General features: G+C 36.9%; 3 protein-coding genes and 2 long non-coding RNA genes across 8 annotated transcripts; 2 read left to right on the top strand and 3 right to left on the bottom strand.

Moving 5' to 3' along the window:
• Positions 1 to 26814: 26814 nt before the first annotated feature.
• On the top strand, positions 26815 to 29289 carry LOC128205048 (annetocin receptor-like). Its single transcript, XM_052906451.1, has one exon. It carries the CDS (start codon positions 27075 to 27077, stop codon positions 28401 to 28403), a length of 1329 nt encoding a protein of 442 aa, XP_052762411.1. The 5' UTR covers positions 26815 to 27074; the 3' UTR covers positions 28404 to 29289.
• A 9164-nt stretch (positions 29290 to 38453) lies between these two features.
• LOC128206447 (uncharacterized) lies at positions 38454 to 43906 on the top strand. The gene is made up of 4 exons (XR_008256475.1): positions 38454 to 38708; positions 40502 to 40703; positions 42750 to 42889; positions 43368 to 43906. It is a non-coding gene; the product is annotated as an uncharacterized LOC128206447 (long non-coding RNA).
• Positions 43907 to 46155: 2249 nt separating this feature from the next.
• Positions 46156 to 99124, bottom strand: LOC128204669 (uncharacterized; the record flags this gene model as incomplete). The annotated part of the gene is made up of 29 exons (XM_052906068.1): positions 46156 to 52103; positions 52715 to 52810; positions 53250 to 53394; positions 55227 to 55253; positions 57275 to 57435; positions 58133 to 58328; positions 59705 to 59794; positions 61082 to 61232; positions 61645 to 61748; positions 62309 to 62392; positions 62945 to 63106; positions 65888 to 66016; positions 68253 to 68369; positions 68937 to 69096; positions 69862 to 70000; positions 72721 to 72877; positions 73045 to 73206; positions 73763 to 73986; positions 78455 to 78583; positions 85897 to 86032; positions 87694 to 87832; positions 88675 to 88786; positions 89279 to 91097; positions 91983 to 92078; positions 92388 to 93284; positions 95027 to 95150; positions 96653 to 96833; positions 97304 to 97481; positions 98894 to 99124. Coding segments are annotated over 29 exons (9150 nt in total), but the record flags the coding sequence as incomplete, so codon positions are not given.
• Positions 99125 to 99374: 250 nt separating this feature from the next.
• LOC128204132 (uncharacterized) lies at positions 99375 to 104278 on the bottom strand. Its single transcript, XR_008256099.1, has 2 exons — positions 104146 to 104278; positions 99375 to 99601 (listed from the first exon to the last, which is right to left on the bottom strand). It is a non-coding gene; the product is annotated as an uncharacterized LOC128204132 (long non-coding RNA).
• Positions 104279 to 108538: 4260 nt separating this feature from the next.
• LOC128205724 (uncharacterized) lies at positions 108539 to 123655 on the bottom strand. Of its 4 annotated transcripts, none has more exons than XM_052907633.1 (5): positions 123187 to 123655; positions 111145 to 121168; positions 110720 to 110919; positions 110432 to 110559; positions 108539 to 109772 (listed from the first exon to the last, which is right to left on the bottom strand). In XM_052907633.1, the coding sequence occupies exons 1-2, from the start codon at positions 123533 to 123535 to the stop codon at positions 117021 to 117023; spliced, it is 4497 nt and encodes a 1498-aa protein (XP_052763593.1). In that variant the 5' UTR covers positions 123536 to 123655; the 3' UTR covers positions 108539 to 109772; positions 110432 to 110559; positions 110720 to 110919; positions 111145 to 117020. The 4 variants fall into 4 exon arrangements, with proteins under 4 accessions (XP_052763593.1, XP_052763595.1, XP_052763596.1 ...); XM_052907635.1 differs by lacking the exon at positions 110720 to 110919 and having other exon boundaries at positions 111145 to 111349; positions 111754 to 121168; XM_052907636.1 differs by lacking the exon at positions 110720 to 110919 and having other exon boundaries at positions 111145 to 111342; positions 111754 to 121168.
• Between the last annotated feature and the right edge of the window lie 3209 nt (positions 123656 to 126864).

The following is a 126864-nucleotide window of genomic DNA, read 5'->3' as shown; positions in this document are numbered from 1 at the left end:
GCTTAGGAAACTGTTTATCAGACAGTTTCAGGCGCGGTTCCAAGAGTCGACCTTAGAGGGGGCGTGATTAAAATTACGGGCATAACGTATTGACTTTCGCCCGTCCCCCAGAATCCCAACTGATTTGGTTTAAAGTGTCGGTAGTGGGGTTTGGGGTATTCCGCCAAGAAAATTATAACACTTTCTTTTCCGAAATGGTGCATTTTGAGCGTATATTATTACCTTTATCTCCTATTTTGAAATAAAAAATAATTTTGGACGATTTTAGGAGAGGGGGGGGGGGGGCTCCGGGTGCGCCTCCCACCTCCTGGATCTCCTGGTGAATTGAGCTTGTTTATATGATTTAATTCAAATGCGGGTAAGATTGAAATATTTCTTGTTAGTTTATATAATACCTATTTTTAGCTCCACTGTGACGACAACTAATCGCTCTAGAAACTATTTTCTGTGGAAATAGAACGTATACCGTCCTTTTTGAGAGACCAAGAAATTCTCATTGTGTTATTTATCAAAACCTATGTGATGGTGTTGAAAAGAGAGGTTATAACTTCAAAATGAAGTATGGTCATAACCCGTTGGCTCGAACTTGCTTGGATCGAATTTCGCGTTGGTTCGAAATAGATGAAAAGGACTGATTTCTTTATAATGAAGGTAAACGTTCCCGCTTGGCTCGAATTTTCCGATGCTCGATGTATTTTTGCCGATCCATGGGAGCTCGAGAGAACGGGATTCGACTATATGGCGTATATTTTAAATTTCGATGTTCTTGATAAGATGGTTGCGACGCTAAAGGTCACAAGACTTATGGCGTTTATGTTCAATTATGTTGTCACTATTAACTGAAATACGTAGCCAAACGTCAAATGCATTATGCCACTTATGTTAAATGTTGATATTATTGATGAGTAAAATCCAAACATCCTATTCCAGGCCATCTAAATGACTTAGAACACAGGGGCAGGTTGCCTTGTTTTGACACACCATGCCCCCGCCCGTTTGTTTTAATCATTTTAGTAAGACCATGATGTGGTAACTGTAACTTGTGGGCGGGGCGTGGTTTGTTAAAACGACACAAACTGCCACTGTGACTTAGAATACAACCTCATTGGGTGACACATTTATTCGGCCTGCAATATTAAACTAAATAAACTTATTGCGTAAAGGACGATCTCTTCAATAAATCATTTTTATAAATGTGTCATGGTCATACAAAAGTCCCCTTGGTATTGTTAAAAGCAGTGGTCATTTGGTCTTTACCACAATTCAACTCTCATTTCATATAATAATTTCGACATTCCAATATGAGATAACCCATAATCCTGTACTGCACCTGTTTTCATAGGATTTATAGCCCATAGAGCGGGGATAATAGATGCATGCAATCTAGAATATCTCTAATTTTTACGTACTTAAAACTCCGTAAATTAAGCGTTTTTACGCGTTAAGTTCAAGTGTTATTCATAGAATTTAACCGCTAATGCACCTGAGAAGAGCCAATGATACGATTTCATATCGCCTATCGTATGACGCCATGCATGCAAAATATAGGGTCATTACACTGGCACCGGATTTTCAAACTCAATCATTTTTTTTTTTTTAAATTAAAAAAAAATCTTATAATTGCGAACTAAAAATAATAATACCGAAAATGTGGAAAATTTTGAAAAATATTTTTTATGAATATGCACTTTGTACTGTATAATATACTAACATGGTATTGAACGTTTCTCTACCCGGGTCACGTATTCATCTAATTACTCAGTTCAAAAGAACTTCTGCAGATTAACAGTCATCGGAATTTAAGGACATGATATCCATCTTCCGAACACCCCACCTTAGCCCGCAAGGAAAATTCGCCAAACATACGATTTTGTTGACTTTAATCCCATTTTTCTGTTTTCCTAGTTTTTCTACCACCCTTGACTTCCGGTTTTATTACTGTTTTTCGTCCAGTTTGTAACATGCGATTTGATTGGTCGAATGAAAAGTCCTTTTTGGCGGCGTATTTAAAATCTCATATTGTTAACAAATTGAAATTCATGAATGAAAGTCCACATGGAATATAAAGTTGCAATGATGCAATGCAATGGTTATACTGATTAAGGCATATTTATAACAGAAAACAACGCTGACTGTGCACTCAACATAACAATACATTTTTTTTTAATTGCTACATTCTTACTGTTCAAAACGAAGTAATTCGATAAATATAATGAAGAAACTCTGTAGTTCTTGGTATTTGAGTGACTTACCACTTCCAGCTATAGGGGAACGAAACCGGCGCCCCCCCCCCCCAAAAAAAAAAATAATGATAATAATAAAAATAATAATAAATAAATAAATAAATAGATAAATAAATAAATAAATAAATAAATAAATAAATAAATAAATAAATAAATAAATAAATAAATAAATAAATAAATAAATAAATAAATAAATAAACAAACAATAAAATAATATTAAAATAAGTACATATTCCTATAATAGGATAAATTTTTTCGAGAGAATCATCTTCTGATGTCTTTTCAAATGTACTAGTCAAAAAGTGTAGGAGTGGTTTGGTGGAGTAAGATGTCGGCCTCCAATCTAAGAGTTATTTGGTTATATCCAACCTGGTGACAAATGGAACATTTTTATGACCTCTTGAACATACAAATTATTGGTTTCCAGGGGCGTAGCTATCCCTCTATTAATGTGGATTCATAATTGTGCTGGGGGGTAGACAATTTTGGAGCAATCTGGTGTATTCTGGGCGTTCTGAGGTCCTTAATGGTTAATGGACAGTTTATGATAATAAATCAACAAATTTATTTTTTCGGAAGATTTTTTCTACAAAATAGCAAACAAATAAGGTTCGATAATGTGAAAAACACTCAGATTGTCTTACAGAAATTTTGGCCATTGAACTGTATAATGTGACAATGTCAATGTGTCTGTTACATCATGTTGTCAAACAAGCATAGAGATTCTGTAGCGTTGGCTGAACTGTTTTATTTTTTGTCAGAATTATGTGGTTTCAGCCGTGTATTTCGCGTATAGGCAGCTTTGCGCCTGGTTTCTACCTATCAAACAGACTTTTAAGTAATCAACTTTCATCACGATCAAGCAAATTATTTTATATGTTTTATTAGACAAATCTTGCTTTATAAGTTTAAGAAATATTACAACACAACTAAATTAACAACAAACATGAAATGGTCGGACATGGTCACAATTTATAGAGAGAGGAAAATAATTAATTTCCTTATTGATAAAAGCTTATTAAAAAGGTAACAAATCACTTAAAAGTTCCAATATAGCTCATTTAAAAGACAATACATCAATAAAAGTTCAATAGGCTTGGTAGGACCTTATTATTCCCAGATCATATTCTTCACAAGTCTGGGAAAAATATGATCCTATTCTTCACAGTTTCAAACTGTGACATACATGATTGACCAAAATGGTGGTAAGCAAGAGAATCATATTCTTCACAGATTTTGTTGATGACATTGCTGTATAAGAATAAGAAGAAGAAGAAGAAGAAGAAGAAGAAGAAGAAGAAGAAGAAGAAGAAGAAGAAGAAGAAGAAGAAGAAGAACAACAACAACAACAACAACGACAACAACAACAACAATGATAATAAGTAGTGGTGGTAGTAGTAGTATGAGGAGGTTCAGCAGTAGTGGTGGTGGTGCTGGTGGCGGTTATGGCAGCAGCAGCAGCTGCAGAAGCTGCAGTCGTAATAGTAGTAGTCGTATATAGGGCTGGTTCGAGAAAAGTTTGCGGGTGCATATTGAAGGGACATAATCACGACAAAAAGTGCTTGTTGAAAATAACATATTTCTAATATATTTTTATACTATCTTTATCTCTGTTTCGAACATGAACACACTTAATTTGAAAGTTTAACATTTGGCATGCTGATTACAATTTTTTTGCGCATTCTTAATTTCTCATTAAGCTTATGTGACGTCATTGTCACAAGCTCCGAAGTTTATATAGTATGTCCCCCAACGCCGAATACCTACAATAACCACTTCTACGCCATTGAAACAAACAACAACAACAACAAAACATATTCTTAAAACTACGCCTTATACAACAACAATAAAACATATTCTTACAACAACATTAACAACAACAACACCCCCAATTCTTAAAACTAAAATTTTCTCTATATTTATCTTGGTAGGATTGTATCTCCGAGGGTGAATTGTTACACTACCGTAAATGCTCGACCATATCAGGCTAGCTCGGAACATACTTTTTTTAACCAAAGCTCTTATAGCAGTGCGGTATTTACTGCTTGCCCGAAATTTAGCCGTTGAAAGCGTTGGAAATACTTTTTCCAGTACATCTGGCTATGCCAACATAACTCACGACAACAAACACAATGCCATCTATCATTACTAGGTAACACGAACTATTATGATGCCAACAAGAACCAATGCTATTCCTACTTATACCACTAATACCCGTACAGCAACATCATAAAGCAAGAGGCCCATGAGGGCCTATGCTCTACTGGCATGGCTCTTGTGGTCATTTTCAATCTAGAGCATGTATGTATGGGTAAAAGGCAACAAACATATAGTTCACGTTTTGTGTTTGGGTTATCTGAAAACGTTTCACGTTCAACATCTGAGGACAGAAAGTGTTGTAAGCAGATAAGTTGCATGAATTATTTTAATACGTGCAACGTAAAGGTCATCTGACGAAAAAAAAATGCTTTCAAAACTGTACTCATGGACAAAATTTCATTTCTGTAGCTTTAAAAATGAAATAAAAATGGTCAAAAGGTCAAAGTCAGGTTATCCGAGGACAACATTGACGCTCGTTTGCAAAACTGTACACATGGTCTAAATATCATTGCTGTAGCTTTAAAAATAAAAGAGAAGGTCAAAAGGGGTGGGGCCAACTTTGGCTCCAGGGGCATATTTTCAGCTGTTTTGGTTCAGAGTGGTTTGAAACAAGAAGATTTTGAAAATATTTCTTAAATAAGTCTCTAGGAAACTTGTGACCCCGGGGCAGTGACAGTTTTGACCCCAGGGGCACAAGTTTCCTCAACCATGGTAGCAGACCACTAAATTATGCCTTATTTAAAATAGCAAGTGTCTGCATAGACAAAAATATTTTCAAACATTCCCAATTTAAGTATAGCAAACCTGTGTACCCCCGGGGGGCAGTAATGACCCAAGGTGCATAATTTGAACAAACATTCACAAGCAATTCTGCTTAGATGGATGAGCGAACACAAAAAAGGGTTTTCAAACATTTCTCCCAATTTAAGTATGCCAAACATGTGAACCCTGGGGCGTGACAAGAAAAGACCCCGGGGGCATAATTTGAACAAACATTCACAACCAATTTTGTTTAGATGAATGCGCGAACTACAGACACTTTGGCCAATAGAGCTAAAAAATGGCCTTTGGCCTTTCAACAAGAACAAGGGAGAGTTATTCACAAAATCAACTGCAGAACCAAAACGCACGTTGTCTCCCTTTAATCCTAGACTTGACGTTACATGTAAACTTGACTAAAAATAGACAATTCGCTCATGCAGACTTGACTAAATATAGGCTAGCTAAAAATAGCATTGTTTTAAAACTTTCAAGGCCCGTTCTTTAGGCATGCATGGGCGGATCTGGCTGGTTTTCGAAAGGAACCAATCTATGATGGATGAAGACTGTATCGTGTTCACAAGCAATTGTTTACGGACGCGCTGACTCACGCATGGACGCACATACGACGTACACATTACCATCGCATAAGCTCTTCTGGCCTTTGACCAGTAGAGCTAAAAATTAAAAAAAAACTATCTCTACAACAACCGCCACTGCGCCTACAACTGCTGCACACTAATAGTCACAAGAGAAATGAGTCTTTATGACTAGAATAAAAACGCATACATGTTTATAAACACAATATATCTGCCATACTGGAAATAGCAATCTGTGACAAATGTGACTCAGTTGTAAAATTGTCCTTTTTTATTAAAAAATTAATGCAATTTTTGACCTGTTAGGAATGTGATTTCATTGTACATAAAAAACCGGCTACGATCACAAAAATGGTTGTCCGGTAAGCACAGTGGTTAGCGCACTCGCTTCTCACCAAGGCGACCCGGGTTCGATTCCCGGCCTGGGCGCATGTGAGTTTGGTTTGTGGTCACCAAGCCGGACAAATGGGTTTCCTCCGGGTTCTCCGGTTTCCCCCACAACACAAGACCACACTCTCGCGTAAAATCGTGCCAACGAGAGCGATTAATATAATGTTGTAATAACTTGTTTCACAATCGTTGTAAAACAAATATGTTTAAACTAAACTATATATGATCAAAATGTGTGACAAATGAGATCTTATTTTTCCCAGCTGTGAAGTATAGGATCCTATTTTTCCCAGGTGGGAAGAATATGATCTGGGAAAAATAAGGTCTTACAGAGCTCTATAATGGAGTTTATTCATAAGAAGTTTAAAAAAAAATGCTTTATTTTGCTGAAAAGCTTCAGTAACACTTGATACTTTCAAGGGCGCCTCATTTTAAGCATGGATCTTCAAAGTTGCATTCAAAAAAATATTTTGTTTTTGCTCTATAGTGATTTAAAGCTACTCTTTTACAGAATGAATGTCTGGTAAACAGTGATATGAGACTGCTATCAAAAGATTCGAATATAGTTTTTTTTATGTTTTTGTCAGAAAATTGATGTTTTATGGTAATATTTGAATGTAGTTTTTCATATTATTGTTAGAACATATATAGTAAAAAGCGTTATTAACGCTAAGGGGGGGGGGGGCGTTGTTTCTAACTATTGAGATTTGTTCTATTGTAAGTTACCTTTATATAGATAATTGAATTGAAGGCTTTAATGCCAACATGAGTGTATTCTGAGACAAAACACCACGAACATTTCATATCTGTGGCAAACTGTGAGAGTGCAGCCTTAAAGCCAAACTGAAAATACAAATTGAAAGCAATTATCCTGGAAAAACAATGGCATTATGTGCTCCCTACTGAACTGTTACAAAATGGTCTGAGAAACTAAACATTTACTATCCCTATACTGAGCTGAGGTGAAATACATACCTATACATAGCATTATACCTATATAACATTTCATGCATTTCTAAAGGTACTATTTCAGCAACTGTAAGTATCTTTTACCGAGCACGTAAACACAGCTTGGACAAAATCCCAACTCTTGCAAAAATACGGACGGCAGATTGTCATTATTAAAGGTATTGTTTCCATTGTAGCGATATCATGTTAAAACTGTTAACAGCAGAACAGAACAGAACAGAACAGAAATTTTATTCGACTTAAGCATAAAAAGCTCATCGTCACAACAATATGTATAGAAACAATGCATGGCATGTGACAAATATAACATAAGTTATATTAATAAATCAATCATAAGTTTGATATAGATATTGTGAGAGTGTGTATAACAATAACAAGAATGTCATCGATATTAAGGTATAATATGAAACGGTAATGATTTCGGTGTTTTAAAAATCTATATGAATTTCTCTCTATATATGAATACTTCTCAACGTTGATTAATACAGCCGCAAGGTTCAAGATGCGTGATACATACAACTTTGTGGCTACTGGTTAAGGATATGAATATTACAAAAAAAGACAACAAAAACAACAACAACAATAACAACAAAAGGAAAAACACGCACACAAAAGGAAAAAGAATATGTACATATCGTATGTCCTAAGGATCTACAGATTTATGTTTAAACACTACCGTTTATGATACAATCGAAATACCAAAGAAATATAGCAAAAATTTATACTATATTAAGGAATCACGTAATTTGAAGGACTTGTCACAGTAAAGCGCTAACTTCCTTAGGGTGGTTTGGTTGTTACTTTGCATTAAAACAATATATTTCATCAAACTCGTATGAGTGTAAAAATACTTCGGAATATATTGACGTCTAAGGTCCGCATATACTGGACATTTGAGGACGAAATGAAATTCGTCCTCAATATCATTTAAATTACAGAGTGAACATTTTCTTTCATTCCTAGGAACCTTATTGTGTCGACCTATTTCTATAATTAGTTTATGGGATGAAAGGCGTAATTTAGATAAAATACTTCTATACTTTGTATTTTCAACAAGACTGAGATATGAAGATTGTTCAAAATTTGTCTTAATTTCTTTAAACACATCTAGAGATGGAGACAAGTCTAACCCAGACCTCCAATTGCTGATATAAATATCTCTGAGTCTACTTTTTAGTACGGGAACAAATACGTCCATTTTTACCGACTCGGGGTATAACCATATTTCATAAAGACCGGATGATTGGAGAATTTCCTTAACCTTTGATGCCCAGTTCGTAGACGAATGATTTTCAACACTATACATTTGATCCTGTAATATAACATTTAAAATGCAATTATCTCGCTTGACTATATGAAGTTTTAAGAAATATTTAACCATTCTTACATGTCTTTCGATATATAATGGGAACCTGCCCAACTCTCCGTACAAAGCCAACGTATTGGTTGACTGTTTCACATTTAATACCCATTTACAAAACTTTTTGTGGACTCTTTCTACCACGTCCGAATTTATATAACCCCAGACTTCAGAACCATAGTTAAGGACTGATAATACGTATGCATCAAACAGATTAAACATTATATCTATTGGCACTTTAATATTACGGACTAGCGCCATCAAAGAGTGAAGTGATCTCAACCCCTTTCCAGCTAAAGTTTTTGTAGCTTGCATAAATGCACCGCCACTACTAAATACAATTCCTAAATAATTAAACGAGCTAACAATTTCCACTTCCTTATTGTCATAAAACCATTTATCATTAATACCTAGTCTTCCATCTTTTCTGAACATCATTACCTTAGTCTTATCTATATTAACAGTGAGGTTCCATTTGCGACAGTATGAATGTAAACTATTTAGAGAATTCTGCAATCCTGCCTTGGTCTCTGATACAATAACCGCATCGTCGGCAAAAAGCAGCAAATAAATTGAAATATAGTCAATGTTAATTCCGACGTCAAGGTTTTCTTGTAAATGCATTTCAATATCATTAAGAAAGAGAAAAAAAATATCGGCGATGTTATCTCTCCTTGAAACATGCCAATGTCACTATTAAAAAAATCTGATAATGTTCCCAAGTGTTTTACACATAGTTTCACTTCATTATACATTGATCTTACTAGGGACAAAACTTTACCATCAATTCCCAACTTAATAAATTTATACCAGAGTCTGTTTCTATCAATGCAATCGTAAGCTTTTTTATAATCAATAAAACAACAGTAAAGCTTTTTTTTTCTTTCAAACTGCTTTTGAATCAATGAATGCAAAATAAAAACAGGATCCACAGTACTGTACGTATTTTTAAACCCAAATTGCGCATCTGTTAATATACTTTTTTCCTCCGCCCACGCTTTTAATCTTTCATTCAATATAACAGTGAATAATTTTGAAAAACAGCTAGTAAGAGTTATCCCCCTATAATTATTTGGATCTGATTGATCACCCTTTTTATGGATTGGGATAATAACACCAGATGCCCAAGCCCTTGGAAATGACTTCATGTCCAATATATGATTAAAAAAAGAATTCAATGGCCCAATGATTAGTGGGGCTGATACCTTAAAATACTCGTATAACACATTGTCAATAGAAGCAGCCTTATTACAGCGCAATATAACATCTGCACGGAGCCCAGATCTAGGCGGTGAGATAGGAGATAGTGCTGATGTGTCTCACTCTGTGGAACTGCAACCCACAAGCCTACGCTTCAATATATGACCGTCACACACACTGGTGTTGCCATCCATCTCTTTCCTGCAAAGATATAAAAAGTTTCTAGGGATGGAAACCGGATACCAAATCGGTATCCGGATATTCGTATCAAGTATTCGAATACTATCCGGATACTCGTATCAAATTGTTTTCATAATAAGTAAATTTCCTTTTATATGTCACCCACCTTCTGTTATTTGACATAATTGTCCACTTAATTTATAATTCGTCATATGGCAATTTCACTTTTTCATTCATTCTTTCTCAGTCTTAATAATTTATAATGTTATAATAAAAGCTAAACAACTCATTTTACGTCATAAAACTCATGATGAATACCACATAAACACCTCGCAAATTTGATAGTCACTTCGGCCGAGGTGGTTGCTTGTTTACTGCCACGTGCTTTCGAGTTTGTTATTTATCAGCAGGTTTCATGTTAAATGGCGCTTTGATTATTTGATAGTCGATTGCAGTTTTATCTAATTACATTGTTTGATTTAATGCAATACATACAATTTCTGCGGTGTTTTGTAATGAAGGATATAATTGCGGAAAAGATAAGAAGAGAAAAAGACGACCTGATTTTTCTTTATTTACATGCGTGTACTTTTTTATTTATCAATAAACTAAACATGTTCACATATCGTATGAAAAATAAATTATAAGATGCAAAATGATGGAAATTTGATTGAAAAGTGAAAAGATAAACAAATTTGTTTTTGTATTTATTGTTCAGATAGCAATAATTTCTTCATGCATATTCATCAAAAAATACAATTGGTCATTAATAGCTTTGATTGCACGACCCTTATCTTGTGATTGGACGAACAATTCCCACGGATTAATGATCAATCCGTTTAATATCAACTAGTGCAAATTAGTGTCAATTAAGCACATCTGAGATCATAAAACAACACTTGTCATTGTGAACAAGGTCATAGAACTTTACAGGGTGCTGCACAAGGACACAATACCACGCCTTGTGCAAACACCCAATTAGCAGACGATTTGTGACACATACCCGCTTCGCGACAGACACTGTTGATCACCTGAAAAGTTTTAAAACAATTACTATGTCTCTGCTAAGCTATTTCATTGAAATTTTAATTCTTAACGAATATTCGAATACCCATTTTGGTATCCGAATACTTGCGTGATATCCGGATATCCGGATACTCGGATATTCGATTCCATCCCTAGAACTTATTATATATTTGTGTCTTTTCTGAACACATGAGGTAATTGTAGTGATCTTATTCGACATCCATCTGAACACCTCGGCCATATTCATCAAAAACTACCTCGGATGTATATGGACAGTTTACAATGTCCTAATTCTTTACATTTTACAACGTTGCAAGTTGATCGCGCAATAATTTAAATGCAGTTTTATCTAAGGGCTTTGCACTGGAGACCTTAATTAGTTATGCAATAACACACTTTACTGGCAATCAATTTGTACATAGTAATATACAATACAAGATTACCATTCATTAAATAATCATATAATTCAAAGTTTAACGAACTACTTCTACTGATTATCGGCCTACAACCGAGGTTGATTTCGATGGAAAATGGCTGATGTTTTCCAAATGTGCATGAAGTTGCGCCAGAAGACCACCAGACATCTCTGGTACCTGACTCTCAGCACTCTGGTGTCTCCTTGCGCCAGAAGACCACCAGACATCTCTGGTACCTGAATCTCAGCAATCTGGTGTCGCCTTGGCTTTAGGTATGTATTCGTATATACATTTGTAAACCACAACCCATCTAAATGAACAACTTAAACCAGGAAAGATTTAAGCTTGTTTGTACATATATTAAATACATTCAATTTATGCTAAAAAAATCATTCAACTTATTTTATGTAAACATGTTGCGTAGAAAAACATACATCACACCAGCCCATATATTCGTATTTTATTTGTACACTAGACAAAACAAAAACCGAAAAGTATGTTTTATAATGTTTGTAGAACCTCTAACTGAAATATAAACATTCTCCTTTTAAATTAATGGTGCATTTGGGTATTATGCAATTTGAAGAAAAAGAATTACATTTTGTATTACGAATGATTAACGTCTTGCTTAAACAATGTTGTCGTCTGCAATTATGTTTTATAGACAAAGATCTAGCTTTCAGTCTTGGTGAAGTGAAATCAACAAAGTGGCAGACATCAGACAGTGGAATGCGAACCACTGCAGGGAAATACAGTACACGTTTCACATACGGAAATGTCGAGATACCAGTTGCTACCTAAGCAGACCACGAGGTCAGAGATTATCATTTTCGGGGATTCCGGATCCTTTCCTGGACAAAGATAGGTATAAGGCTCTGACGTAGTAAATCAAAATAAAAGGTTACTTAAAATATGAATATTTCCAGTAGTGCTTTAATATTGAATCAGATTAGTTGCCATTGTGTTAGATGTGTTGAAGTTTGTTTCATTTTGCATAAAAGTATAGATATAATATCATTTACTTTTTCATTTAGTTAATTGTAATGTGTTTTTTTTCAGCGATCTATCACTGACTAAATTCGGACAACATCCCTGAACAACCTCCTCTTCCAGTTAATGTTGCCAAGCCAGCAGCACTACCGCTGATCTGTATCCATATGCTTTTGAGGATAAATAGGAAGGTGAGGAAAAAGTGAACAAGTGTTAAATACATTCTTGTCAGTTCGTCAAATCTGTTTTTCATAAAAAAAAAGTCAGATATCGTTATAGCCTTTGTCGACATTGGATAGTGAAAATTATGCTTTGGCCTTTTTAAATAAAAACTGTAAAGAATATCCAAATAATCTCTGTATACTTTCTTGCAGATACAATAAAACACATGGGGCATAAAGTGTTCATAATTGGCAAATTGGTCAAGCCATGCAATTGTAATAACCTTGGCGTTGTCGTTTTAAAACTTCAGCATCAACTCAAAACTCAAAGGGTCATAAATGTTCTGCAAGGGGCATAAATGTGTAAAAAATTAACACAAGTTCTATTTTCAACCTTGAAATATGAAGTTTCAATTGGTCAAGTCAGTATATTGTAATACCATATAAGTTGTTTTTCCTAAACATTACCATCACCTCATAACTCAAAACTGTTAAAGCTACTCGATTGAACTGGGTACACATATTGAGAGAAAATAACCACATGCTTATGAATGGACACAGCTCTGGCCTAAATTATTACTGAGTTATGCTCTCTTTCGCCTAAGAAAAAAATGGACGAGCACTGGCGTTTGCTCCGCGGCGTGTTTCCAATGATGATTGAGAGTATTACAAGTACATTAATTCTTCAATTGATGGGTTTCTAGTGTTATATTCTGTTTAACAGAAGTCTCCTCTGAAGCGCCTGACTATTCTGTTGAGCATATCAACCCAGCTGCGGTGAGACTTATTGGACCAACTGAAGGACTGATGGAACCAACCTTCTTATTGACTGATCAAATAGGACTTTCAATGTTATTGTTGTGAATGTAACAAACTTCGACTGTACTACAGTCGCACCAAGTTAACATACGATCAACACCTTCTGTTTGCTAAATGTATATCTTCAATTCAACTTTACCTGTGGAACTCCTATACACGAGTTTTAAAAGTTGTAGTTTCTTGAAAACGCATTTGTGGCAACCCTATATTGATATATATCTCGGCAAGTTATTTAAGTAACGAAATGAACGTGTGTTGTCAATCTGGGACACTGGCGGTGTTATTGAAACCGCCTTGAAAACCTAATACAAACCTGGGTTACCCATTTCTGAGATCTGTATGGAAAATGGAAAAGATCCAATTACCCAGTGCCCATACGGTAAATAAAACATGAAGAAGGCAGACAACTGGAACATTTATGTAAATGCTATCCTGGAATTACAATCGATATGACGTGTAAACAATTACTTTAGATTTTAATAGGGTTTTGTTTAGAATATTAAAAACCAGAATTCTGTTTGGATTATGTATACTGTTATAATAAAAGATACTCTTGGTAGATGGGCTTTGTACGCTGTTATGTATTCAAAAAGTGAATTCAGGCTATTTTGTCAGCCCAGGTATCGTTCTTGTCAATACGTATTAAATCCGTTTATCTTCATCATAACTAAAGTAATTCTTTATAATTTTCAAAAGAAGCTTGTTACGAACTAGCAAATTACACACGTATAATAACGGTCATTACTATCATTCAAATTAAACCAAAGTACTTGTTGCTGTCTGGGGAAAAGGATTGTATTTTTTTGAATGAGTTTAAGTATATTACGATAAGCTGTTTTTCTTTGTTATAATGTCTGAACATTTTTTTATTATTTGTATACCTTTGTGTGTAAAATATGAATTGTTTGTATAAAGAAAAACAGCCTGACCTTATGTTTTAATGTCTAATTGTCTGAAAAAAAAATGTATTTTGTGTGTATCTTTAAGGACTTACCGAAAAAAAACTGAAACGAAAACCAGAATTTGTTATATGTGTAAAAACTTCAAAATATGACCATGAGAAAAATGTAAAATTTAGTCTAAACTTATTTATTTTACAACGATTGTGAAACAAGTTATTATAATCATTCTCGTTGGCACGATGTAGCCCGAGAGTGCGGTATTGTGCTGTGGGGGGAAAAGGGAATCCCACATTTCCAGCTTGGTGACAACAAATTAAATTCACATGCACCCAGGCATTACATATGTTAAATTTGACCGGTTTATTTCTAAAATATGATCAAGTAGAGAAATACATATAGACGTAGTGAAATATATGTAGAAGTAGTGAAATACACGTACAAGTAGTGAAATGCACGTACAAGTAGTGAAATACCCTTACAAGTAGTGAAATACGCGTACATATACAAGAAAGTAAATATAATACACGTACAAATGGTGAAATACACGTACAAGCAGTGCAATACATGTACTAGTAGTGAAATACACGTACAAATAGTGAAAAACACGTTATAGTAGTGAAATACACGTACAAGTAGTGAAATACACGTACAAGTAGTAAAATACACGTACAAGTAGTGAAGTACACGTACAAGTAGTGGAATACACGTACAAGTAGTGAAATACACGTACAAGTAATGAAACACACGTACAAGTAGTGAAATACACGTACAAGTAGTGGAATACACGTACAAGTAGTGGAATACACGTACAAGTAGTGAAACACACGTACAAGTAGTGAAATACACGTACAAGTAGTGAAATACACGTACAAGTAGTGAAATACACGTACAAGTAGTGAAATACACGTACAAGTAGTAAAATACACGTACAAATAGTGAAATACACGTACAAGTAGTGAAATACACGTACAAGTAGTGAAATACACGTACAAGTAGTGCAATACACGTACAAGTAGTGAAATACACGTACAAGTAGTGGAATACACGTACAAAAAGTGAAATACACGTACACCAGTACAAGTAGTGGAATACACGTACAAGTAATGAACACACGTACAAGTAGTGAAATACACGTACAAGTAGTGGAATACACGTACAAGTAGTGAAATACACGTACAAGTAGTGAAATACACGTACAAGTAGTGTAATACACGTACAAGTAGTTAAATACAAGTTCAAGTAGTGCAATACACGTTTAAGTAGTGAAATACACGCACAAGTAGAGAAATACACGTTCAAGTCGTAAAATACACGCACAAGTAGTGCAATACACGTTCAAGTCGTGAAATACACGTACAAGTAGTGCAACACAAGTACAAGTAGTGGAATACACGTACAAAAAGTGAAATACACGTACAAGTAGTGGAATACACGTACAAGTCGTGGAATACACGTACAAGTAGTGAAATACACGTACAAGTAGTGAAATACACGTACAAGTAGTGAAATACACGTACAAGTAGTGAAATACACGTACAAGTAGTGGAATACACGTACAAGTAGTGAAATACACGTACAAGTAGTGGAATACACGTACAAGTAGTGAAATACACGTACAAGTAGTGGAATACACGTACAAGTAGTGGAATACACGTACAAGTAGTGAAATACACGTACAAGTAGTGAAATACACGTACAAGTAGTGGAATACACGTACAAGTAGTGAAATACATGTACACGTAGTGGCATACATCTACAAGTAGTGAAATGCACGCACAAAGTGAAACATACATACATTTAATAACAGGCAGTTAAATTCAGGTACAAGTAGAGAAATATACATACCAAAATAAATAAACACAGTACAAGTAGTGAATACAAATACAAGTAGTAAAAACACGTACAAGTACAAAAGACACGAACAATTATTAACTTTCAACTACAAATAGTAAATTACAAGTACAGGTTTTGATTTCCAAATACAAGAAGTAAAAGACACGAACAAGTAGTAAAATACCTGTACAAGAAGTAAAAAGCACGTGCAAGTAGTGAGATACACGTTCAAAACAATAGACGTACAAGTAGTGGAAAACTCGTTCAAGTAGTGGAAAACATGTACAAGAAGTAAAATACACGTTTATGTAGTGCAATACACGTACAAGAAGTGAAATACACGTTTAAGTAGTGCAATACACGTACAAGTAGTGAAATACACGTACAAGTAGTGAAATACACGTACAAGTAGTGAAATACACGTACAAGTAGTAAAATACACGTACAAGTAGTGAAATACACGTACAAGTAGTGAAAGACACGTACAAGTAGTGAAATACACGTACAAAAAGTAAAGTACACGTACAAGTAGTGAAATAGACGTGCAGTAGGGTAACTCGCGTACAAGTGGTGACGTACACGTACAAGTAGTGAAATACACGTAAAAGTAGGGTAATTCCCGTACAAGTAGTCGAAAGCTCGTACAAGTAGTGGAATACACGTACAAGTAGTCGAAAGCTCGTACAAGTAGGGGAATACACGTACAAGTAGGGGAATACACGTGCATGTAGTGGAATACACGTACAGGTAGTGGAATACACGTACAAGTAGTGGAATACACGTACAAGTAGGGGAATACACGTACAAGTAGTCGAAAGCTCGTACAAGTAGTGGAATACACGTACAAGTAGTGGAATACACGTACAAGTAGGGGAATACACGTGCATGTAGTGGAATACACGTACAGGTAGTGGAATACACGACCAAGTAGTGGAAGATACGTACAAGTAGTGAAATACAAGTACAGGTATTAAAATACACGCTCAAGTAGTGAATACATGTTAAAATACTGATATATACGTTCAGAAAATGAATAAAAGACGTACAATTTGTAGAATACACGTACTATTAATGAAATACACGTTCATGGAAAACAATACACGTACAATTCGCAGAGTAAATGTAGAAGTTGGGAAACACGTATGAGTAGTTAATACAAGAACAGGTATTGAAATAAACATTCAAGTAGGGAAATATACGTACAAGTAGTTGTAAAATGCATGTACCATTAATAAAATACACGTACATTGAGTAAAATACACGACGTACAAGTTGCAGAATACATGTACAAGTTTTTAAAATACACATATATGTAGAAAATATACACGTACAAACAGTAAAGGACAAGTGCAAGTAGTGAAAAACACGTACAAGTAGTGAAAAACACGTACAAGTAGTAAAACACACATACAAGTAGTAAGATATACGTACAAGTAGTGAAATACACGTACAAATTGTAAAATACACATACAAATAGTGAAATACACATACAAGTAGTTAAATACACGTACAAGTAGTGAAATACACGTACAAGTAGTTAAATGCACGTGCAAGTAGTGAAATACACGTACAAGTAGTGAAATACACATACAAGTATTGAAATACAATACACGTACAAATAGTGAAATACACAAACAAGTATTGAAATACACATACAAAGAGTTAAATACACGTACAAGTAGTTAAATACACGTACAAGTAGTGAAATACACGTACAAGTAGTGAAATACACGTACAAGTAGTTAAATACACGTACAAGTAATGAAACACACGTACAAGTAGTGAAATACACGTACAAGTAGTGAAATACACGTACAAGTAGTAAAATACACGTACAAATAGTAAGACACGTACAAGTAGTGAAATACTCTCACAAGTAGTAAATTTCTCTCACAAGTAGTAAAATACACGTACAAGAAGTAAAATACACGAACAAGTAGCGAAGTACTCTCACAAGTAGTAAAATACTCTCACAAGTAGTAAAGTACTCTCACAAGTAGTAAAGTACTCTCACAAGTAGTAAAATACTCTCACAAGTAGTAAAGTACTCTCACAAGTAGTAAAATTCTCTCACAAGTAGTAAAATACACGTACAAGAAGTAAAATACACGAACAAGTAGCGAAGTACTCTCACAAGTAGTAAAATACTCTCACAAGTAGTAAAGTACACGTACAAGTAGTAAAATACTCTCACAAGTATTAAAATCCCGTACAAATAGTAAAAGACACGTACAAATAGTTAAATACACGAACAAATAGTGAAATACTCTCACAAGTAGTAAAATACTCTCACAAGTAGTAAAACACACGTACAAGTAGTAAAATACTCTCACAAGTAGTAAAATACACGTACAAGTAGTAAAATACTCTCACAAGTAGTAAAATACACGTACAAGTAGTAAAATACAGGTATAAATTGTGAAATACCCTCACAAGTAGTAAAATACTCCCACAAGTAGTAAAATACACGTACAAGTAGTAAAATTCTCTCACAAGTGGTAAAACACACGTACAAGTAATAAAATACACGTACAAATAGTGAAATACTCTCACAAGTTGTAAAATACACGGAAAAATAATAAAATACAAGTACAAGTAATGAAATATACGAAGAAGTAATGAAATACACGTACAAGTAATGAAATACACGTACAAAAACTGTGGCGAAAGAATCCCAGTCCTAGTTTGAGACAGGTTTATACACGGAAAGTTTCTTCGTTACATACATTTGTTATTTGCCGTATGGCTGACAACTTGAGCCAATCGTTATCGAGGAAAATACTCAAGAGCGAGACAATTAATAGGCGCTCTCAGTGTGATATATACCATAAATGATACGAACACTCACTACCTGGTCGAAACCCTCGCACAGGAACCTGCCTGTCGGACAACCTAGTCGCTGACCCCAGCGCTATCGCCGTGTTTGGGTTCGGTGCTTAGCGCACACATAAATTACACGTAATATGAGCTCATGGTGTAAAACGTCCCGTATAAACGTTACGTCAATATTGTATGTGTTCACGTACAATTCATCAACGTATCCATGGCTATATCGTAAGTCATAGCACATGTTCTACCTAATTTATTTTTGTTGCGTTTAAACTCGATGGCAAATTTGCCACCGAAAGCAAATTTTCTCGAGGGGCATATATGTGCATATAAACGCAAACGCACACGGGTTATATTTACCCTCTGGGCCGAATTTGACCAAGGTCTGGGGTGGATTTAATTTACCCCCGTGCGTTTTTCATATCATATAAACGCAACAGTTAATTTGCTTCCGGGTGTATATAGTTCTATAGTTAATCATTAACAAACAAAACTAAAGAAAAGAAATTGCTATAAATACAAATCGTATTTGTTCTTCATTTATTCTGCCAATCTTTATGAAATTCTCGGCATAATGTTTTTACATACAACTGTTTGAAGTAGCATGTTTATTGTCTGATTGAACTATTATATTTTAAAGGTTGGCTTGTTAGACTTTTTATAGACTCAAATGCTAACAAATGAAGTGATAAACTTTCAAATACATTCATTTCAAATCTACTTCACTCCTCTGTTGACTGATACTTGTTTTTGCTCCATTCATTTGTAACCATGCCCCCTCCCCAAGGTCCGGGGGGTATACCGGGGATAGCAAGGGAAATGGGCCGTGTTTTTACCTTTCAGGTGGCCACGCAGTGCCGGGTGAATGCGGTGGTTTTGCCTTCGCTTTAAATATAGCGGGGATGGGCCTTACCTAGGGTCCCTGGGGTGCGGGGGCATTTGGCGGGGATTTTACCATCTGTTCGTCCCCGCAGGGTGAGGATTGTAGCCGAGGTTGGCTGGACCGAAAGTCAAAGTCCCCGCTATTCCCCGGACCTGGGGGCCGTGGTTACAATTGACTGGTGCATTATTTGGCTGATAAAAATATCATCTTAGACTTTAAAGACATTCTTGATTCTTATTTTATATTTAGAAGGAAGCAAACACGAATACGCGTACAGTTTAGGTGTTTTCTGATAACATCATGTCATTTTAGAAAGATAGATATCTTAATTATTTTCCTGTATTTACTTCAGCATAATATCGCTAAGTGAATAAGTGTGTAATTTATGCAAAACATTATATGATACGTAATATAAGCTTCATCATTAAGTCTAACATACTTTTCAACACAAACAATTGGTTTTTCATTAAAAATATCAAGTACATGTGTATCTCAATTGTCATATAAACGCGTGCAAAAGATATCCAAGGGGTAAATGTTAGGCATATAAACGCAACATTTATGTAAATATTTGTCAGTTGCATGCCATATACAGCGGCCAATGGTATATATAAGAACAACAATACATTCTGACGCGGAAGTTTTAGACGCGGAACCTTTAGACGCGGAAATAAAATGTTCTACAATCAAAATATATATATGTATACATGTATGAGGATGACAGAAGTTCTAAATACCTTTAAGCTTCCTTATTTACTTCCTTTTGGGGGATTTGTAGCTTTCGATCTCTGCATTACTTCTTTATATAGCATCAGCTATTACGGAAACAGACCACACATTAGGCTTTGATAAAACGCATTCATGTATTTACTATATACATGACTTTATGAATGAATACAAACAGCATATTCATAGTGAACAGACAAGTCACTCATTATTGATTGTGTTTAAGGTATCAGACCCATTAATATGAGGATTTCGGATGACTTCAGACACCATGTCACAGTCGTTTCACATTAAAGAGTTTTGTATGATGTTAAATAATTAATGTGACACCCTTATTCAAAATCAATACAAACACATGTATAACAAACATAAATATTTAGTAATAAACCTTTAACTACTCCTTAATAATGCATTCATGTAAAAAATTATTACTGATAACAAGATTTTAACTTTATTTAATAGCTGAATACGCAAAAATGATCATCGTATCATAACCTTTGTGATACCCAGGGCGAATTTGCTAAAGGAAACTTTGTAAATCTTGAATATTCATAAGCATTTCCAGATCAATGGAATAACCGATAACAAAAAGGAAAGAATCTCACGTGTGAAGAGCTATCGTGATATTTAACAATATCCTGCCTAAAACGATTTGTAAGCCGTGATCTCATTGGATTTTTTCGAACCGAGATTACATCCGTAACATCTCGGCCATTTCCTCACCGCATGAGGTGTGTCTCATGCGACCAATTAAGCGGCTGGATTTCACCTCATTAATTATTCATGAGTACGTGATTTTTACAGCTGATTTGCCCAGGGAATTATACAGGTTGTAATACGCTGGGGTGCCGATGTGGTGCTGCAGAAGATAGACATGATTCTAAGAATGCGAAGGGTCCATTTTATCGGGGTTGTGGAGAACTTAAAAAGAATGCATTTGACTTGCTACCAATTGTGTTTATTTGAAGTGATATTAGGTTTCAAACGCGGAGTTGTAAAGTTTGTTTGTATTTCAAATCATATTAGAAGTTTTATTAAAGAAAGATAAATGGTTAACTGTATAAAGCATTTAATGATATAAACGCAGAAGGGTTCTCATGCTGGTAAACATGATACCAGACGGGTGCTACCAAGAAAGGACAGGGTGCAGAACCTTTCATTACTCTTTAGATAAAACCCTAGCAGAAGGACCCCACCAAGAAAGGACAGTGTGCAGAACCTTACATTACTCTTTGGATAAAACCCTAGCAGAAGGACCCCACCAAGAAAGGACAGTGTGCAGAACCTTACATTACTCTTTGGATAAAACCCTAGCAGAAGGACCCCACCAAGAAAGGACAGGGTGCAGAACCTTACATTACTCTTTGGATAAAACCCTAGCAGAAGGACCCCACCAAGAAAGGACAGGGTGCAGAACCTTACATTACTCTTTGGATAAAAACCCTAGCAGAAGGACCCCACCAAGAAAGGACAGGGTGCAGAACCTAACATTACTCTTTGGATAAAACCCTAGCAAAAGGACCCTACAAAGAAAGGACAGGGTGCAGAATCTTCCATAACTCTTTAGATAAAACCCTAGCAAAAGGACCCCACCAAGAAAGGACAGGGTGCAGAATCTTCCATAACTCTTTAGATAAAACCCTAGCAGAAGGACCCCACCAAGAAAGGACAGTGTGCAGAACCTTACATTACTCTTTGGATAAAACCCTAGCAGAAGGACCCTACCAAGAAAGGACAGGGTGCAGAACCTTACATTACTCTTTAGATAAAACCCTAGCAGAAGGACCCCACCAAGAAAGGACAGGGTGCAGAATCTTCCATAACTCTTTAGATAAAACCCTAGCAGAAGGACCCCACCAAGAAAGGACAGGGTGCAGAATCTTCCATAACTCTTTAGATAAAACCCTAGCAGATGGACCCTACCAAGAAAGGACACGGTGCAGAACCTTACATTACTCTTTAGATAAAACCCTAGCAGAAGGACCCCAACAAGAAAGGACAGGGTGCAGAACCTTACATTACTCTTTAGATAAAACCCTAGCAGAAGGACCCCACCAAGAAAGGACACGGTGCAGAATCTTCCATAACTCTTTAGATAAAACCCTAGCAGAAGGACCCTACCAAGAAAAGACAGGGTGCAGAATCTTCCATTACTCTTTAGATAAAACCCTAGCAGATGGACCCTACCAAGAAAGGACACGGTGCAGAATCTTCCATAACTCTTTAGATAAAACCCTAGCAGAAGGACCCTACCAAGAAAGGACACGGTGCAGAATCTTCCATTACTCTTTAGATAAAACCCTAGCAGAAGGACCCTACCAAGAAAGGACAGGGTGCAGAACCTTACATTACTCTTTAGATAAAACCTTAGCAGAAGGACCCTACCAAGAAAGGACAGGGTGCAGAACCTAACATTACTCTTTGGATAAAACCCTAGCAAAAGGACCCTACAAAGAAAGGACAGGGTGCAGAATCTTCCATAACTCTTTAGATAAAACCCTAGCAGAAGGACCCCACCAAGAAAGGACAGGGTGCAGAATCTTCCATAACTCTTTAGATAAAACCCTAGCAGAAGGACCCCACCAAGAAAGGACAGGGTGCAGAATCTTCCATAACTCTTTAGATAAAACCCTAGCAGATGGACCCTACCAAGAAAGGACACGGTGCAGAACCTTACATTACTCTTTAGATAAAACCCTAGCAGAAGGACCCCAACAAGAAAGGACAGGGTGCAGAACCTTACATTACTCTTTAGATAAAACCCTAGCAGAAGGACCCTACCAAGAAAGGACACGGTGCAGAATCTTCCATAACTCTTTAGATAAAACCCTAGCAGAAGGACCCCACCAAGAAAGGACAGGGTGCAGAATCTTCCATAACTCTTTAGATAAAACCCTAGCAGAAGGACCCTACCAAGAAAGGACAGGGTGCAGAATCTTCCATAACTCTTTAGATAAAACCCTAGCAGAAGGACCCTACCAAGAAAGGACAGGGTGCAGAATCTTCCATAACTCTTTAGATAAAACCCTAGCAGAAGGACCCTACCAAGAAAGGACAGGGTGCAGAACCTTACATTACTCTTTAGATAAAACCCTAGCAGAAGGACCCTACCAAGAAAGGACACGGTGCAGAATCTTCCATAACTCTTTAGATAAAACCCTAGCAGAAGGACCCCACCAAGAAAGGACAGGGTGCAGAATCTTCCATAACTCTTTAGATAAAACCCTAGCAGAAGGACCCTACCAAGAAAGGACAGGGTGCAGAACCTTACATTACTCTTTAGATAAAACCCTAGCAGAAGGACCCCACCAAAAAAGGACAGGGCGCCGCACCTTTCCATTGCTCTTTAGATAAAACTCTAGCAGTAGAACCCTTCCAAGAAAGCAAAGGGCGCTAGCAGAAGGGCCGTAAAAGGCAAGACAAGGTGCACGAAATGACAGGATGCATCACCCTTCCATAATTTCTTGCTAAAACCAAGGAAGAAGGCCCCTACCAAGACCGGGCAGGGTGTAACACCATTCCATAGCTCTTTGGCTGAAACCTTAGCTAAAGGGCGGTGCCAAGAAAGGACATGGCGAAGCACCTTTCTACAACTCTTCAGCTTAAACCTTAGCAGAAGGACTCTACAAAGATCGTGCATCAACCTTCAATTACTCTATACTTAAACCCTAGCTAAAGGGTTCTACCGGTAACGGACAGTCTGCAGTGAACTTCCATAGTTATTTAGCTTAAATCCTAGCAGAAGGATGCTACCAATAAAGGGCAGGGTGCAAAAGCCTTTCATAACTCTTTAGCCAAAACGCTCACCCAAAGACCCTACCACGAAAGGACAGGATACAGCACCCTTCCATAACTCTCTAGCTCAAAAACCTACCTGAAGGACCCTACCAAGAAGGGACAGGGCGCAGCACCCTTCCATAACAGTTTAGCTTAAACCCTAGCAGAAAGACCCTTCTAAGAAGAGACAGGGCGCAGCACCCTTCCATAACAGTTTAGCTTAAACCCTAGCAGAAAGACCCTTCTAAGAAGAGACAGGGCGCAGCACCCTTCCATAACAGTTTAGCTTAAACCAAAAAAGGACAGGGCGCCGCACCTTTCCATTGCTCTTTAGATAAAACTCTAAGGACCATACCAAGACAGAACAGGGCGCAGCACCCAACCATAGCTCTTTAGTTTAAACCCTAGCAGAACCTTACCAAGAAGGGACAGGGCGCAGCACCCTACCATAGCTCTTTAGTTTAAACCCTAGCAGAACCTTACCAAGAAGGAACAGGGCGCAGCACCCTACCATAGCTCTTTAGTTTAAACCCTAGGAGAACCTTACCAAGAAGGAACAGGGCGCAGCACCCTACCATAGCTCTTTAGTTTAAACCCTAGCAGAACCTTACCAAGAAGGAACAGGGCGCAGCACCCTACCATAGCTCTTTAGTTTAAACCCTAGGAGAACCTTACCAAGAAGGAACAGGGCGCAGCACCCTACCATAGCTCTTTAGTTTAAACCCTAGGAGAACCTTACCAAGAAGGGACAGGGCGCAGCACCCAACCATAGCTCTTTAGTTTAAACCCTAGCAGAACCTTACCAAGAAGGAACAGGGCGCAGCACCCTACCATAGCTCTTTAGTTTAAACCCTAGGAGAACCTTACCAAGAAGGAACAGGGCGCAGCACCCTACCATAGCTCTTTAGTTTAAACCCTAGCAGAACCTTACCAAGAAGGAACAGGGCGCAGCACCCTACCATAGCTCTTTAGTTTAAACCCTAGGAGAACCTTACCAAGAAGGAACAGGGCGCAGCACCCTACCATAGCTCTTTAGTTTAAACCCTAGCAGAACCTTACCAAGAAGGAACAGGGCGCAGCACCCAACCATAGCTCTTTAGTTTAAACCCTAGGAGAACCTTACCAAGAAGGAACAGGGCGCAGCACCCTACCATAGCTCTTTAGTTTAAACCCTAGCAGAACCTTACCAAGAAGGAACAGGGCGCAGCACCCAACCATAGCTCTTTAGTTTAAACCCTAGGAGAACCTTACCAAGAAGGAACAGGGCGCAGCACCCTACCATAGCTCTTTAGTTTAAACCCTAGCAGAACCTTACCAAGAAGGGACAGGGCGCAGCACCCAACCATAGCTCTTTAGTTTAAACCCTAGCAGAACCTTACCAAGAAGGAACAGGGCGCAGCACCCTACCATAGCTCTTTAGTTTAAACCCTAGCAGAACCTTACCAAGAAGGGACAGGGCGCAGCACCCTACCATAGCTCTTTAGTTTAAACCCTAGCAGAACCTTACCAAGAAGGGACAGGGCGCAGCACCCAACCATAGCTCTTTAGTTTAAACCCTAGCAGAACCTTACCAAGAAGGAACAGGGCGCAGCACCCTACCATAGCTCTTTAGTTTAAACCCTAGGAGAACCTTACCAAGAAGGAACAGGGCGCAGCACCCTACCATAGCTCTTTAGTTTAAACCCTAGGAGAACCTTACCAAGAAGGGACAGGGCGCAGCACCCTACCATAGCTCTTTAGTTTAAACCCTAGCAGAACCTTACCAAGAAGGAACAGGGCGCAGCACCCTACCATAGCTCTTTAGTTTAAACCCTAGGAGAACCTTACCAAGAAGGGACAGGGCGCAGCACCCTACCATAGCTCTTTAGTTTAAACCCTAGCAGAACCTTACCAAGAAGGAACAGGGCGCAGCCTAAAGACCCTACCAAGACAAGAAAGGGTGCATCATCCTTCCATAGCTCTTTATGTTAAACCCCATTAACATTACAAAATAATTACTTCATCAGCGACGTATCAAAGATATCCATAATGTATTCAAGAAGGTAACATGGCAATATGTTTCTACATTAAATAAACTTGAATCTACAGTACACTTATAAATTAATAAAGCTGCACTCTCACAGATTGAACGTTTTGACAGCTTTTTTATTTCTTTGTCTTGGAACAAGCCAATTTTTGCGAAAATCCATGGAAACCAGTTAAATAAGACTGCTGACAAAAAATTAGATCGCAGATTGTTATATTTAAGTTCAAAAATTGATGTTTTATGCATTTTTCTTAAACCGTTAGTAACGGTTTAGGCCATAAAACATTTATTTTCGAACGGAAATCTACGATCTGATTTTTTTGTCAGCAATTTTGTATCATTGTTTTGCAGATATGTGCGCAAAAAAATGCTCTTTCAAAGGCAAAAAAAATAAAAAGTTGTAAAAAATGGTAAATCGGTGAGAGTGCAGCTTTAAATACTGAACTCTTAATACTTCATCTTCAAACTTTTTGAAATATTCTAAATCCTGGGCGTTTCTTGTTTTATCTAGCCTGCAGTCTGACTAATAGTGTGTAAGATATTTCTTAACTACTTCAATTATATTTTATGAAAATCTGATGAAAACCATAATTTGTTCAGAAATTATAACAAATATAACGCAGAAAACAGGAAGATACTTTGGTACTTGTAATTTTCTATATTACGTATAGAAAATGATAGTTTGTTTCCTGGTACGATCATATCTTAATATTTGAAACATATATGTTTCCTTGCTTCTTTTAAAAGTAGATTTTTTCGCTTAACAAGGAAGAAACCTCAGCAAGATATGGTTTCATAAAATTTAACACCCAAGATAAGCTTAACTGTTATATTATTTTGCAAAATGGTGGTGCTATATTCATTTATATAGAATATATGTGGAAATATGGGAGGTAATGATAGTGATGAGATAGCTCTTAATGAGCTTAATAAGGATAAAATAAACGAGTATGCACTAGCAATTGCATTTGCCTCGTTAATGATAGTTTTAGGGTCAGTTGGGAACATCTTTTCGGTGATATACTACGGATTTAAAGCACCTAAGACATCAACAAATGTGATCATCACTGGACTGGCAATTGTGGACTTAATAGCATGTTTCGTATTTATTGACGAAATATTCGAGCTATGTTTTACTGTAACATATAGAAGCCGGGCTGCGTGTAAAATTTTGTACTTTGTAAACGAATGGTTGGTTGTGACCTCGGGATTTATACTTCTTCTCGTAGCCGTCGATCGCTATCGTAAAATATGTCGACCTTTCCAGTGGCAATTGACAGGCAAATCCTCCAAATTGTCCTTTGCAGCTATTATCCTTGTGGCAATGATATATTGTGTGCGAAACATCGCATTGCTGGACATTGTCGAAGTTCAGGTTCCTGACCAAGAAGGTAACAAAATGATTCGTGCCTATTATTGCACTCATTCCAAGGATCCGGATCTTTCTGTAATTATTGAAGTATTTCACAAACTGGATTTTGCTTCGACAACACTAGTGATCATCATTCTGGCGATCCTGTACTCGCTTATATCCAAGACCCTTTGGACATCACGGCGTACGATTAGAAAATCGTGCAGTATCAAGCGAGCTCACGGTAACTTTGATGTTAGCGTTCATAACGCTGAGGAAGGGGAACTCGATGTTTCTATAAGCGACACAGACTTGAACACGGTAGATTTTACAGCCAGTCTACCAAGGAACATTCAGTCGGATTTCCAGAATAACGATATTCGACCTTCTTTTCAAAACGAAGGAAAGATTGCTAATCAACTAAAAACCGATCAACGGGATTCTACAATTACCTTTAGCTGTACAGCTAAATGCAATGAAGATGTTAAGCCCAAAGCCACCAACAACATGGCTACAGACAGTGGAAGCCCTTTCAGAAACGATTCCAAACTTGATTCAAAATCGACATTAAAACGTCAAAAGATTAAAAGTATCAAGCAAGCGAGGAGAGAGAGAAAAGTAACAATAATGATGATAATAGTAACAGTAGTGTCTTTGGCTAGCTTTTCACCGTACTTTATAGTGACATTCGGCTTAAAGCAAGCAGACCAATCAGCAGACCAGGAATTTAATGTCGGTGTACAGATCGCTCTACGTTCATTCATGTTAAACAATGCGATAAACCCTTACATAATGGGGGCCCTTAACGCAAAGTACAGATATTTTGTTAAGCGCGCTTTGTGCTGTTTACTATATAAACAATAATCACCAGTTCATTAAGGTATCCGAACCACAAATTTGTAATTATTGGATGCCATTTGACCCCGCGATATTTTGGTATCATTTGAAAGGGTTTAATGTGTACACAAAACTAAGATTTATTTGTTTTACCTAAAAAATTTATACCTTCAAAGATAAGAAATTTAGTATTGCATATCAGAATTCAGTTGAAATATAGAGCAAAAATGCAAAGTGTAATGAGATGTATTTAGGTCACTTATTTTACATACCAGAAATCAGCAAGTAGATGCCTTTCAAATGATACCAGACGTTTATATGGTCAATAGGTTTTAAAATTCAACATTATTGTTATCAGAGAACTATCTTATTTGTATGATGGATTCTTTAAGTATAAATAATTCATTAAAGGTTTCGAGTAATACATAAAAGTTTGTTTCAGTGTAAGATAGTAATATATTTCATCGAGTGAGCACCAAACGCTATATTTCACGAGTGGCGTACCAACGCGAATTACTCGTGATGTTTACGAGGTGAAATATGTTGCGATCTTACACTGACATATAAAAAAATCTTTTAATTGTATGCCTAAAGAAATTAATTTGGTAGTTTATTGTACTTTTTACTGAGAAGCGCGCCAAGTTGTATGCGAACATTGAGTTTGTGTTCCAGTCCTATGCGCACTGACGTTTGATTTTGACTTGAGAGCGGGCTACAATTTCAAAACATTGAAAAAGAATCAAAATGGTATTTCTCTGTTTGGAACATTGAAATATCATTTTTATTTCACTGATATGTCTCTGTATTCCACCGGAAATTAACGTACAAACGTCTCTTGACCGTATATGTGCATTGTATCGTCCATGCGTTTGTGTATACTATTTTATTTACAATAATTAAAGGTTTAATCATATGCCTCATTTTGTGACCAAAATATATTTATTAGCCCTTCCACATCCAATATTGTAGAATTTACCTTACAACGCTACACAGTCTTTATCAACAACCAATGAGGCTAAAACTTTTTCTGGCGGGATTTGTTACCTTCAGTATAAAGAAATCGATCCTTTGCATCCGGTTCGAGCCAACGAGGATTTCGAGCTAAGCGAGTTCGAGCCAACGGGATTCTACTGTAGTTACATTAATCTTTTTTGTGATATACACAGCAGAATGATATAAGTTACACAACATGTCAAACATGCAACTATTATTCATTATAAATTATTAATACATTTAATCCTTTTTCTTTAATAAATTAGCATCCAAATGCAGTTTTCTTGGCAAAATTTATTGTCTGAAGGCTATTGTTTTATTTCGGTTCCGAAGTCCCAAAACCAACCAGGCAATCGTCTCCATCCATGTTCAGTGTCAGTAGCTGGTGTTATTTGTTGTTCTCTTTTCTAAACAAATGTGTTCCAAAGTCTGTTCCCTCCGCTTGTCACCCTAGAATAAATCAATTTTTAGTCGTCTGTACAATGAGGCGCCCTTCATTCATGTACAAAAACACGCTTGGCCATAAAATTTTACAAAACTTTTGTCAACAGCATCTCATATAAAATATCTTCTTGTCAAAGCATGACACGAACAAAGTCCTGGTCATTCATCGAACGAATAGTTCTAGTTCTGATTGAAATGCAGTTTAACCCACATTCGTCACCGGTCTTGTATTTTCTTCATAATGAAAGGACAAGCGTTTTCTCAGTCTTCAATGGTACGGCTTGTCACTTTTCTTTAGTTTTCTTATGAATGTTATGCAAAACAAAATATTCGGATCAAAACATCTTCTGAATGTGTATAATTACTATAGCCAATATAAGCAGTGTCCTTTGCATGGATTGGTCAAGCAAGCAGGAAATCAAATCAATGTGTGGGGCAGCTGTTCTTTGCATGGATTGGTCAATCAAGCAGTACACTCAAACCAATTTGTTGAGCTGCTGTCCATTGCATGGACTGGTCAATCAAGCAGTACACTCAAACTAATTTGTTGAGCTGCTATCCATTGCATGGACTGGTCAATCAAGCAGGACACTCAAATCAATTTGTTGGGCTGCTGTCCATTGCATGGATTGGTCAATCAAGCAGTACACTCAAATCAGTGTGTGGGGCAGCTGTCCTCTGCATGGACTGGTCAATCAAGCAGTACGCTCAAATCAGTGTGTGGGGCAGCTGTCCTCTGCATGGACTGGTCAATCAAGCAGTACGCTCAAATCAGTGTGTGGGGCAGCTGTCCTCTGCATGGACTGGTCAATCAAGCAGGACACTCAAATCAATTTGTTGGGCTGCTGTCCATTGCATGGATTGGTCAATCAAGCAGTACACTCAAATCAGTGTGTGTTGCAGCTCTCCTCTGCATGGATTGGTCAAGCAAGCAGGACAATAGAATTAATGTGTCGGCAGCTGTCCTCTGCATGGACTGGTCAATCAAGCAGGGCAATCGAATCAATGGTCGGCAGATGTCCTCTGCATGGACTGGTCAATCAAGCAGGGCACTCAAATCAATTTGTTGGGCTGCTTGTCCATAGCATGGATTGGTCAATCAAGCAGTACGCTCAAATCAGTGTGTGCGGCAGCTGTCCTCTGCATGGACTGGTCAATCAAGCAGGACACTCAAATCAATTTGTTGGGCTGCTGTCCATTGCATGGATTGGTCAATCAAGCAGTACACTCAAATCAGTGTGTGTGGCAGCTGTCCTCTGCATGGACTGGTCAAGCAAGCAGGACAATATAATCAATGTGTCGGCAGCTGTCCTCTGCATGGACTTGTCAATCAAGCAATACACTCGAATCAATAAAGGTATCGAAGGCTTGGCCAAGCAAGCAAATACTCCAATCAGTGTGTGTGGCAGCATTCCTCTGTCCTCTGCACGGCTTGGTCACGAAAGCAGAAAACTCAAGTCTGTGTAGTCATATGTGTTTTGGATGGTAAATTCATGTTAATAGGGCGCCCCAATCAGTTTAGGAAACTGTCCTCTGCATGGATTTGTCATGTTAGCATTTAACTCAAATCAGCTCAGACATTTGTCCTCTACACGACTAATTAATGCAAGCAGAGGCACTTAAATCAGTACTTGGATCTGTACAAAGCTGAGGCACATTTGTCATTATAGACTGCTGGTAGCGGAATGGCTTAGGCATGTTAGCAGGACACTCGAATCAATTAAGCAACTGTCCTGCTAATGGGCTTGATCATATAAGCATACCACTCAAACCAATGTAAGAAATTTTCCTCAGTATGGGCTTGATCATGTAAGCATACCACTCAATCCAATGCTCCTCAAACTAATGTAAGCAACTGGCCTCAGTATGGGCTTGATCACGTGAGCACGCCACAAAATCCAATGTAAGCAACTGGCCCCAGTATGGGCTTGATCTTGTAAGCATGCTCCTCAAACCAATGTAAGCAACTTTCCTCTTTATGGGCTTGGTCCTGTAAGCATGCCACTCAATCCAATGTAAGCAACTTTCCTCTTTATGGGCTTGGTCCTGTAAGCATGCTCCTCAATCCATTGTAAGCAACTGTCCTCAGTATGGGCTTGATCAAGTGAGCACGCCACAAAATCCAATGTAAGCAAATGTCCTCTTTATGTGCTTGATTATGTAAGCATGCTCCTCAATCCAATGTAAGCAACTTTCCTCAGTATGGGCTTGATCATGTAAGCATGCCACTCTAACCAATGTAAGCAACTTTCCTCAGTATGGGCTTGATCATGTAAGCATGCCACTCTAACCAATGTAAGCAACTTTCCTCAGTATGGGCTTGATCATGTAAGCATTCCACTCTAACCAATGTAAGCAACTTTCCTCAGTATGGACTTGATCATGTAAGCATGCCACTCTAACCAATGTAAGCAACTTTCCTCAGTATGGGCTTGAGCATGCAAGCATGTTACTCAAACCAATCTAAGCAACTTTCCTCTTATGAGCTTGGTCATGTAAGCATGCTCCTCAATCTAATGTAAGCAACTTTCCTCTTTATGGACATGATCATGCAAGCATGTAACTCAAACCAATGTAAGCAACTTTCCTCTCTATGGGCTTGGTCCTGTAAGCATGCCACTCTAACCAATGTAAGCAACTTTCCTCAGTATGGGCTTGATCATGTAAGCATGCCACTCTAACCAATGTAAGCAACTTTCCTCAGTATGGGCTTGATCATGTTAGCATGCCACTCTAACCAATGTAAGCAACTTTCCTCAGTATGGGCTTGATCATGTAAGCATGCCACTCTAACCAATGTAAGCAACTTTCCTCAGTATGGGCTTGATCATGTAAGCATGCCACTCTAACCAATGTAAGCAACTTTCCTCAGTATGGGCTTGATCATGTAAGCATGCCACTCAAACCAATGTAAGCAACCTTCCTCTTTATGGGCTTGATCATGTAAACATGCCACTCAATCCAATGTAAGCAACTTTCCTCAGTATGGGCTTGATTGTGTAAGCATGCCACTAAAACCAATGTATGCAACTTTCCTCAGTATTGGCTTGACATGTAAGCATGCCACTCAATCCAATGTAAGCAACTTTCCTCAGTATGGGCTTGATCATGCAAGAATGCCACGCAAAACAATGTAAGCAACTTTCCTCTTTATGGGCTTGGTCATGTTAGCATGCCACTCTAACCAATGTAAGCAACTTTCCTCTTTATGGGCTTGGTCATGTTAGCATGCTCCTCAATCCAATGTAAGCAACTTTCCTTTTTATGGGCTTGATCATGCAAGCATGCCACTAAAACCAATGTAAGCAACTTTCCTCTTTATGGGCTTGGTCCTGTAAGCATGCTCCTCAATCCAATGTAAGCAACTTTCCTTTTTATGGGCTTGATCATGCAAGCATGCCACTAAAACCAATGTAAGCAACTTTCCTCTTTATGGACTTGGTCATGTTAGCATGCTCCTCAATCCATTGTAAGCAACTTTCCTTTTTATGGGCTTGATCATGCAAGCATGCCACTAAAACCAATGTAAACAACTTTCCTCTTTATGGGCTTGGTCATGTTAGCATGCCACTCTAACCAATGTAAGCAACTTTCCTCTTTATGGGCTTGGTCATGTTAGCATGCTCCTCAATCCATTGTAAGCAACTTTCCTTTTTATGGGCTTGATCATGCAAGCATGCCACTAAAACCAATGTAAGCAACTTTCCTCTTTATGGGCTTGATCATGTAAGCATGCTCCTCAATCCAATGTAAGCAACTTTCCTTTTTATGGGCTTGATCATGCAAGCATGCCACTAAAACCAATGTAAGCAACTTTCCTCTTTATGGGCTTGGTCCTGTAAGCATGCTCCTCAATCCAATGTAAGCAACTTTCCTTTTTATGGGCTTGATCATGCAAGCATGCCACTAAAACCAATGTAAGCAACTTTCCTCTTTATGGGCTTGGTCATGTTAGCATGCTCCTCAATCCATTGTAAGCAACTTTCCTTTTTATGGGCTTGATCATGCAAGCATGCCACTAAAACCAATGTAAGCAACTTTCCTCTTTATGGGCTTGGTCATGTTAGCATGCCACTCTAACCAATGTAAGCAACTTTCCTCTTTATGGGCTTGGTCATGTTAGCATGCTCCTCAATCCATTGTAAGCAACTTTCCTTTTTATGGGCTTGATCATGCAAGCATGCCACTAAAACCAATGTAAGCAACTTTCCTCTTTATGGGCTTGGTCATGTTAGCATGCCACTCTAACCAATGTAAGCAACTTTCCTCTTTATGGGCTTGGTCATGTTAGCATGCTCCTCAATCCATTGTAAGCAACTTTCCTTTTTATGGGCTTGATCATGCAAGCATGCCACTAAAACCAATGTAAGCAACTTTCCTCTTTATGGGCTTGGTCATGTTAGCATGCTCCTCAATCCAATGTAAGCAACTTTCCTTTTTATGGGCTTGATCATGCAAGCATGCCACTAAAACCAATGTAAGCAACTTTCCTCTTTATGGGCTTGGTCATGTTAGCATGCCACTCTAACCAGTGTAAGAAATGCCACTCAAACAAGTGTAAGAAACTGTGTGTCTTAATGGGCTTGATCGTGTAAGCATCCCACTCAAACCAGTGTAGTTATCTGTCATCGGTAAAGGTTTGATCATGCAAGTAGGGACATCTAAAAATTATATGAAACCTGCCTGTTTACTAGTGCATACATGAACAAATAGACTTGATCTTTCTTTCATCATTTGTTAGTCTAGCCACTTGTTTAACATACAAGTACAATTCCTGGATAGTTTTATATGGTTTTACTTTACTTGTTTGAATACGTGTTTGATAAAAAACAAACGCGCAATGATCATGCCATTCAAAACAGTACATGGAAATTGAACTATGGTAAACAGAATGCGACAGTGACCTTTTTTATAAGGTCTTTACAAAAGTGCAGGAATCTGGTAATTTAACGTACATTTTGAATAATAATTTCAATCCAACAAATGTAGCCTTCCAACTCAAGTATGTAAAGCGTGCTTCATGAAACTAGGCGTTGATTTCATATGTCAAAAAGTGCAAGTTCATAAGAAGCCGCAAACTAGTAGTGGAAACCACTTATTGTGAAGTAGCTATATAACATTTCGAAAGTGTTTATAAGGAAACGAGTTGATATCACTGCCGCCTACCAGGTTGTTACCGCGAAATTACCACCGTTAACAGGCTTTTCCGCAAGTGTAAAAGATAAAAAAAGTTACGATGAAATATTAAGAACCTACTCACACATGCAAAAAACCTACGTGCACAAACACGCACATACCAAACACGCACGCAAGCATGAACGTTCGCATGCACGCACACCCACGCACGCACGTACGTGCCAAATTATAACCAAAACATACTATTTTAAGCTTGGATTTTCCATATTTTTTTTAAAATGAACATCCGCCAGTTTCTGTTTGTTTCTTTTCTGCATAAATTAAAGCTGTACTCTCACAGATTTACCATTTATACAACTTTTTTTGTCTTGGAAAGAGCAAATGTTTGCGTAAATTTCTGCAAACCAATGATATAAGATTGCTGGCAAAAACTCAGATCGTAGATTTTCATAAAGCATCAATTTTTTAACTTTAATATAAAAATCTGCGATCTATTTTTGTATCCTGCTGTGCAGTTTCATTTTGTTTGGGATGTTTTATTATTGAAATGGACCCTAAATGGCCCTGGGCCACGAATACACAGGAAATTGGCCCCTACTGTGACACCAGTGCAATTAGCAGGAGATGCACAGCAGGGGATTATCATGCCAAACATTCCTTAAAATATGCCTTTAAAGGGCAGGACAAAGTAAAACAAAGATGACTTTAAATGTTTGAAGGGGACACGACAGGGGTATGACAGTAGTCCGCTGATTTTCTTATTGTTTGTAAATGATCTCTGTACTCACCTGGCCCCAATTTCTCGAAACTTCTTAAGCTTAACAGGCTTAAGTCGCTTATTTCAATTAGCCAAAATACATACTGAAAATGGATTTTGATAAATGAAAAATGGTTAATCTGATAATAATACAGATTATTTCTACATAATTTCTAAAATAATCTTGAAGAAGTTAATATAACACAGTTTATAGAACAACAAAAATAGTGAGATTAGCTTAATCCTGTTATAAGGGACTTAAGAAGTTTCGAGAAATTGGGGCCTGGGGAATAACTGACATAACGGTGTTCCCATAAACAAGGAAATTCCCTACATCTTTACAATGTATTTCGTTCTATACTGATGGTGTGACCAATCCAGCCCACACAGTCCTCCAACTTCAGCGGCAGCTAGACGACCTTAAGCTATTTTGTGGTGAAACAGGTATATAACGGTAATATTACTAAACATATTAGCAACAGTTTTAATGTGTAATAACGGTTACTTAGTATTTAATGTTTAAATCGATATACTTTGACGCTTCAAAACATAATTTATAAATTGAGCCGTGTCGGGCGATTTTGGGCCTTCGGACATATATTTGTTTTTACAATGTTTTAAGGTATTTGAATGAAATTATACTTCAGGAAGATATTCTGAAAATTTCATGATGATATCACTTAAATTTGCGTAAGATACTTGCTTACAAGTAAGACCATGTATTGCACATTTTGAATACTAAATTTTACGTCATTCAAATGACGTCGTTACGAAAGCACATTATTCAAATGACGTGCAAAATTAACGTATCAATATCACATTTAGCTTATAATTTAAACTCTTTTCTTATCATAGAATCTTCAATGACCATAAATTAAGATAAAAATAATGAATCAGTTTTGTATTTTTAATACATTTGGCAGTTTTAAACACAGACTATTAATGCAGGCAAAATATGTCAGGACAAAATCCATGGTTGCTATGGAAACATGTGTAAACCAATGTTCATAAATTGTGGAGAAAATGACGCACCAATGACAAACCTTAAAAAGAAAGAAGTTTGGAAGAAATTGATTAACATAGAAGAATCATTATTTTTGGCATTTTTTATTAATGATTATTTCATTTGTAATATTTATGTCTGAAGGCCCAAAATCGCGCGATGCGGCTCAATTATCTGTGGTCATGTATAATTATTTAAACTTAAATTGTCCACTATTAAGGTCATTGGAAGGTCACATACCAGCTGTATATTAAATCTTTAAAAGACATAAATAGTTGAGTGAATTAGGTGAATTTTGGGGATGGAGTGGCAGCAAAAGTAGGAAAGGCGTTGTTATATACCATTTCGTTCGGAAAAGCTTTAATTTATGGAACTGGCGATATCAATTGCAAACACGTGGTGCAGATCAAATAATCGAAGATGGAGTTAAAGATGGTCGCCATAAACTGCAAAGTCAGTTGAAATGTTATAGTGGATTTTGACAATATTAACAAATGTAGACTTTTTTTGGTACCGAGTTTGCTTAAAATCAATTTTGTTGCATACTAAGGTTTCAATGTATTATTTTTGCACAAAAAAACCATTATAATTAACTAACTAGCTAGATAGCAGACGACACTTAATTAATGTCAAAACATGCATTCTGAAAATCGTTGATATTTACGAGCGCACCACAATGATATGTATTGGGACCATTATTGTTTTTTTTTTACAAGAACGTCACGGATCGAACGTCAACGCTCTTCAGTTTGTTTTGCTTTCCAATCGAGCAACATAGAAACGAAAAGAATAGTTAAACAAGAGGTATGGTCAATGAGAAACATAAGTTTCGTTTGAATATCTTTAACAGTGTTTGTTTTATGACCAAGGTTCGACGACGCTTACTGTTGACGTTCCCATACTGTATATTGCACAAAAATGCACACGTGTATTTTTTCTGTTTTGGATCCAGAAAGGTCTGCCCAAGGCCCGGTTGGCACAAACATGTTTCCCAACATGACTTAAAATGTATTTAAACCCAAAAGTGATTGTAAATGTAACGAAAAACTGTTCTACCTCCTGTGCTTAGTACTTTGTTCCATGTAATATTTGAAGGAGAAAGCAGGGTGTTTTGAACAGGTCAGGATAGAGTGTAGAATTAATATCAGGACAATGATAGAGACTCACTGTTTTTAGACTGTCGGCTGCAAGCCGACAGTCTTTAGAGAGCGGTATTTCAGAAACGCGACTAGTCGCCTGACACGACATATTGAACATGAATATATTAATACACACCACCTGCGTAGCAACAGAACTACTAACGTGAATGTGGGGCGTCAAGTACCTGCTTATGTGTATTTAACGCGTTATTGCCTTTTTTATGACAAACATTGCGTGTTACTCTTAGTATAGTTGTACCGTTGCAATTTGGTGAGTTTTATTGAACAAAATAATGAAAGTATAGCATTTACATACGAAGTCATTTTACCCTACATCCAATAGTAAGCTACACCACATGTTTGCACCCGTGTGACGTCACACATATCCCGGCATTCAAGACTGACCCGGCAAACCCCGGCAAAGAACTTATTTTATGAATGAAAGCTATTAAGAAATAAATCATACGCGGTTAAAGAGTTCATGTCATGTAATATTTTGTGAAATAGCTTTTATGTTTCAAATGAATTTTTTTTCAGCAGCAATCGAACTATTGTATTTGTTTGAGTAAATTATTTGGATTATACCTATCACAGTGTGTCAACGTTATGCCTATTGTTATTTTGGACTATAGGGTGTAGTTTTTAAAGTCATACACAATATGGCGGCGATTATGCGGAAATGAAATTGAATGTTACTTCGAACACGTTCTTCTACAAAATAATCGACCTGTATTTAGTGCTATTGATTTAACATCAATCGAAGCAAAAATGGCATCAATGTATGCGTCTAAAAATGTTAAATTTAGATGGAGACAATCCAGAAATGAGCTGCCAGGAAGTGCTCGATTTCGGACACGAAGGTACATGTACATTAGTCTGAAATAATAGACGTGTTATACGGGATTCTTCCAATCCCTAACGTCTTAACGGTTTTGTGCAAAAAGCGGGGGTGTTTGAAAAATATTGAAATTGTATTAAGTGAAGTATTTTATGGTTGAAATGGATAATAAAGTAAAGATTTATATTCATATTTTACCATGGAAGTGCAAAGCTATTTTGCAAACAAACAAGCATTTAATGCATTAAAACACATTATTTACATTTTCATTAAAAGGAAAGTTGACTGACACAGACAACAATTATGCCAAGTGGAACAACTTGACCCAATAGTAATAATTCGGCCACCTCCGACAAGCTTCGAGATAATACAATCGTAACAACTCGGCCTTGGCCGAACAATCTGAACACCTCAGCCAGTATCCAACAGGGATTGACTATCTCGAAGCTTACCGAAGATGGTGAGTTGTTACAATTGATGGCCGAAATGTTCCGATTGTTGTAAAATTGTGAACTGCAGCCTTGCAGTTGCCCTTCATGTATATATTGTTATGTTTTGACAGAATGAAATGAAGAAAAAACCATCAAACTCATAATTATTTGCTTGATATTACTTTTTGGTTATGGAATTTATATAAAATAACATTATCTGGTAATATTTCTTGTTTTTATGATATGTTATACATGCAATATGCTTTAACCCGGAATCCCGATCGGAATAACTACCCACTTTTCGTTCAAAACAATTTGTACGTGAAGGATTTGCTGTTTCAAAAATCGTAAAAAAATCTGTCAACGTACAATTATTTGGACTAGAAGGTACATCTAGCTGATCTACATCTCTTAGTCTAAATATTTGTACGTTGACGGATTCTTTTTACGATTAAAAAAAAATGTATATATATATATATATATATATATATATATATATATATATATATGGCAAATCCTTCACTTCATCTTCATGTTACTTTCAATTCAGAGTTGATTATTCACTAAAATTATTTCGCATTTTTAATTGTTGTTTAACCTGAAACGTCTCAACCATCAAAAAAGAACATATACGTATGCTTCAATAGTCTAAAAAAATAGATGTGTTATATGGGATTCTTCCAATCCCTTACGTCTAATCGGGTTTGTGCAAAACAGGGTGGGGGTTGAAAGATGTTAAAGGTTTATATTCGTATTTTAGTTATTACCATGTAAGTGCAAAGATTTTTTTTACAAAACAAGCATTTAATGCATTTAAACACAACCATTTTACATCTATGTAAATCTATGCACCGCAGCCTTGCAGGTGATCTTCATGTATAACAGTTTATATCATTATGTTTTGACAGTATGAAATGAAGAAAAACACTCATCAAACTCATAATAATTCGTCAGCTTTCATTTTTTGTGTACATAACTCATATTTTAGATATATATAATTATCTGACCCGGAATCCCAATCGGAATAGCTACCCACTTTTGGTACAAAAAAATTGTATGTGAAGGATATGCCATTTCAAAATTTGTAAAAAGATCAGTTAAGTTACTATCATTTGGACTAGTGCTTCAAGTGTTTGATTTATTGTCTCTATGATGTATAATGCACCTGTCAATTGTAGAGCCAAGCTGGGAGCTGCCTAAAAATCAGTTACCCAGTTAGCTCAGTTTGACAGATCTCCATGCAAGTGTTCACATGGTCGTGGGTTCAAGCACCATACCAGTAGCATCTTTTCTCAAAGGTTTACTTTAGAACCCATCATCCAGGAGTAAACAATTATGATTTTTTATTAAATATTACAGGCTATGTTCTTTTGTAAACTTTCAGATTGAGAAGTGCCTGGATACAAGGCTTGTATTGTTAACATCATCTAATACAATCAACTGGAACAAAGCTGAAATGGCTGTCTGACCTGGCTTAAAAATTGGATGGCAGTACATCAGACTAGAAGATTACAAGTATTGAGGTGGACAAAATGAGCCTGAGCCTACCAAAGCTGACAGATTGCACAAGAAACACATAAATGCAGGTATTTACTGAGATATTGTAATTATTTTTTGAAACTTCTCATTCATTTAGGAAGTTCAGTTGAAACAGAGTTGGCAAAAAAATAAACAAAGGTATATATATACATTTTGAATTCTAATTCAAATGAGAACTTTACTGGCCAGCACAGAATGGTAAAATGCTAGTCTACCAATATAAATGTGCCTGATTTGCATCAGTAAAGCTGATGAATGTACTGGTTGTGTAGCCAAGATGTGAGTAGGTCTGCACTTGGCTGATAATGCATATCATATGTTTAAGCTGCACTCTCACAGATTTTCTGTTTTACCAACTCTTTTTTTATTTCTTGGTCTTGTAATGAATTATTTTATGCGAATTTCTGAACACTGGACATAACAGACAACTGGAAAAAGGGGATCGCTGCTTTCTTATATTAATTCAGTCAAAAAAGACGACTGAAAATATTGGAACGCTGTTTTCTTATTTTAATACGGTCAAAAGATGATGTTCTGTGCCAAAAATCTCATTATTAGTAAAGCGTTAGTAATGCTTTTAACCATAAAACCAATAGTTACAAATGTAAATATAAAAAACATGATCTTATCTTTTGTCAGCAGTCTTATTTCATCAGTTTTCATACTGCTTTTCATTAGCTTATTCCAAGCCAAAAAGTAAAAGAAGTTGTCAAAACCTTCAATCTGTTACTGAGAGTGCAGCACTCTTACAGATTGAATGTTTTGACTACTTTATTTATTTTTTGTCTTGGAACGGGCCAATTTATGTGAAAATGCATGTTAACCATTCATATAAGATTGCTGACAATAAATTTGTCAGAAAATGTTAATACTGTGAAATCATTAATGTTCGTGGGGCATTAATGTTCGTGGTTTTCGTGGGTTGGGTGAACCACGAATTCAAGATCCCACGAAATATAAACCCTTTATTCACTTTTTCAATTTCCTTGTTACGTACATGTATATATGTATAGTATATTCTTTACAGAGGTCGCAGTATACAGTGTTAAAACCTGTCTCACTGTATAACTTACGATCATTATTCTGTTAATATATTATAACTGCCATTAACAAATAATCAACCAAATCAATTAAATGTGTTTTATGCAGCAAATGACAGTTATAAGCACGTGTTTAAACGTGTGCTGTTAATGAAAATCTCCAAGTTTACAAGATGTGCGTGATGAGTGTCCATACTCGATTTTTTTATTTAATAAAATAATTAATCGATTACTAGTATATTGAAGGTTACTAAGCACCGAACGTGACAATATACGCACCTTTTCGGTGTTTTCACAGTTTGCAAAATTCTTAATTGGCATTCAATGGCTTCCCCTATCTGAATTAATGATCAGGGTACATCTTCTTTTATTACCTTTATTCCCAATTAAATCGATAAGTGACATGGGTATATGCACTAATTGGCATGTCGTACCACATTAGCGAGTGTCATAAACCCAGTGACGTAGAAGACGGAAATCACGGGCCAGCGCGTGGATATTATGCAGACGATCTAGGACGATCGCATCTTCGATTTTTATTTTTTTTCAAAAATGAAAATCCACGAATTCAAGTACCCACGAAATTGTTTTTTTTCGGCAAACCACGAAATTTCATGCCCACGAACATTAATGATTTCACAGTATTTAAGTTCAAAATGTTTTATGCATTTTTCTTAAACCGTTAGTAACACTTTAAGCCATAAAACCTTTGTTTTCGACCTGAAATATGGAAGTCTGCAATCTAATATTTTGTCAGTAGTCTTATATCACTGGTTTGCAGATATTTTAGCAAAAAAATAGGTCATTCCAAGACAAAAAATACAAAAGTTGTAAAAACAGTAAATCTGTGAGAGTGCAGCTTTAAATGACTAAATGTTTTGATTTGGCTCAATTTTCACCTAAAATCTTATAGTTTTGTGGCATCTAAATGGTTTGTTTTTAACAACAATGAATGTGCATATGTATATATTTGTTCTTAAATTTGGATTGAAAGATTCATTCTCTGGAAAGTAGAAAAAGGCATGTTACATACTGTTATCACTGCCATGACAGAAACCATATTGAGGAGCTGGTCCACCTGTAGGAAGAATTGCGCTATTGGTTGGAGCAGCACTATTACCCAGCCATACACCAGCACTAAGTTTGTCATAGGGAGCATTTCTGAGCAGTTATGGAGACCACTAACTATGCAGGTATGTCATAATCAAAATCTTGGTTTATATATTTTTTTATAATTTAGCATCTGTTGAGAAGAAATTTATTTCTAGATTGAAGGCACACACTACAGATTGATGCCCAAAAATATATTTCTTATTTTAATGCATTATCATGTCTAACTCATTTGACTTAAATGATCAAAGCAAAAGAAATGCAAATGATTAATCTGCAGATATACAAATGTAAGCTTTTTTAACTGGGGAAATTGTTGCCACTTGTCTATTAATTAAAGAACACATTTATAATTAATAATGTTTAATCTGTACACAAATCATATGCCTTTTTTGTTTTAACCATCAATGTCAAAGAGTCCAGCATGATAATGCATTAAATTGAAAAAAAATGCATTAATTTATATGAACCCTTTAAAACAAAGACATTTCCTAAATCCAATACAAAATAATTGAATAGTGATGCAGAGTTCAGTTAGAATATAATATAACTTTTTTGCAGTTGTTGCAGTGAAACTTGCACCAGTGTGTTTTCTGTCGGGATAAAGAGATAGTGTCCAGCAATGAAGATCCAACTCAAGATCTGACCTTGTAAGGCCAATATGAAATAACTGTGTGGGAAAATGGGAAAAACCTGCAGTCAGGAATGCAGGGAAATCATCAAAAGAACAGTGTTAAATTATTCTTGAATAACTTGACATTTATTTTGTTTGACATATTTATTCATGGTGCAGTGAAAACATTCTTTTTTTCTCATTGTTATTTAAATTTAGAATTGATGGGAGGGAACATCACTATGTAGTTTCATGTTCATAGTCAGATCAAAACCCATGTACATACCCAAATGAGCATTCGAAAATATCAAAATGGTACTTGTTGTATGTAGTGTAAGTTAATTAACATAATAAACAAAACTATTCAATCAATTTCAATTTATTATGCCCCTTTCAAAGAAGAGGAGTATATTGCTTTGCACATGTTGGCCGCTACGTCCGTCTGTCTGACAGTACACCAAAGCTTTTCCAGGTGATAACTCTACAATTCCTAGACCTATTGTCAAACTTGACATGAAAGTTTGGTTTAACCAGTAGATGACCCCTTTTGATTTTAGGGATAATATGGTCAAAGGTCACAGTGACCTTGAACAGGAAGGTGTCAAACCATACATCTGACTGATAAGTTGACAATGCCTGCACCTATGGCCCTCAAACTCAACATGGAGGCTAAGTCTGACTATTAGAAGATCCTATTGATTTAAGGGGTCATTGGGTCTGAAGTCAAGGTCACAGTGACCTTGAATGCTAAAAGGTTGTACTAATAATGACTGGACAAAGCCTGCACCCATGGCCCTTGAACAACTTGACTTTGGGGTTGGGCCTGACCAGTAGGTGAGCCCTATTGATTTGTCACAGACCATTGAACGCAAAAAGCTTGCCTGTGTGACAACTCGACAAAGTCTGCACCCATGGCCTTCAAACTTGAAATTTAGGTTTGGGGTGACCAGCAGATGACCCCTTTGGATTTGGAGGTCAAGGTCACATCTCCAATATTGGTCATTAAAACTATGTCATTTACTTATTCCCTGCTGCTAAGAGGATACATGTTTATCAGCAAATATCAGCCATCATCTGAATATGAGTGAAAACTGTACCAACTACCCTCATACTTTGAATAGCATAATCGTAAAACTGCCTCAAAGGCATCTTTTGTCAATGAAAAACCAGCTGTCATTTCGGTCCATGCATATTTCATTCAATTGTCCAGATATTCTTGACAACATGGCAAGCTAATTAATGCTGCAGGTTTGAAATTTAAGACATTAGTTTTTTTTCTTCAGCACCATGCAGATTTATTAACACTTTTATAATAAAAACAAACTAGAAAACACATTTTAAAGATATTAGTTTTTTTCATGGTATGATGCCACAGCACCATGCAGATTTGTTTTCACTTTTATATCAAAGAAAGTAACTCGGAGCACAAATTTTGTAGATATGTGGACTCTGTTGATAGAAGTTCTGGGAGGCATTTTTAGGCTTGAAAGAGCATCATTTTAAAGTTATATTTTTATTATGTCCATTGAATCTTGGGTATAGTTTGTATTGTATTTGCATTTTAAAGACATTGGCTTCAACAGACCCTAATGAAATGAAGGAATGTAATTGCTTACTGAAACTGTTATAAGCGACATCATAAATTGAAGCAATTTTAACATAATGAATATGCATTTAACTAATTTAAAGCCGTTCAAAATTAGGAAATTTGAATTAAGAATCTTGTAGGCCATTGGATACATGATTTAGTAGGGCCAATATATTTGTACTTATTATTATCACATTTATCCTTCTTCATCTACTTTAAAGAGTGTTCATCATTTGTATGAAATCATTTGATCACGTTTCATTTGAAAGAACTTTGCGGTAGTGTTTGCTTGCTTCAGTTACGTCACCGACAGTCTTGCAGCGCTTTCAGCGCTTTGATTGCATAAGAGACTGCCGGTCTACCTTCTTACAACTGTGACGAGCACGAGTCAAAATCTAGCCTTCAGAATCCTCGGCCATTTCCCATCGAAAACAAACTCTTTTTCTGCTGGAAAATGGCCGAAGTGTTCCGATCTAAAATCAAGGAGTCTAGTGATTTTTGCCACTTATAACAGGTTTATGAAGTTTAGGTATATCGAAGATAAGAGAGAATTCACAACTGGCCAGTCGTAACCTTTTCTATGCTTTTTTACCAATCCTTTACCCAAATCTATCAGACAATAAATTCCCGTTTTTAAATGAGTCGTAAAAAAGGCTATTTAAGAGGCAGATTAAATGTAAACTACTGGCTTTTGTTAATTGTCGGTTACCATGTTTAGCATGCCAACAAGGGCGACACCTTCACCAAGGTCATTAGGGGCGTAGCTAGACTGCTATTCATGTTAATTCATAATTGTGCTAGGGGGGTCTAGGAACATTTTGAAAACCATGGTGCAATCTGGGCGTTTTGAGGTCTTTTATTTAGCATTGAAAAATCGACAGTTTTAGAATCATGAAGGAAAGTACGCATACTGCAACTTCGACTGATTTTTGGTCAGAATCATGTCGCGTACTCGCGTATAGGCAGCTACGCGCCTGGTTATGGCAATAGCTACATGTATAAAGAGAGATCAGCCGAAACTCCGAAGACTTCCGAAAGATTTCCGGACTGGTTCGGAGATTTGCGTTGATCCGGTCTGGTCAGTCTTTAATACCAAACCTATGAGCTCAAACAGACTATCTGCTAGGGTTAAAACGTAAGGCACGAAATGCTTTAGCAAACTTTATTCATCACTGTACAACATAATCGTCTACAGTTTAAAACTTCAACAATTTATTCAAAACAACTACGAACACATGTATGCATTCTTATCATCCGTAAAATATACAGTAAAACTGATGTAAAACAATCATTTAGAACATGATCGAATAACCCAACTAAACCTTAGCCAATCTACAGGCCCCAATTTCTCGAAACTTCTTAAGCTTAACAGGCTTAAGTAGCTTATTTCAATTAGCCAAAATACATACTTTAAATGAAATTTTATAAATGAGAAATGGTTTATTGTGATTATCATAAAGTTAATGCCTATCTAAAGTATAAAAAGTCTTAAAGAAGTTAATATTATGCAATTTATTGAAAACCAAAAATAACGAGATTAGCTTAATCCTGTTATAAGGGACTTAAGAAGTTTCAAGAAATTAGGGCCAGAAGGCAGATGATTAAAAATAGTTCATACAATCTTACTTACAGGTATAACATGCATTTGGATTACATGTAGTAAAGCATGGTCACTAATAACAGGGGTTTTAACAGATCTTTAATATCAACCCTGAAAATAGCTGGGGGTCTATATGAGTATGAGGGAGTCATGGCCAGAGCAAGGTTAAGGAGGCTAAGAACCCTTTTAAATGGTTTTCCAAGTCATTAATATTTATTTCAATTAACTTCCTACTGATGCAAATGTCCTAGCCAAAAACAAGACTGAAGATAAAGGGTTAAAGGTTAAATCATTAATCCAGCTATTAAGAACCCCTGTAATAAGTAATTTTAAACTCCTAGAGGTGTCATCTACTTCTTTATTTAATGCCACTTGGAACCATTTCGTCTTCATCCCACAAAACGAATACATGCAACACAGAACAGTCTCGGTATACCAATAAACCATAATGCGGCCTTTACATAAAACAGTCTCGATATACCTATATACCATACCAAGGGCTAACATAAAATAGTCTTGGTATACCAATATACCATACCATGGGCTCACCACAAAACAGTCTCGGTATACCAATAAACCATACCATGGGCTCACCACGAAACAGTCTCGGTATACCAATATACCATTCCATGGGCTCACCACAAAACAGTCTCGGTATACCAATATACCATACCATGGGCTCACCACAAAACAGTCTCGGTATACCAATATACCATACCATGGGCTAACTACAAAACAATCTCGGTATACCATTATACCTTACCATGGGCTCAACACAAAACAGTCTCGGTATACCAATATACCATACCATGGGCTCACCACAAAACAGTCTCGGTATACCAATATACCATACCATGGGCTCACCACAAAACAGTCTCGGTATATCACCACAAAACAGTCTCGGTATACCAATATACCATACCATGGGCTAACTACAAAACAATCTCGGTATACCATTATACCTTACCATGGGCTCAACACAAAACAGTCTCGGTATACCATTATACCTTACCATGGGCTCAACACAAAACAGTCTCGGTATACTATTTCTATTTTTTATAGGGAGTTAATGTTCTTTTGTATGGGAACCCCAGTATATGCAATGACATTCACGACAATTATAATAAAAAGTGCTCAATATTTGTAGCTCAATCACAAAATAAGTAGAACCTGAATGCATTCATTTAAAGTGCATGCATCATCACTTTTAACATCAATGTTGATGTGTTCTAGTTGGATGTTATTGTACATATTTCTAAAATCTAAGAAATACATGGACAAAGTAACTTACAAAGTAACTTATATATATATATATATACACTAGTAGCCAATAGTCAATCAAACACATGACACAGACATAAGATTACTCTTAAAACAAGTTTATACACTTTGTCCTGATTGTTCAGACTTTTGTTCAAGTTAACAGCTTAATTAACAACCCCGTTGTTAACTTTTATAGATAAAATATTTGACGATGACCTCATATATTTAAATAAAACGAGTACAGCTGAAATCGGTGTCTCAAAACTTTAAGAATAATGCAGATAAAAAAGGCATCTGTGAAACTTCCAGAGCAATACAGTTTGAATGTTAACAACTATGACATTCACGAAATTGTTAACTTTAACAAAAATCTGAACAATCAGCCCCCTTGTATCTTGGTAACCAAAAGCACATGGATGCATATATCTAAAAAGCATACCGCATATCTTGCGCTACATTTTTAGGTAAGTAGTTAGAACTTTACAACAATGGCTGTAATTATAATCAGAGAAACATTTAGGTTTTCAGTCGGATGAAACCATAATTACATGTACAAGTATTTTATTTCATGACAATTATATTGCCAATTACACAGTTGGTATAGCAGAGAGTGAATTGATTGTTCACAACTTTGTTTCAGTTAACAACGTTAAATTGTTAACTGTCAACTCTTTACTGCCCTGAATGTTGAATGGAGACACTTGCTTTTAACAACAAGATTTGTGAAAACTCTTCTTTCACTTGTTTTTAAATTTGCACTCCATCATATATGTCACATTAAGAAGTTAACAACAATGTTGTTAATCATCTTGTTAACTTGATCAAAGCTCTGAACAATTCGCCCAGTATGAGAGTCAAGTGTGAATCATCATAATATAACTTAGGCTGAACAATTTGACCAGTGCATAAGTGTGAATCATAATATTACGTAGGCTGAACAATTTGACCAGTGCATAAGTAAAGTGTGAATCATAATATTACGTAGGCTGAACAATTTGCCCAATGTATAAGTGTAAGTCATCATTTTATTATGTAGGCAAGAGAGTTCCCCTGGATGGTTGCAACCATGATCAATGTTGTGGAGGAGGCACAAATATTCACTGAGACAATCAAAAAACAAGATGACTGTGATAGCACAAATACATGTATTGTCATCAATATTATAAAAAAGACTGCAGTCCTAGTTGATAATCATTATCTAGTCTTTGTAAAACAAGCCAGAATTCATACACATCCACTTTGCTTCAGAAATCGTAACAAGCTAGGTCATATAAAGTTCAGATTTCAAGAAAGCTTGGCCACCAATTGTCCAGTAGAGGGCTTACATGTTCATGCTTTTCCTGACCACTATACTCTTCTGTCAATACTGTAAGACAACAATTAAAAAATAAACCATGTGTACATAAATAATTCAGACAATAAACTGTGTTCAATGGCGACCACTTCGACTATGATAATGTCTTCCCCGATGTCGACTGTCCCTATGGTGATGGTCATGTGATCGGTCATGTGATCTACTGCGGTGCCGCCTTTCCTCTGAGTCCCTGTCACGTGACCCGCTTCTACTGGATCTATGGTGATCATGCCTGTGTCTCTCACGGCGACCTCTATTGTCTCTGTCTCTTCTTCTCTCATCTTCTCTTGAATGAGATCTTCTATGCCTGCTATCTTCATGTTCCTCATCGTCTGACTCATGAGGTGCATCGATTAAGCCATGCCCATATTCTGTTGATATTACGGGTAACGTCGGCATTATTTCCCCCTGGTACTGCTGTCTTGGAGTGCCCTGTGGGGTACTCTCTGCTGACAATGTAGGTGGTGGAAGACTGCCATCACTGTCATCCACATCATAACTCACCAATGGATTGGCCATTGGTCTTGACCCGACATTTGATTCCAAGTTCTTTATGAGTTTGTGGGTGGGAGCAGTTATGGGCATATCTAAGAGTGAAGGCGGTCTCTGGTGTCCTTGACCTGGTCCAGGGCCAAGCATTGGCCTGGGCCCTATGCCTTGCTGTGGTGCAGGGGGCCTTGTGAACATCCCTGGCCCTAGAGGGGGCATTGCAGAGTTTCCGGGCTCGATGGGCCTAACAGCTACTCCTGGCTGCATATGAGGGGGAAGGTTTTCAGGATGAAACTGTGCCTGTGTATTCACGCCCGGGCCAGGACCTTCCATGCCGCCCATGTTCCAACCTGAAGAAGGACCCGCCCCCGATGACCACATCTGGCCCTGTGACACATGCCCTGATGGAACCATGCCGCTTGCAACGGATATCATATTTGGATCAGCCATTTGGACAGGACCAGGCATTACTGGCATGTTAGGATTCACTGGTCCAAGTTCCGGTGCCCTTGGTATGGGAACCATTCTGGCCTGAATTGGCGGGACAGGGGGTGGAGTCATTGGTTTCTTTTTCACAATGTCCATTACAATCTTATTCAATCGGACATCACTTGGCATAGTTTCACCCTTCTTTTTTTTGTTCTTCTTCTTCTTTTTCCTACTATTTCTTGACAGTATTTCATCATCTGAGCCTGCATCATCATTTCTTCCCATTTCATCTTCAGCAGGTTGTTTTAACTTCTTCATTGGTGGTTCTGGAGGTTTAGGAGCAGGTGGTTCAGCTGGTAAAGGAGGCTGTGTAGGAATATCAGGTGCAGGGGGCTGGATTTCGGTTGAGCTCTCTGGATTTAAAGTTGAGGGGGGCCAATCTCCAGACGCCATATGCATCTGGGTCAGTGCCATTGACATTGGAGGTAAAATGGGTTGGTTCCATTCTTCTCCTGGGGGAGGAGGCTGGTTTGAGGCTATGAAAGTCATTGGTAAAACTGTGGGTGGAAATGGCACACCAGGGGGTGGAAAATTATTTTGTCTTTCGTCAATGTCTTCTGGATTGTATTCGACTCTCAAATCAATGTCACCTCTATCTTTCCCTCTCAAATCAATATCATTACCATCGTTTGTTTTGTCTCGCTCATCTACATCACCAAATGCATTGGTCTTAACTTTAGTTTGTTTAGAATCATTTGACTTTTGTACCAACTTTCTCTTTCTTGGGCTTAATTTCTTTGTCCCATCATCATCAAAGCCTTCAAAACTTCCTCCAGACGAATCTGAATCATAGTCAAATCCCATAAATGATTTTGAAAGTTTTTCATCCTGAGTCTTACTTTTTTTTTTCGACTTAACCCTTAAATCAGTGTCTGTTTCCACTGCTGATTCACGATCCTCTCTATTTTGTGACGTACTTGGTTTTTCCAAGCCAGGAATATCAGGAGTGGATGTGTCCAACTCTGGCTCTTCACCTGAACCTGGAAGCTTTGAAAACAGAGACATCAGAGCTGTTGGAAGCTGAATACCTGCTTTTGAATCTACAGACCCTGCTGCAAGGTTTTTAACAAGTGATGTAATGTCAGGAACTTTTGAAGACTCTTTGTCCTTCTCTGAAGTGGTTTTGTCTTTCTCTGGTTTAGTATCTTCGCCATCCCCAGGCGCATTCTTACCACTTATTTCAGCCTGTAACTGAGTAACAATGTCATACTGCTTGTTCTTTTCATCACCTGTTTCATTCTCATCACTAGCTTTTGCAGTTTTAGATCCGCTATCAGTTTTTGTTGTTTGTTCAGTATAAAATCCTTGAGGCTTTGAAGACGATGGTTTAGCACCTGCCTTTTCACTAGGAGTTGTAGTTGATGAAATTTCTGAAGTCAAGGACAATAAAGATGAAACAGATTCTTTTAACAAAGATTCAGAGAGAACAGATGGCGCTGAAGTTGAGGATGAAGATTTTGACACAGTAGAAGAAACATCACTAGCCACTGTACCCGAACCTGCTCTAAGATCAATGTCCATTGGTTCCTCTGCGGTTGATGATGAGGCTGTAGCAGCAGTAGCAGCACCAGCAGCTGCCAATGCCTGAGCTCGTAAACGGGGGTCTTTGGAAGTCAAGTTTGGATTTCCAGTGTTTGTTTTTGACTGTGAGGGTGACTGCCCTGTCTGGAGACTTGGACTAGAGGCTTTCGGAGATTGCCCGATCTTAGCTGAGATTCGTTTTCTCTCCAACAATTTTTTTTGTTCATCAACTTTCTTGGTGAGCTCTAAGAGCAGTTTTCTCTGGTTTCCCAGCTTTGTTGTGGTGGCAAGGGCAGCTACCATTGCTGCTGTGGCCTCTGCTGGATTCTTGCTTTGGGCTATTTTCTCAATCATCTTGGACACGGCACCAGATGACTTTTCTGAAAATAATGCAAAATATAATCAAAACATCAAAATTAAAGTGCTATCATAATCTGAACATTACATGTCAAAATTAGCAAAGCCAAGTCTCGGAAAGCAGACAGCATGAATGAATAAAGGATAAATAAGCTTCAAAATTCATATCCTTTTTGAGGTTTTTTAATCATTAAATTATAATGAGTTTAACATTAAAGATGCACTCTTACTCCCAAATAAGATGAACTACAATGAATATAATTGTTTGAATTTACCGAAACAGATGAATAAATATTGAAAACAATGGTTGTTAAAAAAGATACCAGTTTAATTTAAAAGAAAGTTGCAGAAAACACTGTACTTCCACCTTATGAGGCGATTTTTGATCAATGTAGATCTTTTAGGACCCACCAGTCATTTTATATTTGCGCGTTTTCAGCTATTAAATAAATGATAACAATCTTGGCATCAGTAATTAATATTTTCCATAAATGCATTTTAAAGTAATTAATTAAAGGTTTACCACTCAAGATAATTTTATATGTTTGTTATACATGTATATGTATTGATTTTGAATACAAGTGTCACTTTAAAATATGTATATTTTTTTTGCATCAACCTATACGGTTTTCACCTTTCTTTGCCTTGGGACCTTTCAGGGCCTCTTTTTCAGGGTCATATGGGGCATTAGGGTCCATGGGGTCGTCTGCTGCAGGTGTGTAGGCAGTGTCTGAAAACAGGTTATACGTTACAATCAGTCCATAACTATTTACAATACAGTACACAATATTTACAATTTTAGATATAAACATGACCCGTTTAACACTCAATTATAGGAATATACTTTTCCAAAAGAAAGATAAAAAAACGAGTGCTTAAAATAGCAATGTACACTGTGGCAGACTAAATGTCTAGCAACGGCTTCAATTTCTTGAACAATCTCAAGTTACTTAAAATAGAATCAAGCTTGGCCAGGCCTGTCAAGTTATTGCGCGTATCGCCCTCAAAGATGTCCCCTGATATTTATCACACACACCCCCTCCCCCCAACAACAAAAACACACACACCCCTCCCCCCCAACAAAAAAACCCAAAAAAATCTGAAATACAATAGCAAAACCATAAAGCTCATAGTCCTTCCCCAAACTGTCAATCTAAACAGACACCTACCTTGCTCGGTTAGATGCGAATACTCTTTAATGATTGGGTCAAAGGAGATGCCTTTTTTCTTCCCTGATGGCCCAGGCTGCGGTGTGCCAGAGTCGGAAGACTTTGGAGAATTGGATGTTGATGACTTCTCAGATGGTGTGTCAAACTATAAAACATGATGTACTTCATCGACATGGCTTAAAGGGAACGATCCTTTTCTTGTCCATTTTACATTTTACAACAACAGTGTAGACATAGTGTTTACTGATAAAAGCACAATGTTCATGTGCAGACTTGTGACATATTTTTGTGGCCCAATGAAGTAAATGTCCTATATTAATTGACTTATTTCAATATCAAACAGTTCATTTCATTTGATGATTGAATTCTAATATGAGAAATCTGGATAAAACAGCTCATGGGGCCTCAAAATGTTGAAGCCAGAGAAAGGGGAAAAGCAGCAAGGGTCTTACAATAGGAATATTTTCCATTAAAGCAGCTGCTTTCATATATAATATGAGTTTAACATTGTCATGACTATTCATAGGTTAAAGGGACTAGACACCAAATGATACAATTGCAAGAAAAAAAGAAAATTGTCAAAAACTTACAAAAAATTGATATCATTGTGTACAACACATTAAATCTTTGTTACTGATGTATCACATTGCTTACACACATGTATCTTTTGCATTTTTTGCGTATTTTTCCAATTCAAAATTTACTGGGGTTGTCTACCATATAAATCCTTGTTTAATTTAAAAGTAACGTCAGTAAGTGTATCTGTACTAATCACCTAACTTTCACTTGCTAAATATTTACTCTATAAACTGGGACACCATTATGCGCTAATTTTAAACAGGTTAACTCAGCTGAGACAGAAACAAATTATTCTTTTGATCATGTTAATGATGTATTATCGGCCTTACACTAGCTTGTATTGACAATTCTGTGCTGGTCATGCAAAAATGATGTATTTGCCAATTTTGGGACTATCTGGTGTCTAGCCCCTTTAATGAGTGCACAATCAATAGACTTAAATATTCTTTTTTATAGCAGGGGTTAAGTGTTGCAGAATAAATTATTTTAAATCTTATACAGCTTTCTAAACGTGAAAACAAACAAAACAAACAAGAATATTTTGACATGCCATGGCTTAATAAAGTTTGTAAAATAAAACATTAATGAACGAATCAGATTATGAACCATTCGTAAAGCTCATTCAAAGATTGATTGAACTTGTTTAAAAGCTTAAATCACAAAAAGACTCTCCATCAAACTTTATTTTATACTGTATACGATATATTACAATTGAGTTAAAAAAAATGAAAAAGATTAAATATTCAATTACTGAAAACATGTAAACGATAGCACGGACATGTTAAATTACTGAAAACATGCAAACGATAGCACGGACATGTTAAATATTAGTTTACAGTACACAAAAAAAAGCATACCATGCAAATTATTACCAACAAAGTATTTGCAGTAAGAAACCACAAAACAGTAATAACTGGCATGTTTGTCTATTCTATTTTTAGACCTTTATGGCAGCTTTACATGCTACTACTTTTTGCAAATGAGCTTAAAAGCATTTCAAGGTTTTAAAGCATCCACTGATTGTGTGGCTTGTGCTCCTCCTAAAACAATAAAGTAAATTAAACATCAAGTGCAAAATGTATGGCCAGTCAATTGACTTCAACCATCTCTGAACCACTGACTGCCGCCATGAGCAATTTTTTAGGTCGTATATAGGCCCCTTAGTTGGTTAAAAAACCACGCTGGATTCAACTGATATGACTGATTAAAGCTATTGAATTTTTACCATAACTTACTCCAAATCTTAACCTCGATCAGATGAGAAATAGTTGCACACACGGCCATAAAGGTAAACAAACTGAATTTTCAAACATGGTATGCTCAGACCAAAATGTAAAATCAAATAATGTTGGAGCAAGAAAAACCCTAGAAGCAAGTCAACACAACACCTATACAAACCGATGCTTTCTTGGATTGGGACTTTGCCTGAACAACGTAAATAGCAAGAAAAGTTAAAGATGGATTACAAGAGTACCCAGGCTTTTTTCTTTACTTCCCACACGTCTGACTATCGGACCCATTCCCCTAGCAAAATATGATATTTTTTCCCAATCTGGAGACAAAAATCCCAATCAAAAGTAAAAAGAAAATATAACCGGTATTAGTTTATTTTTTTAATTAATGAAAGTCTTCTTACCTATAATTGTTCATTCAAGATCATATAATGAAGTGTGTGAAGTAAAGTTTTGATGATTATTGAATTCAGAAATGGGTGGTTTTCATCATATTTATTAGGGCAGCAATGTCAGATGCATTAAGGTTTCCTTGTATATTGTTTTGGGTGGAAAATGTGCTCGATTCGATGAGTATAAACATTGTTTTCTATATGTTAAAATGGTATTTTTTTAAACAACCTTGTGCACCGAATAAAGAGTGATTGCTTAAGATGAAAATCATGTCTGTATTGAAATATCTTGTGAAAACAATGCATGTTCTTACTAGGCTTACCAACTCACTCAATGCACATTATTCTTCAAAGATACGTTTGTATGCAGGTAATCGTTCTATTACGTGCACATCTCAACCATTACCTTGCTTTGGTCAATGAAAGGTATTGTTATCCCAGTGCAGATCACCAGTTTTGGAGAGAAATCGGCACATTTAAGCAAATCGAGGACATTTTTCACTGCAAACAATGAACCAGGAATTCTGGACGCATCTGACATTACTGTCCTTGATTTAATGATCAATATATATACAATATCAGCTGTAATGATTTTTCAGCTTTTTCAGGACTTTTGAAAGGGAAATAAAACTAAATTTTTTATAATTCCCTCATTTGCAGGGGACAGAAAAGTGTATTTTTTAAACTGTAAAATTTTTCATTTTTTATGCAAAGCAATTATTTTTTTCTCAAAATAGCATATTTTGCAACATCAATATCCCCCAAAATGGGCAGAAAACAGCCTGGTACCATCAAGCCAACCCCAATGTTTGTTTGTTCTTGTCTTCACCAAACAAGGGACATAACTCAACTAATATCAAAGCAAGAGTTATGGGAATTGCTACCGTGTACATGTGCCTATTTTCTCTGGCAAAAAGTGTGCCAAATTTCATTTTAATATCTTAAAAGAAAAAAAAAAAATCTCTTTAAAACTCCCACAAATTTGACACAAACATTGAGAACAGTTACACATCTCAGAATTAAAAGTGAGTATTTGTTATAAAGATAAAAGAAGAAATTATAAAATGCTACAGCAGAATTTGTAAATGAACACAATGCAGATGTATTTAAGCAAAACTTGTCAACAATATTTCATAATTTCTTTTTTTAAAGCTGCACTCTCACAGATTGACATTATTTTGTTTTTATCTCAGAATCAGCTGATTTTGGCATCAATGTCATCAGTCATATAAGATAACTCACAATAGAATTGATCTCAATTGTTCGAAAAACGGCAGAAAACTTCAATTTCCTTAAAGCGATATAACGCTTTTAGCCACAAAATATCAATTTTCGACCATAAGTATGAAGAACTGCAATCTAATCTTTAGTAAGCCTTTTTATATCACTGGTTTCCAGACATTAACGCAAAAATTGCCCCATTCTTAGATAAAAAATAAAAAAAGTTGTCAAAACAATCTGTGAGAGTGCAGCTTTAAGGATAATAATGATTTTATCTGTTAAGTAATGGGGTGGATCATTCGGATGGATCAAAGAGTATGTGGACTTTCCAAAAAAAAAATACCAAAATTTGAAGTTTTAACATATTAATCAATCAAGATATTTTTTTGAAGAAAAAACAAAGGAAATGTAATAAAATGCATCAATTATATAGGGTATTTCATATTTGTTTAAGCAATAAACTACAGAGAATTTTAATAGCTGACCTAATTGTGAAAAATTAGCAAACACAAGACCGCCACAAAGTTATAACAGTCAACAGTAAATCCACCGAAGACAAAAGAGGTTGTTAACCAAGAATGTTAAAAGGGACTTGACTAACCGGGTCTTTAAGGGCTGACTTAAGGGGTTTCCTGTCTCCTTTCTTGTGTGTGTGGTGATGGCTGGATTTGCTTTTATCAGAGCTGACACTACTGTGTCGACTGGAGACCTTGTTTCGGATGATAACACCAAGAAGCATGTGACATCGGTTCTCTTCTAAACCTGAATTGAAGAGGTTTACAGTGAACAACATTAGAATTGAAGGATTTAAACTTGTCACCCGCAAAAATTGACATTAAAGGGCGACAACTCAGCAGATAGTAGTGCCATGTTGCGTTTGATCATACTCAGTCGAGATATAATGGCCATAAACATTGTAACCAAGTTTGGTAAAGATTGGATTATAAACTGTTTGAAACAAAAAAATATCAATTTTATTTCACTTATAAATCATTATAAACCACCAGAAAGCATATGATAAAACTGGTTTTCTAAATAGAGGATTATATTTGAGGGAGTTTTATCATTTTTTATTATACCACATTCTATTTCTTCTCCAGCCTCTCCTTTAATGGAGAGGTATTTCAAATATCAACTTTAATTCAATGACCCAAAATCATTTTCTGTCCCTAAAAACGACCACAATTCTTCTGTTTAAATCATTGTTACCCACCATTGTTTTATGACATAATACAGTTATCAAAATTAGTCTTTTGGATGAAGAAACCACAAAGTATACATGTATACTACTGCTTGGCATTACATTTTTTAACAAGCCCAGCTGTATAAAATCCAGAATTGAGCAAGCCCGGAAAGCCCGGAAAGCATTTTACCAGTGCAGGGCTTGCGGGCTTGTGCTAATTTTGACCACTGTATTCTAGACACTTTTTTAGGCTAAAATTCACAAAAAAAACCAAACCTGGTCCATCAAAAGGAAGCAAAACTGAAGGGATCTTGCTATGTGACGCCAATGGTACGATGTAGAAGTCCTTTATCTTCTTATTTTTCATATCTACCACTCCGCAGCGACTACGACTGTTTAGGTAAGAGTATAGGTTTATGTAGGCGGCCTTTTCCTCGTTTGTGCCTGGGATGAGGCGGATCACACAGATGTCCTAAAATAAGGGCATTTGACAAATTAGTAAAAAAATCTTTATATGATCAATCTCATGAAACAATGATGAAAATGACGATATAGGGACACTCTTTTTCAAACCAGTAAATAAACAAGCAGTGATGAAATCTTGTTCGAAAATTGGTCGTTTTTAATGGTCGCATAAGACACAGCTTATATCACTTTCAACCCAATAAGTTAATCTAGTGAACCACAAGGCAATTCTTTAACTAAACCTGTTGATTTTAAGGTATTTGGTGTAACAATCCTCCACAAGATTGCCTGTTTATCTGGATATTAAAAAATACCGACAAACTGAATGCAGACTGTCAAAAAAAGTTTTGCACATTCCTCGTCGAACCTACATTCATTAAAAAGTTGCATTCCATATTCTGATAGCACATAAGAAAAAAAGATGTCACATTCATATCACATTCATATGAATAACACTTAAAATGGACTAGACACCAAATGGTTCCGAAATTGCAAATACAGTATTTCCTCAAACAAGACTAGAATTGTCGATACAAGCTAGTATGAGGCTGATAATTCATCATTTTACATCATCAAAATAATTTTTTGTCACTGTCTCAGCTGAGTTAACCTGTTTGGAAATAGCACATAATTGTTACCCAGTGTGTATTTTTAGCATGTGAGAGTCACTTGATCGTATAGTACAGATACATATACCAATGCATTTTTTAAATATTTGGGATTAACATGGTACACAGACCAAGTAAATTTCAAATTTGATAAGTATGCAGAAACTGCAAAAGATACATGTATCGTAAGCGATGTGATACATCAGTTATGTAGATCTAATGTGTTGTACACAACAATATCAATTTGGTGTAAATTTTTGACAGTTTTCTTTATTTTCTTGCAATGGTATTAGCTTGCCGCAACTTCTCGAAACTTCTTAAGTCTCTTGAAACAGGATTAAGCTAAGCTCATTATTTTTTCTTGTTCTGTAATATGCGTTATATTATCTTCTTTAAGAGTTTTTCGAAATTTTATAGGAATAATCTGTTTGATAATCAAAATAAACTATTTTTATTTATCAAAATCTAGTTTTAAGTAATGTATTTTGGCTAATGAAAATAAGCGACTTAAGCCTGTTAAGCTTAAGAAGTTTCGAGAAATTGGGGCCTGGTGTCTAGTCCCTTTAACCCTTAGGCTGCTGATGGCGATTTTAAAGGCTTTGCCAACAGCTTGGAACCTGACCAGACGCTGAGTTACTCTGTTTGCCACTCAGTCAATATATCCCCAAAGTTTTATGTAAATTAAAAGAAATTTAGAATAAACCAGACAACATTTTTGAGCAGACGACAATTTAATCAGCATGCAAAGGGTTAATGTACACTATTCACAACCTACCCTTGTAGCTGAATTCTTCATTTTGTTCAGATAATCCCAGACATGCTCCGGGGAAATTCTTCCACACAACGTGATTGTGTCTGGCAGTTCCTGGAAAAACATGGTGATATTTTATTGTTATTTTTATGTATAGGTAAGAGTCTATTAAGTAATTTCTTCATGAATTTAGGGTAGAGTCTATTAAGTAATTTCTTCATGAATTAAGGGTAGAGTCTATTAAGTAATTTCTTCGTGAATTAAGGGTAGAGTCTATTAAGTAATTTCTTCGAGAATTAATAACCTAAGGAAGCTGAGCAACAGTGGTTTCTTATTCACGAAGAAATTACTTAATAAATTCTAACAGACTTAGTGTTAGCCCCTCCCAAAGTGCATCAGCTTTAAAATTAAGCCGTGCGCCTGTCAAAAAGACTTGTCTGTCAAAGCAATATATTGTGACGTCATTTAAATCAGCGCTGACACTGAAATCGCACCATTGCATATGCAAACAGTATGCGTGGCTATATAAATATAGTAATTTATTTATTCATGAAGAGTCGTCTTCAGAAATAAGCCACGATTCTTCATAAATAAGAAACGGAACTTTTTAAACATCTAGCGTCCCTGATTGGCTGACAATGTAGGGCAAACACTAAACAAGGATAGAGCAATAGAAGGATAGGTTTCTAAAGCTTGGCTCGGATGTGTCGTCTGTCAAAAGTAACCATCATTTTTATAGTTAAGTCATAATGATTGTTTCGAAAAAATAAGGTTTTTGCAAGGATTTCCTGGGGGGTTTCTATTGAGCTATTTTGGGCAAAATTCAGTCCCTTCCTTTCATGTCGAAACTTTTTTCCCGAATGTGAACAAAAATGAATTTTTTTATGTTTTTAAAAACATATTGGGTATTGAGAAGTTATTGCATTCTTAAAGAAAAAGACTTATCAAATGCTCTTCATGTCTTCTGTCTCTTTTTTTAAAGCATTCTTGTTCATTACTAGGAAAATGGCACAATTTTTCTCATCAAAAAGACCCTGGGGCCGTATTCATAAGCATCTTAGCAACAATTTTCGACTATTATGAAAGTGGAAAATTGCCTTATTTCTTATTAGAATTTGATGAAAACTAACAATGTTTGTACACCAAAAATCAGAAAAGAAAAAGGTCTAAAGAATATATGCATACGAATAAATCTGATGAAAAGTTGAGGGTATATAAAATTATTGTTGTAAAATATTATGAAATATTCCTTAAATTTAAAATATTTACTAAGATGCTTAAAGTTTATGAATACGGTACCTGGTCCCATTCCAAAATGGAGAAAAAAAAACGGCTGACTTTCTACCAAGATCCAACGAAACGGATTGAAATATAATTTCCATCACTTAAAATGACACTCACCAGATTTTGTACCGAACCTGTAACCCTGTACGCAGAAGTGACAAACTTGGACACATCCTGCATGTATATGAAGCCCTTCCATAGCGATGGTCCAATAGGGGTAAACTTGGTGTTCTTCTCAAGGCCCGAGCTGAGGGCTGAGTCAGGGGATCTGAAGGAACAAACACAGTGGTCACAATTAGCACAAGCCCTGCACTGGTAAAATGTCTGAAGGAACAAACACAGTTGTCGAAATTAACACAAACCCACAAGTCCTGCCCTGGTAAAATGTCTTACGGGCTTGCTCAAATTCTGAATTTCATATAGCAGGGCTTGTTAAAAATTTGATGCCTAGCAACAGTATGAGAATTCGGGCTTGTTCATTTCACTGTTTAAAACCGTGAAATAACGATTTAATTTCACTGATAAATCTATATAAACCACATGAAACCATATAATAAATAGTATGAAAATATTTCTTTGATTATTATCGATTTAGTCATCGATTATGGATGAATTGATGGTTATCAATTTTGACTTGTTTATCGATATATAGTGAAATTTGTCCAATTATCTGTCACTACCTGACGGTGACGGCAGATCGTCTCTGGGACTCCATTTCTCCTTTTTTAGCGTCCTCCTTGGCTCGAGCGATTGCTTTGAGAACCTCTTTAACCACTTCTTCTGCCTGAAATATAGAAACTGTTGTAAGGATTGCAAATAATGCCAGATAAAAAACTCCCTCGACTTAATCAAACAATGATTAAAATATACATTTTTTCAAATTATTTTTGTGTTCTCCTTCACACTTACTATAGCACTCGAAACAAATATAAAATTACCGTTGGTTACCAAAGAAATGCAGTTTAAGAAAGTCTTCAACAGAAGTGACTTGTATCTCTTTGGTATCATTCAACATAAAAATTTAAAGCTGTACTCTCACAGACTGAACGTTTTGACAATTTTTTTTTTTTTTTTTTGGTTAGAACAAGCCAATATTTGCGAAAATGCATGAAAAACAGTGATATACAACTGCTGACAAAAAATCAGATCGCAGGTTTCATAAGAATATTCACAAGTTAATGTTTTATGCATTTTTCTGAATGAAACATTAACTTGCAAACGGAAATATGAAAATCTGTGATCAGATTTTTTAATTGTCAGCAGTCTTATATCACTGGTTATTCTGTAATAGTGCTGCATGAACAGATGCTCTGGAACTATTGCTACATTTGCACCAAATGGTACCTGGATGTCCTTCTCCTGTTTAGTGAGTTCTCTCTCTTCTTTTTCCTCTTCCTCTTCTTGCTTGGATAGATCTGGCTTTGAGCTCTGTGTAAAAAAATAAAAAGATGTTCTGACTTAGCTCAGTGTGAAAAAAGGAGGGGGATCTGGCAGACCTCTGTATGAAAAAGAAAGGGGATCTGGCTAAAAGCTCTGTATGAAAAAGAAAGGGGATCTGGCTTTCAGCTTAGTGTGGAAAAAGGAAAGAGGATCTTGCTTAGAGGCCTTGTCAAAAAAGAAAGATAATCTCACTTAGAGCTTTGTGTAAAACAATAAAGAGAATCTGGCTTAGAAATATGTGTGAAAAATTAAAGGGACTCTGGCTTAGAGCTTTGTGAAAAATGAAGGGAATCTGACTTAGAGCTTTGTGAAAAGAAGAAGAGGGATTTTGGCTTAGAGCTCTATATGAAAAATAAAGGGAATCTGGCTAAAGCTCAGTGTGAAAAAAGAAAGGGAATCTGGCTTAGAGCTCTGTGAAAAAAGGGTATCAACTCACAAAATGAAACAGTGACCTGAAAGTTTCTATTTTTTACAGAATTAAGAGAAATAAACAAAGTAAATCAAGTGAGCTTAACTAGGTAACACCAACAGTTCACAAACCTGTGGTTTAGTGGGAGAGGATTCAGACCCAGGGACAAGCTTTCCCGTGCAGATCTTACAGTTTGAGTCAAACAGGTGGTTGCCGTGTTGCTCGGTGGTGTCCGGTAGCTGCTCACTGAGAACATCAGCCTTCGGTTCCTGTTTATTGTGTTCTGGCTTCACCTAGAGGGTCAGTCGACACAATGAATACTGAACTGAACAAAAAAAGTAGGAAAAATAGGAAGCCTTTTCAAAAAAAAAAGGTTAAGGTATAAACGCTGGAGAGCCTCTGGCATAACTTGTACAGAAAGGATTAATATTATTCTTGGAAATATTTATGTTCATGATTACGGCCTCTTCTTTTAAATAATATCTCAACTGCCTCAATCTATCCACTACCTCATCAGCTGGGGCAGTCATGGCATTAGTAATATATTTAGCTACCATATCAGCTGGGGCAGTCATGTCATCAGTAATATATTTAGCTACCATATCAGCTGGGATAGTCATGTCATCAGTAATATATTTAGCTACCATATCAGCTGGGATAGTCATGTCATTAGTAATATATTTAGCTACCTAATCAACTAGGGCAGTCATGTCATTAGTAATATGTTTAGCTACCTAATCAACTAGGGCAGTCATGTCATTAGTAATATGTTTAGCTACCTCATCAGCTAGGGCAGTCATGTCATTAGTAATATGTTTAACTACCTCATCAGCTAGGGCGGTCATGTCATTAGTAATATGTTTAGCTACCTCATCAGCTAGGGCAGTCATGTCATTAGTAATATGTTTAGATACCTCACCAGCTAGGGCAGTCATGTCATTAGTAATATGTTTAGCTACCTCACCAGCTAGGGCAGTCATGTCATTAGTAATATGTTTAGATACCTCACCAGCTAGGGCAGTCATGTCATTAGTAATATGTTTAGCTACCTCATCAGCTAGGGCAGTCATGTCATTAGTAATATGTTTAGCTACCTAATCAGCTAGGGCAGTCATGTCATTAGTAATATGTTTAGCTACCTAATCAGCTAGGGCAGTCATGTCATTAGTAATATGTTTAGCTACCTCATCAGCTAGGGCAGTCATGTCATTAGTAATATGTTTAGCTACCTCATCAGCTAGGGCAGTCATGTCATTAGTAATATGTTTAGCTACCTCATCAGCTAGGGCAGTCATGTCATTAGTAATATGTTTAGCTACCTCATCAGCTAGGGCAGTCATGTCATTAGTAATATGTTTAGCTACCTCATCAGCTAGGGCAGTCATGTCATTAGTAATATGTTTAGCTACCTCATCAGCTAGGGCAGTCATGTCATTAGTAATATGTTTAGCTACCTCATCAGCTAGGGCAGTCATGTCATTAGTAATATGTTTAGCTACCTCATCAGCTAGGGCAGTCATGTCATTAGTAATATGTTTAGCTACCTCATCAGCTAGGGCAGTCATGTCATTAGTAATATGTTTAGCTACCTAATCAGCTAGGGCAGTCATGTCATTAGTAATATGTTTAGCTACCTAATCAGCTAGGGCAGTCATGTCATTAGTAATATGTTTAGCTACCTAATCAGCTAGGGCAGTCATGTCATCAGTAATATGTTTAGCTACCTAATCAGCTAGGGCAGTCATGTCATCAGTAATATGTTTAGCTACCTCATCAGCTAGGGCAGTCATGTCATTAGTAATATGTTTAGCTACCTCACCAGCTAGGGCAGTCATGTCATTAGTAATATGTTTAGCTACCTAATCAGCTAGGGCAGTCATGTCATCAGTAATACGTTTAGCTACCTCATCAGCTAGGGCAGTCATGTCATCAGTAATATGTTTAGCTACCTCATCAGCTAGGGCAGTCATGTCATTAGTAATATGTTTAGCTACCTCATCAGCTAGGGCAGTCATGTCATTAGTAATATATTTAGCTACCTCATCAGCTGGGGCAGTCATGTCATTAGTAATATATTTAGCTACCTCATCAGCTGGGGCAGTCATGTCATTAGTAATATGTTTAGCTACCTCACCAGCTAGGGCAGTCATGTCATTAGTAATATATTTAGCTACCTCATCAGCTAGGGCAGTCATGTCATTAGTAATATGTTTAGCTACCTCATCAGCTAGGGCAGTCATGTCATTAGTAATATGTTTAGCTACCTCATCAGCTAGGGCAGTCATGTCATTAGTAATATGTTTAGCTACCTCATCAGCTAGGGCAGTCATGTCATTAGTAATATATTTAGCTACCTCATCAGCTAGGGCAGTCATGTCATTAGTAATATGTTTAGATACCTCATCAGCTAGGGCAGTCATGTCATTAGTAATATGTTTAGATACCTCACCAGCTAGGGCAGTCATGTCATTAGTAATATGTTTAGCTACCTCATCAGCTAGGGCAGTCATATCATTAGTAATATATTTAGATACCTCATCAGCTAGGGCAGTCATGTCATTAGTAATATGTTTAGCTTCCTCATCAGCTAGGGCAGTCATGTCATTAGTAATATGTTTAGCTACCTCACCAGCTAGGGCAGTCATGTCATTAGTAATATGTTTAGCTACCTCACCAGCTAGGGCAGTCATGTCATTAGTAATATGTTTAGCTTCCTCATCAGCTAGGGCAGTCATGTCATTAGTAATATGTTTAGCTTCCTCATCAGCTAGGGCAGTCATATCATTAGTAATATATTTAGATACCTCATCAGCTAGGGCAGTCATGTCATTAGTAATATATTTAGATACCTCATCAGCTAGGGCAGTCATGTCATTAGTAATATATTTAGCTACCTCATCAGCTAGGGCAGTCATGTCATTAGTAATATGTTTAGCTACCTCATCAGCTAGGGCAGTCATGTCATTAGTAATATATTTAGCTACCTCATCAGCTAGGGCGGTCAAGTCATTAGTAATATGTTTAGCTTCCTCATCAGCTAGGGCAGTCATGTCATTAGTAATATATTTAGCTACCTCATCAGCTAAGGCAGTCATGTCATTCTGATCATCATCCATAATCTCTTCCCCTTTGTGTGTCTTTTTCACCAAGTGAACTGGCTCCTGGAGATGTTCTTTTTCTGTCTGCTTAATCCTCTCTAAAGTCTGAAGAACAAACTGAGGTACAGCATTGTATAAATGTCATAAAAACCTCAAACAAACTGAGGTACAGCATTGTATAAATGTCATAAAAACCTCAAACAAACTGAGGTACAGCATTGTATAAATGTCATAAAAACCTCAAACAAACTGAGGTACAGCATTGTATAAATGTCATAAAAACCTCAAACAAACTGAGGTACAGCATTGTATAAATGTCATAAAAACCTCAAACAAACTGAGGTACAGCATTGTATAAATGTCATAAAAACCTCAAACAAACTGAGGTACAGCATTGTATAAATGTCATAAAAACCTCAAACAAACTGAGGTACAGCATTGTATAAATGTCATAAAAACCTCAAACAAATTGAGGAATGGCACTGTATAAATATGGTAAAATCAAGGTACCATCTTGGAATGGTCAGTAAAATGTAAATTTATTGGGGGCTTAAACTAGTTTGTGAGCACAACCTCACTCTTATCCCAAGTAAAAAGGTAAATGGTTAATCTTATCAGTATGCATTAAAGGGACTATACACCAGATTGGCACCCAAAATAGTTTTTTTCTGTAACAAATCTCAGGACAATTATTTAAAAAAATTGTTTTACTCTTTGATATCATAATTTTGAAGTAAAAAAAATGTAAAAAAAAAAATCGGGTCGGAGACGGGGTTCGAACCGGTGTCGCTAAAATTGCAGTCCAGTGTTGTATCCACTGTGCTACGAAGGCTTACCCTAAACAGTTGGAATATTTAAGCTATATACCTAACTTGGTTATATCACGTGATAACATCGACTAGCCAATCATGCATAAGGAATGAATTCTACTAGGTAGTAATCTTTTTTTATGGAAAAGTACGAAAAAAACTGCGAAAAATTAATTAATTGTAAACTATGTGGTACTTCAGTAAGAAAATTTCAATGCATTGTACACATCGATACCAAGTTTATGTCAGTTTTCCGACAATTTTCTTCTTTTTTTCCGCTATTTCATCATACGGAGTGCAGCCCCTTTAACTTGAGGAAACCTAACAATCAAACAAATAATAATTAACTAAATGAGGTAATCCCCAAGAACTTCTAAAACCATATCCTATATGGGACTGTTTGTTCAGAACTGCATTAAAGTTAACAACATGGTTAAAGACACTGTTGTTAACTTTTAAATGTGAAATAGTAATGCACTCATATACAAACATAGAAATAAAAAGGGTACCGTACAGCAGTAACAGCTGTATCAAAGCTTGTTATGAATACTTCAGGTAACGAGTGTTGGTATTAAACTTCTAGAGCAAAACAAATTTGAGATATAACAAGAGCTGTCGCAGAGACAGCGCGCTCGACTTTACCGCCGCTTTTCAGTGTAAGGATTGAAAAGTTTTGGCGAAACATGCATGGATCACTGTTAGATTAGATTTCAATGCTATACATGATGTGCTGAGATATTAACATTAATGTATTTACATGGAACATTTTAACCAGAATTTTTTAGTCTAATAATAAAGGGCCATTATTTGCAAAATACAGTTATCTAACTTGGTTATTCAATTACTTTGTGTGGTTAAATACCATTGTATAAAGTCTGAATGCAATACATCAAGTAATTGCTGAGATATTATCCTATGTGTGCTAACATGCAAGACCTTAACCAGAATTTCTAAGTCAAACAATAAAGGCCTATTATTTGCATAAAATGCAAACTAGAGTTATCTAACTTGGTTAATTAAGTAGGTTGGATGGTTAAGTGCCATTGTATCAAGTATCAATGCAATACCTCAGGTAGTTGCTGAGATATTAACCTATTTGTGCTTGCATGCAAAACCTTAACCAGAATTTCTAAGTCTATTTAATAAAGGCCTATTATTTGCATTAAATGCAAATTAGAGTTTTCTAACTTGGTTAATTAAGTAGGTTGGATGGTTGAGTACCATTATATAAAGTCTCAATGCAATACCTCAAGTAGTTGCTGAGATATAGACCTATGTGTGCTTGCGACGCCGATGCTTGTGTGAGTAGTATAGCTCTCCATATTCTTCGAAAAGTCGAACTAAAAATGAAGGTGATTACAACTCCAATTTCCATTCACATTTTCACCTGAAGCATTCTAACAAGGTTTTCGGCAGTACTGGCTTTATTCAAATATAGTATACAATAAATATTTCATTTTAAAGTTAACAACAGTGACGTTAACGAAGTTGTTAGACTTACAAAATTGTGAATAATCGATCGATTCACTTACATATTTCGTTTCCATTTCCCTCCACTGAGCCAACTCCTTCGATGCCAGTTCCTCTGCCGACATACGGATCAGCTTGCTTGGGCGGATACGACGGTTCAGGATTTTGCGGAACAGACCCTATATGGAAAGGTATGAAGGGTTTTAGCTAAGAGTTATACAAGGGGAGTTCACCCTGTGCCTTTTCACCCTGGCATCATAAAACTTAACCCGACGCCAAGGCTGACATGAATGCTGAGGCTGGACCTCGACTTTGAATAGTCGAACTAAAAACGATTCTGAACATTTTCTGTGAAATTCCTCATGTTTAAATTCTACACAGCTCGACACAATATGCATTTTTTCTTCCCTAGCACCCTGTCCTTTTCAAAACCTGGCTGAATCCTTCGATGTTATTTCTTAATATTCTTTGAGTAAACTGCTTTATAAAGAACATAAGTATATTCTTATACTCTGTTTTGATCTTAGACAATTCATTCCATTCCCTTTTCAAGGATCTTTCAGGACCTAGAATAATCATTGAGCAGTTTTCATTGGTTGAAAGACTTCTTACACAGTTAAGAGCTATCTTAATGTCACCTAACCAATAACTCCCCAGAACCAGTTCAATCAATTTAACAGCATTTTTCTGAGAAAAAGTATATGTTATTGAGTTTCAATACCAGCAGATATACCATACAAACTTACATTATTCTTGGTGTCTTTGATATTAAACACAAGACTGCGATATTTGGCCTTGTATTTGGAGTCTGTGTCCTTGAAGTGTTTGAACATCTCCTCTTCAATGTGGAGAGCTAGACGCTTGATTTCACTGCTTGACAACATGACATCATCGGCTTTCTCTGCCCTGAAATTTACAAAGAATACTTCAGAGTTAAAGGTTCATTTTGTACTTGCTTGACTTTTCTATTTCAAGTGTGTCCCGTATTCACATCATGGAGTCATAACAGTCCCAGACAGAGTAGATTAGTAAACAATTCTTTGAAAAAGCTCTCTTTGACTTCTGGGTACCATTAAAAGCATGCATGCAAACTGATTTCAATTGAAGACGTCTTGAGAGCAAGGGCAGCTCTAAGCCCCTAGAAACATTGAGACATACAATACTGGCCCCAATTTCTCGAAACTTCTTAAGTTCCTTATAACAGGATTAAGCTAATCTCATTATTTTTGTTGTTCTATCAAATGTGTTATATTTAATTCTTCAAGAATTTTTAGAAATTATGTAGGAATAATCTGTATGATTATCAGAATAAACCATTTTTCATTTATTAAAATCGATTTTCAGTATGTATTTTGGCTGATTGAAATAAGCGACTTAAGCCTGTTAAGCTTAAGAAGTTTCGAGATATTGGGGCCAGGGTCACAATTCAGAGGTTCTGTTTTGGTTGTAAACTGTGTTTCAATAAAATAATTTACCTCATCCATTCTGCCCATAACTTTCCCAGTGTTCCTAGCACTATTAAGCAGTTTAAGGTTTATGACTAAGGTATCTAATTGAAACAGGGTTGGGCTCTGGCCCTGACTGTTTATGGGCACCAATTCCAGAAAAACCTTTGCATAGAAGTGGTCATTGGACATCCTAAATATTCAAACACTCTAAACCAGCACTAACCTAGCTGCTAGTGCATCCCTCAGTCCCTTGCGTACATTGAGCCGTACAGGCTCTGGTCCCGACTGTTTCTCATCCTTGCTGGAGTCACTCTTGCCTGAAGATTTCTTGTCACTGTCCTTCTCTGGGCTCGTCAGGGGATCTGTAACATCGAAAAATAGATGTTAGCATACACTGCGTTTGCCAACTTTTTCTTGTAACTTGTGTCTTTTTTGAAAGGCCAAGTATTTCAGTGCATGCGCAGTGATCCAGTTAATGTTAATAGTCAAATCGGTCTTTTTAAATAGTTCTAAGGAAAATGAAGCATTATTTCTTGAATGGTGCGTGAAAACTGTTTTATGGGGATATTTAAAGCGAGAAATAATTAATTAGCGTTCTAAATATTACCATAAGACAAGATTTCCTTGATGCTACTGACGACAGTCTTCAACAAGGGAGGTAATTATAATGTGGTGACCGTTAAAAAGAAGTTTCATACAGGCATTTTATCTTCGCCCGTGGGCAAGATAAGAATATCTAGCATGGTTAAATTATTGGATCTACTTATCAGAGATATTTATAATTATCAGAGATATGTTAATACAAACAACCTGATCAAATTTCATGATGATAAACAGAAAATATTCCATTTGTGTTAGGAAAACTGAACAATTATTATAAACATCAACTTTTCCTAAATGATAAGTGCAAGATACCAAGTTTTTGACCCCAGATGACACGCTTTTACATCTAAGATTGGCTTGATCATTCCAATATATATAAAAAAAACTAGAAGCGCCGCAATGCGACGAAACCAGGTTTTTGTTATGGGCAATCAGAAGTTATAGCCAATTAATTTGTTGTATGAGCAAGTTCAATCTGCAGCTTCATATAAGCTATATTCACACTAAGATTCATCACTATCCATCAATTCTAACTAAGTTGTTGGGCAGAAAACATTTTTCTATTTTTAGGAACAGTGACCTTGACCCCTCCTCCCAAGCTAGCTCTTCACATAAGCTACCTTTGCTCTAAGTTTCATCAATATCTATCAATGCTAACTAAAGTTATTGGGCAGAAACCATTTTCTATTTTTAGTAACAGTGACCTTGACCCAACCCCCCTCAAAAGAAATTCCAAGCTTGCTCTTCACATAAGCTACTAGTACCTACACACAAAATTTCGTCAATATCTATCAATCCTAACTAAAGTTATTGGGCAGAAACCATTTTTCTATTTTTAGTAACAGTGACCTTGACCTTAGCTCCACCCCCCTCAAAAGCAATCCCAAGCTAGCTCTGTACATAAGCTACCTACACACCAAGTTTTATCAATATCTATCAATGCTAACTAAAGTAATTGGGCAGACACCATTTTTAAATTTTTAGTAACAGTGACCTTGACCTTAGCCCCACCCCCCTCAAAAGCAATCCCAAGCTAGCTCTTTACATAAGCTACCCACAAACCAAGTTTAATCAATATCTGTCAATGCTATCAAAAGTTATTTGGCAAAAAACATTTTTCTATTTCTAGTAACAGTGACATTGACCGTAGCCCCTCCCCACTCAAAAGCAATCCCAAGCTAGCTCTTCACATGCTACCTACACACCAAGTTTCATCAATATCTGTCAATCCTAACTAAAGTTATTGGGTGGAAACCATTTTTCTATTTTTAGTAATAGTGACCTTGACCTTAGCTCCTTCCCCACTCAAAAGCAATCCCAACCTAGCTCTTCACATAAGCTACCTACACACTAAGTTTCATCAATATCGGTCAATGCTAACTTATGTTATTGGGCAGAAACCATTTTTCTATTTTTAGTAACAGGCGACCTTGACCTTAGCCCCACCCCCCTCAAAAGCAATCCTAAGCTAGCTCTGTACATAAGCTACCTACACACCAAATTTCATCAATATCTGCCAATGCTAACCAAAGTTATTGGGCAGAAACCATTTTTCTATTTTAAGTAACAGTGACCTTGACCATTTTTCTATTTTAAGTATTAGTGACCTTGGCCTTAGCCCCTCCCCACTTAAAAGTAATCCCAAGCTAGCTCTTCACATAAGCTACCTACACACCAACTTTCTTCAATATCTATCAATCCTAACTAAAGTTATTGGGCAGAAACCATTTTTCTATTTTTAGTAACAGGCGACCTTGACCTTAGCCCCAACCCCCTCAAAAGCAATCCTAAGCTAGCTCTCCACATAGGCTACCTACACACCAAGTTTCATCAATATCTGTCAATGCTAACTAAAAATATTGGGCAGAAACCATTTTTCTATTTTAAGTAACAGTGACCTTGACCATTTTTCTATTTCAACTAGTAGTGACCTTGACCTTAGCCCCTCCCCACTCAAAAGTAATCCCAAGCTAGCTCTTCACATAAGCAACTTACACACCAAGTTTCGTCAATATCTATCAATGCTAACTAAAGTTATTGGGCAGAAACCATTTTTCTATTTTTAGTAACAGTGACCTTGACCTTAGCCCCACCCCCCTCAAATGCAATCCCAAGCTAGCTCTTCCCATAAGCTACCTACACACCAAGTTTCATCAATATCTATCAATGCTAACTAAAGTTATTGAACAGAAACCAATGTTTGACGCCCGCCTGCCCGCCCAACAACAATCTCATTCTAAAAACCCGGTTTTCGTTGAAAACCTGGTTAAAAATGGGAATGGGAATACCTGGGAAAAAGTTATATGTTTTAGCATTGGGATTGGGACCAATACTCAGCCTCCCAAAAAAAAAAACCACTTGGAGAACAGGTCAAACCCAAAGGCCGGGTTAAACAACTCAAAATATTGTTATCGAAAATTTCCATTACGGAAACACTTCTTCAGATTTAAGGGAAAACTCTGTGACTCAATATACATACTAGCTGCAGGCTTGTGGTGTGCTTTGAGGACTTCAAATGTGGGGTTGTCTTTCAGCCAGTCTTCTAACTCGCTTTCAGTCGGAGCCTTTTCTCCGGTCAATGTTTTCCCCGTCCCCTTCTCAACCACGGCTAGGTGCTTTTCTGGTTTACGGGATATCTGAAAGGAGTTCTAGCAACCAGTGTTCCAGTTTCATTTAAAAATTCAGGGCATTATTTTAAGTTATGACCAAGGATGATGTTCTTACACAATACCAAGACTATCACAATACCCCAACTGTTTTTCTTCGAAAAAAGTAAAGCTTATAACTAAGAATCAGTACCAACCTTCTGCTGTTTTTTCTTCAGAATACTCGGCTTGACGTTGTGTTTGGCATGCTCCGTCCAGCACTCGTCGCTGCAGTACAACGAGCCCTTCCTCGATGGTTTCGCCTTGCACGCGAAACACTTGTTATTCTCCTTTGGTTTGTCTTTATCCTGCTGTTCCGTCTGAAATTGCAATTGTCAGCTAACTTTTTAGCAGGCCCCAATATCACGAAAATACTCAAGTCTCAATCTCAACTCAATTTACCACATAAAAGCATAGTCTTATTCAAAATCTTGCATGTTTTTATACTTTTTGAAAACTTATTTTCTCATAGAATGTGTTATTGAAAGATTTTGACAATATTTCAAAGAAAACTAATTCTAGAGCAAAACATATACTTGAGTAATTGTTAAAAGGGAATGAATTAATTGTACTCGAGTACATTTTTGGCTGTAAAATATTTTTCCCTTGGAATCTAGACCAAAGATTTAAATCAACATATTCAATGATAAAATGCGGTTTTAAAATGTGTAAAATCATATATTTCTTTCAATAAATTTTGATGTTTTATTGTAAAATGAGTTGAGATTGAGTTTGAGATTGGACTTAAGTATTTTCGTGATATTGGGGCCTGGACTTTATGCTATCTATGGCTGTCTGAATGTGGTATGTTCTTTTCTAACCTTTATTTTATCATTGTATTGTTTGTTTAACAAGGCAAGGCCCTACAATACTGACCTCCTCCTTCACTATCTGTATGACTCGATTCCTCTTTTCCTGAAGGTCATCCCCTTTCTTGTTCTTTTTCACCGAGCCTCCTGTGTCCCCCTTTCCCTCACTCCTAGGTGTAGACTGGTTACTGGTATCTTTTCCTTTCCCTTCAGACTTAGACTGGTTTCCCTTACCTACAGACTTGGGTGTAGTCTGGGTGCTCAGCTTTTTGGACTTAGGTGTAGCCTCATCTAATAAACAAAACAAAAATGTTCAGAATAAGGTTAAATACTTCGAGCAAACCCAGGATCTCCTTACTCTTTCCTTCTTAGACTGGTTTCTCTTCCCTTCTGACTTGGGTGTAGTTTGGCTGCTCAGCTTTTTGGACTAATGTGTATGATTATCTTAAAAGCAAATTGTTCAGTTGAAAGGTTAAAGACTTAAAGTGGCTACCAAACACATAACTATTTCCTTCTGACGTGGGTGTAGACCGGCTGCTCAGGTTCTTTTGATATAGGTGTAGCCTCACCTGAGAAACGAATTGTCCAGATGAAAGGTTGATTTAATCAATATTAATTTTCAGATAATAATACATAAATGAAGTCATGAAATTGATAAATAACGAAAAAAAAAACATAGTGAAATTAAATATTGAGGAAAAATACATCCATTATTTTACATTCTACAGAACTGAGAGGGAACAATTTTATTTTTTTTTATTTTTATTTTTTTTCATTTGAATTATTATTTAACATCCTTGTCTTTTTATTTCTATTTCAGATGTTAAAACAAGTATGACATAACTAACAAGGTGTACACACATCTAAGTATATATAATTATATATTTATAAACAAAGCAGAGGTGAAAAAAGAACGGAAAATATAAACAGTATGTTCTTGTACAATTTATATTAGTTTTTACTGTTTTTAAAACGTATGTGGTCTAGATAAACAATTTTACAACTGCCCAATTACGAAGTTCTGTATCATTAATATTTGATTTTTCACAAATTGATTTTTAGATCGCAGATGTTCATATTTCCGTTCCAAAATTTTTATGGCTTAAACCGTTACTAACGATTTAAGAAAAATGCATAAAACATCGATTTTGGAACGATGAAAATCTCCGATCTGATGTTTTGTCAGGAGTCTTTTATCACTGGTTTGCATATATGTACGCAAGAATTGGTTCATTCCAAGACAAAAAATAAAAAAGTTGGAAAAAACGGTAAATCTGTGAGAGTGCAGCTTTTACAACTCTAATTAAACCTTCAAACAATATGAAATTTATATTTGTCCCTGTACAATTCTCGAAGTATCTCTTTGTTACAAATGTGCCTGTATCATCAACAATATCTTTAATAAAACGTATTCCTCTATTATACAGACTTTTGACAAAGATATCTTCAAATGATGGTTGTAAAACAAAGGTGTATCTAGAATATTATCAACAGTATCAGTGGATAATTTATCAATGTAGCTATTAAATATGCTTAGTACATCAATCCAAAGATTATTTTTTAATTTCTTTATTATACTTTCAGCAAACAATTTTCCTGTATTAAATACTTTACAGACATCAAACAATGAGTTCATTAACACATATCATTTTCCTTCACTATTCACAAATTTTCTAAGCCAAGAGAGTTTTAAGCTAGGCCTAAAAAAAAAATACATTTGGTTCGGGTTACCCGACCCTACCTACGGAATAGGCGCCGACCCTACCGTTTTTATAGTCAGTTTGTAAAAAAAAATGAAAAACAAAAAAATGTTGTTTTTTTTGCTTTTCGATATGTAGTTTAAAACCTTAAGCCTAATAATTTTTTTTATAAAAAGCCTACCTACCCTACCTATTTTTGAAAAGGATGTAACCCTAACCAAACAATTATTTTTTTTTAGGCCCTATTACAATATGCTTTAACATCTATCATTTTTAGACCTCCATTACTGTACTCTTTTACTAAAACAGAGTTTTTTATCTTATGGGGTCCATCCCAAATTAAATCATAGAAAATGTTTATGATTTTATTGAACACATGTGTACTAGGGTTTGGCAATGACATAAAAAAGATGTATAAAAATGGGAAGTAACAATGACTTTACAACAGTGATCTTTCCAATTGGAGTTAACTTCCTTCTTTTCCAATAACTGATACATATCTTCACCTTTTCTAGTTTGCTTGTAAAATTTAATTCTATCATTTTGCTAAGATCTACATCAAAAATTAAACCTAATAATTTAAACTGTGAAGCTCCCCAGATCAATCTATATTTTGTTTTAATTGACCTTGTGCTATATTTTAGGGAACCAATCCATATTAAATGTGTCTTATCAAAGTTAATTTTCAAGCCAGAATATAAAGACAAATCATGTAATAAATTTAAGGTAGCATTCAATGATAAATCTGATCCATCAAGTAACAGAGATGTATCATCTGCAAATTGAGATATTTTGTATTCAACACCGGGAACAAAATGAATTGATCTTTCTGTATATCTCTTCTGTTTACTGTGTCTCTGGTCAGAAAAGAGACTCACATTCAAGGTTTAAGAATGAGAATGGCTATCAGCCTTTCTATTTCTTTTAGATTTTGGTTTAGTCTGGCTGCTCTCTTTCGTAGACTTTGGGTGTAGACATGACATGGAAATTTACAAAAATGTCGAAATGGGATACATGATAGTTCATATTGTATGCATCCGTTAGACAAATGGCAAAGAAAGATTGCTATTGTATTATATGTACTCACAGTAACTACTATTTTAATATACGGGTTTTTAATCACATCCGTAAAAATGTGCATGTGCTTAAAAAAGAAAAATGTTCTATTTCGCATGTACATTATATTTTGTGTAAAAAGAAAATTTCCTTTTTCAACTCAAATTTTCGTTTTTCATTTTTTTTATAATATAATACATGGTACAAATAACCCTTCAGAGTTTTTGGTGGTCAGGCGATTTGATACAAAAAAATAGTGCTGTTTTGGCAAAAAAAGGAACAAGAGCTGTCACAGAGACAGCGCTCAACTATTCCGCCGCTTTTCGGTGTATGGATTGAAAAAATTTGCCGAAACATGCATGGATCACTGCTAGATTAGATTTCAATGCATACATGATGTGCTGAGATATATACATAAATTGAATTGGACTATATTTGAGGTAGTATGCAAACTTTAATGTAAATTCTAAGTTGAAAAAGGGGCATAATTCTGTCAAAATGCTCGATACAGTGACCTCCTCCTGTGTACAGGATGGGGGCATGATGATGAACAAGCGTGCAAAGTTTCCAAGCCAGATGTCAATGGACTTTGAAAATATTTGAGGTGGTACGCAAACTTTAACGTAAATTCTTAGTAGAAAAAGGGGCATAATTTTGTCAAAATGCTTGATAGAGTTACCTCCTCCTGTGTACAGGTTGGGGGCATGATGGTGAACAAGTGTGCAAAGTTTCAAAGCCATATGTCCATGGACTTTGAAAATATTTGAGGTGGTACGCAAACTTTAATGAAATTAGTTGAGAAAGGGGCATAATTTTGTCAAAATGATTGATAGATTTACCTCCTCCTGTGTACAGGTTGGGGGCATGATGGTGGACGAGTGTGCAAAGTTTCAAAGCCATATGTCAATGGACTTTGAAAATATTTGAGGTGGTACGCAAACTTTAACGTAAATTCTAAGTAGAAAAAGGGGCATAATTTTGTCAAAATGCTTGATAGAGTTACCTCCTCCTGTGTACAGGGTGGGGGCATGATGTTAAACAAGTGTGCAAAGTTTCAAAGCCATATGTCAATATTTGAAGTGGTACACAAACTCTTACAAACACTTTAAAAGTTGTTACGCTGACGCCGACGCTCGGGTGACTAGGATAGCTCTCCTTATTCTTCGAATAGTCGAGCTAAAAACTACTAACATGATTAATGTAATGTTAAACTTAATTTCAAACCTTTTACTTAACAAACCTATTGTCATATTCATGACTGGCACTATATTGCTTTATTTGCTAAATGTTTAGAGGCCAATGCTCCTTTAAAAGTGAAATAAAATAATTAATGGTTTTTTTTTACCTAGGTGAAAGATATATACTTTTTCATAAGGGTCAAATTTGGGGAAAAACGATGGTTTTTCAATTATGCCCAATACTATATAATATCATTTTACCAATCTCTTCATTCAGTTTTTTTCTGAATAATTCCAAAAAGGAAAACTATTTGAATCATTTCAAACTTATTCCAGGAAATGCCATTTCAAATTGATTAAATTTTGCCTTATATATTATCCGATTTTGGCAAGTGATATTCTGATAGTTTATAATTGAGAATTGATTGGTTGGGCCTGAAATCGGCAAAAATCGATTGTATTTGGTCATTATAGATTATCCGATTCAACCAGTGAGTTTTTTTTCATAAAGTTTTTTTCCGCCAATTTTCTCCTTTGAGTTCATTAATACATTCAGAAGTGTTCAGTTGTTTTCTTTAACAATATGGCCGAAAGCAACAACAACACGAAATAACTTCAAACACACAAACAATATAAAGTTCGTTCTTTAAGGATCATGAGTTTTTGTACAAAAATATATCTACAGTTTAGGTATTGTCAGAAACTGAGTGAACTTTTGATAATCGATTACTTGAGTAGAATCTATAATCGATAGCCAAACTGGAACCGATTCTCAACATCAATTTTGTTAAGAGTTCTTGTTACTCATTTTCGGCCTAAGGTTACCTTTCTTTTTCTCTGCCATCTCATCCTTATCCTTAACGTCTTTCTTCCCAGGTGTAAAAGTGTCCTGTTTCAGCTTGACCACTTTCACTGTAGGGGTTTTGATCTGCGTCAGCTTCTCATCTGAAGACTCTGTAATAAAATAATTGTCTGGTTGGGGTTACATCTTGTCCACAAATAGGTAGGGCAGGTATGCTTTTTTTAATTCTATTTTAATAGGCTTTATATAAGAAATTTCTTATCATCATTGAGGAATGGCGTTAAAGTTATATTCAGTATAAAGCTTTTTAAACTGCATATTTTTTTAAACCAACTGACTAGAAAAAGGTGTCTATTTTGTAGGTTACCAGAAGTATATTTTTAGGCCTAAATCAATTATTTATTTGTTATTTAATTTATGCAAACAACTAACAATCCTCAGCAGGCAAATTATATGCATTATATCATTCATATGATTCCTTTCATACACAGTGCCTTCCAAAGTCCCCTTTCCAAAGCAGTCTTATAGTATAATGTACATCACTGTTTTTGCAAGACTCAGTAACTACCTATGACTTTGACAACACCAGCACTATAAATATTAAAAATTATTTACATATGGAAATAATTTCATTTATTAAGACGGAATAAATTGTTTTCTCTTTTTATCTACGATTTCTCGGAAATACTTCCTAGATACGGGTAAACACACGTGGTTGCCCGGAAATCAACATGCGGAACGCTCCGGTCATCCGATTACTTGACCACGTGACTAGCCCAGCACGTTCTTTTCTCGCTAACCTTCGAAGGAGTAACACGTGGGAAAAATACCGAAAAAATATTATTTATTTGTTTTTGAGTTAAGTTAAAAGTTTGTGAAAATGCCAGGACGGGGGAGAGGAGTTAAGAGGAGGAAAACTAGGCAAGCGGAAACGGAGCCAGAGGAAGAGCTGAGCAGCCCGCTGGACGACGTGTCCAAAGGTAATAAAAACGTTGTTGACTTTGAAGAGATTCTTCAAAGATCAAATGTGTTAGAAACAAATACATCGTTTAACATAGGGTGTGGTGCGGTAGCGGGGAATACCCCCGAACTTGTAGCAGCGTCCTCCACCGTAGCTCCCCTGCCTGCCCCCATTACACATCTGCCTTGCGCGCCGGGGGGACCTAGTCCAATTAGGTTAGCCCCCGACGACGTAGCAGCCCACGTCCCCGACCTAATTAGAAGTCAGATCAGGAGGGGAGAATTCGTAAATTTGGCTCTGCTTCTGAAAGGTTCGCTCGAACTTACCGATTTCTGTTCGGGAACAACTTTACAATTGACGGCGGAAGGCCAGTTGCTCTCTAGGCCTAGGGAATGTAGGGATAAAATCGGCACGATCGAGAAATGGACCGATGCTTTTATTATATACATGTCCATATACATTCAGGCCAATCCATCTAAAGCATCCGAGCTACTGCAATACATGTGGACGATTAGAGAATGCGCGGGACGCCAGGGCGGGCTGGCGTGGCGCAGCTACGACGAACAGTTTAGGCTACGGCAGGCATTCGAACCCTCATCATGGGCACATATTAACACGGACTTATGGTGGCGATGCATGTTAATGCCGGCCGCGGCCACGCCTGCCCCAAGCCCAAGGGGAACCTTTCCAAGCAGAATGGCGAGAGTGTGCCATTTTTTCAACATGGGCAGCTGCACGTGGCCTAACTGTAGGTTTCGGCACATTTGCTCTTCCTGCGGCCAAGGTCACTCAGCATCAGTATGCACATTATCTAACCGCGTACCACAGCGCACCCAGTCATTTCATACGTCACAACATTTCAATGTCCCGCGCCAGCCCTTTCGCGGGCGCCATCCCACCTCATTCAATGACAACATTAGGGGAGCAACACCACGTCATTTCTAACCCGAATACTTGGGACATCGCGCTTTCACCAATCGATTTGACTACATTACACATTCACTTATCTTCCTATGACGAACAGGAGGCAATTTTCTTAGAAAACGGGTTTAAACACGGGTTTAGTCTGCAATACCAGGGCCCTCGCCTGGGTAGGGAAGCCACTAATCTTAAATCAGCCAGAGAACAGCCAGATATTGTAATCGATAAAATGAATAAAGAAATTTTAGCTGGCAGAGTAGCGGGTCCTTTTGTTGTTAAACCATTCAAAAACCTTGTAGTTTCACCCATAGGCTTGGTACCAAAGAAAGAGCCAAATGAGTTCAGAATGATACACCACCTATCCTACCCTGCCGGATCCTCAGTAAATGACCACATCGATCCGAAAAACGCATCCGTACAATATACAAGTTTCGACGAGGCGGTCAAAATGATACAAACCCTGGGCAGGAATTGTAAGATTTTTAAAGTCGACATAAAGAACGCATTTAAATTGCTACCGATACGACCGGAGGACTTTGAACTCCTCGGCTATAAATTTAATGACCGGTATTTCATTGACAAAACACTTCCTTTTGGCGCTTCAATCAGCTGTGCGACTTTTGAGCGTTTTTCAACTTTCCTGGAATTTTGCGTAAAAATCAAATCAGACTCGGGAATGCTAATTCACTATCTAGATGACTTTCTAGGCGGGGACAAAGACACAACAGCGGCTAACGCCCTACTCCAGTTGTTTATAGAAGTAATGCAGGAATTAAAAGTCCCCTTAGCCCATGAAAAAACCGAGGGCCCTACAGAGGTCTTAGTTTTCCTAGGTCTCGAACTTGACACAAGGGAAATGGTAGTACGCGTACAGACGGAAAAAGTCGAAAAAATAGTGGGGTATATCCAAAATATCATGGCCAAACAATCAACTACTCTGAAAGAAATGCAATCACTGATCGGGTCCCTCAATTTTTGTTGTCGTGCGATACCGTTAGGGCGCCCCTTCTGCAGGAGACTGATTAACTCAACATGCGGTCTAACCAAGCCTTTCCACCACGTCCGTTTAAAAAGGTCCGTTAAGCTAGACTTAAAATTATGGCTCAATTTCTTTAAAAAATTCAACGGCATTTCAGTATTTCATGACCAATTCTGGCTAACAAACGATGACGCAGAGTTATATACGGATAGCGCCGGGGGAAACGGACTAGGATTTGGCATCTACTTCCGGGGGCACTGGGCATGCGCACGCTGGCCCGAATCATGGGAGAAGGAAGGTTTACTCAAAGATATCACCGTCCTAGAGATTTTCCCTATTATGGTTGCTATTTTCATTTGGGGGGAGGGGCTCAGAAACAAAAAAGTAAGATTTCATTGCGATAATATAAGTGTCGTCCACATCCTAAACTCATTTTCAGCCAAGTCGGATAAAGTGATGGATATTCTTCGGGTTTTGACATTGAAATGCCTCCAGTTCAATATTCTTCTGAGGGCGTCTCACGTACCTGGTTCAAAAAACTTAATATGCGATGCCCTTTCACGCTTCCAGATCGCGCGTTTCCGAAAGCAAGCACCGGAAGCGGACGCGGAACCCCATCCCATCCCGCCCCATCTTTGGGAAATCTTCAAAAAAGAGCTGACACACTTTTGCGATGTTCTTTAGCAGACAACACGCGCAGGACATATACCACAGCGTTAAACGCGTTCCAAGCATTCCTCGCGAAATATAACTTAAAACAAAACATGCCGATACCCGCACCTTATTTAGTTTGGTTCATAGCATACTGTTTCGAAAATAACTGCGCAGCGAATACAATAAAAACTTACGTGGCGGGTCTAAATTACATACACAAAATAAACGGCTTTCAGGACATACACTCTATGTTTGTGGTCAATAGGTTACTCGAAGGTTGTGTGAGAGCTAAAGGACATTCGCGGGATGCGAGACGCCCCATCACAAAATCAATATTGACCGAAATCATCGCAGCATTGCCTAGTGTGTGTTATAACGAATTCGAAGCTAAGGTTTTTAAGGCAATATTCTCAATGGCCTATTTCGGCCTCTTCCGCATCAGCGAACTGGTAGCGACCACACTTAGCGGTTCGTCCAATCAAATTAAGCGAAAAGACGTAGCCATCACAACCAACGAGCAATTCATGTCGGTGACCTTACGAATACATAAAACCAGTCAGCACGGTCCACCGATCACGTTGAAACTCCCCCGGGAAAAAACACACCCATGTCCAGTATTAGCTATGTTAGAGTACCTGTCACTTAAACCTGCGGGAACATCAGCCTTTAGTCACAGCAACGGACTTCCGGTCACTAGACAACAGGTAACCGCTGTCTTAAACAAATGTCTAACGAGAGCCGGCCACAGTACCCAAAACTTTAAGACTCACAGCTTCCGTATCGGCCGTGCGACCGACCTAGCCATACGCGGCGTACCAGAGACAGACATTATGAAACTTGGTCGTTGGTCGTCCCAAGCATACAAGAAATATATCCGTGTGTAAGCTAGAAGGGGCGATATCTGGGCCTCACGCATTACATTCGTACAATTAAATAACATTTATTAACGAATAGAATATACAAAACCCGCACTGAAATACAAATACAACGCAACCCTACATTAAATAATTATTTCACTCGTAAATATAGATATCTGGGTTTTGGGCGACTCGCTACCCAGGCGCGCGGGACGGTACGCACAGGAGAGGGGCTCGCCGAACCTGCGGTTGCCGCGGACCATCGCCTGGCTGGGCGTCGGGGGCATCGGATGGGAACGTTTCCGCAGGTCCGTAGAATCCAATGTCCTTTTGTGCGAGCCACCCAAAATAATAGTTTTGCACCTAGGCGGCAACGATTTAACTGTGTTTCCGCTAACGAAAATATTTAACTCAATTACTCGCGAAATACGCTACCTTAGATCCGCATTTGCCAGCGCCGTTATAGTCTGGGTAGATATACTAAATAGATTTCAATGGCGAAACCCACGCCAGTTAACGTCATCACAAATCAATAAAAAGAGAATCCGCGTTAATCGCCACGGGCGCAGTTGGGTAAGGTCGACAGGCGCACACGACACGCTATCCATAGATATAGGTTTAGATACTCCGGGTTTCTTCGCGGCCGACGGCGTTCACCTGTCGGCAGTGGGTAATGCTATGTATATCGACGCACTAAGAGATGTTCTGCTTAAGCACATAGAATAACGCTCCGTAAAGCGCAATTACATTAACATAATCTCGCGGTTTAAATTTTTTTTTTTTTTTTTATATATATTCAGAATTTTGGTGGATAAATTTAGAAAATTTATTGTGGCGTAAAATTCTGGCGGCAGGCGAATAACAAATCTTTTAAACTGAATTTAGCCAGATTTCTAACCAATACTTATTATACAAGGTCTGCTCTCCCAAACTGCGGGTAAAGGAACTTCGGCTCAATTGTCTTACTCGTGGTGCTGGGACTGCATTCCAATTAGTTCTTATTTATTTGCATTAGTTAGGTAACGCCGTGCTGTAAATGTGTTAAACGTGTCTATGTGTAAGTACGCTTGCATGCAGGTGCCGGTGCTTTGGTTCACTGACCAGACATGTGTCAAGCTTGTTGTGTCATGTGTATAAATGTACGCTTGCATGCAGGTGCCAGTGCTCTGGTTCACTGGCCAGTCATGTGTCAAGCTAGTTTCCGTGTCAGTCCCCAGACTTGCATGTGGCAGAAAACCGCGTGGTGTTTTTCTGCCCATTCAAAACATGTGTCAAGTCAGGGACGTCTGTTTGTTTTACTGTACGTGTATGCACGGCGAAAAATTTTCACTTTCGATACGCATAACTTGTTCAACTGGTGCCGGGATTTTACGTCACAAGCCACATGACCATTTACGCCACTCTGATAATCTCTTTACTATATATGTATATTGCATTGCTATGGACAATCGCATTGCTGGTGTTGTTTCGTTTTGTTACATAATAAACAATAAGTTATTGTATGGTTTGTCTGATTTATTCAAATCCATTTAATAATAAAAATTATTTACATATGGAAATAATTTCATTTATTAAGACGGAATAAATTGTTTTCTCTTTTTATCTACGATTTCTCGGAAATACTTCCTAGATACGGGTAAACACACGTGGTTGCCCGGAAATCAACATGCGGAACGCTCCGGTCATCCGATTACTTGACCACGTGACTAGCCCAGCACGTTCTTTTCTCGCTAACCTTCGAAGGAGTAACACGTGGGAAAAATACCGAAAAAATATTATTTACCCACCCACCACACCCGATTAAAATATTAATATAATCTGAATGACCCGTATGACATCACTTCAATAGTGTGTACATGTTAATCTTTCATAATGCCGTTTCATTCAAAATGCTGCTGGTGAGTTCTTTATAATTGCAGTTTTCGGCAGCTTGCGTTCTGAGAGACAGCACATCACTCGTAGCAACATCAGCGAGCAAGCTATGCCTAACTAGGGGCCCAAGCCACTCGGGTTCCAGCTCACACCGAACACCACCGGACCAGTCTTCAGAAACAATCATACCAAGATAGTGCAGTGTGTCGCCAAACTAACCACTTATCAATGGTCATAGGGAGCATACGGCAATGCCTTTTTGTTGGAACAATGCAGACAGTGTTTTAAAGCTTTAAACTACGAACATGTACTCTTTTCTTTTTTTTCTTTTTTTTTTTTTTTTTCTTTTTTCTTTTTTTTTTGTCCTTTTAAGTCGTGTGGGCGTAAAATTCTGGTGGCAGGCGAATAACAAATCTTTTAAACTGAATTTAGCCAGATTTCTAACCAATACTTATTATACAAGGTCTGCTCTCCCAAACTGCGGGTAAAGGAACTTCGGCTCAATTGTCTTACTCGTGGTGCTGGGACTGCATTCCAATTAGTTCTTATTTATTTGCATTAGTTAGGTAACGCCGTGCTGTAAATGTGTTAAACGTGTCTATGTGTAAGTACGCTTGCATGCAGGTGCCGGTGCTTTGGTTCACCGACCAGACATGTGTCAAGCTTGTTGTGTCATGTGTATAAATGTACGCTTGCATGCAGGTGCCAGTGCTCTGGTTCACTGGCCAGTCATGTGTCAAGCTAGTTTCCGTGTCAGTCCCCAGACTTGCATGTGGCAGAAAACCGCGTGGTGTTTTTCTGCCCATTCAAAACATGTGTCAAGTCAGGGACGTCTGTTTGTTTTACTGTACGTGTATGCACGGCGAAAAATTTTCACTTTCGATACGCATAACTTGTTCAACTGGTGCCGGGATTTTACGTCACAAGCCACATGACCATTTACGCCACTCTGATAATCTCTTTACTATATATGTATATTGCATTGCTATGGACAATCGCATTGCTGGTGTTGTTTCGTTTTGTTACATAATAAACAATAAGTTATTGTATGGTTTGTCTGATTTATTCAAATCCATTTAATAATATATAACAACAGCTTGACAGCGCCTTCCCTTTTTTTCTAAGAAAAACTGATGTAGTACAGATAAAGATAACAACAAATTTTATTTTGTTCTTGTTAGAAACAGAATCAGTGCGCAATAAAATTGTGGACAAACTAACCTTGGGATGAAGAAGTGACTTTGGAAGTTTTGAGTGTCTTCTCTGTCTCTAGTTCAGCCTCTTTGTTTGGTTCTGTCAATGTGTCCTTGTTGTCCTTACTTACAGTAGAGTCTGGTTCTTGAGATTCACTTCCATCCTTGAAAGAGACAAACAAAGCCACGGTCAGAGATATACCATTACAAACAAGATAAAATTTTCAATCATCGGCAATTATATGCGCCACTAGTGAACAGCAGACATCGCGAAAACTGTCGGACCAACGGTCCTGACTGGTAAATTTTGACTCGGTCCAACTAAATTTGTGATGGGGTCGGTCCGTCTGACCGACAGATGTAAAAAAAAAATAATGAAGATTTAATCTTTATCAATTATCAAACACCGCTTAAAAGTAAGAATAATTTTGTTTAACAGAAAATCGTGTTTTTATCAATGAAATTATCAAATAACCATTTGTTTACGAATCCGATGTCGTTTTCCGATAGTGTAAATATCGGAATGCGTACCGCATTAAATCAAACATCATGCAGCATTTGCCTCCTATTGCAATACATTACAAAATAATGTTTACTACTGTGTATATATCCCGCGATCTTTTGAAATGCTAAAATGATAAACTTTTGTCATAAATATTGGTATGCTTTAAATGATAGTTCCAAATGTTCCAAACAATGATCTTATCCTTTGGGACATGCTATTTGATTAAGAAATGGTACCGGTACGGTCCAAAAAATACAAATTGCCAAAAAAATCTCCCAATCGAAATTTTTGTTACGAATAAGTGCGAGTGTCTGTCAAAATATGGCAACCTTCAATAAAGCTGGTTTAATAATATTTTGTCAAATAAAGCTATGTGAACTGGAATTTGTGTTCAAGATTAACTCAGGTTAATATCTTAATGTTTTTATTTCTTGTAAATGTAAAATTAGCAACAAAGGCTTTGAAAAAGCAAGTTATCAAACAAAAATTGTTGGACCAGCAAATTTTCTTTCGGACCGACAAAATATCAGAGGCTGTCGGTCCAAATGACCGAGACTTTTTCTGAACTTTCGTGATGTCTGCAACAGGAACTAAAACTTAAGTCATTCAGTTTCAATAATTTTTCTTTTTTTTAGTAAGAGTGACCTTGATCCTAGGGCCCCAAACACAATCCCATGAAAGGTCTACATTATCTCTTATAATGTGAAATCATAAATATTCGTGGGACATTAATTTTCGTGGATTTCTCCATAAACTCTTCCTATGTACCAAGTTTGGTCATTTTATGTCAAACTAAAATTATTTGATACCAAAGGTAAGTTTGAAGCCATCCACCAAGGCTGTATAATAAATATATGATGATCATTGATGCTGTAAAGGTGCCTTTAGTGACAGGATTTTTGTAAACACTATGGCCTTGACTTTGAATGGAGCCTGACAAAATCCTACACGAGCTCTCCACATGCTCTAAATATTCACCGATGAAAGATATTGAAGTTGTTTGCTGGAAACGATATTTCTATATTTAGTAACGGGTGACCTTGACCTTTGACGGAATGAGCCCAAAAGTAATTACAAGCGAGCTTTCCACTTGTTCTTACTATACACCAAGTTTGGTGTCCATATCATGAATAAAACTTAATTTGCTGGAAACCCAGGTTTGACAACCTAAATCAGAAATTGCACATAGTGACACATATTTCCACTCTCTCTCTTTTATATGTAGCTTTTAGATCATATCTTTCAGTTAAAACATCAGTTAAAACACAAGTTTATCATAAAATCTAGCTACTGTGCTAACTTTTTCCATCTAATACTCACCTCTTTCTTGAGTTTCTCTGTACACGCAGGGCAGACATATTCCTCGTTATTTTTCTCCATTTCTGCTCCACGGGCTTTTGTAATGCCGACACATTTCCCATGAAACCATTCTTCACATTTGTCACAGCAAATCATGAACCTTGCAATCACAAAACGTAAACCTTGTATTCACAAAACATTAACTACCGGGTATGTGAAATAATGAAAACTATGAATTATTAGCCAGCATTTTTTTCCGGGAAATCTTTGATGTATTCCCTCATATCAGATCATAAGCTAGGTATTCATAACCACTGAGATCCACAAGAGCAACATTTTGATTCTACCAAGTTAAACAGCACTCAATGAAATAAATTGCAATTGAACATTAAAAGGGTAGAAGTGTGTGTGGGGGGGAATTTTTGTAGTTTTTGTTTTTTGTTTTTGTTTTTTTTTTTTTTTTTTTTTGGGGGGGGGGGTATATTTAGTGTTTTTTTACCATTCTGAAAATAGGGCCAGGACCTTTCTGACTGGGTCAAGTTTCTCATTTAGATAAGTTTCTCATTTAGATTAAAATTTGGAATTCCAATTTTGTCTCGAAATGGACAAGAATGCTTTAAGAAATAGATACATTTGTAGAGTAGATCAAAGAACGTGATCAAGTTATTTTTTCAAGATATCCAAAAAAAATAATTTCAATACATTTCAATTGGAATTTTATTTGGAGTGGCTTGATAATACAGGTGGCCTGTCAAAACAGGTGGCTCCTCAACAAGGTTTGACTGTATTCAACAAAATTAAAGTTTGTCGAAATCCACAAAGTCAGCCAACAAATGTTGAAGGAGGCATTAAAATGATAATGTTCTCTCTTGTAACCTAAGACCATTCCACATTTACCCCTCAATTTTATTTTTTTATGGAGGATTAAATTGCGAAAATGCTCTATCTGCTTCTTCACTTAATGTCACTAAATATCTTTTTGCTTTACTCTTTCATATGTACCTTTGGTTATGTGGCTGCCGACAGATACAATAGAGCTGGTCGGGATCTTCAAAATCATCGTCATCTCCACCGTCATTATAGTCCGAGTCAGATTCTTCCTCCTCCTCGTCATCTGAATTTCGTCAATGTGTAGACAGTTTAGACCAATAAGTTACAACAACCTTTTTAAATAATTTTGGGCAGATTGTTTAAAACTTTGGGTGGCACCAGGGGATCCATGCCCATTATGCTACAATGGGAATTTTTGTGCGCCCTGTTTCGACCTTTTCCTTACCAAGTAGAGGACTTGGTGAGTGGGCCAGTTTGTCTTAGAAGGCAGATGTTAAAGACATTGTTGTTAACCTTTAGAGGTGAAATATTTTATGATATATGCTGATATATTTCAAAATGCTATTTTTTCTAATGGCAAAATTTAGTTTAAAGTATTCAACACTCTAATATTTCATACACATCTCAACCACAAATCTTACTAAAAGGCATTTCCAAATATACTAACTCATTGGTATTCCTTACATGTACAGGTATTAACTTCAGCTCTGAAAGGTGATACAACTTCTATTACCCTTCTATTACCATAAAATAATAAACAAGAAATAATCCTCACCACTTCCAAGTTTTTCCTTCTTCAGAATTTCACTCAGCGCCTTCGACTTATTCCTCTTTGACCTCCCTGAAGGAGAAGCTTCTACATCTTCCACTACTTCTTCCTTCTCCGGCTTTACCTCTTTTACAAGTCTAGGCCTGGGATCGTTAATCTTAAGCCTTCTTTCAGAGAAAAAGTCTGCCATTCTCATCGGTTGTTTAATCTTTCTTTCCGGCTTAATTGAAACTTTCGGTTTTTCTTCTGTTATATCCTGCATTTTTTCTTCATCTTCTTTCTTTGCAGTTTTAGCTTCAACAGCCTTTATTTCTTGTTCCTGTTCATTTTCTTTTTTCAAATCCTTTTTATTTTCTTCCTCAATTTCATTTTCTTTCACTGTCACCATTGCCCCATCATCTATTGAATTGCTTTCTTTTTCTTTTTCTAACCCTTCTTTTACAGTGTTATCCTCATCCTTTACTTTTTCATCAGTTTCGGACTTAACCTCAGTGTCAACTTCCATTGGTTCCTCATTTTTACTATCAGGTTTAGCTTCTCCTGTTTCCATTGGGTCAGGATCAACATTCTCAATATCAACATCAACATCTTCAGCTTCTGCAGTGCATTCAACAGCATTAACCTTAACCTCTGCTTCATGACTAGAATCGCCTTGAACATTTTCAACCTGATCTTTAACTTGTTTATCTGATTTGACTTGTTCCAAATCAGGTAATTCATCAGTTATTTTGACGACCTCAGCACTCTTACTCTCTTTTTGAACCTTATCTTTTGTATCAATTTCAGCAAATTTCACTTTCGATTCTTTCACTTTTTCCGGCTCTTTTATTTCTTTCTTAACTTCTTCTTTCTCAACTACTGGAAGATTATCAGGTTTAAACAAATCAATCATAGAAGAATCCATAGCTTCATCATTTTTCTTGGATTTCTTTTTCAATTTTCCTGTAATAAGTTTACCATCTTTCCCAACCTTTTTACCAGCTTGAACAATTTTTCCAGCCCTTTCTCCACCAGTATCCCTCCTTTCCTTCACACCCGCAGCAGATTTGTCACCTTCCCTATCTTTTGACTCTTTCCCATTCTTAGTAGATACTCGATCTTTTGTTTCAGAATCTTTTCTCTTAAATTTATCCTTATGCCTCTCCCTATCCTTATCTTTATTCTTAGAGTGATAAGATGATGTGGAAGAGTGTCTCCTATCCCGATCATGCGAATGTTTCCGTTCACTCCTTTCAGAGTCCTTCCTATCATGAGAATCCCTCTTTCCACCATCTTTTCTATCACTAGATATTGAGTCTCTGTGCTCATGTGAATGCCTTCTATGATGATGATGTGGATGATGATGGTCAGAATGTTCAGATGGCTGTTTTTCTTCAGTTTTCACATCATCTACTTTCTGCTTATCACCATCAACACTAACACTTTGTTCTTGAACTTCTAAAATACTCTCTTCCCATTTTTCATTTAATTTCTCTTCATTCTGTTTATCTAATTTTACTTCACCTTTTTCGTCTGTTTCATTTTCAACTTTATTATCTACTTTAGCATTATCAATAACCTCCTTTGTTTGATTAACATCTTTGCTAGTGTTTTCTACATTTTTCATTTCTACATTATCATCACAATCTTTTTCCAATTTCTTCTCTCGTAACTCTTCTGTTTTGTCAGCAGCTAGTTCTGTCTTACTCTCTGCTACAGGGAGAGCATCAGGCTTGCTGTCATGTTCAGCTTTAACCGGTTCAGAAAGAAGATCCATGCCCAGGTTAGCAAATATGTTTTGCTTTTCTCTAGATTGGCTGGATATAGCTTCTGACATAGCTTGTGCCTGGAATTATACATTCATAGAATATTCAACTTATAACCACATGTAAACAAAGTATAATTCCAATGCATGTTTTGTATACAACACTTAATAATAAATATTTCTACAGGGCATTTTCTGCCCATTTTGGGAAAAAGACCCTTGACATTTTGGGAAAATTTGCTTCTCGAAAATGCCAAAATTGGGAAATACAGTCTAAATAACAAGCTGTCTTAGCTACTGTGAATGAAGAAATTATTGCATATTAGTTTCTTTTCCCTTTCAAACACCCAAAATGGCTGGAATATCAATCATTTCGGTGTAAATATCTATTGCAATAAATCATGACAGATAATATTTCATACTGATATATCTGATAATATTTCATACTGATACATTGTATATCTGAGTGTGGTAAAAATCAATGATTTCTGAATTCAACTTGCCACAAAACTGTACATCACATAATTTATAAGGATGTTGAAAATGAACCAGTACAGGTAAAAACACTCTTATAAAAAATTTAATAATAATCTGAAGATTGGGAAAAATATCATATATTTTGCTTCGGGAATGGGTTTGATAGTCGGACCCGTTCATTATATTGAAAAAGCCCTGTTCTGTCACATTTTAACTATTCTGATTAAAACCCAAAGGATTAGATTAAGTTATTTTATAAACTTATTCATTAATATGCATACACAATTTAACACATTTTAAACTCAATGACAAAGTCAGAATTTTATTTTTCATACATGTAAATGATCTTTATAGTATCTACATAATTTTCCAAATTTAAAACCATATATGAAATGGGTAGAACAAACACTTTCAGTGAATGACAATTTTATATAACCCTACTGTTCAAAGTCTACCCGTAGTTCTTTCTATTTCTACACTAACAGTCACCTCATCTGTTTTTTCAGTATCCTCTGTCTTTGGTTTCTTCGACGGCGTCGCTGATTCAACCTGTCCTCTCCGCTTGGCTGCTCTAGCAGTCATTATCTAAATTTTAGAGAAATATATTCATGAATAATTTGTGAATACTAGGATTCAATCGGGATAAAACTTTATGTATTTTACATCAATTGAAATGAAGTTTTATTAACTTATATAAGTCACTCTGGTTGGCAAAGTGTTGCGCACCAGTGTGGAGAACTTGGCAAAAACCCATTTGTGGCTTGGTGACCACCATTCATGTTACGGAAATATTTTATTGTTGATAGTCAAACTATATGGCAGTGTTTTGGAACTATCATACATATGTGAACATTACAGAAGAATTTATTACAACATTAATGATATCAAACTCACCTTCTTTGGCTCTGTTGATTTCGGCAAAGTTTCCAGTTCCACAACTTTAGCTTTCCTAGGGGGAGTTTTAAGAGACTCACTCTCACTCTGTGTATTTTCTCTGCTTCTAGTCTTTCTCAGAGAAGTCTTCGGCACCTCTTTCTCCTGTTTTCCTTTCTTTCCGGCTTCTGCCTTATTCTTCGCACCTAACTTCTTTTTCGGTGAAACATCAGAACTTTCCGGCTCTGTTTCGGTCATTTTCCCCTTCTTTTTATTTGCCTTCATTTTTTCCTTTTTCTTCTCCAACAACTTGCTCTTCTTGGCTTCTTTAGCCTCTTTCAGTTTCTTAAGTCTCTCTTTTTTCGTTAATTTTTTATTTTTCTTTAATTTTGGAGATTTTCCAGCTTTCTCTTTCTCTGTATCAACATCACTTTCATCCGAATCACTAACATCTTTTTCTCCCTTTTTACCTTTCCCTTCTTTCTTCTTGTCCTTTTTACCCTTTCCTTTCTTTTTACCTTTTAATTTCCCCTTTTTCTTACTTTTTTTTCCACTTTCCCCTTCGTCACTTTCATCATCAACATCCCCCTTTTTTCCCTTCCCCTTTTTCTTCCCTTTTTTCTTCTTCTTCCCTTTTTTGGAACCTTCCACGTCACTATAATCACTATCCTGTTCATATTTCCCCCCTTTTTTCTTCTTTTTATCTTTCACCTTCACCTTCTTGTCTTTCTTCTTACTCTCCACCTCCTCGGCTTCGCTATCCGACTCTTCAACATCAGGAACATCTTTATCTGATTCACCATCGCTCTTATCTTTTGTTTCCACTGGACTATCTTCATCTGAAGCTCCACCTGATCTTGGAGACTGCCCAGATGTGCTGTTCCCTCCCCCTTGGCCTGGGATTTTCGATGGCGACTGCTGTTTAAGAAATTTTAACAAACTTATTAATTGTGTATATGTATTGTTTCTATCAGGCACAAAGATCTTTTTTTCAAAACATCGGTCCCTGAATCTACAATAAGAAAATCGAAAACTTTCACTTTTGGAACCTATATTTATGGAAGAATTCATGTACTTTGGCTATAAGGCTAGCGCCCCTTCCCCATGCTAAAGTAAAACTTAACAACGTCCTCAAGGTCATCATATATTATAAAAGGATATTTGTTAAAGTTATTCATATTGTGTGTAGTGTAGGTCAGATCAATGTCAAGGTTATTTTGGCTAAAAAAAGAAGGAAAATGTGTCCTTGATTTATAACATTGATGAAATTTACTAGCAAGCCTTAAGTATTTTCGATAAAGTAATATGGTAATCCATCAATGCATAAGTAAGTTATAGCGCAGACACGAGCAAGTGTACTCTGACCTTTAAGAGTCTCGTGTGACCTTGACCTTTGAGGTATGGACCCGGGTCAAGGTCACTGCACACAGTCTCAATGAGGACAACATTTGTACCAAGTAATATGGTAATCCATCCATGCATGAGTAAGTTATAGCGTGGACACAAGCATGTGTACTCTGACCTTTAAATGTCTCATGTGACCTTGACCTTCGAGGTATGATCCCGGGTCAATGAGGACAACATTTGTACCAAGTAATATGGTAATCCATCAATGCATAAGTAAGTCATAGCGCGGGTATGAGCATGTGTACTCTGACCTTTAGATGTCTTGTGTGAACTTGACTTTTGAGGTATGGACCCGGGTCAAGGTCACTGCACACAGTCTCAATGAGGACATTATTTGTACCAAGTAATATGTTAATCCATTAATGCGCAAGTAAGTTATAGCGCCAACATCAGCATGTGTACACTGACCTTTAAATGTCTTGTGTCACCTTGACCTTTGAGGTATGGACCCGGGTCAAGGTCACTGCACATCGTCTCAATGAGGAAAACATTTGTACCAAGTAATCCATCCATGCATAAGTAAGTTATAGCCCAGACACAAAATGTTACAGCTAGACCACAGACGGACGGACAGACAGACAGATGGACAGACAGACAGAATGACAGACGGACGAAGTGCATTCCTATAATCCCCTCCCCACTCCGTGGCTGCAGATTAAATATACTTTTTATTATTGGTGGTAAAAAATAGCTATGATGTTTTAAGGAATTTTCCACAGATAAACAAGGCAAGAAGGCCTTCAACCATGTGTTGTGAACTTTGAACGCATGTTTGACCTCCTGATTTTCCGAAAAAACTCATAGCCTTACTCGGGTGAAATGTGTTTACCAATGTATTCAGTCATTTAAAAACATGTTTATAAATGCATGTGCAACTAGTGAAATACGACTGCATTCTTGTGGTAGGCTAACTTCATGAAATTAGGCAGAGGAAAAAGAATAATAGCAATTTACTGGAGCCATCATAATCAGTTGAAAATTTTATTAAAAAAAAGAACTTAAGCGTAGATTCTTATCAAGTGTCCACAGAGTTTCGCGGAGTTAACCCCTCTAAGGAACGCCGCGTTCATTATTCTTAGGTCGACTAATCACCCTCCAAGGGCCTTAAATTCAATCTCCGAGGAACACAACACAGTCGATAAATTCATTGTGATGGTCGCAATAGCAAAATCATGCGGAGGGAAATGGAAAGAGGGTCTAACTGGTTGAGTGTGCTGTAGCCTGTAAAGGCCAAATCTGTTCATATCTATTACCTGATCAGCACTGTCATCAGAGACGCCAGACTGTTGTCTCTCAGCCTCCATGGCTTGCCTGTTAGCCAGCATAATTTTCTCTGCTAAGTCACGCTGTTTCTGGTCACTGATACGAGAAGATGCCCTGAAAAGAGTGAACAAAATTTTACAGCTGATTTTTTATCAAAAGGCCTTCATTGCCTGTGTATGGGTCATTTAATCATTTCTGCACTATGTGTGTCTGCTACTGGTCATTAATACCAGAAGATGTCCTGGAAAATAAACAAAAAGGAAATAAGTAAACAGTGTCTGACAAATACACTGCCCAGGACCCTTGGGCTACAAGAAATTTACGTCAAACTAAGTCAAATCTTTTTTCTCAGGAAGCCTTCTGGGCTTCCCACATATTTCAAAGACAGAGGAAAACATTAAATGCCCTGGCTAGTTAAAACAGAAACAAGCGTGGCAAAACAGAGCAGCACACATGGTGTCTATGATCTGTGAGACTAGGAAAATAAACATTTAACCGAGAGGCAAAAACATTTAGTGTAAGGAGTCACAAGCTTGTCAGATTGTGGGACTTCTCAGCCAATCAGCTTTTGATATAAGCAGACTGCAATATGTTACTTGAAAAATGAAATGTTTTATATATTCGGATAAACTTTTAATTTTTTTTTAAAATACCATATATATGGACAATTGAATAAAATATGCATGGACTGAAATGACAGCTGATTTGCCATTTGAATCCTTTGAGGCAGGTTTAGGATTATGACAATTCAAAGTGTCGGAATAGAAGGAACAGTTTTTAATCAGATGATGACTGATATTTGCAGATAAAAATATATACTCTTAGCAACAGGGAATAAGTAAACATGACAAAATTTTAATGATGAATATGAGTTATGACAATGACCTTTGACTCTATGACCTCAAATTCCATCTGAGATATTAACTGGTGGCCCAAAACCAAGTTTGAGGACCATGGGTGCAGGCATTGTAAAGTTATCACACAGACAAGGTTTTTGCGTTCAAGATCACTGTGACCTTGACCCGATGAACCCTTAAGTCAAAAGGGGCCATCTACAGGTCAGACCCAACCCTCAAGTCAAGTTTGAGGGCCATGGGTACAGGCATTGCTGAGTTATCACTTGAACAACATTTTCGCAATCACTGTGACCATGACCTTTGGTCCGATGACTCCTAAAATCAAAAGGGGTCATCTATTGGTCAGGCCCAGCCTCCATGTGAAGTTAAGTGATCATAGATCCAGGCATTATTGCGATATTACTGGGAGAAGATTTGTTAACTTTTTCACGTTAAAGGCTACTGTTACCTTGACCAGATAATCCCTAAAATCAAAAGGGGTCATCTACAGGTCAGGCCCAACTGCAAAGTCAAGTTTGAGGGCCATGGGTGCAGGCATTGTCGAGTTATCACAAAATCTATAGGGGTCATCTACTGGTCAGGCCAAGCCTCCATGTCAAGTTTGATTGCCATAGGTCTAAGCATTGTTGAGTTATCACTCGGACAAGCTTTAAAATCCTTTTACCAATAAAGGTCAATGTTACCTCGACCTTTGACCAGATGTGTTTACAACTTTGGCCCCAATTTTGTAATGAAAATTCGTTATCAAACAATCCCAACCTGAGACCAAATGGGGACATGACCCCACTAAGACCACCACGACCCCTGCCACGTCCTTTACCCGGGCTCCCGGTCACCCAATCGTCATCCATGAACTTGTTCCGGGCCGTAGGGCGACCTGACTTGCGTGGGGAGTTTGTGGGGCTCTCTGTGCTTGAGTCTGGCATGTCAACATTGGAGTCTGAAACAAGGCAAAAGATAATTACAATGACAACAGACCAGTTGATTATAAATACAGACAATGTTTCGATGACCAAACTCCGGAAAGCTACAGTTTTAAATAATAATAAATAAATATTGAAGACTGCTTTAATTTTGAAGTTCTTTATCCCTATTTTTATTTTACTTTGGCAAATTCTTAATAAAAGAAACAACATACCTCCAGCAATCAGTGCTGTTTGAAGCTAAACCAGGTGCAGAGATTCATTACCTTTATCCATCATTGTTTAAGACGCCCACCCAGGATGCTACCTTCTGGTTTACTACAACCATCTGAGTTAAAACTTCTTATACATGTACCTCCAACCGTCAATGCGGTTAGAAGCTCAACCAGGTGCAGAGATTCATTACCTTTATCCATCATTGTTTAAGACGCCCACCCAGGATGCTACCTGCTGGTTTACTACAGCCATCTGAGTTAAAACTTCTTACCTCCAGCCATAAGTGCTGTGGGAAGCCCACCCAGCTGCAGGGAATCATTAGTGGGCTCCACCATGACAGGAAGAGCCCGGGACACTATGGGCTGGCTTACTACCAGCTTGGGCTTCTGGGCTCGATCTGGGTTCATGCAGTATCCATGGTCCGAGAACACCACACTCAGTATGGACTCCTACAATGCAAATTGTAGTGACACCTTATTATTTCTGCATTGCTTATATTCTTTAATATGTTTCCGAGATCATTTATCTTCAGTATGTTTATTTATTTTGTTGGTAAAGGAATTTAACAATGTGTTCTATCCCACAAAATAATTGGGATCCCCCAGATCCTAGATATACTTTTATTTCCTCCAATAATGAAGAGCAGAACGTATTTACAACACATATTTCAATGATAAATAAAGCATTTACGCAACAACAAAAACAATTAGAGTGTGCATGTCATAGAAATAACGTACATGCAACTGACTTCATATTTTATCAACAAGCTCATGTATATACTGCAGTGAAACAGAACAAAAGCTGCAATAATTAATGCTCAGTAGACATTAAATACACAATGTCAATTTTTTTTTTTTTTTTATTTAAGCTATAACACACTCGCCACGTTTCTATTTAATGCTTGTTTCAGGAAATATGCCACCCTGACATTATTTAATTTTTCACCATCGTTCTCAGTCGCTAGTTTAAATATGTGAACACACTGTTCCTCAATTGGATACCTTATTAGTTCAGTAAAGGCATCAATGGTACACGAATCCAGCACAGACTCACACAGTTTCACTTGGTTTGCCTCATTCTCATGACATATGAACATTAAATGCACATTAAGGTTTTCGACATAAAGTGAAAAAAATTTGCAAATCTGTCGGTATTGTCTTGAGAGTACAGAAGCAAAATATCTTAAAAGTTGTGCACATACATTTATTAATTTTGGAGTGTTCCTGCATATAATCCATAAATTTGAGCAGTCGTCAATTCGCAGAATATCTCTTGTCACATCACCATGTTTGTCTCTAATATGATCCATTATTTTAGTCTTCTCCATTTTTATCACATTTGTATTCAGAATTATTTTCCAACTTAATTTTGATGGGAAAATTCCAGACGCCAAGTATTCAATAAGAATATGTTCCAGTGAATATTTCCTTAACAACCGAAATATATCTGGAATAAATCCCACTATCTGTCCGTCATAAAACTGAAACTTCGTAAGTCTATACACAAATATCTGTTTTGCATGATACATACATGGCAGTCTACATAGTTGTCCAAAATACTGCAACTTCCGGTAATCAACAATAGTCTCTACCGAAGTAATATTAAGGGCACTAAGAGCAATCTCTGTATTTGTGTTGCGATGGAATCCCTGTATGTGTTTTTTGTTTGTTTGTTTTCATCTAAATATATATATAGTACATTTGCAGTTGCTTGCAAAACTATGCATACACATGTAGTAAATTGTCCTGACTTGGAATTTATGTAGTTTCTATTGTATTCTAAGCAACCATAATTGTAATAGTGTATTCAAAAATAGGAATAGCTTAATAAAGATCACTTGAAATGATTATTTTTTACTCACTGGTAGGTAGTCATCGTTATCCCCACCGTGAGCTGATGTTGAGGGTATTGCGCCATCCCCAGCCCCTCCACTCACAGGGATAGGCGTGGCTGTAAACTGGGCTTCTGATTGGTCCAGAGCGAGCAAGTCTAGCCCGCCTCCTGACTGCTGTAACAAATCTTGGACGCTAGCTGATTGGAGAACCTCGTCCAGTTTGGTCAAATGTTCTTCTGAGAAGCCACTGAACGGGGTTTTTTTATAAAGAGATCAAAAAGAAAAATATTGCAGGTTGACAAAATGTTGAACAAACTATTAAATCATTTTTGCTGAAAATTCATGGCTAAAATGGAACACAAACTTGTTGAAATAAAGTTAACCTGGTATTGCTTGATGTGGTCAATAATAAAATATTAAAAATACTCATTTGACAATTACACAATTTTTTAAAGTGTCCATCATAAGTATCCCCATTTTGTTTTTAAATCTTGTTGAATGTTCATACCTCCATACTGTCATCAAAGTTCCAATTTAAATTTTGTGGATTCTGGCTAATTGATAGGTCACTTGGTTCTGCCTTTGTGATCTTAGACTCCGCCTCTTTTGTAGCTGTTTGGCTTACTGACCCTGAAGCAGCAGCTGATTGGCTTCCCAAATCACCTGACTCCTCTCTTGAATCTGATTGGTTATTACAATTGTCTGAAGAACCATTCATCGCATATTACTGAAAACCTAAAAAAATGAAAATACAAATATTCATAAAATTAGAACTGTTATCTGTTGCCCATAACTTCTCTATAAAAGGTCACCTTGCCCTTTGGACTGACAGCTATTGACCCTAAAATTAATTGAGGTCAGCTACTGACAAAAATTAATGTGCTAAGTTATTCTGAAGACACTACACCAAGTTGTTAGAAGTTTATTGATCGGAAATTAAATGGATTTTTTGGTGCTAAAAGCCATCATGACCTTGACCTTAGGTCACCTGTTGACCTGACCATGAAAATTGTGCATAATGAGTTTGAAAATTCTACACCAAGTTGTTCAAAAATACGCTGATCGGCTTCTGTCAACTTTTCACTGCCATATTGGGTTAGCCATTTATGATTAGTATATTTATCCTACGCAGTGACTTCCCCTGTCGCAGGGTTCCCGCTGGCGCATTCGGAACTCCTCGGCCATTTTTTTCAAAAACAACCTCGGATGTATGCCGGTACATCAGTTGAAGTAGTTCGTATTTTTTTGAATTATATCGTTATTTAAATTTAGTGTTTTAGAGATGTATTTATTGATCTAAGTTTAAATTGATTACCAGTGAAGTGTATTATTGCAAACATAATTAAGATTCCCAAGAGTTAAGACATAAAGTTCAACTGCTAAATAAAATTACTACGCGATCTACTTGCAGCGGACTTAAACGTACCTCTTTTTGAGTATGTAAACCGTCCAAATACATCCGAGGTTGTTTTTGAAAAAAATGGCCGAGGAGTTCCGAATGCCGCTGGCGATCGCCATTGTCGACAAAATCGCAAAAGTGGCGACAACTTTTCAAATTTGGCGAATTTATGGCGACAACGATTTTTTTCTAAAATATTTTCTTAAAATGACGTAAGTGGTGACCATGCGGCCTGCATGATAATCGATTCTGTCACTGTCATAAATCAAGCGCATCTGCTAGTGCGACAACAAAAATTAATCCGATAATTAGGGCAAGCAGTCACGGCCCAGTCAACACCTCGCTAATTATTGCAGAATTTTATTGCTTTCACGGATAAACAATGACATCCTTAAACTGTTATGTCTCTTATTAGCAAACAATTTTAATATTTAGCTCAACAGCCTTGTGTTAGTTTTAAATATGCAAATCGTAGAATTTTATGCTGTCGGAAAGTCACGTGATATGCAAATTTCGTAATGACGTTTATGCGCTAAAAATAGACTTGCTTTCGGTTTTGTCGCAATTTGTAATTGCTATAAATGCAGCATTCTAAGAGTTCAAAAAGTGTCAAAAAGATTAACAGAAATCAAATAAATAGGATTAAACCCCATTTGATAAGGCTTCTAATATGTTGGCTGGAGTAAAGAGTAGGTAGACAAATTTCTATTAGGAAAGTTATGGCCCTAGTTTGACAATGTATATTTCTTCGAGTTTCCATTTATTTTAAATTTATCTCATAATTTCACAAATGTATTCTTTTATTGTATGCAGGCATTAGACTGAAATCAACATATTGATGTTTATGTCACATTTTTTTGCGATATTTTTTATTTATATACTAGTCCATATACAATGGATTTTGTCAACAGAATAACAATTTGCTATTAATATCTTGTGCTTCATGTACAACAAAATGTTATGATTTGCACGACAATGTGCTAATTAAATGCAATTTAAGGCTCTTAAAATGCTAAAACTCCATGAGCTTCAGGGGGCTTCGCCCCCTTGGCCCCCACAAGGGCGCTGCCCTGGACCCGTAAGGGGGCCTATCGCGGCCCCCTTAACCCCCCGCGAAAAAGTGGCGACAACTTTTTAGAACCCAGGGGGAACCCTGCTGTCGGGACATTGATATTCTCGATACATTATTCATAAGGTTGATTTTTTTCGACTGTTTTCCTGGTTAATATACATATAAATATATTTGTTTTATTAAAGCTAAAAAATAAAAAACCTTATTTATATGTGTTCACATTTTTATCAAATATTGATACCCTTACCTGAAGATGACTACCTGATTTCAAATGCGCATTTTATTAGTGGAGTTTAACCGAAACAGGTGCGCGTTATATTTGCGCAAAATATACTTAGCGCTGGGATCTTGGCTAGAAAAACAACAAGTGGGATATGGACACGTAGAGTCGCCAACACAAAAATCGTCAAAGACTCTAAAGCGGCTGTTTATATTGACTATTCCTTACCATGAACGTTATCTCTTTAATCAATCTTTCACTATACCCCACAATATGAGCATATTGCACACTGCATTCATTTTTATAGTTTTCCTCGCATGTCCCCGCGTCAAGTCAATGCTATATGCGGTGTTGCGCAGTGTTAAATAACCATAATAAAGTTAGCTGTTGTCATTTGTCAGAAGGATATTTCTATGTTCCTGTCTTATAAAAACAATTCTAGTCAGTGTTATGAACTTTTTCAAAAATCTCCTTTTTACCTGCGACACCTGTTAAAATACTTGCATATCGGGGTTAGCTGCATCTCAGCAATATGCCACATGCATGTTTTCAGAACTTACACAGTAGCAGCAGATGAATGCGGTGATACGTGTACCACTGCTTTGGCTAACGTGGAATATATCCCCAAAATGACACAATATCCCCAGCGCAGGTGACACATTCTTTGTGTGGCTGGTAGTGTAAGTATGGCAGGTATATATGGCAGTCCATATAAACAGCCGATTCAGAGTCTTTGATGAGTTTTGTTTTGGCGACTCCACGCTTTAAGATGCAACTTATTGTTTACCTAGCCAAGAATGACAGATCCCTGTGCTTTAAGTATATCAAGTGGCAAGATAACGCGCACCAGCTAGTAGTTCCAAAATGGTGATGCTTTGTTGACATAAGCCGATCTAAATAAGTGTTTCATGAAACACTAATGTAATAAGAGATAGGTATTGGCTAAAAATAATTAATGTATTACTTTTTCGTTTTTATTTAACAATGCAGTGTAACATATTGTGGAATTACAGTCAAAGAATACATCTTACATTGGTATGTATCAGTCGACTTGTGGCGTTAATAAAAATAAATATCCAAATGTTAAAAAAGTTCCCTTAACCCGCATTATAGTGGCTGGTATGGCAGGGTAAAAGATACCAGCCTATAAATAATGCGGTTTGAAACCTAGATAAACACAATGGGTACTCCTTTGCTATTAACAAGGCGCCAGTAATGCCACTGACAGGCTGGCAAAAGACAAAGTGACAATTAAAGTCAAAGAATACTCCAAAGACAAAGAGGTGGTCTGACAAAGAAGCCCAGGCAGGAAATGGCATCTGATATTTTCAACACAATCCAAAGGCACAGTTACATGTTATTTCGAAATGATGGACAGAACCTTAACAGCAGTCCTTGTAGTTTAATGGTGTAGGGGTTTACAAGGACGTAACAAAGCAACGACAGTAACAAAGCAAAGACAGCAAGGTGGCTAGAGCACTTGAGATGCGCGCCCTTGCATCAGTCCATTCTGACACAGTTCCCCCAAGTTCTGGCCTTTTTTCAGAAGGCTGGACAGAGTGGGATGCAGAACATGCTTGACTATTGACATCACATTTTGGGTTTCCACCAATGTTTGAAGACCAGAGAGCAATATAAAGACTTTCCTAGTAAATATCTATCCATTCATGGATTAGTCTAAAATAATAGTTATACGGGATTCTTCCAATCCCTAACGTCTAAACGGGAATGTACAAAAAACGGGGGTGTTTTAAAAATATTGAAATTGTTTTAAGTGAAGTATTTTATGGTTGAAATTGATCATAAAGAGTTATATTCATATTTTACCATGTAAGTGAAAAGTTATTTTGCACTAAACAAGCATTTAATGCATTAAAACAAGTTGTTTACCTTTCCAATAAAACGAAAGTTGACTGACACAGACAACAATTATGCGAAGGGGAACAACTCGATACAATCGTAATAGCTCGGCCTCCTCCGACAAAGCTTCGAGATAGACCTCGTTATACAATCGTAACAACTCGGCCATGGCCGAAATGTTCCGAGCGATTTAAAACTGTGCCCTAAAGCCTTGCAGGTGCCCTTCATGTATATATCGGTATGTTTTGACAGAATGAAATGAAAAAAAGCCGTCAAACTGATAATTATAAGTTGGATATTTATTTTTTTGTGTACGGAACTAATATAAAATAACATTATCTGGTAATATTTCTTGTTTTTATGATATTTTATAGACGCTATATGCTTTAACCCGGAATCCTGATCGGAACAACTACCCACTTTTGATACTAAACAATTTGTACGTCAAATCCGTCAACGTACAATTATTTGGACTAATTCATGGATAAGCCAATGTCAATGTAAAAATACTACACTACAGTATTTAGGAGAAATAATACATACCCATGAATTTGGAAATAAAATTGTTTACAACATTATCAAATCAATGGACATGTTAACAATTGAGAGGTTATAAAAAAACTTGTGGAATATTAATTTACTGATGAAATCATAACGATGTCCTAATCACAAAAAAACTACAAGTGTATCGTGACAACAGCTAAAGCAAAAAGATTTACACAACTTACGCATGCAATAATAATAAATGTTAATTATTATGCAGATTAAACACAACAATACTGCATGCATGCGTCCAAGTGTCATGAAACCCACATTTTTCTACTCTGCATATTTTCACAACATGCTGTACGCCATTTTAATGCGTCACGTGACATCATTTAAATATTTCACGAATTAAAATTTTGGCAAAGGCAATGGTTACAAACAACTAAAAAACGCGCATCAGCTCCCCTCATGAATTACTTCCCTTAAAATAACACATGTCATAGACGAGTTCTCTTGACGACACGTTGCAAACAATGGATATATTGCTTTAACTTCAGTTTGCGATTAACCATCGCTTACGATATCTGACATACATATGCTATGCATACTTTATATGTATTTTATATTAAGTACTTCAATGTCTAATAATCTAGTTTCACTGTTAGATGTTCATGCCGGTCAACAACTTTAATTTAACATAGCTTATGCTTGCTGTTGTTCATAGTGACCAAATATAAATAAATTTTGGATTGTAAATTATGAATAAGATGAAATGACCTCTGTAAATATGGAACTATTCAAAACTGAATAAACTTTCATCAAGTTCGACATATAGCTGGAAACAATAACAAAATTCTCCACAACTTATTCTGATTGCAGCAGTGACATGTTATGGCATCATTCAAAAAATGTAATCCACGCAATAACAATATTAAGGTTTATCAATATGAACACGGATCTACGAAGATTAATTCTGAAAATTGTCACGAACGTTGAGGTATTACCTCTCAGTATCTCAAAAAGTTAAGAAAAACATCATGTAAGCAGCGAAAGGCTTGGCGCTTTTTAGACAAGTTCTCTAATAAGCAGAGCTTTTTCCGCTAGTACATCTGACATAGACCTACCTAAACATACTCTTTACTTAGTTGATGATGTGATATAGTGTTGTCAAATGCTATAATTATAAAATGTGCAACGACATCCAGAGTTCTGTATGTAATACGTATATCAGCATATTACAAGCATACAGGGAAAAGGATTGAAGAGATAGCTTAGAGCTTATATTAAGACCTCTCTCCTTGGAGATAGTTGCTTTAGGGCATATATTATATTCTTGTGATGATAAGTATAATTAATAATTATGTTGACACACTTTAAGACCTCCTCCCCGCTGTTTTATATTACCTTTCTCCCGCATAGTACATGTAGAACCATAATATAGTTGCTATACTACAGGCAGTATATATAATTATTATTGTGACTAATCGCATTCGAGTTGCACTAGAAGTTGTTACCATAAGAACGTATTTTCCAAATATTGTAATTATTTAAGAATTAAGTGTTTCTATTTGTACTTCAAATGTTCCAGTTGATATCTGGGACCAGTTACGCACACATATGGCCACTCATCAAGTTCTTAAACACATACTCAGAATTATTAAGAAGGTAACAAAGAGAGGTCAGTTTCACAACAGTTTTTTTAAATTCATTAAGAGTTTTACTTATCTCGCACGAACGGTTGTACATCTTTGTGTTACTAAGGGCTTTGATCGGTCAATGTTAAGGGAAATGTTCCCTTTGGTCCTCCTATTTTTCGATCTACGCGTGAGCGGGTGGGATTGAGGGCAACCGTAAAGCCACGGGCATGCGTTATCCGATGAATAACACACTTTATAATAACAAGTAATGCCTAAATTGGCCGTCATTTTCGTCTGAAGCTTTCTATATGATTAAAATACAATATCTGTCCGGCGATCCCATTGATTGAAACATGATCGTAAATAATAGCTTTGCTTTAGCTTCTTCAGTTTTACACCCTGATAGTAGGCCAACACCAGTAGATTTAGAGGGCGGTGCCCCTCCACCTCCTGGAATCGTCCAAGTTAGTTTTGTTTTTATGTGGATATCGGAGAGAAAAAGGAATAATATACTTTCAAAATGCACCGTTTCGGACTAAAAATTGTTAAAACATTCTTCAGAAGTATCCCAAACTCTCTTACCATTATTTTAATCAATGCAAATTTCGGTTTTGAGAGAGGGTCGCTAGTCAAAAGGTTGCGCCACTAAGTTTCGCCCCCTCTGAAGTTGAACCCTGGAGCCGCCCTGCTTGTTCACCCTGTCTTTACTTTATTCCCAACACCCGATCGTATATTGGAGTTTGAGTAGTCAGGTCAGGCAATGTCAAGAAAACAACTTATGAACCTCAGTATTTTACTGATTTTAGCTACGAAAGAGCTGCGACTAATACTAGGATATATTTTTCGACGCTTTAATATCTATGATCATCTTTTCGAACTGGCTAATAATAATGAACGCATGTTTCATCACCTCCTCATGTACAATATTTGTAGACTGTTATATAAGAGTCTGGAAAATACTACGAGTTTTGGTGTGTTTTTTATATTAGTTCTTTGTGATTTCCCGTCAACATATTTGGACAAATATACTAATCGTGCGGCGATATCCATAATTTTCATTTTCAAAAATATTAACCATTTATACTGGCATTACAACGCCGTAGACATTGCCACGAAAATGCTATGCCTCCGGATATTCTCCAGTAAACCATGTTTTCGACATGGTCTTCGATGACGCTGATTTATTTCCGATTAGATTTAAAAGCGTTATTTCAATCAAAATCCCTCGGCCAGTACCCAAAAGAACAGACTTTCCCGAAACTTTCCGGAAATGACCAGGGTCAATTAACAATATTGATCTTATCTTTTTCCTTAGATATGCCTTAGTGAATCCATTAAGCCTATTGGTCAGCTTAAGAACAATCAAAACGCTCAGTTTCTGCCCGCTGCAATTTGTGTTCAAAGTTACTAGTTTGGCGAATATCCAAAAACGGTGGGAACAAAACTCCCCCTTTGGCCTCGAAAATATGTTTCAGTCACACTTGGGGATGTGACGGGGTCAAGCCATAATACATGCACTATAGGGCGCGGGCAGACTTTTATAAACTCGACAACAACAACAACACTCAGTTTCTAATCTTAAATTAAAGTCCAATCTAAATTGCTTATTGAAGACGGCCTCTGTACGTGTATTTCACTACTTATACGTATATATTTTACTACTTGTACGTGTATTTCAATACATGTAAGTGTATTTCACTACTTTTGAGTGTATTTCATTACCTTTACGTGTATTTCACTAATGTAAGTGTAGTTTGCTAATTGTACGTGATTTCACATCTTGAACGTATATTTTACTGCTAGTACGTGTATTTTATTACTTCAAAGTGTATTTCACTTGTTGTACGTGTATTCAACTACCTGTACATGTAATTCACTACCTGTACGTGTTTTTCACTACTTGTACGTGTATTTCACTTCTTGTACGTGTATTCCACTACTTGTACGTGTATTCAACTACATGTAAGTGTATTCCACTACCTGTACGTGTATTCCACTACTTGTACGTGTATTCAACTACATGTACGTGTATTCCACTACTTGTACGTGTATTCCACTACTTGTACGTGTATTCCACTACATGTACGTGTATTCCACTACTTGTACGTGTATTCCACTACTTGTACGTGTATTCCACTACTTGTACGTGTATTCCACTACTTGTACGTGTATTCCACTATTTGTACGTGTATTCCACTACTTGTACGTGTATTCCACTACTTGTACGTGTATTCCACTACTTGTACGTGTATTCCACTACTTGTACGTGTATTCCACTACTTGTACGTGTATTCCACTACATGTACGTGTATTCCACTACATGTACGTGTATTCCACTACATGTACGTGTATTCCACTACTTGTACGTGTATTCCACTACATGTACGTGTATTCCACTACTTGTACGTGTAGTCCACTACATGTACGTGTATTCCACTACATGTACGTGTAGTCCACTACATGTACGTGTATTCCACTACATGTACGTGTATTCCACTACTTGTACGTGTAGTCCACTCCATGTACGTGTATTCCACTACATGTACGTGTATTCCACTACTTGTACGTGTATTCCACTACTTGTACGTGTAGTCCACTACATGTACGTGTATTCCACTACATGTACGTGTATTCCTGTACGTGTATTCCACTTCCTGTACAAGTGTTTCACTACCTGTACATTTATTTCACTACTTGTACGCGTATTTCACTACTTGTACGTATATTCCACTACTGGTAGAAGTAGATACTTTAAACTTGCTTATTGCCTTTTTATACAAATATATTGCAAAAAATGAAAACATCGTGATAGACTTATTTCTTTTACGTCTTCATTTCGCTTCTAATGTAGGTAGGTATAACTTTTATAACTTTAGTGCCAAACACACAGTCCTAAATCTGGGCATATCATTATATTGGTTAATTGGTAAGAATTAAAATGTAAACAGGTCAAATCTAACATAATTATAATGGTCTATTTTTTTACACAAATAACACATTCTGTATTTAGCATTTTATTCAGTTTTATTTCGGAAATTCCTACAAAAATACACACAAAAACACATTTTTATTCTTTCCGTCTCCAATTCATTTAAACATTAGGTCAAGCTGTTTTTTTATACAAACAATTCAATTTTTACACACAAAGTTATAAAAAAAATATATATAAAGTAAATGATCAGAGATTATAACAAAGAAAACAGCTGTTGTATCTAATTAAAATCATACAAAAACACACTTTCTTCTTCCAGACATCAACACAAACTTTGGTTTGGGATTCACAGATTCTAAACCTAACAATACAAGTGTTACTCTTGAAATAAGGACTTTGCTTCCGACCACTCAATATTATGAATCTTTCAAATGGAAGTGCTGCGGAAGAAACGCCAATGCTCCTTCATAATTTCATCATTTAAAAGGGGCATTTTAATGATAATTTAAACTAGTAATGAACATTACAATACTTGTGTATTTTGCTCGTTTGTAAAAAGTTTCATTTGGGTTTTTTACTGAACACTTTAGTTATGATGGAGGTTAACCGCGTTGCATAATGTTCGCAATAACGATCCCATGGCTGACACAAAAGCCTGGATTTATTTCTTGAAAACACAACAGCCTACAAAGCCCATTTACCAAGAGTATTTTTTGCTATAACATTATACAAAATCTGAACAGAATTCTGGTTTTTAATATTCTCAATTTTTGCTATACATTCATTGTCATTGAGCATGATATTCATATTGCAACATATTCTTATGAATGTTCCAGTTGTCTACTTCATGTTTTATTTACAATATGGGCGCTTGGCGATTGGATCTTTTCCATTTTCATGAAGATCTCATAAATGGGACACCCAGGTTTGTTTTTAGTTTTCGAAGAGCTATCAATAACACCACCAATGTCCCAGAATCACAACACACGTTTATTCCGTTAAATAATTTGCTTGCCTAAAAGGATATAACTACGGAGTTTCCAAACGTTTTCTAGCTACTACCACTCTGTTATGGGAGTTCCACAGGTAAAATTGAATTGAAGATATACAAGTAGCAATCAGTAGGTTTGGTTCGTATGTTAAAGTGTTGCGACTGTAGTACAGCCGAGGGTCGTTACATTCAACAATGTCCTGTTTGAGCAATCAATGAGATGGTTGGTTCCGTAAGTTGGTCCAATAAGTCCCTCCGCAGCTGGACTGGTATGTTCAACAGAATGGTCAGGCGCTTCAGATGAGATTTCTGTAACAAAGAATATAAAACTGGAAACTCATAAAAGAAGCAATGTACTTGGAATACTCTCAATGAACATTGGAAACACGCCACGGAGCGGACGCCAATGCTCGTCTTTATTTTTGAAGTCGAAAAGGGAGCATACCTCAGTATTTTTGTTTAGGCCAGTAAATATTACTGTATTTAAATTAGAATTATGCCCCTTAGTAAGAATGATGACATTGTCTCTACCTATGTGTATACAAATGGTTAAAATGCTCTAGCGGTAAAGGTATCCGTATCTCACCAAAGACGGCCAAGCGAGTGTGGGTTCGATACCCACCAGGGTCCTTTCCCATGGCGTCTCAAAAATTGACTTTCCGAATTATGTACAACTTTATGCCCCTTGTTGAACATGTGTTTTATTTTTATCTGCTAAAAAGTATACAGAGATTCTATGAATGTTCTTTACAGTTTTTAGTTAATAAGGCCAAAGCATACTTTTGGTTAGCAAATGCCAACAAAGGATATAACAATATCATAACTTTCCTTTGCAAAACAGATTTGACGCACGCATTTGACAAGAATGTATTTAATACTTGTACACTAAAAGGATATCATCTTCTTTATAAAAACTGAATGCCGCAAACACGTATGTTTTTGAAAAAAAGTATATGCTTTTTCCTCACCTTCTCATTTATCCTCAAAAACATATGGATAAAGATCAGTGGTACTGCTGCTGGCTTGGTCAGTATCAACATGAACTGGAAGAGACGTTGATCAGGGATGTTTCCTAAAGTTGGTGAGTGACAGCTCGCTGAAGAAATAAAACACATCACAATTACTAAATGAAAAAGTCAGTAAGTGTTATCATATATAGTACTAAATGCACAGTTAAACAAACTTCAACACAAGAAATACAATGACAATTGATCTGTTTAAATATTATATAAGCACTACTAGAAATATTCAATAACAATAGATGTAAAAGAAAAAAAAAGATCGTTCACTCCCAGTTTTGTACACAGTATTTAAGGGAAGGTTTTCCTTGTTATGCTGGTGTCTCATTGTTGCATTTACATCCCGAGTGTCTGAGCTGAAGCTACCATAGGCTTTGACTAAGGCCGATCAGATTTATCAGTCACCTTGACGATACTGTCCTTGTGTGACCTTTAAACTATGAATAATAATAATAATAATAATAATAATAATAATAATAATAATAATAATAATAATAATAAAATAATAATAATAATAATAATAAAATAATAATAATAATAATAATAATAATAATAATAATAATAATAATAAAATAATAATAATAATAATAATGATAAACAAAACACAAGTGACATAATTTAAGTTATCTATTAATTTGATTTACATCGCCAGAGCAGCATACCTATAATGTTGATCATCTTTGTCCAGGATAGGATCCGGAAGTCCCTGTGATGATAATTCCTGACCTCGTGGTCCGCTTTGGTAAGTAGCAACTGGTATCTCTACATTTTCGTATGTGAAACGTGTACTGTATTTTCCTGCAGTGGTTCGCATTCCACTGCCTGATGTCTGCCACTTTGTTGATTTCACTTCACAAAGACTGAAAGCTAGATCTTTGTCTATAAAACATAATTGCAGACGACAACATTGTTTAAGCAAGCTGTGAATCATTCGTAATAAGTTATTTTTCTTACAATTACATAAATACCCATTGAACTATTAATCTAAAAGGAAAATGTTTATATTTCAGTCAGAGATTTTTCAAACATTATAAAAAATATTAGAAACTTTTCGGTATTTGTTTTGTCTTCTTTACAAATAAAAACACGAATATATGGGTTTGTGTGAACATTTTTTGCGCAACATATTTTATCACATAAAACAGGATGATTGATTATTTTTATCATGAATTACATATATTTTATTTATGTACAGACCAGCCTAATTTCTTCGTGGTTTTAGTTGTTCATTTAATAGATGGCTTGTGGTTTACAAATGTATATACGAGTACCTAATGCCAAGGCGACACCAGAGTGCTGAGAGTCCGGTACCAGAGATGTCTAGTGGTCTTCTGGCACAAGGCGACACCAGAGTGCTGAGAGTCCGGTACCAGAGATGTCTAGTGGTCTTCTGGCACAAGGCGACACAAGAGTGCTGAGTGTCAGGTACCAGAGATGTCTAGTGGTCTTCTGGCGCATTGCGACACAAGAGTGCTGAGAGTCAGGGACCAGAGATGTCTGGTGGTCTTCTGGCGCAAGGAGACACCAGAGTGCTGAGAGTCCGGTACCAGAGATGTCTAGTGGTCTTTTGGCACAAGGCTACACCTGAGTGCTGAGGGTCCGGTACCAGAGATGTCTGGTGGTCTCCTGGTGCATTGCGACACCAGAGTGCTGAGAGTCAGGTACCAAAGATATCTGGTGGTCTTCTGGCGCAAGGAGACAACAGAGTGCTGAGAGTCAGGTACCAGAGATGTCTGGTGGTCTTCTGGCGCAACTTCATGCGCATTTGCAAAACATCAGCCATTTTCCATAGAAAACAACATCGGAAGTAGTTTCAGTGTTAATTGTGTATTGTATACTACTATGTTCAAGTTCAATTGCCATTGAAGTGTATTAGTGCATAACTTATTAAGGTTCCTAGAGGAAAGCCATTGGGTTAAACTGCTACATTTTAATTACTACGCGATCAACTTGTAGCGTACTTAAATGTAAACATTCTGACATTGTAAACCGCCAGTATACATCAGAGGTAGTTTTCGATGGAAAGTGGCCGAGTTGTTCAGATGGATAAAGGAAAAGATCACTACAAATGCCTCATGTGTTCAGAAAAGACACAAATAAACAACTATATGACTCATGCTCATGTCCATTTCGTTGTAAAGTAAAGAGATATTTACTGATTATGTAATGGTTAATAATTGTTAGTACGTCATTACTAACATAAGAACATATAAAATGTTTTAGTGGTCAACATACTATTTTGTAAACTACCCACTTTCTTGACCAGTCAATATTCATTTTTACCGCCTTATCTGATAAAAATCAAACTGCTTATTTACAGAAATAAATGTCAGAAAAATCAGAACACTTGAGAAGTATTTCCTTTTCAAAGGACAAAATAAAATGTTGACCACTCATTAAATAGATGTTTGGTTTAGAAATTCCAAGTGACTGTGATCACATTGTGACCACTTTTAACCGACGAAAATCAACCCGTTTGTTAAAGTTCCTTCTTTTATCATAACAAATGAAACATCTTCAAATTTGCATTCTACTAAATTGCAAATCAAATAATGATAAAATGCAAGCACAATACATGAAAAATAGAAGTATACACTCTTAAGTGTTTTTACATATGAAATAACGTCTTAATAGATGACCATCTGATCAACATTATTAAACATAGGTTCGCAATGAAAATTACAATATTATTGACAATATCTACCATCTACATATGATCCAACAGTTTATGTGAATACATGCATAATTTAAAGTTCAGAGCAAACATAATCTACAGAGAATTGCACCAAAGAGATAGCATATAGCGAACTATATGGCAAATTCTAATGGACATATAATTGTCGATTCTAAACAAAATACATGTAAATATACATTGATATGTCAATAGTTTTCTTTTTCAAACACATTCATCACTTCTTTAGATTTCATCGTTTAAAAAAGTGACAAAACTAGTAATTGTTGAATGTTTGTTTTTTAGAACAACATGAAGATTAATCATCAATCATGAGGCTGCACGGATGTGTGTGTGTGAACTAAGGTAAGTTATATGTCATTATGCTGCACAGATGTGTTAGTGCATTAAGGTAAGCCATCCGTCATTATGCTGCAAAGATGTGTGAGTGAACTAAGGTAAGCTATCTGTCATTATGAGGCACAGATGTGTTAGTGCATTAAGGTAAGCCATTCGTCAGTATGCTGCAAAGATGTGTGAGTAAACCCCATCCGTCATAAGGCTGCACAGATATGTTAGTGCATATTAAGGTAAGCCATCCGTCATTATGCTGCAAAGATGTGTGAATGAACTAAGGTAAGCCATCAGTCATTATGCTGCAAAAAAGTGTTAATGTATTAAGGTAAGCTATCTAATATTCGATTGCAAAGCCGTGTTAGTGCATTAAGGTAAGTAACCCATCATCGAGCTGCAAAGATGTATTATTGCATTAAGGAAAGCCATCCTTTATTAGAATGAAAAGGCGTGTAAGTGCATCAGGATAAACCAATAGATAAGACATCCATCTTTAGGATATAAAGCTGTGTTTGTGCATTAAGGTAAGCCATCCATCTTTAGGATACAAAGATGTGTTAATGCATTAAGGTAAGCCATTTATCATAAGTATACAAAATATGTGTTAGTGCATTAAGGTAAACCATCCATCATAAGGACGCATATATGTGTAAGTGCATTAAGATAAGCCATCAATAATAAGGATGCAAAGACATGTTAGTGCATTAAGATAAGCCATCTATCATTAGGGTGCAAAGATTGGTTAGTGCATTAAGGTATGCCACCCATAACAAGGATGCAAAGACGTGTTAGTGCATTAAGGTATGCCACCCATCATTAGGATGCAAATACGTGTTAGTGCATTAAGCTAAGCCACCCATAATAAGGATGAAAAGACGTATTAGTGCATAAAGGTATGTCAACCATAATAAGGATGCAAAGACGTGTAAGTGCATTAAGCTAAGCCACCCGTACTAATGATGCAAAGACGTATTAGTGCATTAAGGTAAGCCACCCATAATAAGGATGCAAAGACGTGTTAGTGAATTAAGGTAAGCCAACCATCATTAGGATGCAAAGATGTGTAAGTGCAATAATCTAAGCCACCCATCAATAAGCTGCAATAAGATGTGTTAGTGTCAAGGTAAGCCATCCATCATAAGGATGCAGCTTTGTGTTGGTGCATTAAGGTAAGACATCCATCATAAGGATACAAAGATGTTTTAGTACATTAAGGCAAACAATCTATCATAAGGACGCGTAGATGTGTTAGTACATTAAGGAAAGCCATCCATAATAAGGATGCAAAAAAGTGTTAGTCCATCAAGGTAAGCCATCCACCATTAGGGTGCAAAGATTTGTTTATGCATTACGGTAAGCCATCCATCATTAGGATGAAAAGACGTGTAAGTGCATTAAACTAAGTCATCCGTCATTAGGATGCAAAAATGTGTTGGTGCATTAAGGACTTAGCAATTTCTCATTAGGATGCAAATATGTGTTGGTGCATTAAGGTAAGCCATCCATCATTAGGATGCAAATATGTGTTGGTGCATTAAGGTAAGCCATCCATCATTAGGATGCAAATATGTGTTGGTGCATTAAGGTAAGCCATCCATCATTAGGATGCAAATATGTGTTGGTGCATTAAGGTAAGCCATTGATCATTTTGCTAAGATGTGTTAGTGCATTAAGGTGAGCCGTCAATCGTTTGGATGCAAAGACGTGTTAGTGTATTTTAGATAGTAAAATCAAGATTTATTATATGTCTAATTCATATTTGACTAACCGTTATATTCTTTTGCATGAATTACGTTTTTCAAATACACCACAATGACACAAACTTTTTGTGAATACTTTAACAATAATCAAACTTTACATTTAGCAACTTTAAAATGAAACCAGTAGCAATGAATTTATGATGGATGGCTTACCTTAAGAGCATATACACGCATTATTATATTAAAGCTACCTCTATCAATGCGTTTACTATACCTTTGCCAGTTATTTTAATATTTACTTAAAACAGACCACTCTCATCCTTAATAAACATTAATTAAACATGTATGTCATCAGATTGCAAAACTGTGAATGAATCTTTCTATAACTATAAACGTTAATGAATATTGGTGTAACTATAAATGTTAATGAATAATGGTGTAACTATAAATGTTAATGAATATTGGTGTAACTATTAATGTTAATAAATATTGGTGTAACTATAAATATTAATGAATATTGGTGTAACTATAAATATTAATGAATATTGGTGTAACTATAAATGTTAATGAATATTGGTGTAACTATTAATGTTAATAAATATTGTCATAACTATAAATGTTAATGAATATTGCTATAACTATCAATGTTAATGAATATTGTTATAACTTTTAGTTATATATGTACACTATGTACTATTGATGATCTTTTCAGGCTATACCACATTGATTATCACTGGTGTTGTAAACACTGGCTCGATTGTTCAGAACTTTGTCGAAGTAATCAATATGATTTACGACATCGATAATAACGTTTAAAAATTAACTATTTCATTATGAGCTCGCGTATTGATATGAAATATATAACATACATCTTCTTGGGCGGCCTTAAATCTTTTCTAAGATATACAACAGACATCGATTAAATCCATTAGATTTTCGGAGCAGCAACGATCTGAAAGTAAGCGATTACGTTAACAACGTTGTTAACTTGAAAAATGTTCCGTACAATCGGCCAAGTATTCGAATTATCCTCACATTTACACAGTAAGTATTACTTTCATAAACCCGAGTAGTTATATACAATATCACGAACATTTTATGTTTATCTAAAGTATCCCACTTGATCCAACAAACTATTTGCACAAAATATGTCTTTTGGTATCATAAACCTGTAAGCAAAGTTGTTCCTAGGACTGTGATTCACGGATCAAAACAATGTTTAATTAAATAATAAATCAAAATATTTACAAGATATGAAAAACATATTTAAAGCTGCACTCTCACAGATTGAACGTTTTGACAACTTTTAAGTCTTGAAACAAGCCAATTTTTGCGAAAATCCATGGAAACCAGTTATATAAAACTGCTGACAAAATATTAAAGCTCAGATTTAGGTTAACGTTTTATGCATTTTTGTTAAACCGTTAGTAAGGTTAAAGCCATTAAACATTAATTTTCGAACGGAAATATGCAAATCTGCGATCCGATCATTTGTCAGCATTCTTTTATCATTGGTTTGCAGATATTTACTTAAAAATTTTCTCTTTCCAAGACAAAACATTAAAAAGTTGTAAAAATGGTTAATCTGTGATAGTGCAGCTTTAAGAAGTTAAAAAGAAAAGAAAATTCATTTTCTTAAAATGTTTAAGTTATATTGGATAACTTGCACAAATCTTAGCTATTCAACTGATGTAACCGTGGGGTATATTAATAAAAAATATTGTTCAAGAAAATGACATTCATACTGATAACGCCCAGATTACTTACCCTTAGCATTTTTCAAATAACTTAATCTCACGTTTATCTTTTACGATTATTTACATGTGGTACGGCGGAGATTGTGTTGTTTATCACGCTCTGGTATATCAAGGGTTGTTTTTAAAGTAACATTGTCCATTCTTTGCTTTCGTAGTTTCTTTGTAAAGTGTTCACCATTTGCAAATGTCACCTCCATAGGCGGTGTCTTCTTCCGCATCTGATTATTGATAGATACACTAAACACCTCCAGCTGGGCCGGGGCGATGGTCATATGCATGAGACGAAGGTTAAAAAAATAGATCTCAGCGAGGTCCGTGCAGGAGGACAGGTCCAGGTGGAAGTCGTCAGGAAATGTTAATGTGGCCAGCTGCAGTTTTTGTAGTTTACCACACTGCCGTATATTAAGGGTTTCATTTAAAGTAACGTGGACCAGACAGAGCATTCGTAATTTCTCTGTAAACTGTTCACCTTGTGCGAATGTCACCTCCATAGGCGGTGTCTTCTTCCGCATCTGATTATTGATTTTAACAAAGAACACCTCCAGCTGGGCCGGGGCGATGGTCACATGGTGGAGACGGAGATTTTCTAGTGTAACTTCAGTGAGGTCCGTGAATGAGGAAAGGTCCAGGTGAAAGTCGTCAGGAAATGTTAATGTGTCCAGCTTCAGTATTTGTAGTTTATCACACTGCCGTATATTAAGGGTTTCATTAAAAGTAACGTTGTGCAGACCGAGCTTTCGTAATTTCTCTGTAAACTGTTCCCCGCGTGCGAATGTCACCTCCATTGGGGGTGTCTTCTCCAGCATGTCATCCTTGATGTAGACCCAGAACTTCTCCACCTGGGCCGGGGCTATGGTCACATGGTGGAGACGGAGATTCCATAGTGTAACTTCAGTGAGGTCCGTGAAAGAGGACAGGTCCAGGTGAAAGTCGTCAGGAAATGTTAATGTGTCCAGGTGCAGTTTTTGTAGTTTATGACACTGCCGTAGATTAAGGATTTCATTTAAAGTAACGTTATCCAGACTGAGCTCTCGTAATTTCTCTGTAAACTGTTCCCCGCGTGCGAATGTCACCTCCATTGGGGGTGTGTTCTCCAGCATGTCATCCTTGATGTAGACACAGAACTCCTCCAGCTGGGCCGGGGCTATGGTCACATGGTGGAGACGGAGATTCCATAGTGTAACTTCAGTGAGGTCCGTGCAAGAGGACAGGTCCAGGTGGAAGTCGTCAGGAAATGTTAATGTGTCCAGCTGCAGTTTTTGTAGTTTATCACACTGCCGTATATTAAGGGTTTCATTAAAAGTAACGTTTATCAGAGTGAGCTTTCGTAATTTCTCTGTAAACTGTTCACCTTGTGCGAATGTCACCTCCATAGGCGGTGTCTTCTTCCGCATCTGATTATTGATTTTAACAAAGAACACCTCCAGCTGGGCCGGGGCGATGGTCACATGGTGGAGACGGAGATTATGTAGTGTAACTTCAGTGAGGTCCGTGAATGAGGAAAGGTCCAGGTGAAAGTCGTCAGGAAATGTTAATGTGTCCAGCTTCAGTTTTTGTAGTTTATCACACTGCCGTATATTAAGGGTTTCATTAAAAGTAACGTTTTTCAGACTGAGCACTCGTAATTTCTCTGTAAACTGTTCCCCGCGTGCGAATGTCACCTCCATTGGGGGTGTCTTCTCCAGCATGTCACCCATGATGTAGACCCAGAACTCCTCCAGCTGGGCCGGGGCGATGGTCACATGGTGGAGACGGAGATCCAGTAGTGTTACTTTAGTCAGGTCCGTGAATGAGGAAAGGTCCAGGTGAAAGTCGTCAGGAAATGTTAATGTGTCCAGCTTCAGTTTTTGTAGTTTATCACACTGCCGTATATTAAGGGTTTCATTAAAAGTAACGTTTATCAGACTGAGCTTTCGTAATTTGTCTGTAAACTGTTCCCCGTGTGCGAATGTCACCTCCATTGGGGGTGTCTTCTCCAGCATGTCAGCCTTGATGTAGACCCAGAACTCCTCCACCTGGGCCGGGGCTATGGTCACATGGTGGAGACGGAGATTCTGTAGTGTTACGTCAATGAGGTCCGTGAATGAGGAAAGGTCCAGGTGAAAGTCGTCAGGAAATGTTAATGTGCCCAGCTGCAGTTTTTGTAGTTTATCACACTGCCGTATATTAAGGGTTTCATTAAAAGTAACGTTGACCAGACTGAGCTCTCGTAATTTCTCTGTAAACTGTTCCCCGCGTGCGAATGTCACCTCCATTGGGGGTGTCTTCTCCAGCATGTCATCCTTGATGTATACCCAGAACTCCTCCAGCTGTGCCGGGGCGATAGTCACATGATCGAGGTGGACGTTATTCAGAACCAAAATTGTAAGATTTTCACATGATGACAGGTGTAGGTTGTCATTTTCTATGTAAAAATTGAACAGACACAGGACTGTTAATTTGTTTAAAGAACATGTTGGAATAGTTTGTGGATAAGCATCGTTCTCATTTTCACTGAATATACATAATGTGTTCAGTTGTTCCATGCCTGTCATGCTGATGATAACAGGGTATTCTTCGGAACATTCAATTATGCACGACTTCAATCCATTACGGCTGTGTTGCAAGAGTGGATAATATGCCGCATTGTTTTCCCTATCTAGGTGTGCATGTCTGAACGTAAGTTGCGGATTTGACACACCATTATTTACACATTCGTTGTACGAAAGTAGCACGGCGTCTTGGTACTCGATGATCTCATTTTTATAACATGTATATCCTCTGTAAAACTCCCGCTTCGTATCCCCGAACATTTCCGAACATCGCCGGCCATGCTCGTAATTCATCACGCACAGGAAGGACATTAAGTCCGGTGAAAACGCAGTATTGAAGTTGTTCTCAAACGCAAGCCAGTCTTCACTCTTGAAATCCAGTGACGAAATAAATAATGCTGCTAACATTTCCTGGTAGGTTTTGTGTAGAAATCGGTACTCTTTGATTTCAATACTGCACTTGTGTGACCTATCGGCTGAGATCAGTCCTGAATGTAAAAGAAATTGCTTATCTTGTAACGAATTCATGGTTGCCTCGTTAAAATTGTTCTTCGAGTTAATTAACATCTCAAAAGCAACTTTTCCTGTTTCATAAATTAAAGAAGATTTTGCTTTACACAGCTTTCGTCCCTCAAAACATTTAGGAAGAGGCCTTTGTGCGGGAGGTGGTGTATGTGGACGTTCTGAGCTATCTTTGCTTTTGTTGTTTACTAAGCTGAACATCATTTCCAATATATCTGCATAGATGTGTGATCTTGTTGGCCCAAGCGTTACACTAGTTTTGTTATTTTTTGGTGTTTCGTCGTCCATACGTCGATCTTGCCAGACGCAGTAAAGTTGGAGTCCCACGAGCGTGTTGGAGGAAAGTGACTGCAGTTTCAGTGTTTGTAAAGTGGCAAAGAAGTCTTCAACTTCAAACTTTGTCCCGTAAAAAATGTTTAAGATTTGATTCACGTGTTCAAACAGCTGTTTTTGGAAATTTTGGCTAAGATCGTCAATACTAACATGCATGTACTTCGGCAATGCCATATCTGCGAGTTTCCATGGGCGGCATGTTATAATTATGCTGTACTTCCGGTTTGCCATTGGTGAGTTCAACGTTGACAAAGAAGTCTCGTCCATTCCATCTAAGATGACCAAACAACGTTCGTCTGTGAATACCCTTTCCAGTTTTTCTCGGTCTTGCTTCTGGTATCCAATCTCCTTTTCCAAGTGAGCAAAGACGATGTCTTCAATGGAATGGGTGCGGTTTGGTGGAATATCCCTCATGGGAATGTAGAGGAGATAGGGTATGTCTTTTAAAGAAGCAAAGGGAATGTCAAACCTCTCTTTAAATTTGCTGATTGTATCCGTTTGGTCGTCATGTAATGCGCACCACAAAACAGCTACAAACTTACAAAATGATGTTTTACCAACACCAGCATTCGCGGTTATGATTGTGATTTTTTTCGTTTTATCATTAGGTGTCAGTAGCTGTTCAAGTGATGTAATAGGAGATTTCTGGTTTTCTGTTGCCCGGTTCTCGGTATCAACCTTTATTTTTTGCAATACTTCAAAAAGCCTTGGAGGAATGAAGAAATCCTCCAGGCGGGAGTCTCCATGACGAAAGAACGGCCCCAGCGAAAGGGTAGAATTGCTTTTTATATGGTGTTGAAGTAAAGTGTTTTTGAGGTCTGAAACATATAATATTTTGGTCATATTCTACATTTGATATTGAACGAATATTTAAGTGACACTGTGAGGCGTAAAGATAGCACGCGACCACAAATGAGAACGACAACGGTGAAATTGATATTACAAAACACACGTTGAACACATTACTTGTACTTGTTTATTCATTTGTGTGTATGTTGTGATTTTAAATTGTATATGTCTTTACGATCAATAGTGAGGTTGCGAAACACTACTTGTACGGCTACTTGTACGGCTACTTGTACGAGTTCGTGTGGACTGCGCAGCACGTCATCGAGAAATGTGTACATGTTGCGACAAACGTCATCGAGGAATGTGTACATATTGCGAACTTCTTCATCGAGGAATGTGTACTTATTGCGCATCGAGTCACCCAGGAATGTGTATTTTAGAATTTCACTAACGATAGCACGAGCAGCGTGATTTATGCAAAAACAGCCAACCAACTAGAACAAGTTTAAGATAAATTAAGCAACGGAATTATAAATACAACTGCAACCACCTGCACGTTTAGTCAAGCGTACGCGTACAATTTATGTTTCGCAACCTCATATAAAGAAACCCCACCATGAGTGTCAAATTAACCACTGGCTTGGGAAACCAAAGATGTCTATTTTAAGACGCGCGTGTTATGTGACAGAATCATGTCAACTGGTCAAAACCGTGCCGTATGATGTACCATGATGTGTATATGAGATTTTAACATGGACAAGTCACGTGAGGTATAATTAACCAAATTGTTTTTTATGTTTAACTATCCTGAAAAAAACGGACCCCGAAAGAAACAAATACCAAATTAGTGATATTCGATGTATAATATAGACTCTAGAGCCTCAATTCTGGACAATCTTCATTTTTTAGATAGACTTTCACAGTATTGAGTTCAAATAAAACTTTTATTTTAGTGGGTTGATCATGGGAATCGCACTGAATGCATCATTTCATATATCAAATACAAAGAATACAAGTACAGCGTATGGGCATTCTGTTTACACTTGTGTTTTGTCATCGAAATTAAAGTAAACGGGAAATATTTCGGTAAGATCTATGATCATATAAATTGTGCTGTTTTTCGACCGGGAAGACTAAAACCTATCCGCTCGCGGACGCTAAACATAGAAATGAATTGGTATGGCATAATTATCCAAAAGCGTTTTCTGGAGGTTTGTAAAACAGGTTTTGAATTTTCAAATGAGAAATAAAATGAGAAAGGTACACACGATAAGGGTGTTATAGTAAGCATTTTATTTTTTAAAGTGACACTCTTAAATCAATACATACACATGTTTAACAAACACCAATTTTGACCGATTGACCTTGTTCTTCTTACTAAATAATGCATTTATGGAAAATATTAATTACTGATAACAAGATTGTAACTGTGTATTCAATAGCAGAAAGTGCAAAAATAATAAATGATTGGTGAATGCTAAAAGATTTACTGTGATCTACTATAGTCTCATAAGATAGAAATACTGTGTTTTATGCTCATTTCTTTCAAATTAAACTCGGTATTCGTCATAAAAACTATTATTTTCGACATTTATTCATCATTGTGGGAATATTAAAACAATATAATTAATTGTGGTAAATCTTTTTGGGAGTAAGATTGCATCTTTAAATGAATGCAACAATTATAACTATTTAACTTTCGAGAGGCTTATTGGCTTTTGATTGCCCTTTTTATTAAGCAAAGGCTGAACAATCTAAATAATCATTATTCAGTTTTGACAATAATACTTGCCATTGTAATTTTGTTATTGTATACTGTTGGATTACAAGTGTTTTCGCCGCTTAAAGGGATACAAAGTGTGAAGATATACTCTATATTCAGTTAAAATTGTGTAGTAATTACTAACCGGGATTTCAATATATTAACAATGATAGTAGACACGCAAATGTTGATATGGTTACAATTGACAGTGATAAAGTAAAAGAATCAAATTTGTCGTTTAAATACCGGATTGCATCGTTCCAAAAGTGTTAACATTTTACCTACCCGTTTTGAAGGCTTCATCCACCTGCTGCTGCTGCTGTAAAATCTCGGCCTTCTGGGCGTCATAGTCTCGCTTGTGGGCTTCTACGTCCTCACCAATGCGATCAACAAGTTCTTCCATGTATGTAGCCACCACATGTGTTTTGTTCTCCAACACTTGGTGAAGTTTCGTGGTGTCTTCGATGTGTCTCTCTATGTCACTGACTAATTCACTTGATTCTTGTGTTCTAATAGGTCCTTGTATATTTTCTATTGGTCTATTCATCTGATGCGACCGCACATTATCACATATTTCTGCTCGATGCGTCCTATGATCAGTTTTTCGTCTTGTCTTTCTCAAATAATTCCCCATGATTGTTATTTTGTATTACCTATATGAACGGTATATTTGTTGTATTAAGCGCGTTTTAACCAACTAATTTTCATCAACGATTGACATCTTTCTTAGAATTAAGTCGTAAAATTTAAAGTTTATTTTTTTAAATATAAGATTCGCATTTTCTGTAAATTTAAATCATAATATTGAATGTCTATAGTGACTTCAAAATGTGATGGATGTTAGGCGCAGGTCTACGTCGACGTTTCAGCATCATCTGAAGTTGTAAAATCAAACAAAAATGTAAATATCGTGTATATTGTTCATAATATAAGTATGATCATAATGACTTTAAAATATGCGCTTTCTTCATATATTATTACATTAAAGCTGCTTATTTCGAACCACGGCTTAATATAAAAACAAACATTTTTGATGGTACCTGTGTGCGTGACCCCAACCCTCGAACATCCCTCAACCCTTCAATATCCGTGTTGCATGAGTAGTCTTCCCCACATGCTAGCACCCCGTCCCTCTGATACATATATGAGTGCCCCAAACCCCAACACATGCCGAGCCCCAAATTCATCTGATACATCAAACGTAACATATGTAGGTGATCCCACACCCGCACAACTCCTCCAAGTTCTCACGATACATTTTTTAATAGACACTCACTCCCAAACACTTCCCTTTTCCCCTAAAACATGTATAATAGCCGCCACGCCTGCATATTTTGTCCGCATACTCCGCATTCATCTGATTCATGTGCCCCTACCGGGCATACTAACAAAACTCCATCGCCCAGATACATGTGTGCGCTTTCTATCCCCAACTGATACATATGTGAGTACCTCCGACTTCCGTACACTCCTCCAACCCCTTCCCGGGCATTACCACCAACAAACAATCCCTACTGATGCATGTGACTCTCTCGGGCATCCCCACCAAAAACAAGATCCCCACTGATGCATGTTCCCCTCCCGGGCATACCGACAAGCTCCACCGCCCTGATACATTTGTGCGAGCTCCACCCCCACTGATACATGTGTGAGTACCCCCATGTCCGCACACTCCCCCGATATCCCTGATACACGTGTAAGTGTTCCATATACCCTCGTATCACCCTGCAATCCCCCGCATGCAAGCACGCACGCACAAACAAACAAGCTGATACATATGTAAAGCTCCCAACACACATGATGAAACATGTGAAAGCCTCCCTCCCCTGCACTGTTTCTAGTACATGTTAGGGGCCACTCCCCCTGTTGATGCATGTGAGACCCTCCCCCTTTGCACCTATGCTGATACATGTGTGATTGCCCCCTGCAACTATTCTGATACATGTGTGAGTTACCCCCTCCCCTACACCTATGGTAACACATGTTGGAGTGACCTGCCCCTGCACCTATGCATGTTTGAGTGCCGCCACCCCCTGCTGATATGTTGATACATATGTTAGTGCCCCGCTTCCCTGCACATATGCTAATACATGAGTGAGTGCCTTCCCCCTGCACCTATGCTAATACATGTGTGAGTGCCTTCCCCCTGCACCTATGCTAATACATGTGTGAGTGCCTTCCCCCTGCACCTATGCTAATACATGTGTGAGTGCCTTCCCCCTGCACCTATGCTAATACATGTGTGAGTGCCTTCCCCCTGCACCTATGCTAATACATGTGTGAGTGCCTTCCCCCTGCACTTATGCTGATACATGTGTGAGTGCCTTCCCCCTGCACCTATGCTAATACATGTGTGAGTGCCTTCCCCCTGCACCTATGCTAATACATGTGTGAGTACCTTCCCCCTGCACCTATGCTAATACATGTGTGAGTGCCTTCCCCCTGCACTTATGCTGATACATGTGTGAGTGCCTTCCCCCTGCAATTATGCTAAATACATGTGTGAGTGCCTTCCCCCTGCACTTATGCTGATACATGTGTGAGTGCCTTCCCCCTGCACTTATACTGATACATGTGTTTAATGTGTTTAGTTAGTGTAATCAACATATGGCTTAAAAATAGTTTCGAAAAAATAAAAAAATTTAAATGTAAATGTGTAGTCTTTCCTTTAAGATAAGTGCACTCTTGCGAACTACCTGTAACCTTCTTAAATCACAAACAATATAGTTTCTACATGCGATTTTTAAAAGAGCCCGGGAAATATCACGACAGAGGCAGACGAACTGACGGTGCTATTAAAACAGACATTACAGCATGCAATACAGGCCCTACATATTTCAACCAAAATATGTGAAATATCGCATAGAAGCATAATTATGTGTTGATAAAGATAATGAACTCTTACAAACGCTGTATATGAGATATGAGTTTGTTTGCATCTTTCAAAATATAAGACTATGTTTATAGTAAAGCATAAAGATTTGACGAAGTTTCTTTAAGTGTAAGTTTACTTGTCAGTTTTTGAACCCACAAAACCCAGTTTCAAACTGATAAAATATTCCATCAGACAATCACTTTCATTAAGTTTTTGAGAAATATTACCAACTCATATAGTTATCACAAGGCTTTTGTAAGATTTGGCATAAGAACCTTTTTTGACCCGATATGAAGTTTTTCATATAAGTAAAGATTTAATCGAGGCAAATATTCTGATTAGGTTTCATAGATATTGGAGCGAGTATATTTCCTTTTTGTTACCAAAATTTCTGTAAGGTTTATCCTAAAGACCTTGTTTCCGACCTCATGTGACCCAGTTTCAAACTAGTCAGTTATTTTCAAGGACAACATTTTTGATTGAGATTGATCAATATTGGACCTAATATATTGCATTAAGTATATTTCAAAAAAATCTTCTCAAATTTGACCTTGTGGCCCTTTTTTGACGCAATATTACAAACTTTTAAAATGCGGTGAAAATTTCGAAAACGGAAACAATCTGACCATCTTTGAGCATTACTGTGATATGGTTCGAAACAAAGACGATTTGACCTAGTGACCTAATGGTCGATCACATGTGACAAAGTTTAAAATGTGTCTAATAACCTTACCAATTCCTACCAATATATGGTTCATATTATTAGGTTCCAGACAAACAATGTAACATTTGACCTTGTGACATTATTTTTATTAAATGGGATCCAGTTTAAAATTTGTCCAAGAGTTCAACATCCTGAATATGTTTCGTAAAGTTTGAAACGAATATATTGCCTCGGTTTGATCCCAAGATTTCTCTTACATTTGACATAATGACGTAGTTTTTGACCCCTTAGTACAAACCTTATAACAACCGGGCAATATTGTAACACGGGGAACATTCTGACCAAGTTTTAACATGATCTGATCAATCCCTACCTAGATATGGTCCCGTATAAACGGACGGACGGACGGACGGACGCCCAAACA

The sequence above is a fragment of the Mya arenaria genome, chromosome 10 (genome assembly GCF_026914265.1).
Source record: "Mya arenaria isolate MELC-2E11 chromosome 10, ASM2691426v1".
NCBI classification, from domain to species: domain Eukaryota; kingdom Metazoa; phylum Mollusca; class Bivalvia; order Myida; family Myidae; genus Mya; species Mya arenaria.
This window is presented reverse-complemented; position numbering and strand designations above follow the sequence as displayed.

Bases quoted from the DNA above. Each gene is read 5' to 3' on its own strand.
- LOC128205048 (XM_052906451.1), top strand. From the start codon at position 27,075: ATGGGAGGTAATGATAGTGATGAGATAGCTCTTAATGAGCTTAATAAG.
- LOC128205724 (XM_052907633.1), bottom strand. From the start codon at position 123,535: ATGGGGAATTATTTGAGAAAGACAAGACGAAAAACTGATCATAGGACG. The intron at 121,169-123,186 runs GTAGGTAAAATG...TATATGTTTCAG, and splicing joins GGATGAAGCCTTCAAAACGG to ACCTCAAAAACACTTTACTT.